The sequence below is a fragment of the Lepisma saccharinum genome, chromosome 8 (genome assembly GCF_977018435.1).
Source record: "Lepisma saccharinum chromosome 8, izLepSacc3.1, whole genome shotgun sequence".
Classification (NCBI taxonomy): domain Eukaryota; kingdom Metazoa; phylum Arthropoda; class Insecta; order Zygentoma; family Lepismatidae; genus Lepisma; species Lepisma saccharinum.
This window is the reverse complement of record NC_139236.1, coordinates 34,860,484-34,990,980: the sequence shown is the minus strand read 5'-3', so window position 1 is coordinate 34,990,980 and position 130,497 is coordinate 34,860,484. Positions and strand designations below refer to the sequence as shown.

At 37.8% G+C, this 130,497-nt stretch overlaps 4 protein-coding genes across 5 annotated transcripts in view; 1 reads left to right on the top strand and 3 right to left on the bottom strand.

The window, feature by feature from the left end:
- Positions 1 to 10,345: 10,345 nt before the first annotated feature.
- LOC145990931 (E3 ubiquitin-protein ligase rfwd3.S-like) lies at positions 10,346 to 37,945 on the bottom strand. Its single transcript, XM_083126471.1, has 5 exons — positions 37,804 to 37,945; positions 31,290 to 31,341; positions 27,744 to 27,829; positions 20,870 to 20,960; positions 10,346 to 12,454 (listed from the first exon to the last, which is right to left on the bottom strand). Exons 2-5 carry the CDS (start codon positions 31,339 to 31,341, stop codon positions 10,977 to 10,979), a joined length of 1,707 nt encoding a protein of 568 aa, XP_082982597.1. The 5' UTR covers positions 37,804 to 37,945; the 3' UTR covers positions 10,346 to 10,976.
- A 692-nt stretch (positions 37,946 to 38,637) lies between these two features.
- LOC145990930 (uncharacterized) lies at positions 38,638 to 83,414 on the top strand. Of its 2 annotated transcripts, none has more exons than XM_083126468.1 (10): positions 38,638 to 38,949; positions 43,811 to 43,958; positions 46,742 to 47,843; positions 48,523 to 48,847; positions 53,073 to 53,265; positions 65,182 to 65,334; positions 68,476 to 68,610; positions 76,710 to 76,908; positions 81,157 to 81,272; positions 82,897 to 83,414. In XM_083126468.1, the coding sequence occupies exons 2-10, from the start codon at positions 43,854 to 43,856 to the stop codon at positions 83,053 to 83,055; spliced, it is 2,487 nt and encodes an 828-aa protein (XP_082982594.1). In that variant the 5' UTR covers positions 38,638 to 38,949; positions 43,811 to 43,853; the 3' UTR covers positions 83,056 to 83,414. The 2 variants fall into 2 exon arrangements, with proteins under 2 accessions (XP_082982594.1, XP_082982596.1); XM_083126470.1 differs by having other exon boundaries at positions 38,638 to 38,954.
- A 22,359-nt stretch (positions 83,415 to 105,773) lies between these two features.
- On the bottom strand, positions 105,774 to 107,150 carry LOC145991727 (uncharacterized). The gene has a single exon (XM_083127782.1). The coding sequence runs from the start codon at positions 107,148 to 107,150 to the stop codon at positions 105,774 to 105,776; it is 1,377 nt and encodes a 458-aa protein (XP_082983908.1).
- Positions 107,151 to 107,801: 651 nt separating this feature from the next.
- Positions 107,802 to 130,497, bottom strand: part of LOC145991726 (uncharacterized) — a 64,816-nt gene continuing 42,120 nt past the window's right edge. Inside the window, exon 5 of the mRNA XM_083127781.1 lies at positions 107,802 to 109,773. Within this exon, the coding sequence (XP_082983907.1) occupies positions 107,802 to 109,773 (1,972 nt within the window). The remainder of the gene's footprint in view (positions 109,774 to 130,497) is intronic.

The window sequence follows — 130,497 nt, the reverse complement described above, 5'->3', positions numbered from 1 at the left end:
CTGTTCACCTTTCCATGCTCATTGTCAACAAACAATAACCCCCACTCACGATACACATTACTAAATCTGATAGAACACAACTGAAATAACTTTCAAGGGCATTCAGGTGTAGAAAAGGTGTTGTGTTTGAATAAAACTTAAACAACTGGGTCCAGGAAGCTTTCTAACAAATTTTGTACAAAATAGAAGTCATCTTATACGATACAGCTGTGATTCTTTACCATGGAAAGAGTGCAGGTCAACAAAAACATGTTATGCACAGAGCATCATGTTGTGATGATAGTAAACATATACTTCCCAAGAATGCCAACAGATAAGAGTCGGCAGTGCACCTTGTGCACCTCTTGGACATATGCCCCACAAGGCTGTTCAGGAGTTCCATTGGAATATTCCATTCTTTAAAGAAGTTGCAAGATCCAAAAGAAACAAGCTGTGATTTCCTGTGCAATATGTGTTCAGAGAGAGTCCAGCCATTCAATGGGATTTAGGTCTGGGGAGTATCAGACAATTCCATGCATTCTCTACAGTACTTTGCAATTCGAGCAATCGCAAATAGATGACCACTGCTGTCCACACCATGGAGATCCCCACAGAATCTCTGTACAATATTGTTCTCCAGTCACCAATCTTGAACACCTGCAACAGTGTTCTTACATTAATCATGATACCCACCCTCACCATAACACTATAATTGCAATTACAGATTTTTGTTTCTCGGTACGATGTTCTCAATTCTATCTACACCAGCTGATTTCAATCATTCTCATTCGTAAATAAAAAAAATCGATTACATAATTTTTATCCATTCTTAGTCATCTTATTCCATAATGCTCTCTACCCTTCTGCAATCTGGAAGCACTTGCAAACCCTACTGTATATACCCTGGGTCATCTAATCAGAGTTGACCTGATTGATTGTTAAAAAGTATTATTTTCCTTGCTTCATGATATCCTTTCAAACCAACCTTCAATTTATGCATTTACTTCCAGCATGTGATAGTTCCAAATGTTTGCCTGTGAATACACAAGAAGCTGTCTGCAGTCTGGGAGAATCTCCTGATGGGTGAGACAACCCCAGATCCTTTAAATCTCTTCTCAAGCTAGCTCATTCAGTAGCCAAGGTAACTAACCTCTGTAGACAGATTCCACCATAGTATGTCACCTACCTGACGCACCCTTAACCGTAAATCTTTTGATAATCTCGTCATTGGCAATCACTGACCTCTTACTGCTCTCTGCCATTTCCCTAATGTTCTGTGTGCTGGTGCTAAATATACATGTGTTGTTTCCAGTGGGGAATTTTGTGGAAAAAAGAAAATTCTGAATTCACAAATAACCGATAGGGAAATAGGGGATAATATTGGACAAACAACAAAATCTCCCTGTATTCGTGACCCAATATCATTCCTCTCCGGGACCTGGGATATCTTTCCGTCACCCTAAGAGAGATTTCACACTGAAGGGGCACGCGACATGCAACATGAGAGTTTCACACCGAAAAGAGAAGCTGCAAGCGACACTTGTTTCTTTGCTCAGTTCACATGATGGTACTGATATAATTGCATTAATCAGTTTATTAGTCATCCGAAAAAAACGTAACAAGAGATTGTGTAAATCACATAAAACTTGAGCAAGTTATTGAAACTTGGGAGAGGCATTTGAATTTTGGATGAACGTGCCTCGATGTTCTGGCTTTTAAAATGTGTAAAAACAGTCACTTCCTAAATGGCCAAAACAAAAATTAGAGGTTGAAAAATGTTGTAAGGCCTCCGGTTTGGCTCTCTTCTAGAGTTTAAATACAGTATAACTCGTTGGAGTGAAGCATTCACTGCACATATGCAAACAACAAACTCAGGTGATACACGGTACTGAGAAAATGGCCCAGTTCGAGCAACACATTCAGTTTGCTGTCTCTCTTTGGTTCGAAAGTTTGCACTGATTACCGAGGCTTTGCTTCCAAATGACATGTGTCGCTTGCAGCTTGTTGCTTGTCATGTCTTTTGTATATCTTTGGTGTGAAATCTCAATAACACCCTGCTGCACATAGATGTACAAAGTTGCCAAACCTCATCACATCTGCTACCCTACAGATTCATACCAAAACAGGTAACTACATTTCAAAGAGAATCTGCCACTTCTTTCATATGTTACATGGATCTTTTGAAAAGTTACATTTCAAAGTAACCAAGTTGCAGTTACTACTCTTTAAAGTGTGCAAAAATAGCTATTTTTACAGTTAATTTATTGTAGTATGTAGTGCATGCACGAACTGCAAGCAGGTTGTACTTTTTTTCCAATGGTGATAAACTAAAATGAATACTAATAATCTTTAATTTATATGATTGATTTGATGTTTTAAGTCCACTTTATGCACAGTAAGGCTAATCGGGACTGGACCTCCAGTTTAAAGTGGGATCTGAACTACTTGTGCCTCCACCGGGTAATCTTTAATTTATAATATGGAACAGGGATGTACCTATGAAATGCAAGAAGGTAATATGTAACACATAATATGTGCCAATAATTATGTATGGAGCAGAGACTTGGACAAAAGAAAGATACAGGCAGTGGAGATGAAATTTTAAAGGAGTATATTGGGGAAGACTACAAGAGATAGAATAAGGAATGAGGAGATCCGACAGACAGTGGGTGTGGTGAAGCATCAGGAAAGGATAGATCAGGCACAGATGAGATAGTTTGGACACACGAAGAGGATGGGTGTAGAAAGACTGCCAGTAAGAGCTTCAATGCACAAGGAGTGGGAGTATGGCCAAAGTGGACACCAAGATGTTAGTAGAAAGAGCAGATAGTGGAGAATGTTAGGAGAAGAGGACTAGATTGGAACACCGTGGAAAAAGAGGAGTGGTGGAAGACCAGGGAAAAATGGAGAGGTTTGACTTCTATGCCAACCCAGCCAGTGGCAGGAAACGGCAAAGGAGGAGGATGATGAATTTATAATAAAGCTCAAATGTTTAAATATGAAAATACAGAGAAAAAATCAAATAAACTCTTATGCTTGAAAAATTGTCGCATTAAATATTCACTCATAAGAAATGTATACAGTAAGGGGGGGGGGGGGGCAACGTGAAGAAACTTAAAATGCAGGGAAATAAATTTTATTCTGCATGTTGGAACTATGAAGATTGAATGCATAATGGAGGAAAATCTAAAATCGGGATTTCACTATGTAAAAAATATTTTTTTTAAGTTAATGATAATTTTGTCATTACAGACACGTAGAAAAGTAACTGTGTATTTTGTTCCTGGTTAGCTGAAAAAAGTAACCAATTTACAACTACTCATTTAAAAAATTAACTAGTTATGGTTACTATTAGCAAAAGTAACCTATGTGTAATTTCATTACAAGTAACTTATTTATAAAGATGCACCTTTTTATAGGAAGGTAAAGTTCCCTGTGCATATAGCACCCTGCCATGAAGGCATATTTAGGGGATGTTGGGGGCAGGGCCCCACACATTCTCGACCTTTGTTATTTTCGAGGTGATTTGATCAGCACCATGCCTTTACCCAACCCATTGATTTGAGGCTGGATGAGCCCCAGAGCTGCTTTATGTGGGGGCAAGGCTGGAAAAAATCTGACCTTAGATCATCCACACCGGGTATCTCGTGTGGCAGTCAGACAGTGGCATATGCTGTAATGTATTCTTCGACGTTTGATTCATCCACCCACTCCTGAAGTCTTCCTGCAAATTTACCTCAGCATCCATACAGGATTTATGAATCTGTGTGGAAAATTTTACCTTATTGTACTGACCACTATCAATTAATTGTTGTGATTGCAGTTAATCTACGTTTAGAATTTCAAATAATAAAACAAAGTATAATAAACCTAATAAAAAAAACAACCTGTAACATACAATATGAAAGGAATGTGCTAGTGAAATAAACCCTCAATATTAATCAAAGTGAAAAATTTAAGTTACCCCAGTATTCAGTAATCCCTGCATTCCTGATTTTTATTTCTATACACGGAAGTATAAGTTTAAAACCTGTGGCTGTGGTACAAGAGATGCTATAGAGTCATTCCATATAAAATCAACACAACACACAACCTGACCAACTCCGATTTTAATGAAATTTGGAGAGTTGAAACTACGCATAGAACTTAGTAACTATGAAAATTTTGAGTCTCGTGCATCTTGTAATTATTAAATTATTCTAGGTCAAAGTTTGCATAAATTGCCCTTTTTGAGGCTGCTTAGCTATACTAAATGTGCTGTAACTCCACCCTATTTCGCCTAGGAAGCTCAAATAAAGATTATTATACAGGGAATTGAAAAAGCTTTCCAGTGATATATAACAAGCCTACCTTTGGATAAAAATATAATTTTGTCACGTGACCTTGACTATCTCAAAATATGTCATGACCAAAAATTGTGAAAAAAATATATTTGGTCCCTCATGCCATACTCTAAAACATATCAAAAAATTATTCTGGGACTGCAATGGGATCAGAAGATACAAAATAATATGTGTAATTATGTGACTGATAAAAGCCCCATTACATGAACTATGACGAGTCAAATGTCCCTTAACACCCCCTACAAAATGTAAAGGAGTTATCCTGGTCATGAAAGAAATAGGTTAGGCACAGGGAGATCCCTAGCTATGTGTGTCAAGTGCAGGTCCAGCATATTGTTGACCGCCATATTGAATTCAATGCAAACATTTCAAGGGAAAGGGGATGATGTGATGTATCAAATCAGGCTAGAATTTCACGAGAAATGAAGTGGCGAAGGTTTTCCAATGTATCTTTACCCAGCAAAAAGTTATACGCATCTCTTTCACTTACGATATAGCCTATGCACATTATAATGTTGTCAATGTTCCTGTGAGCACACTCGTTGACATCTCTCACACTCACATAGAACATTTGGCAATGTAGCAGGTGCAACATCATCGCAAGTAGCAACTATGCTTTCTCTCAGATGGTCAATATCACGGACTTTTAGTGCATGCACCATTCTCTTCAAATGTTTCTAAAGGTAAAAGTCCTCCTAAGATGTTAGATCTCGGGAATGTGCAGGCCTTTTAATAGATGTCTGTCTGCCCATCAATCTATCTAGAAATGTACCATGAAGAAATTGCCACAATGTCCACATAGTGTGGTCACACACTGTCCTGTTTCAAAACTCTAAAGTGCCATATCCTGTAAGCAAGGATGAAAAACATGTTCACTTAACAAATCCAAGAAGCCCTCACCATTTAAAGTTCTGTTGTTGAATATGGACCAACCATTCCCATTCTCCATACACTATACCACATCATTAGCTTACCAGCAACAACCATTCGGATGGGATCTGTCTACTGTAGATTTTCAAATCACAGGTATTGCATATTCTTTTTATTAACTTCACCGTGAACATAAAAATTAGCCTCGTCACTGAAGAATTTTTCATTCCAAAGGAAGTGTCACGTAATTGTTTGGTTGAGATACTTTTCCCAATATTCTTCACTATTGAACTACACCGATGAGCCATTACATTATGACCACCCCCACTCGGAAACATTTAGTGCACCTGGACCGTGGAGAGTAACACATGACACACTTGCAGCATGATATATAATGGGCAGGTCTACAGGCTTGCTGTTAGTAGTGTCTCCGGCGTCAGAATGTAAAAAGCAGCAAATCTCTCCCAGTTTGATAGAGGTCAAATTATGATGGCACGGTGCTTTGGTAACAGCAGCTCTGAAACTGACGGTGCTTTGGTACCAGCAGCTCTGAAACGGCATGGCTCGTTGACTGCTCTCGTGCCACTGGTGTGAGCAGGTATCGAAAGTGGTGCAACGATGGGTAAACGACGACTCATCGTCCAGCTCTGTGTGGACAGCAGCTCATTGATGCCAGAGGCCATCCGAGGCTGTCACACATTGTTCTGAGCGACTGCAGGGCCACAGTGCGAGAAATAGCCCACAGGTACAATAGTGGTGACCTGGACAATGCTTCACAGCACACAGTTTATCAAACACCTCTGTCTATGGGACTGCAGAGTCGAAGACCCATTCGTACCCCAACGCTGACTGCACTCCACCGAAAGCAGCGCATGAGGTGGGCACAAAATCATTGACACTGGACTGTGGATGATTGGAAAATGGTTGCCTGGTCCGATGAATCCAGATTCATGGTTCATCATATCGATGGCTGAGCGTGTGTATGCCAATTTCCATCGGAGGCTATTGCATGATTGCAAGGTTGGGCAGAGAGAGGCCGGTGGAGGAAGTGTGATGGTCTGGCCAATGTTTTCATGGGAAACACTGGGGCCCATTATTCCGGTACACCAATCCCTGGCGGTTCTCCGGTATCTGGACATTATTGGGAACCAAGTCCATCCATTCATGTCAACAGTTGTCTGCTGGTGACGGCCATTTCCAACAGGACAATGCGCCATGCCACATTGCCGGGATTGTGTGGGACTAGTTCGAGGAATGTGACAGTGAATTTGCTTTAATGCAGTCACCCCCAAATAGCCTGGATATGAACCCCATTGAACATTTGTGGTTCGACTTGGAGAAGAAACATCACCACCGCCCCGCACTGTATGCCAACTAGAGGATCTGCTGTTGCACTTGTGGCATGAGATACCCCAGGACACCTTCCGCCACCTCTTTCAATCGATAACTCACAGAGTGGCTGCAGTTCTGCAGGCTAAAAGTGGTCATACACAGTATAAGATAGGTGGTTATAATGTAATGGCTCATCGGTGTATTTGGTGAATGTCGCTGATTAAAATCATATGCAATGGTGCATATACTTCTTTCTCTCCCGAGATGTCAGCATGATCTCCATGAGTTCCTAACGCGTTAGGAGCATTCTAATGCTTTGTTTTTTAACACCTCGAAAAGGAGAAAATGGTTACAAGCATGCAGTAATAACTTTTTGCTGATTAAATATACGAGGTGTGGCTAGAAAAAACCAGATTGATGTTGCTGTCAACAAACGACAAGCGCGTCAAGGTTAAGCAGTGCATAACGTGATATCCTGCCTATCGTTTATGTGATTTTCCAGGATGCACGGCGCTCAGTTCCGCTGTAGCTTGTGGACAAAGTGAACCGTACATCTTTGCTCCGTTGGAAAAATGTTAAGTGTGAAAGTGGAACAGCATATCAATTTGAAGTTTCTTATGAAACTCGGAAAATCCGCCACAGAAACTTATGGTTTGTTGAAGTAAGTATACGGAAATGAGTGTTTATCATGCACGTAAGTGTTTAAGTGGTTTCAAAGGTTTAAAGAGGGACGAGAAGTGATCGTGGATGACTCGCATCCTGAACGGCCTTGCACGTCAAAAACGGAATCAAACATTGCAAATGTCAGTGAATTGATTCGAAAAGATCATCCTTGAGTATTCGAGCTATTGCAAAATAACCAACAGTGGTGCTGACGACCCTCCGTGAGCGAGTAAAAAGACAACGACCTGATTTGTGGAAAATCAAGTCATGGATTCTTCATCAGGGCAATGCTTCTGTCCACACGGCATTGTCAGTCAAGGCTTTTTTGGCCAAGCATGGGATCCCAGTGTCGAACATCCACCCTATTCACCAGATATCACTCCGTGCGACTTCTTTTATTCCTAAAGGTCAAATCAGCACTGAAAGGAACCAGATTTACGACCGTAGAATCTGTGAAAACAAAAGCTACTGAGGTCATGAACATGGTTTCAGAAAATGATTTCCAGCATTGCTTTCAGAAATGGAAGATTCGTATGGAGCAGTGTATCAATAGTGCAGGCGAGTACTTTGAAGGGGATAATGTTCGTATTGTACAAAATAACCAATAAAAGATTTTGTAGCAACAGTCCGGTTTTTTTCTAGCCACACCTAGTATGTTGGTAAAACCTTCGCCACTTCATTTTTCATGAAATTCTAGCCTCATTTGATATATCACATCACCCCCTTTCCCTTGAAATGTTTGCATTGAATTCAATATGGCGGTCAACAATATGCCGGACCTGCACTTGACACACACAGCTAGGGATCTCACTGTGCCTAACCTATTTCTTTCATGACCAGGATAACTCCTTTACATTGTGTAGGGGGTGTTAAGGGACATTTGGCTCACCATAGTTCATGTAATGGGGCTTTTTTCAGTCACATAGTTACACATATTACTTTGTATCTTCTGATCCCATTGCAGTCCCAGAATGAGTTTTTGAGTATGACATGAGGGACCAAATATATTTTTTTCACGATTTTTGGTGAAGTTTTGATATATTCAAGGTCAAAGGTCAAGGTCACATGACAACATTATATTTTTATCCAAAGGTAGGCTTGTTATATATCACTGGAAAGCTTGTTCAATTCCCTGTACAATAACCTTTATTTGAGCTTCCTAGGTGAAATAGGGGCGGAGTTACAGCACATTTAGTATAGCTGAGCGGGCTCAAAAATGGCAATTTATGCAAACTTTGACCTAGAATAATTTAACAATTACAAGATTCAAGAGACTCAAAATTTTCATAGTTACTAAGTTCCATTCATAGTTTCAACTCCCAAAATTTCATGAAAATCGGAGATGGTCAGGTTGGAAATTGAACATATCTGTGTTGATTTGGCATGGAATGACTCTATACTGGCCTATCTGCATTAACGAATTGCAAATTCTCCTGAAAAGATCTAGTTCCAAATATTTTCACACGCAAATGCTCAATTATATTCATTGCCTTTAACTTCAGTAAACACAGCAATAGCACAAATGCTAAACCCACAACACAAAACCACCTTCCACACACATTCAATTCCTTGCACCAATCTTCTGTTGTGTTCCTGCTTGACTAGGAATGAAATTCCCTATTGATGCTGAAAATTTCCCTTTCCCAGCTTTAAATTCTCCAAGTTGTAATTATTGTGTTTGTTCTTTATATTTTTTATGTTCATACATATTTCATCTTTATGATCACTATTAATCTAAAGAGGGGAGAAAAGAAACGTGTAAATTAACTAATATATATATTTTTCTGACAGCTTTCCTTTTCAAAAATTTTTCATTTCCCTGAAAGAAGTACTCTCACTGGTTTTGAAGGTTACAAAGAGAAAGTAAACATGCCTTTTAAAATACAAAAATGAAAAAAAAAGTAAGCATATAAATAGTTGAATTACTTCATTGATCAAATTGTTATTTTATATTGCTTTTCTGCCAATTTTGGCTAATCACGACGAGTGATATGAAATTAGGGACATTTACAAAGAGCACCCATGCCCAGGCCGGTATTTGAACCTTGGGGCTCTGGCATCATATGGAGTTGTGCTAACCACTCCACCATGGAGGTCGGTGTAATTTCTTGAATATCTAGTTTACATTTTAATTTATTTAATTACCTTGATCTTCACTATTTAAGCTTTTCCCCTTTGATAAATTCTGTTCAAATAGCAGACATCAGGAAGACAGAAGCAAATGTAGAATGAGAATTAACATAGAATTTGTTCACAAATGTTATTCAGATTTCCCTGTTCTCATGCACTTCCAGATGTATTTTACCTACTTCTCTTTTCAGTATGTAATTTGTGAACCCATAATTCCTGTCCCTAAGAAATTTTCCTGTCGTAAACAAGACAGCTCCTAGGATACAAAGGCCATCGGGGAAAAAGGCTCTGGTGTGGAGAGTGCAACCACTGACTCTCTCCAGAAGGAGGTTACCTGGCCATGGAATCGCCGTGCCTGAGAAGCAGTGTTTCCTTCCCCTCTCCCTCCCCACCAAGGGATTTAAAGGGAGCCAGTGGAATCTCACCCTGCCGAGAAGAGTCCCCCAGCTGGAGAAAGCCTCTCGGACATTCCGCGGCAAATGGTTGAAAACATTTGCGTGCTGGAAGGAAATAAATGTACGAATCAAAAGTTGGTTTATTGCGAAGAAATGAAAAACAACTTTTTAAAAAATTATAGTCGGGTCATCTCTGATTACCTAGATGACCCAGAGTATACGCTGCTGCAGTCAGACGTCCTACAGACTACACCACCATGGCTCTCCTGTTCATAGGAGCCACCTGCAAACATTGGTGGGAGAGACTACACATATTTTCGTGAATACAAACATGCCACTTGGACTTCACATACCTGGTCAATAACACTAAACTCCATCCCACCACATTCCTTTTAAGCCACTACTTCGACCTGAGGCTAACCAACTGCCATTCTCTGTCAATGACTGCAGTGCAGTGATAGGCACCATCTTACAATATTGAACAATAATGTAGCCAGGACATAGAATCTTTTATTACTGCCACTCTTCTGGTCCCCCTCCCGCTTTTTTTTTTTTTGCCCCATCTTTAATCTATGGGCAAATGGCATGAATAAATCTAGGGACATTTTAGAATAAAACTCGTGATATTGGAATGGCAATATCTCTTGTTATTATTGGTATTAAAACAATAATATAATGGTCCAACACTAAAGCTACACTATACTGGTTGAATTGGTTTACTATTGAAAAATATTCAGTTCTTTAGTTAACAACAACTTCAGTTGTAATCCAATTTTCTTTTCTTTTCAATTATTTTATCCTATAACCATGACATGTACAAAATACCTGAATATACACATTTCTCAACACTCTTCTGTTAGTAACACATTCACAGTTGATGAAAATTTGTATCGAATACGGCTGTTGTAGTTTCTTGCTCCTATTGAACAATATTTTTAAATGTTTACATTAAACACCTTTTCATACCTTCTAAATAAATTTATATAAAATTTGAATTTTTATGTTTGTTTTAGGTGTAAGTCATACATTCTCTCAGCATATTATTACAAGAACACTATAAAAATACATTTTCCTTTTAAAATTCATCAATATTTTCTAGTATACAAAAATTACAAATATAACACAAATAAGTACATTATCACAGTGCAGATATATTACATAATTATGAAAGGTATACACTCTTACAATGGCAGGGGAAATCTCTTGTAACAAACTATTAGTCATGGATCAAATATTACTTCTTCATATTACATTTGAGAGATAATTATGTGGCTTTATATATCCGGAGAACTTTTTCTGACAATGTTGCCAGGTACTGGTTGTCATTTGCTTTCACAGGACACACATCTATAACAGGATCAGAAGCTGGTATGGTATGCAGCTGTTGGCCAGAAGACACACTCCACAGAGCTACAGTGCTTGAGCTCTCCTGGTGGGCAGCAACCACTATGTCACCATTCACTGGCAGAAAGGATGGACGTGAAAGGAACTTCTGACTTGTACCACCAAGGAAAGTGTGGATTACATTACAAATAGGCTTATAATTGTCCTTTGCGACTGCATTGCCTGCAGCTAGCTGATAAACTACATGCCTTGCATGTGGCATTCTAGCTGTTGGTCTAGTTGATATGAGAACATGGTTTGATACAGATTCGTAACACAGTGAAGTCAATGGTCCATCCACGGGAATTGGCTCTCTGGAAAACTGTCCATCTTTAAACTCGTAACTCCAACAAGAGTCCAAACTGCCTACCAAAATTCCTCCTCTTGGCATCGCACGCCCGTGACATGGACCTACAGCAACTAGAGATATAACTGGAGTGCTGTTGCCTTCACAGGACAAGCGAAGGATCGGTTCACGGGTATTTCGAACATCAAATTGGTGCACTACACCATTCTGTGCACCAACGTACAACAAATTAGTGTCAGTAGCATCCCAACAGCAACTCCACAATGGATAATCTGTATTGTATGTTTGTACTATGGAATTGCTCGCAACGTTCAACAACTTGGCACACTTATCTAAGGATACACTTAGCAGAAGGTCGTTTCTTTGAGGATGAAAACATAGATCTCTAATAGATTTCGGATGGATGAAAACAAACTGGGTGGCCCGAAATTCCAAACCATCAACTTTCTTGATGCCAAAACCCGGAAACAAAGGGTTACTGCTACGCTGTGACACTACTATAAGATTCATCCAACTGTTGTATGCAAGAACTCTACAGCCACCTTCTCGCGATATTTCCACAGTTTTTTCCTGCACAAAACGAGATGCCTGCACGTTCTGAGACTGTGTACCGGACACTTGCTGTGAATTTGCAACACCATACCGAAAGGAAGCCTTGAGCTGATTTAACTCAGCTTGCAGCTGACTAACTTGCTGTTTATGCAAATGCTTATTTAGTCTCTCTCTTGCTAGTTCCAGCTCTATGGAATTCTTCTCTTGCCGAACTTTATCGAGTTCCATAGCAAGTCTGTCACGTTCTGTGGTGTCTATAGCTTTCAACGTCCGAACAAAGAGAGGTCTGATATCTCTCAGCTTCACCTTGGCATTGCACTGAGGACATCGCCCATGATTCCCAGTTCCCATCCATCGTTCGATGCAATTCTGTCCAAACAAGTGTCCACAGCGAAGAGAACAGAGACGATGGCTTCCACTGTTGCTCCATGGCTCCATGCAGATTGAGCAGTTCTGTCCATCTTCATCATCAGAAAGGGAATGATGGGATTCTGTGGCACCTGGAACAAAACAAGAACAGTGGTATGAACTCACTTTATGCACAGACGGACTAACGGAGACTGGACCTACATATTGAAAAAACATTAGCAGGGTTCCCATATGAACTTTAATGTATTTTCCATGGGTTTTCCAGAGTACTCGTACACATTACATTTCTATTGAGATTTATTTTTCAACAGCCACATCCATTCTCCCTCATAGCCATATCTTATTTATTATTACTGTTGTTTGCCGATACCAATTGCCAAACAATTTTCAGAATAAAATAACATCTCTGTGCATGTAACCGAGGACAAAAAGTACAAGATAAACACCTTTTCACACTCAGGGTAGATACGATTTTTTGATTATGAAATTCCCTGACTTTTCCAGGTTTTCCAGACCAGAAATGAAATTTTTCCAGACATGTTTGTCGTCATGATTTTTGCTTTTGAACCTCATGTTTTTCAATAAAATATGCGGGCATGTTAATTATTATGGATATGAATATACAGTTATTAGCTGAAAATTTACCAAGTGATTAATACAATGCTATTCAATGAAAAAATAAAAAAAAACTATTGTACTTCCCCATTTTCACTAAGTCATTACAATTAAGGTGATGTAAAAAAATCAATAAAAAAATTTGGTGTATATCAAAGCTTTACAATGTAACCTGTATACAACCTCAATTATAACAATACAAATGAGAAACAACAGAAAATTAGGTCATGTACCTTTAGAAAATATGCAATAAGTTTAATGATTATATTTTTTAATTTATTGAAAATACGTAGTAGTACATATTTCGGAAATTCAGAACGTGAATGGGGCTGGTGACCAACCATACATCTAAAAAAAAATATATACGCGGGTCATACTTTGGAATCAAATATCTCCATTATTTGAGTTTTCCACATGCTGGAAACAGTTTTATATTACGGAAAACATCGAAATCTCTCTATTAAAAGGTAACAGTTCCGAATGTTTTAAGATTTTCCTAGCAGGAAGACTAATTATCACAGAATTTTGGCAATCATTGTGACACGAAATTTGAACCTTCATTAAAATAATGAGCACAGTTTGGATTCGAAAAAAGTTATTTATGTCGAAAAGAAAACTTCAAAGTGACCTTACGCAATTATACATGCTTCCCACGGACAAGGTATTCTCCGGTTGACAAGCGACAGTAAGTATCGTAAACTACTGGGAATGAATGTAGAAATAAATCGGAACCTTAGTAGAGTGCATTCAGGGTCTTTATTTTAATTCTAAGACAACCAAACCTGACCTTCCTAACCTAACCACAAAAGCATATATTGACAAAATCTTAAGTTATTGCTAAAACTCTGCAGTATGTGTTAACAGACATACTAAATCGAAACCGAACCATGTAAAAGTTGCATTTGTAGCATGATGAAATCGTAATAAAAGAAAAGGAACTTGGGCCCATTTTCACCACTTTTCAGCATAATTTCATTCTACACGCAAAAAATACGTAAAATTACTATCGGCATCAAACCAACATTCCTAACCTAACAACGATGTGTGACCAGTGTACATTTAATTCCTCTATTTCGCACCAGTTTTTAAAAAATAAATTCGTTCTACATGCACAAAACACGTGCATATTATAATAATGACGTCACTAATACGGCATAAAATCATTAATTTCTCAGGTGTAACACAACTACTACAACGAGCAAATGAACTAGTTGATCAGGTTGCTTCTGAACGGGTAGCAAACGAAGGACTCAAATTCACAGAACGGGTTCACGGGGGAACGAAGTAGTGAGTCCCTTTGTTTTTACTTGGCATCCGCACCCATCTAGTGTAACGTCAATCACAGCCAGTTACATGAAATTCTGCTCAAGGCAGAAAGTATTACATTGTCTTTGGTTCGAGGAGTATACAGTTATTGCAGATCCAAAACCAATAAACTGTCCGAACACCAACCTGCTCCGCTTCACATATCAAGAGAGAACTGGTTCTGAACGAAAGAAAGAAAATTTCCTCACCACACACAAAGCTAAAGCAACATCAAGAAATTCTGAGGAAGGCTGGTGCGTAGGTTTCGCCTTGAGTAGCTTGTTCTCTAAGGAAAAATCTCACGGCTCTCCAAATTCCAGTCTTGAACAACTTCACAAGAACGAGTCGTAAAATGAACGGATGGTCGTAACGAATCCAAGAACCTTGATCCGAGAGTGAATAAATATAGAATCGAAATGCAAAGGAACCATAATTTTGTACGTAACAGACTAGAAGTCATAATCACGAAAGGAACAAGTTTCTGAACAGAATCTTTTGGGGGGACTGGAATCACAAGAACCGAATTCGGAAGTGGAAATTAACCGTTCGTTCATTTTGTAACTGGTTCTCCTGCAACTCCAAAATGCACGTAAATTCCAGAAAATATACAAAATTTCCAGACTTTTCCCTGACCAACCAAATTCCCTGACTTTTTCCAGTTTTCCAGTCGCATAGCAACCCTGACACTGTATTACAGTGTACAAAAAAATGTTCACGCACATCAGATACAAATCACCTACTGTAGGATTAAAAATTATAGATACTTGAATTTGAACTCCAATTAAAAGTTAACCAATAGACCTACATAGCAAAGCAGAGAAGCCCCTAAGGCTTCAAGGTAGAATGTGGGGTCATTTTCCAATGAAAATACCACTAACTGACAAGTAGGTAGCACCATCTAGATGATGTAAGGTCTGCTACGATACAGGATACCGAGGAGAATCCTGCTTTCAATGTACAGGGTGGTGCACGATATGATCCACCATTTTTTAAAAATATTTTTGTCAGACCTGAGATGAGTAATGACGTCATGTGTGCCAACAGCAGTTGCAGTAGTCATTGGAAACATCGTGCGATGAAAACTGAAGCGTAGTGCATCCACCTGTCCCCAGGGGGCTAGAGTATACAACATGGCGGACAAAGGAAGACTTACGACGAAACAGCGATCATCAACTGTGCTATTTTTCGCCGAAACAAAGAGCATTGTGGGGACTCAGAGGCTCTTTCGTCCACATTTCCAAACACGGTGGGTCCCCTCGAGTAAAACGATACACAAACTGCATGAAAAGTTTCTATAGTGGAACCATGAGCAAAACAACCTGCGCAGACCCACGAGTCCTGTGCATCGTACCCCCGCTAGTAGGGGAGGGGGAGAGTTAACCATGCTTCTTTATGGCCCGAGGTGGAGGGAAGAAGGGAAAGTTGCACGGGGACTTCTCGTGCCAAGGTTTTTTCCCTTGTGGTCGATCTATAGTGGAACGAACAGTACTGGAATCAAAGCGTGATCATCGTAAACCTGTGCGTTCGCCTGAGATTATTGAAGCCGTCCGCTTCGCTGTGCAGAAAAGTCCTGGCAAATCGACCAGAAAAGGATTCTTAAAAGTGATCTCCACATGTATCCGTACAAGATTACCATGGTGCAAAAACTCACAAATGAACAGAAATAGAATTGATTGACATTTGCTAATTGGGCCGAGGGTAACAATGCAACACTGTACGTGTAGTTTTCTGACGAGGCGCACTTCCATTTGGATGGTGTGGTTAACAAACAAAATGTACGCTTATGGGCAGCTGAGAATCCACGAGTGCTTCATGAAAAAGTTAGCCATGCACCGAAGGTTACGGTCTGGGCCGCTATCTCCAGTCACGGTCTGATCGGACCCTTTTTCTTTGAGGAGACAGTCAACGTTACTTGACCATGCTCCGAAATAGTTTTATTCCACAGCTTCTTGCCACAGCTTTACCATTCAATACACAGTGGTTTATGCAAGACGGTGCAATGCTACACACAGCACATATTGTGCTGGATTTCTTGCAGGACATTTTCAATCTTCGTGTAATTTCAAACAGATTTCCTGATCGTTTCGCTGGTGGACAATCCTGGCCCGCAAATAGCCCAGATCTCAACCCCTGTGATTATTTTCTTTGGGTTTTTTTGAAGGGCAAGATTTTCGGGAAAAAAAACCTCAAGATTTAATGGAACTGCGAAGACTTCTTGTTCAGGCTTGCAGTGAAATTACGGAACCCATGTGACGTAGGGAAATTGGAAATATTAGTGTTCGCTTGACTGAAGTTAAAAGTCAAAACGGTGGCCATATTGAGCATATATTGCAGTAGTACGTTTTTCCAAAGTGTAACCTTTGTGTAATTTATGTTTCATTGAGAGATTCTTTATAATATAGTTTTTATTCAACAACAAAATGGTGGATCATTTCGTGCGCCACCCTGTAGCAAATGCAGGGTTGCCCTACATGTGGACAAGTGTTTCATTTTGTACCATACAGAAAAAGACTATTCTTGAACATAAGTGTCTTGTGAACAGTGTTTTATGGTTTAACAGATATAACTGCACAATTCTTGAAACCCTGTGGCTGTGGACATGTGACATTTTTCCAGAAATTCCATGATAGCATGTGCATGTGCAAAAAACAAAATAATTGTATTCCTAGGTCAAAATTTCAAATTAAAAATTGTATTCCGATGGGTAAAAGCAGGCAAGTTGTCAGCTTTTTTAACATAAATTTACATACAATTTTGGACATCCAAATGAGAAAAAAAAGATCAACAATAACTGCTGCAAAATAAATGTTGCAACAATATGAATTTTCAGTAGGCAAGAACATATTCTAGTCCCTAGGTGTACTTCATTTGGAATTGTTGATCAATTAAAAGACTTTCCCTGATTTTAATTCCCTGAGATTTTCAGATTTTCCAGGTGTATGGGAAACCTTGATTAATCTATTCTACCAAGGCATTCCCTCAGCAATTAGGCTTAAGCATTCAACTGAACAGTGGCGAAGCATCCTATGAGGCCAGGAGGCCGGGCCTACCCACACCATTACTCTTTTAAAGTTGTATTTACTTATTTTGTTAAAATATATGCAATGAAATGCAAAAGTTTGGAATTTTCATTTATGATAATTACAAAAAAATTCTAACCCTGTCTAGTATACGATCTTTCTACGGATGGAGGCACATTTGCTGGGGCCTCTTCTCTTCACATTCTGTCGTACGGTCGTATATGCGGGAAGCCTAATCTTACGAGTACTGTACGTATTCTTATAACGTACTCCCGAGGCCGGCCTCGCAGTGTTACCCACTAGGACGAACAGAATGTCAGCAACACTGCATTTTCGCCAGGGTTGGAAATTTGTGGTGTACCAGCATTTTTTATAAACATTAGCCTGTGTTCGTGCAGAGATATTTCTATTTCATTGTACATTCTGCATATTTTGTACGAAACTTAGGTTTTCCCTTCCTTTCATCGACAAGAGTAAGTGAAATTGAAAATTACAGAGTACTGTAGTTCTGACTTCGTTTTCTGGTCAGAGTGCTGATGGTCTTGTCGATTCACCCAACACCGTAGCGTAAACAGAATGTCCAAACAACTTATGTTTGTAAAATAAGTTTTCATACCAAATTACGTAAATTAAAATGATAGTTACGCCTTATATTTAAAAAGTAGTTTTACTTTCACTGGGAATAGAATAATTTATTTTTATCGTGAACGGGGATTCCCTCGCTTGTTTGTTCCCTCTCTGTGAAAACTTGCCTCCTGCTGAGGACGCTAGAAGGGAGTGTGACTCGGAGCGCGAGGTTCGTGGCGGTAGAGTTTTGTTTGTGATTCGTGACATGTTCAGCGATCAGATTTATGCAAAGAAGTGCTGGACTAAAATGCAAGAACAATTGAGTTCTTAATTGAGTGAAGATGTAATCATAAGAATAACTTATAAAATGTTTTCAACTCTATTTTCCTTTGCAAGTAGCAGTGGCAAGTGACAGCATTTTTTTTAAAAAATTGAAAGTTGTTGAAACGTTATTTAATGCGTTAACACTGTCGTCAAATAGATATTACAAGCAGACATTTTTTTATGCGGCCGATACAAGCGAAGAGGTAGGCAGTTTCGTTTACCCTGGAGGGATAACAAGAGAAGAGGGCGGTCAATGAGAGTACAATGCAAGGGAAGTCTTTTTTTGTGTTTAGGACAAAGAGTGTTGTGGGGTTATCGCGGGGTCTGTTTCAGGTCTGGCAGAACAGGCCAGTGTTGTCACTTTGCATTGGCAGAAAAGAGCTAAATTGCACCTAAAAATTGGGATTCTATTCTCTCAAGCAACTACATTTATTATAACCTGTTTATATGTTACATAGTAACCTTTCGTGTTGCCATCATAGAAGGGTCCCAAACAAGGATCCTATGTTCTATTAGTGGTCCTCCTAACACATTACGAAGCCAGGTGACCTAATTGTGGTCATGTCAATGTTTCCTGATCCTCTTGATTTCATTCTCCATATATTCTCATCGTCACGATTAACATAGAGCAGAACAACTGAGACGAAAATATCCAAAATTAAAATTATGTTTACTTGCTCATACAGGTGTCAGAAATCCATTTATCTAGAAAGCCAAGACTTGAATTAATTACAACCATTCCTTTAGTTAGACAACAGATAACAATGGTATTTTCCTTGGTGCGAGGAAGTATTGCTAAAAAAAACTAAGTTGTCAACAGTAGAACGTACCAAACTGACAGTCGCTGAAAGTGCGGAATTCTGTCATCTGCTCACGGCACAAACGTCATACTGACCCGAAAATTATGGGGTTCTTCTAGCCCTTTTCACCTCATTGCAAAATAAATAAATAAATTTAGAAAAAAGTTATGAAGAATTGACAACAGGACTCGAGCACTATTCGTTGGATTTCCGCCATGTCTCATGATTGGTAGTTCTTTCTGGAGGTGCGTGCATAAATCAGGGGTTGAAAAAAAAAAAGAAAAAAAGAAAGGAAAACGAAATTAACAAAAATCTAGATCGATGGCCTCTGGTGGGTGGGAGGAGAACGCCTAAGACATAATTATTGTACTGATGGACGGTAACAACACTTTTGAAAATATGGTCGGTAACAACACTTTTGAAAATGTCACGCCACTGGCAAGTAAAGAAGCACCTGGAGAGACATTGAACCACTCTCCATGACATAGCCCTCCCTCCCCTTTTTTTTACAGATTTAAGCAAGTAATGGATATTATCGCACTTTTGTGCCTACCCTGCTAGCAACTCTATGCTTCGCCACTGCAACTGAAAACAATTTAAACTTAAAAATGAACTAAACTCTAGCCCAGCAGACCTTTAAGGACAAAGACCTGCAAAGAGGGTTTTTATTGTATGATCCCTGGTCAGTTCATACCTGCTGTTATCAGTCCTCATGATGCTAGGTCAACAATTAAATTTTGTAGCTCCCACTAGATATCAATCCTAGGACCACTTTCACAAAAGGTGAGAGTAGTAGTCATTCAGTTTATTAAGAGCTCAATATGTACACAGTCATCCTGCATCACCCTCTGGAATATAAATACATGGACAAAACTTAAAAAGTCTGTAGTTAATCTAAAAACATAAGCTGTATATGTAACATGTGCATGGCTGCTGATACACACATGGTTTTAGGAGGAGTTAAACCCAGCAAATTCAGTCTGCAGGTATGATATTGTTTGCATTGCCTATTGTGGCTTTCAGTATAATATCTGAAATAAAAATAAATGCCAGTGACGATGGTGAATGTGTGTTGCATGGGTGCATGAATACAGGATAGAAAATGACCACCTCTTTGCAGTCTGAATAAAGCCTGAACAGTCTAAATGGTACTAAGTAATCTTGTATTGTGAAATTCAGTGTTGTGAAAGTCTGTTGGTGTAGTGTGGGCAATACCCTGTACATTGATGAGGGAAACTGAGCAAACGTTAGAACATCGCCTCTTCACACAGTACACTGACCCAATCGTGCAACAAATACCTAGCATACCGCTGGCCTAGCACTAACATTCCTCCGTCGCTACTGGGTTCGGCCGCCTGATAGAGGTAATCAACCCGGTGGTAGAGGAATGAAAACCTGCAGGGTCAACACATTATCAGAGGGAATAAAACGTCGCCTTTGGGATGAAAATAAGACAGTTATCGTAGACCACAGAAACTGTCGGGATGAGCACGGTAAGCACCGCGAGCAAGTTGAATCACAGAGGACACCCGAGGCGAGACTAGACTGCGACACCGGCAATGGCCTATGGGTAGCCAGCGGCGATTGGGCCAGGTAACTGTGGAGAGAGCTCTGTCTTCTTCATCTTCCCTCTTCTCGGCCAGGCGGGCCAACGAGTTAAACTTAACCTCTCGCTTTTCTTCGAGCTACATCCTTCTCTCTCCAGCGATCCCCATCACTAAATGGAGTCACACTTCAATATACACTTTTATACCTAATCTGAATGACTTAAAATACTAGTTTTCAGGTATTGGTGTCAGTGGGATTCTGCAGAATTACTGGCAATGGTATCGGTGCTAATGTACTTAATAACACACCAACAAATTGAAAAATCAATTCACACACAAGACTTTGCAGAGCATAGAATTTCAGTTACCTTTGTTATTGTTTTCTGCAGAAATTTGTACTTGAACTGCACTGCTAGTGCTTGCAACATGTGCTGGTTGCTGAGGAATTGATTCTGCATTCTGAAAGAAAATCAAAATGCAATTCAATATGCTAGACTCCAATCCATATTGGTAAGCTACCTAAACACAGATATATTTGATTACAGCATAGCTTGCCTTGTGCCATTATTACGAGGGTCATTCGGAAAGTAACCGTAGTTGTGGCGTGACGCAAGTAGTAGTGGGCAGAGTGCAACTGATGTTACGTCACGCAATCTGTGATTCAGTAAGCTTCCAGCTGTGCTAGTGAGAGCATCGTAGTGCTGCGCGTGTGCTGGTTATAACGTCACAAAGTGTGTGCTGCCATCGAAAATCACGCCAAATGCGAGATACGCGGAGTGATAAGATTGCTTTGGGTAAAAATTCATGGAACGTGGTACAACAATCACTTCTGAAATTTACTCTAACACTGCAGAAACTGAGATGAGCCATCCAGAAGAAACGTCATGGTCAGCTGACATGACATCTGGGGTTGTGTTCGTGCATGACAATGCTCGCTTTCACACTGCTTGGCGAATACAAGACCTTTTGCGCCAATTCAAATGGAATGTTTTTGATCATCCACCATACATCCCGGACTTGGCCCCTTCTGATTTTCATCTGTTCACTCACATGAAGAAGTGGCTTGGGGCACAGCACTTTGCTGATGATGAGGATCTTCAAAATGCTGTGACAAGTTGGCCAGGCAGCCGAGTATTATGCAGAAGGGATTGGTAAGTTAGTGAAATGCTATGACAAGTGCTTGAATTTACATGCCGACTAAGTTGAAAAATAGAGGGTCTTTTATTTATAACCAAATGGCAGTTACTTTCCGAATGAGCCTCGTATAATAAATAAATTGTATTTTTCACTTTTCGGACATCTTAAATGTTGTGTTTCAAACCAAATGTGAGTCAGAAAACATTAATAAAAACAAATGTAAAAAAATACTTATATCATTTGTTATAAAATGTATTCTTGTATTTTATTTTATGGCTTGTAGTTGGATAATTGCAAGTGTAGGATTAAAACATTTATGTTTAAATACATATTGTCATCAGGACAATGGTGGTCCAGACAGTATGGCATGTGGCTGCCATGCAGGAGACCAGAATTCAATTAACAGGATAGATGAAATGCAAGGTAGTAAATTACTCTGGATTCAGAAAATATGCTTAAAATAAATGTTGGAGACAACGCTTCAAATTGTTCTTTTAGCAGTAATCAAAAGTTTATAGTAATTTTCTCACCAAGCATCATGACAAAAAGAAAATTATTTTCTTATTGACTATTCCTGCCCACAGTAATTTAAATTAAGCACAAGTTATTTATACACTACTAACTGTACCAACATAAGCATGTTTTCTTACAAAATAATTTTAGATTCAATGTCATTATTAGAGTGAGATAAATTAATTCATGTTTTAAAAAGATTGATTTTCTCATCTCATATTTTGCAACAGAACAAATCTTTGTTGCAGGATTTTGCATACCTTGCAGAAAAATATAGGCTCCAGAAAATGTTGTCTGTCCATAAATTCTAAATGTTGTGTTTGAAAGATTATTTTGCACTTGATTTAGCATCATTTTGTGACAAAATAAGGTAGGAAAATATACCTCACACCTTAACTAAAAAAAAGAAAAAGTACATTACAATGTGTGAAGTCACATTTTGAGGATCTCTAGTTAAAGAATTTAAAATGAAGGAAAGTGTAATATCGTGGAAAGAATACTAACATTTTGTTGCATTAGGAATGGAAAAATTAAGTGTAAATGTGGAAAAATAAAATATTTAAGAAAGTATAAGTCCAATTCTACTATATACCACCTACCAACATAACGTAGACAACGCAGTTGAAATAAATTATATTAACACCAATATTAAGAACTACTATTACTGAACACATTTGTGTAAGCAATGGATGGACAATGCATCATGCCACATTATAGCATTCCATCAAGCTTTCTACAAAACTTGAAGCCCCCGTTCACTTCCTTTCAACTGAAATATTGGGTCCCTAACAATGATCTAACCTATGAGAATGTACACTAAGAACAAGAGCACATTCACCATAAAGATATGTAGCAATACTTCAAAATGCAACACAAGACTAAAAAATGGGCACAACAATATTTATAAGAAAGCATACAAAATTGGCCTTGTACATTTTTTAAAACCTTCCTTGACAACTTCACACATGTAATAAAATTTGTGATACTATAGTGTGTGACATGACAATCAAAGTGCCTTCCTGCACGATGGGTGGATCTTGAACAATGACAGTGACTTGTTGCTCGTTAACTTCGATGCGTTGGTCTACTCCTGAAGATGTATGCTACAAAATAACATTTTCTTTCTGCTTTTAGTGCTTATCTCGCCCCGCCGGGCAAACAGTCTCTCTCGATCGCCCGCTACGAACGGCACGCACCAGTTTTTGCGCATTACATCTATTGCTCGTCGGCAAGGGACCGTACTCAACCACGCTGCCTGTGGAGGAGAAGTCTGCCACGCGAACCACATGTACGAAAAGGGCTGGCCAATGAGCACAAGGATCCCGATGGAAGAGTGGCTTTGTGTCTTTACATCGGCTGAACATTAGTGGTGAGGTACGTAAGAAAACTCTTGACTGTGATATTGGAACTCATTAACTTCTCGTCGCCGTTCATTATAAAAATTATTTGCGACGTCATTGTTTTCACGTGACTTAAATAGTAACGACGAGAAACCAATAGCTTCTCCCAAACATTTTTTTTTGCCCCCTTTTTTCCTCGTGTCGAACAGTTTAATTGTGCCAAAAATAAATAGATACATATATTTTTGTGTGTGCGTCGTAAAGGGGCAAAGGAAGGAGAAACGTGCATAAAACATGAGCGAACTTAATTGAAATTACCTTTTTGCATAAAATTGTTCTCTTGAACCGTCTTTTGTGCGGCCAGTTACTTAACGAATAGGCGTACCACAATATGGCAGATGTATGAGCTGTGTGTTCGACCTTGCAGTGCAACTCGATGTTCTTGTTTATTCAAGATTGGGCTTAGTGGCATTAAATGGACATTATTTGAACCTAAGAAAACGGCATAGAAAACTAAAATCCCCCACCTTTTTCCTAGTTTGGTTGAATCGCAAATTGCTATTAATCCTATTCTTGTCACGGTAGCACTAACGATGCTAAAGGGATCAGAACAAAACAAATAACAGCGGGGTTAAGTCTAATATAAAATAAAGTAAAAAGGAGTCATTGATTAAGTAAAAGAAAAGGGATCTACGGAACGTTCAATGCACCCTTGAAAGAGAGAACGGTGCATACGTTAATTATTCCTTTGGTGTATTAGCGAGTACCGGATTAGTTTGTTGTTAAGCAAGCACGCCTGTTGGTAATTATGTTTAATTTGTTGGTGCAGAATTAAAGTTTAATGTAGAAAGGGCATAACACAAAGAAAGATAAAGTAGAGAAGTATTCTGTATGCAAATATGCTCCTATTTTCATCATCTGTCCACTACTGTACTTGTAATTACTGAGCACAACCAGTATAAAATTTACTGTTATCCAATAGCATTGCCCCCACTGTGCAGCAATAACACTACTTAAATTGTATTATTATTATTATTTCTACTATACTTGTAGCCACATGGATACTGTGCAAAGATTAACTCTTTAACAGCAAGCTGGGAACACCACCTGTCCTCGTGAGGTACTTACATTAATTCTCAACTAGGGCATGATTTTCCAAGTAGGTGAAAATTTTAAGTTGCAACACTGCAAATATACATGCTTGTATTGATAAATGGGACTTTAAAGTGTGATTTGATTGTTGCCACGGTTATATCAGTGAAAAGAAATTGGGGAAAGTTCCCTTGAAGTTAAAACAGCCTTGGTGTCCATGCTTGTGCCACAGAAAACAGCCTTTGATCAGAGTGAAACATATGCATTTAAGAATTTGTATCCTAACTACAGAGTACAGAATAAGATATGGTATGCGACAGTGACTCGTTTGTTGTTCTCTGAAGGAAGCAAAATTTTTGAACATTTTGTAAAAAAAATCATGTTTTGTACATATTTCGTATCCTGAAGTTGTTCACGGTTAACCCTCCATTGGTATACATGTGAGCATGGTGCTCACCCTGGCATATAATTGTAAGTTTTTCAGGCCCAGATGATGATATCACTTTCTGGTCTTGTGTAGCTGTCATTTGGAATGTCTATGACCAGATGATGCCAGTTATAGGTTGTGGCATTGTTCTCTGTCTGCGCAGACATGTCATTTTGATGACAGTCCGTGTTTTGCAACGTATACCAACCGCATAACCATTTTTTTCACGCATATATTATTTCTGTGTGTTGTATCACTGTTTTCAGTTTTTATTCTTCGGTAATTATTTTATTTGACTTCATTCACTTATTACTGTCATTATTTCTGGCTAAATGAACTTTGAAACCTGATTCTCATTACGAATGAACAACTGCAGTTCCGAGCATTGCTTGCTGAACCGAGTGATGACAAAAAGAGTAGACCTGGGCAGGGTGTTTGATTCTCAGAGCACAGATGATAATGTTGTTGAGGAGTTATTGAAAAGCAAAAATGATAGCACCATGGATCAAACTCCTTGTGAAGATGAGCCTATTTTTAAGTGTTCCTTTCCCTCGATATATTGAGCTGGATGAAACTACGAAGTAGAATGTACCTAGGTACATATCTTTCCTCATCACGCAATAAATTATTGCATATATTACTAATGTTGTGCAAATTAGTTAACATCAAAAGTAAATTCCAAAAATTGTTGTGTTTTCTGTGATAAATTGTCTCTAACATTAGGTAATCAGTAATATTGCAATACAAGAATATCATTTTCTTATTATATAAACTATACTGCTGGACAAAAAAAACCGGACACCTTAATATTTGACATCTGAATTGCAATGACAGCTCACAGGTATATTACAGAATGTTTGGCAGATCATGTAGTACCATATGCACCATTCATAGACTCGGACTTTGTTTATGCATTCGTACTTAATTCAGTTTCTGCAACATTTAGTTAGCCATCGAATCAGAGCTTTTATCAACCCATTGCGTTATCACAAAAAATGCAAGTGTCCGGTTTATTTTGTCCAGCAGTGTATTTTTAATGTGATAAATATAAAACGATATTCGAAAAATGCCAAAAAGAACTGGAATTTATATGTGAGTGCCATGCTCATAGGTATATCTTCAGTAAACAAAGTACCTGGAATTTGGTTGGTAAAAGTCCCATATTGGAGGTATCGAGAATTCATTTTGTTTGTAGGATGGCAGCACTTTACTGCATGACCACGCAGAAGGGTAGAGTAATCTATCCATCAGTTTGTGCACAGCAGCTGTTTACGTTAGTTGTGTTTACGAGTGTCCTGTGATTTGCAGAATGGAGACAAATATCAAGCAAAGAATTTGTTTGAAATTTTGTGATGCCAATTGTAGTGTGCTGAATCGTTGAAAATGCTACAAAAGGCCTTTGGTGATTCGTGTCTGTCGAAAACCCAAGCATATCCATGGTACAAGGCTTTCACAAAAGGCAGAGAAGTTGTTGCTGATTTGCCCCGTTCTGGCCGACCTTCCACGTCGAGCACTGGTGAAAACGTCGGAAATATCAGGACAATGGTGCTTGAAATCCAGCGTGTGAGTGTAAGAGAGGTGGCTCGTGAGCTTGGCATATCACACATGTCCGTTCACAACATTTTGACTGATGTGTTAGGCATGAAACGCATCGCAGCACGACTTGTTCCGAAGGAGCTGAATTTCATGCAAAAAGCACATCGCGGGTATGTTGCTGAAAACATGATTTTGCGAGCCTCTAGTGACTCAACCTTCATGAAACGCATCATAACTGGTGATGAGACATGGGCGTATGAGTATGACATGCAAACAGGTCAACAATCTTCGGAATAGCACTTCGAAAATGAACCAAAACCCAAAAAACCATTTAAAGTCGCTCACAAATTAAGGTCATGCTCATTGTTTTCTTTGATTATCGTGGTGTTGTGCACTCAGAATTCCTTCCAGCAGGACAAACTGTGAATAAAGAGTTTTATGTGACTGTTATGAGGCGTCTGCATGAGTATGTTCGCCGGAAAAGACGAGAGTTATTATGCAATTCTTTGATTTTGCACCACGATAATGCATCGTCGCACACGTCGACTCTTGCTCACGAGTTTTTGGCCAAAAACTCATCATGTCCTTTCCCAAGCCCCATATTCTTCAGATATGGGTCCGTGCGATTTTTTTCTTTCCGCGACTCAAGTTATCACTTCTGGAAAGGCGTTTTGAATCAATTGAATCCATTAAAGGAAATTTGCAGAAGGAACTCAGGGCGATACCGTCCTCTGCATTTGAAAAGTGTTTTTAAGACTGGGTTAAGCGTTGGCATGTGTGTCATACGTGATGAAGCACATATTTTGTGTTTTGTTCACAAATTCCTGGTACTTTTTGTACATAGTAGTACGAACTGCGATACTCTGAAACACGTATACCAACGGAGAGTGAGTGAGTGAGTGAGTGAGTGAGAGAGAGTGTGAGAGAGAGAGAGAGAGTGTGAGAGAGAGAGAGAGAGTGTGTGTGAGAGAGAGAGAGAGAGAGAGAGAGAGAGAGAGAGAGAGAGAGAGAGAGAGAGAGAGAGAGAGAGAGAGAGAGAGAGAGAGAGAGAGAGAGAGAGACACACACACGTAAAATCAAAGATTGGTTACAAGGGGAATTTATGAACAAAATACACATTTTGAACATTCTAGTGAATACTATTCACTGAATAGTATTCTTATATTGATAAGGAATAAGAATCTAACAACTACTTACATAATTATCATAAGATGCAGATTGGCCGCCATGTCCTTCTCTATTTTGATTATCGACAGGTTCGTCTATGTCTGTGGCATCAGAATCTGCAAAAATACCGAACAGTAGTTTACAGACATCTCTGAAATGGTTCATTTTCATCATATACAACCAGTTCTCAAACTTCTGAAGTGGTGACATAGCAATATGTAACACAAGAGTAGCTAGTAGAAAGGATTTGAAACTCTTATATTTTCATATTGAAACTTCACTACTGAAAAATTTGAACATAAGAACTAATTGATTTGGACACACTACTATCCTTCATGCAAAAAAGGGGGGAGAAAAACACACTTCTAGTTATGTACATGCTATTTTTTATAAGGTTTGGAACAGAAAGAAAGATACTTAGGATATATCTTCCTCCTAATGTTGATAATATTTAAAAATAATTATATATTTTTTTATTAATGCCTAATAATGCTATATAAATTTTTAAAGTACAGGGTGTACACAATGAACCTCTGGGTTTCGATACAATGTTAAAAATCAGAAAATAAAGTTTACAACAATCCAGTCTTTTGTATTTGGTGCCATATATGCTCAAGTTTGTGGGGGTTGTTTTGTTTAGTTTCCACCCAAGATACTTGGCAGTGCTCTTGTCGTTTTTGTGAAAATGGCATCTTCTCAAGAGAAAGCACATGATGTGGTATGGTTTGCGGAGTCAAAATCAATTGTTGCGGTGCAGCGTACGTTTCGGCGTGTCTTTAACAAAATGTCACCAACGGACAAGAGCATCAGATCATGGTACAGAAGTCGTCTAGAAACGGGGAGTGTGTTGAAGAAACCAGGGGGAGAAAGACACTTATCCAGATCGTTGGATCGGGAGAGGGGGCCCTATCCACTGGCCGCCACGTAGCCCGCATACTTCTTCCTCTGGGGGTATGTTAAGGATGCAGTTTACTCAACGAAGGTGCCAAACGTGAATGCTTTGCGTGACCGAATTGTTGCTGCCATTGATACCATGCCTGACAACGTGCTGCTTAGCGAAGTGGAATACCGGCTGGACATTCCTTGTGTCACTAAAGGTGCTCACATAGAAGTGTGGAAATTTTTTGTAAGAAACTTTTTGAGTTGCTCTTTGTAATAAAATTACAAAAAAATGTGCCGGTGTGTTCGTTTGAATTTCCCATCACTTCAAAACCGAGGTTCATCGTGTACATCTTCGAGCTATCCTGGTAGCAAAATTAAATTCTCTTGGGATATTCTTGGGATATTAACCATTTGAATTCAGAACACAATTCTGACCACTCCACCATGAAGATAGGTAGATATTTATTCTACTGTTCACGTTAGTTACAGCCAGTGCTGTTTATCTGATAAGCAAGGTTCAAGTACTCTTCAAATCAGAGGTGCATATACTAGGCTACTTGCAAAGCCCAGGCTCAAGAGAAGAAAAATCGATAGGAAAATGTGCAAAAAATTGTTCATTTCAATAACAAGATGATGGTGTTTCAGGAGTTTCCACGCTTATTTCTTATGAGTTGGCAATCTTGCCCACTTTCTTCAAATTTGCGAAACATAGCAAACCATGCAAAGGTTTTGAGCATGGTAGGATTCTAGCAAGGATGCTGTCAATATTTCGAACCGCTTGTTCCCAGCATGGAACCTTCCTAGGAACCAAACTATTACAGAAAAGAGGAACACTGTTGTTTTAACAGGGATATTCCTCTCTGGGTAAAGAACATCACTTCCAGACAAGCAGACAAGAGGGAGACCTCTTCAGTCAACCAGAGTAGACGAGAAGTTGGAGTTGGTTGACCAGGGATGGTTTATGCTTGTGACCACATTTAAAAATAACCTAACTGGCAAAGGCCAGCACCAGGTACTCTGTTCTGTAGTTCGAATGGAAACATGTTGGGTTCAAGACAATTCATTTTCTTAGTGAGCGGAACTTTATTTTTTCAAGAGAGGTCGCGTGTGTAGTGAACTAAAATGGATCATAATTAATGAGATATTTACTCAGATAAGCTTAAAATCATTGTTGAACAGATTGTACACATATAGAGAACTGCCTACAGCTTAAAGTGGGATCTAAATGACTATTTGCCTCTGCCGGGTATTGAACCAGGACCCATAAGTTTCAAGGCAACCACTACATCGAGGAGGTCTCGAGCTTCAAATCGTGAAGACAGGTTGACCTCAGCCACTCGAAAAGAAGTATACAAGGTAAGAAGGTATATATATATATATATATATATATATATATATATATATATATATATAAGGTAAAAGGAAACACTCACCGGACAGTAGAAAAATTCAAAATTTTCGCTAATTTCATAGCATCATCGGTGTGAGGAGAAATAGACGGAACCGGAAGTTCCGGTGAGTGTTTCCTTTTACCTTCTTTTACTTAGCCCTTTTGGCCCTCCTTGCTTTTATCCATTATATATATATATATATATATAAATCAAAGAAGGTAAAAGGAAACACTCACCGGAACTTCCGGTTCCGTCTATTTCTCCTCACACCGATGATGCTATGAAATTAGCAAAAATTTTGAATTTTTCTACTGTCCGGTGAGTGTTTCCTTTTACCTTCTTTGATTTTTACTTAGCCCTTTTGGCCCTCCTTGCTTTTATCCATTATTATCCACTTTATATATATATATATATATATTTTCTCGCATCTAGGCCTACATAAATATTTTACTCTATGGACCTCTATTATTCACAAATGAACATGAATAATACTGTCCTTCTTTTAATGATATAGTGTACATTAGGCATACTTTGTTTATGAGGTATGTATTTCAAATCACCATGTCATACCACTTCAAAATCTCAATGAACAAAAAAGAGCCCCCTTCCCACCAACAATTTTTTGTCGATTCAAACACTATATGATATGATGAGATAGCCCAGATTTTGAGCCCAGTATATGCCACTGCTTCAAATAGGTTTGTTATTGTGTGTCATCATAACTACTCAAAATATTGTGGTATGGTCATACATGATCGTGAAACCATACAGTCTCTCTCACTTAGCCCCCCCCCCCACAAAGGTGTACACACACACTCTTATATTTTGTTAAAATACAAGTGTATTAGTTTTAGTTTGACTTTCACCTATAAAAAGGTGACAGCACAGCATACCGTTGTATACAGCCAGCAAAAAAGCACTGGTTACAGCATGATCCAATTCATAAAAACGTGATTTTTTGCTTATTTACATGTTGGAACTTCTCCTGTTTTCTCTTCATCTCACAGAAATATAGCAGTTATTAAATAATGGTGGGCTTTCTTATGTTTCTGAGTTACGTCTCTAGAGCATCATTCTTACCGAAGTATGAAGAAAAATTATAACATATAGTTCCAAAATATGAATATTTAACTTCTGCTAAGTACTAACTCTGAAAAGTAAGATCAGAGCTTTTATATGAAAAGTTGAAAAATACACAAGGTCAAAACTTCAAAATGCTATATATATTGCACAAGGTAAAACAAGATTAACTGATTATGTGAATCTATCACAAAAACAAACGCCTCTTTTAAATCTAGCTTACCTTCATTTGCAACGTCACCGCTATCATCTTGCATTTCTTCATCATTATTCATCTGTAATGCGCAAACAAAATATACTAAATAAATATAATAGTGACACGAATTCATTTCTAAATATTTTTGATAACATGCTAAATAATCTGATTGATTGAATTATTATTTAAAGTCCACTTCATGCACAGAAGGACTAATCGGGACTGGACCTACAGTTCAAAGTGCGATCAAAACCACTATGTGACTTAGACTCCACGGGTTAACGGGAAGAGTGACAATTTTGCAACAGTTGTTAATTTATTTCAATATCGTCGGAATGGGCAGTGCTACTAAAAAAAAAGACTATACAAGAGATAATTTTTCTCCATGTTGCATGTGGATCCGGTTTTTAAGGTGATTATTAAGCTAGACATGATGCTTGAAAAATATGATCAGGAAGTATTTACAGAATCCCATGTATTCCTTACGGGAAATCAACTTCAAGTTACGGCTAATCAAATGGGAGATTCAACTTTCCCTACGACTAAGACATTCCTCAACATGTCCTTTTCCCGTCCATGTACTTTTCTACGTCATGGGATGTTTGATATTCCCAAGAGAACGAATAAAATAATGCTCCCATAAGCATAATGCATTTCTCCTTGCCTCCTATGGTCACCCTTAGTGTTGCCAAACATGACGCAGATAAAAGAGCTAATTTCACCTTAAATGGAGTTAAAATTGACTTTCAAGGAGCTAGATTATGGAAGGCTGGATAAAGTACCTCCTAGGGTAATTTTAGGTGTCAAGAGGGGTGGGGGTGCAGCTATTACTGTTAACTTTAAAGTGATGACAATTTTCACCGTCTAGATCTGGCCGTATCACCCATCTCAATAATCCAGTGATGTTCATATGAAATCGAAAATACATTGTGCATGACAATAACTAAATCTAACTAATCAATATAATTTTAGATTTCCAAATATTCAATTTTATCAAATCCATGTTCAGGTATATAACAATGTAAATTCACTATACTTTGAAAAATAGCAAAAAAATCTGCACCAAAACAATAATTCCTTCACTTTTCCTTGATCTACCTCTTGATTCCTTGACTGGTAGACACCCTGCTACAGCAGAATGAAGGATCAGTACAGAGACAATTGTTGAAGTCAGGGAAGTGTGTACTAAATTAACGGATTCTTTGGTCGATCTGCAGATTCACTGCCTCAGTTGCCTCCTCGCACTCAGGTGTTCATCACTGACATTTTGTCTTCCATCTTTAAAGCTTTCCACCCATTCACAATAAACAATTGTCTCCGTACTGAACCCTCATTCTTCTGTAGATTTCAGAAGGTTTCACTCCCTCTGACCACAAAAAAACCTTGCTCTTCTATGATGCAAGTCAACGGTGGAGTGGCTATGTTGTATGAGCTACTGTGCAGGTGAATACTGCCCGATCGTCATGACACCTTTATGGTGTGTTGCTAAGGAAATATTTTGGGCACCGAATTACAAATTTTCGTTGTGCATAAATCTCCATGAAGTTTAGAAAAAAACATTCATGTAATTTAATTTCCCCTCGTATATATTATAAAAATGGGAGTCAATATTAATCAAACAGGACTATTTTTGGTATGACTAAAGATGACCGGACCCCTCTCCGATTTTCTTCATAGTTGGCATACTTACTAATTCAGGCCTGCTAATGACGAATCTGAAGTTAAAATTTGTCGGAAACGTCTAGAAATTGCAAAATAATTGCGAACCATTGATGCTAGCCCCACAAACTACTGACGTGTGGTTAGGTTAGGCAAACATAATTAAAATTTGGTGTCGTGGTAGTATCAGGATCTAGAAATTGCAAAATAATTGCGAACCATTCCCGTTAGTCCCACGAACCATTGACGTGTGGTTAGGTTAGGCAAACAGAAATTTGCAGAACAAATCACAGATTTATGTCAATCGTCATTGAAGCCACAACACACAAATCTTTTAGCAGAGAAGAATGTCTAGTACTTCACAATATTAACACAACCCTCAATGGAGTGTGTCCAAACTATGTCTAGTAATTGGAAACAGCAACAGGCAAGAAAATATGTCGCGAGACTATCCAGCAAGTTTGGATAATTATGGATTCCATGGCAGAATAGCTAAAAAAAAAGGGCCACTCATGAGTAGAGGCCTGCATAATCTGCCTTTTACCTACCCACTGCCCGCTTGCCCGCGAGGACAGGTATACCTGCTCGCCTGCCCACGGCAACGAGTCGACTTGCTTCTTTACCCGGGTTCTTGGTCTTCAAGGCGCTCTGCACTTACAAGGTAACTAGGCATTCAACAAGACCCAGGCACCTGCAAAACCTGCTGGAAGGAAACAGCCCTCTGGCAGCGTGTCGCTCCAGGTGTTTCATCAACACGTGGACGGCTGCAGCCAGTGTTGCCTACTTACGTAGCTACTAAATCCTACGAAATCCTAGGAGGAGCTCTCTCCTCCAAGGAGAATTTATATACTTAGCGATTTCAGTTCAGCGTAAGCAGTTTTTATCTTATTGCCAGGAAATGCACGCAATATTACAGCTTCATTTATCTAAATGAATGATTGAGCAAACAAAAATCTCCTCAATGAAAACTAATTGTTTTTCATTGCATGGTGCCTTAACCAGGCACGCAGTGGCGCAACCAGAGGGGGCAGGGTGCATTGCTCACAACCTTGGATGGAAATTAAGTCTAGCGGAGGTGTCAGGGTGGGGGTCAAACATTAAAGTACAAGAAAAAACAGGCTAGCAGAATTTAAGAGTAGCAGGGCTAAAGGGTACTCAAGATGGAATTAATTTTCATATTTTTCTTGCATTTTCATTCCAGATGGCCAAGGGCACCCCTTGATTTCTAATTTTACGAAAGTACAAATATATTATAAAATATTATAGTCTCATCAAGTTCAATGCCGTAGCAAAGGGGTAGCGGGAGTCGGCCCTGAGCGCCGAACGATCTAAGTGAGAAAAGTTTTAAAACAGAGAATGCTATGGCGGCCCGTGATATTATTTGCTATTAATGTTGGTTTGTTACGAGTTGGATTAATTGATTATGTAATACGTCCCTCCATGTGAAAAGAAAATATTGTAGATGAGAACCGACTTCTACCCCCTTTTTGCGTGATTTATGAGGATAATAATGCCTTTCATGCTACTTTATTACTATTATTGTGATTGTTGTTGTTGGCACGGTTATCCAAGTACTTGAACCCCCCCCCCCCAAATGAGGGTAACGGCAATGCCCCTGGCTGGCTACGGCCCTGGTGTTCGCAGTAGAACAGTGTGTTGTTCGACTCGCGACCGACCTCAGCGTCGAATGTCACATGTTTCAGTCCTGCCCTATATCACTATATATACGTATATTGGTTGTTTACGACATATACTTATGGACCCTGTGACACGGAAAACCTATTTCAATGTGTGTGTGTGGGGGGGGGGGGGGTAGCAACATTCGTAAATCTCATTTCATTGGTGATGTGGCTTACGAAGCTTTGAGTTCACTTTTTTAAGTAGTGAAAATCTATTGCAGTTGGCAACACCGCAGAACGGTGTGGGCCCGGTGCACTTTCTACTCGAAGCAACTACGTCATGCAGAGGGAGGGGTCTGCAGTTGATGGAAAGAACAAACTGAGACCTACTAGGTATCGTAAGACTGTGGGTACCCGGTGGGTCTACAATGCCTGCCAGGAACGATCTGGGCAGGTGGGCATACAAGCTGCTCAAGCGAGGGTGTTGCACAGGTTGCATGGCATTTCAGGAGCGATGTCTCGCGAACGGGTCTGCTCCAGGTCTTGTGCAGGCCTCTGCTCATGAGTACAAAAAGAAAAGAAAAATATCGACAGAGTCAATTTGCTAAAGAGCATTTGCATGAGAATCAGGAGTGATCTGGTCTGATGAAACCAGTGGGAGGAAGACAAATACGCAGACAATGTTGCCAATACAATAGCCATAATAAATCATGGTGGAGATTCCATTATGACCTTGGGCTGTATGTTGATTAAAGTAGTTGAGGAAAATGCAAGTAATCAATGGAATCATGGACTAGGATGTCCATAATAATATCCTGAAAAAAACATGAAACAAAGTGTCAGCAAATAGGGTGGACACTTGTGTTCACATTCCAACAGGATAATGACTGCAAACAAACTGCTCTACAAGAAAGTTACTGATTGATTTGGAATGTACCAAAGCAGTTGAAAATACAAGTTCAAAATTCAGCGTGTCTATCAGCACGAGTGCATGTCAAAAGAAGATCTGAAGAGGGGCGTAGATTTAGAATCGGAGGGAAATAACCCAGAGATCTTGGTCGCTTCTATGCACAGGAGATACCAGGCAGTTATTATAAGGCCAAGGCAGTGGTGTGCCCACGGAGGGGTTGATGAGGGTTATACCCCCCCTTTCACCCAGTATTCCTAAAAAAAAGAACGTCAAAGGTAGGAAAATATAACAAAATGAGGGCTGACTACCAAGAAAAAGTATGCATAACCCCCTCTTTCGAAAATCCTGGGCACGCCACTGGGCCAAGGGTTATATATCGGGCTATTAAACTGTCTAATTTTGTAACAATTGTTATGTTCATTTTTCTGTTTCCATTGCAAGAAAATGAGGCATGAATTTACAATACCGGAAGTTTCTTCAATTGCTTTCACATTAGACATACTCACTAATTCTGGCCTCGTAATCACGAATCTGCAGTTAAAATTTGGCAGTCACATCTAGAAATTGCTAAATAACATGAAGATATTACCACTATGATTGTCCATACACTAATATGGTGACCATGTTTGATATGTTGCTCAAGTGTTATGCAATAAGACAGAAAACATGTTTGCCTTACGAACCATTCACGGTAAGCTTAGGTTAGTTTAGGTTAAACAAGCACAGTTAAAATTCAGGGTCATCATAAACATAGTTTTGGAATGCTAATCATTGCAAGAAATAGTTGTTTCCTTCATAAATCAATGGTGTTTACTACGTTCACGGACCCACTTCTTTCGCAATTTGAAATCAAGATTCGTGATTACAAGGCCAAAATTAGTGACTATGCGAATTTTGTTTTATTTTGGGTAACAGTTTGATATAGGGAAAACACATTTCTTCAAATTTATAGCAGAAACTACTTACGGAAATATGTTCCTGTGGCATTTTCAAAGTTTGTGGAGGTATTTTCTTTCATCGTTGAATCTATTGGACCAGGAATTCATGTATTTTCGAAGAGAAATATATCTCCGACGCACAATTGCCATTCTTCCTCTACATGGACCGGATGTTCCGTACATTTGATGACGTAACCCCTGTCAGTGTTTCCAACTACACAGTTGTTTTGCAAGAAGCTGTATCGCATTGTTTTACGAACCAAATTTGGTAACACTTTACTATACCGGAGACGGATTTCTTCAAATTTACAGGAGAAAGTACTTACGCAAATCATTTTCTGTAGCGTTGTTGATGTTCGGGAATGTAGTTTTGATCCATTTAATGCGAACGCGTGTGGTTTTCTATGAAAATCTTTCTCCGACACGCTATTGCTGTTGCCGCCATTTGCTTTCTGCACGAGAGCACAATAAGCTCTCATATTGTCAGTATATGCTAAACTGAACGAAAGGAGTGCTAATGGAACCTAACCTAGTAGGCATACCTCGTCCCCGTGATGGTTCATGGGGCTATCGTGAATTTTTGGGCTAACATCAATGGTTTTGGGGGCTGCCCATGGATGGTTTGTGGGAAATAAGGCACCACAGTAAGTACTCGTTAACGTAAGAAATAGACATTATTTTCGTTAGAAATTCATTATTTCACCTAAAGAAACGTTCCGCAATGCAGCATAGTACGTTAGCAATGTAAAAAATTGCGAAATAAATCATTGATAGGTGTCTCCGATATAGTAAAGTAGTACCCAAAATTTTAACTATGCTTGCCTAACCTAACCTTGCCGGAAATGGTTCGTGGGGCTACCCCTCAATGGCTTGCAGGGCTATTCAGGTATTTTTCGGTTACGAAGGTTGGAAACACTGCATACCCACTGTTGATCCACGACGCGTCAAGCTGTGCCCGCCATATTGTGCCTTAAGGAAGCCAAAAAAGGAAGAACAAAAAATACTCTTAATGTGACAAATTGAAATTATTTTCGTGAGAAAAGCAAAATCCCACCTTAAAGAATGTTTGGCAATGCATAATAGGGAACTACCAATGTCAAACAAGACGAAATGAACAAGTGAAAGGTGTTTTCCCCATACCAAACTGGTATCTTCTTTTTATCATCATTAAAAAGGTTTGTGGGGGAACAACCGGTTGTGAATAAATCACCACGCGTGTTACTACATGTAGCCAAATACATCTAAGGCTTATTGTAATTTCTTTGTTTCTTTTACTTCTCAGAATTCACCTGTACGAGTAACATCTATGTATACGTAATACTAGTTTCAAGTATTCTCAAAACATTCCTTAACCTTGTATGAAACTGCATAATTCTAGACATGGAAATAACAGTATAATCTATGTTTTTCCTCACCGTGATTATTACTACCTCATTGGTAATTATGAAATTAATTGATAAAATTTCATTCACAAAATACGTCACATATGATATTTATTCTTTCTACTTGTTCCACAGATAATTCGCAGTGTTGCCACTATTCAATTCAAGCTGTTCGTCGTTTTTCCTAAAAGGAGTGGAGGTCAGTAGGGGTGTGTGGAACAGAATTTTTTTGGTCGGGACGGAAAATTTTTTAATCCCTTTCCCGACAAAGTCAGGAAATGTTCGAAATTTCTCAAACCTCTGAAAATCTCGAATTCTATACGTCATTTTCAACTTAAGGGATTGTTTTTGCACTTCTGGAATAAAAACAAACAATTTCCGAGACTTGCAATGCAAAAAACGTCGAGAATTAACAACTTTTCAAAATGACTATTCGGTATTTCCCGACTACTCGGGATCCAGAAAAGTCGGGAAGCCATTTCCCGAGTGGGGATCGGGATGGGAATTTCTTTTTCCGAGAAGGTCCCGACTTTTCGGGATCCCGCACACCCCTACAGAAAATTGTCACCCACAGATTATTCGCACTTTCACAGTGTTGCCACTATTCAAGGGCATATTCGAAGTTTTAGAGACGTGCAATGTATTTTCGAGGCCAACATGACCGTTTGGAATTTTCCGACTGTTCCGGATCCCAAAAAGTCTGGAAATCATTTCCCGAAGCAGGATCTGGACGGGATTTTTTTTTTTTTTTTTTTTTTTTACTGATCCCTGTACTAGACTTTTCGGGACGTTGGTAAAAGACACACACTTGAGAAGTGCCAAACTTCGGCGGGAAAATTGGTTTACTGCAGCATTCTGTGGCTATGGTCTGTGGGTTTCTTGTGGGGGCAAAATTTGAAAGAAATTGAATATTTTTTTAGTGCATCAACAATTGTAAATACAAGATAAAATAGTATTTTTTGTCATGTGATTGGTATAAATCGACAGAAGTCCAGTGCATAAAAATGCAGTTTCTATTAGAAATAGGACTAGACGCCAATGTGGAATTCTAGACATTTGTTCGGACTGGATGTTTTCACTTTGAATGGGTTACTATTATGAAATATTTGAACTAAAGTAGTGCCGATAATTTGATTAAGTGTTGAATTTTGTTGATACCCTGTATAGTGGAAGATAGAGGTGAGGTATCAAATTATATTTCTTCTGAATATTAATCAGCTTATAATTAAATTTTAAGAGCCAACCTAGGCAGTTGATTATCACAACAAAATTGTTCATGCATTAGTTTATTTTCTCTTATTTTACATAGTTTGTACCCCCTTCAAGTTAACTGCACAGTTCTCGCATGGCAACGAACGTGAAAGATGAGTAGATCTAATTGATAAGATACCCAATATAAAAGATCAGCGTTTCTGGTATACTGAGATCGTCTCACGAATTTTTCCGTAAAGATTTAGTATTTTGGGCAGTATCAAAATTATTCGACCACAATAATTCGTATTTACATAGTTCCGCCCATTACAGGAGCGCCGACTTGTCAAAATTATTGGGGGGGGGGCTCTGATCACTGAAATAAATGAATGAATGACATACACCTTCCCTTTTTAAAAAATAAAAATTACGTCTTCGTATAGCAGTTTTTAAGCAGCTACGCGTATTACATTCCTCATGCAAATGAAGTGTAACATGAAAAATGTTTCAAAGTCTCTTTATGTCTTTTGTGTCAGTTCATTTGTTTTTTAGATAACAATTAACATTTTTATTGAAAAGTATGTATTTACATTAAGAGACCAACCTAACAGTTTTATGCCGGCCTCGGTAGCCGAGCATGTTGTGTGGTCGACTCAACTCGCTTTGATCCAGAGGTCTCTGGTTCGAGTCCCACCGAGGGCATGGGTGTGTTTTAATGTCCGCAACAGACATGTGATGGGTTGCAAATAACCTTAGTGTTGACATACCCATAAAATAACGAATATTTACAATATTTAACAGTTTTATTTAATTATTTACATAAATGCTAACACAAATCGCAGGAAAATTGTTTTACTTTTTTGTTCTTGCTACAATATTTTACTTTAAATTTAATTTTGCAATAATAAAAAAAATAGCATGTACACTAAGATATAAAGTGACATACACAACAAAAACGTATAAACATGATAAACATAATAAAGCAAAAGTTGCTCTACGCAGTGGGTTATTTTTTTATGAACTTATTAAAGAGCTGTCTCAGGTCCAAATTATCAAGCACAGTTTGATGTATGTGGAGTACCGCTAAGCTGCTTAGTCTCTTCTGTCCCATTGTAGATCTCAAATATGTCTTTAGTTGGCGAATAGCACTGAATGACCTTTCGGCTGTGGCTGTCGTCACTGGCGCAGTGTGGAGGACCATCATGAATTTGGCAACTTCAGGCAGAAGCTCCTGGAGGGTGCTGTCTTCCAAAAGAAACTTCCTTATGTCACGCATGGTAATTAGAACCCCTTTTTTCTGTTTGGCGATATCACCAAGCATGGACATGTGTAAGGAGAGCCTATCGGCATCCAAAACTTGAAGAGAGAATTCTCGCGTTTGCTGAAAGTTTGTTGTGCAACTGTTCACTGTTGAGATGCATTCTTTCTCTACCGGTTGATCAGAGCGTCGTCTCACTTCTTCTCCACTGCTCTCCTAACCTCCTCTCCCTTCTCAATTCCCATCCAAAGTCCGTCACCTCTCAGCTTCTCTCACCTCTATATCCCTAGGCCATCGAGTTCTTCCTCCATGCCGAATCGTGTTTTTAATTGCAACTATGCAAACCGCTGACTCCATAGGGAGAAGAAACTACCTGTTTCCTGAATAGCTCAGGAGGTTTGCATATCACAACACTGTGCATTGTTTACATGCCTCAGAGGCTGAGACAACTGAGAAAAACAAGTGAATTCCCTGGTCAACATGAAGCATTCAGAGAGGCTTTTATAAAATAAACATATAATCTTAGGGATTGATAAGATATAGTATTTGCTATAGTAACACAATACAGCTAATGTAAAGTAAGATAGTGGTAATTGATAGATAACATAATGCCATTTGTAAAGCAATAACACAACACTGTTCAATTTGTGAAATTTTTTTTGAAAATCTCATCAGGTAGATAGTCACCATTTCGTGTTGTACACTCACGGAATCGGTGAACAAAATTAACCATTACAGACACCAGCATTGTGGGCGGAATTGACTGGATATCTTCCCTAATTCTTCTCTTCAGGGTCTCTAGGTTAGGGATACGTGTTCACATACTTGGCTCTTGAGGTACCTCCAGAGATAGAAATCACAGGCAGTCAGTGTGTGCTGTGCAGGTACCATACATTGTACCACACATTACTTTTAAAATACGCCTCTATCACAAAAGCAGGGTGTTCATTGTCCAACCCTAAATTGCTACAGAAATGGCATCCCATGTGCTCTCACCTAGTATGCTCGGTTTCATCCCTACTGCGGGGCCGTCGGGAATACCAACCTTTGAAAGTGGTAGATATATATTTCCGTACCCTGTATTATGTATAGTTTTCTGTTTACATAAGTTTACGTGCATGCAGCAAATGATTTTCAACACAGCCTCTACATCATAAATACAAACTCACTGTTCTTTTTTAACATTATTTTGTTTATTTTCCTTATATTGTGGTTTTATTCTTCATTTTAGAAAGTAAACATAGAATATTTAAAAAGAATGTCTTCATTGACAAACTTGTCCATACATTAGAATGAAGGTGAAAAGTTCAAACAATTAAAAACAAACAAAAAAAAACATAATCATAACAATGTAAATAAGGAACGGAAGTAATTGAAATACATCTTAGAAGCAAAGAGTGCATGTCTCTAAACTATTTATTTCAAAATGTAACTATCCGCAGTCAGATAGCATAGCGCCTAATATGTGGAGCCGTAGAAATGCATTTTGTTCCTCATAACTCAGATCTTGCAAAGAAGCATCGTTTTGGTTCGCATATTTTATGTCTAATTTTCTCCTTAGTATGTACAGTCATGGACACTTCTGGGTTGTAAGAGTCCTATTGGCTTTCAATGGTATTGCTAGAACCCAGAAGTGTCCATGATTGTACAAGAACTACGTGTAGTATATTATCACTAAAGAATAGTTTGAAACATTCTTCAGCTTGTTTAGCGTTATGTGCAGCGGGTGTTGTTCCAGGTCTAATGCATACAAAACTCCTTGCAGTAGTCTTCCCCTGACTTGAGTCACACTTAGTTTTCCATGTAAAGTTATCTTTACCTCTTAGAATACAGCATCAGGAATGACCAGAGGATCCACCTGAGTTATGTCTTCACCAGGTGTGACGGAGATATTTTCCATTGTTTCGGCTTTACTGTCGATGTTCCACAGGAAGAATCTTCTGAAATCTTCCTCCTCTTCTGTTCCCTAACCTGTGTCTTTGATGTTTCTTCACAAACCTCTGCTTCTTGGATCTCTCCACACATTTCTTGCACTAAGTCAGTTTCATCAGGAACATACTCTGGGTCGTTGTCGTTACTGTAATCACTGCAGTCTTGTTCCTCAACTTCTAAAATATCTTCTTCACTGTCTTCCTCCAACTGATCTTCTTCACAACTCGCCAATAGTTCATAGAATCTATCAGATGTGTCCCTTGTACATTTTCGGTATGCGTGTTACTAGCTGCATGCAATTCTTACGTGAACACACATGACACTGTTACTAGAGGCATGTCAAAATTACGTGAAAGATTTTTCTTGCTTTAGTAAAGCTACGTAAAAATTGACGTACAGTGCACAACATAACACACAAAATCAAAACAATCAGTGCTTTCACCTTCCTTACCAAAGTGCTGCCTTACAACTGACAGACTGCTCGAGGCATTGCAGATGGGTGAGTAGGTGAGAGATGAGAGGTAGGGAAGGGAATTGAGCGCAAACCACACACCGTACACTAGTGTTTTAGGGTTAATGAAACTTTCTCAAAAGATGTTAAAAAAGTGTGGCATTAAGGATAATATTTCCAACATCACCTCTGACAAAGTATGTGATTACTTGTAAATGTGAAATATGTTAATTAAAATAAATTACCTGCTTGAGTTCAGGGGGTACGTATATCCAATTTCACTGTAATCGCCTGAGTGCTTCCAGCTGTTTAGCAGGCTACATTCAAGTGGCAACAATGACCAAAGAAGGCACTGTACTACTGTTACATGAACCTGTATCATCGTACTTTCTGCTACTTCCCTATATGCTGGTTTGACATTTTTTCTGAGTATTGAAATGTTTAACATGTCGATGCTGGACTGGTGTATCATGCTAGAAAGTACTTCAGTATGTCTATCAGTCAAGAAAGTCTTGCAATTCAAGAAAAAGTCAAGAAGTCAACAAGTAGGTCAAGAAGCAATTAGTAAAAGTCAAGCAGTTATACTTGTGATGAAGAATTTTTACTTTCACAATCACTGATTGATTGATTTATTTAACTTTAATTCACTTTTGGCTAACCATGAAGATGAGAATGAATGGTGGTAACATAAGATAGATGAAGGAATAATCACATGTAATAATATGTAGGACAACAACACTAGCCCCACATGCTGTAAGTCCAGATGCCAGAGCCTCATTAGTCTGCCAAATGCAGTCCAGGATGCATTAATACATAAAGAAAGTATAATTCTCTTGTTAAATACAGCTTCAGTTTTCATCTTAACTGGGTTTTTCACTCAATAAATATTTATTTTCTTAATTGCTAGTTTCCAACTTTATCTAAGTAGGGGTCAAATAAAAAAAGGTTAAAAAGTGAAAAATAAAGTTAAGAATTTTGGATTTTTTTTTATTTTGGTATACACACCCTGCAATAGACAATTCCCCGTCCATCTGTATATTCTTTTTCTGCATGTGTGCATATATGTCTCTCCCCCCTCACTCACTCACTCATTCCCTTCCTCTCTCTCATTATTGGGAAAAGAAAATCTTGTTCTAATTTTGAAATTCTTTCCTTATCTAGTAAACAGAAACCATGCTTTTTCTTTGAATAACACATGTAAATTTCAGTTTCAGCTAATTAAAAATCAATAAGGAGTCTCACCTACAAAAAATGATGGAAGCTACAAATCATATAAAATCTTTTATTGCCGCTGCTTTGGAATATTCTCGACATCGCTCTGAGAAAACATCAGCAACTCTTCAACGCAACCTGCAGGTAAGAATGACAAAATAAGTATGTAACCACAACCTATTTCTTTTTAATATTTGGCTTCATGCAATATTTGTAATTATATTGTATATGCCCTTGAAGAATTAATATTATGCATGGACACTTTCTGTGTTGTTTGTTTTACTTTCCATGTAATGTAAGCAGAACACCACTGTTACTCTTTATTAATATTTACATTTCATGTACATTTTGAAAATTTGTGTGTTTACTCACTAAATATATTCACAGTATAAAAAGTATAAAAAACTTACGTGAGTGAGTATAATGTCGTAAAACTCCTTGCAGACGATGTTTCGCGAAGCTACAGTTTGCTTCTTCAGGTATTTCTTTCCAGTATATAAAATACTTCATCATATATGTAAAAATAAATCCAGGATTAGGTAAAAGAGGGTATTGGGATATGGAATTTAAAATTACTGAAGTTAAAAATGCCATGTAGGCTAAGAGATAATTCTAAAAGAACGGTGTACCCATATTACCATACACAATGAATGACTACTGTAGCGTACGAATGCTACATGCCCTCCAATGAGAACTCCACAGATTCCGAAGCAGCGCGGGTCACTTCCGGCGTGACATGGAATTTAACAGACTCTTCACTATGTAGCATTCGTACGCTACAGTAGTCATTCATTCTGTATGGTAATATAGGTACACCGTTCTTTTAGAATTATCTCTTAGCCTACATGGCATTTTTAACTTCTTGTAATTTTAAATTCCATATCCCAATACCCTCTTTTACCTAATCTTGGATTTATTTTTACATATGTGACGAAGTATTCTGAAAAGAAATATCTGAAGAAGCGAAGCATAGCTTGCTTCGCGAAACATCGTCTGCAAGGAGTTTTACGACTATTATACTCACTCAAGTAAGTTTTTTATACTTTTTATACTGTGAATTTACATTTCATTTTCTGTCATCAAGTTTTCTCATACAATAGAAATTCACATCTTTTTAGGTTGTTTTCATTTCCAAGGATAGAATTTATTAACTTTATTGATTTTTTTTTTTGTTTTTAAGTCAACTTTATTAACATACACGCTATTCGGGACTGGATTTTCAGTATAAAGTGGGATCCAAACCATTATGGGCCTTCACCAGGTTTCAAACCCAAGACCCCTTGATTACATGATTACAAGGCATCAACGTTGACAATATGCCATCAGGGAGGCCTATTATTAACTTAATTTCTAAGAATGGCTGGCCCTGTGGTGGAGTGGTTAGCACATCCCGCTACGACGCCAGGGGTCCCGTGATCGAATCCTCCCCTGGGCATTGATATTTGTGAGTGTCCATTCATCAATGTCATCATATCATCACTCATCCCCATCTTCGTAAATTAGCCAAAAGTGGCACAAGAAGCGAAGACAATCAATCAAGAATGGTGATGTGCTCTATTTCAGGGTGGCTACTCACCAGGAATTGCTGGAATTCTGGGTGCATTTTGCTCCATAGATGTGAAAATTATATTGTTAACATATTTTTGTGTGCATGTGTGTTAAAGGTGAGATTTGTAATACGTTGATGTAGAAAAAACATCTGCTTGGAAAGTTCGCCTTGAAAACTTGAATTTTATCATGGTCCTACAGTAGCCACTCTGTAGTTTCACAGAGTGCTATGTTTTCTGTTTTCACAAGCTTACTATGTAGGGTGCAGGGCATATCTACAAGTAGATTTTGTGGAATGGTCACTAGTTTGCCAAGAGTTTGGTTTGTGACTCCTACAGTCAATAATCTCTTGAAAATATTTCCATTCAGTAGCGTAACTAACATGCTCCAAGTTCTTGAGTTACCAGCCAGGTTAATTTGGCATTAGCATTCTGGATACCTGGTTGGTAACATGAGGACATGGGTTTGAATCACTTCGCCAGAAAAGCTACTCAGGGTGTCTACCAGACAAGAATGTCGAGAAATCAACAGGTAGGTCAAGAAATTATGCTTGTGGTCAAGTATTTTTTGCTATTTTTTACAGTATAGTGAATTTACATTGTTATATACCTGTACTGGGATTTGATAAAATTGAATATTTGGAGATCTAAAATTATATTGAGTTGTGGTTAAGATTAGTTCATTTTGTTTCTTAGGAATTACATTCTTGTATGTGTGAAGCTTTGTAAAAATATTAAATAAAGTAATGTGGCCATTCCCCATCCAGAATGAACTCTGAGGTATTAATTTTTATGTGCATTAATAATTAAATCAAGTCTAAATTTCTTGTTAAAGTACAGCTTCAGTTTTCATCTTGACCAACCTAGTGGTAGGGGTTTTTCATTGAATCAAAATATTTTCAGATTATTGGGCAATTGGTAACTTCAGTATTTCTTGAGTTGCATTTTAGTAACCAAGTTTTCAACTTTGGTACCTAAATATTTTGCATTATGTAACAAATAGTGCCTAATATATTGAAATCTAGTTTAGAACCCTTGTTCGAGGGAGAACTTATATATATTTTTTTTCATTTATTTTCCTATTATGACACTGCATTTCAAGCTTTGGACGTATTCTCTCATCACATGATTTTTTTTTAATTGCTATGGCAAGGTTCAAACTTAAAATACATTATGATTTATGATCTAGTGGGCTAAGTGCTACTCTGATGGGAGCTAATCGCTACAGTGAGGGACCAAGTAGACTTCTTCAAATCCAAGACTTGAAAGAAAAACTTGTAGTATAATATTTTTAATGTACTTTAAAATCTGGGGGAAATGGAGCTTCATTTCTAGTTAATTTTTTGCTTTCTTTATCGTGTACTCTTTCATTTATTGCAGATCCTGAGTGTTGTATCGGATGTGAGTATTTTTGATCCTGGCCATTGCATATCTGTTGAGTTCTACGTCAGTCTCCATGAGCTACTTTCCAGCTTAGATGGAAGGTCAATGTTAACGTGGAGTGCAGTCGCAGCTTTGCAGCATGCATGTCGCAATGCAGCGGCTCGCCAGGCTCTCATTCACACATTCAAATTCACCCCAATCCTGACCAGACTGCTTGGGTCACATTTGAGCAAAGACAAAACAATCAAAGTTCTTCATCTCCTACAGGATCTTACGTATGGCATAAAGATTTCGTGGCAGGAAGGCCATTTGCCTTTCCTTATATCGACTCTCGTGGATTACATAAAGAACGGCAACCGGGACTATGTCAGCATGTCCTTGAGCATTTTGGTTAATTTATGTCACAAGAATTTGCCAGCTGTTTACACCCTGTTGCGATGCGTGGAGAACAAGGTCTTCTTGAAAACCCTGCTGAACTTGGAGTACGACAACGTACAAACTAAAATTCAGGTGTCAAAGTTGCTGATAATTTTGGAGCATGTCTGCGGGAATATTCCTGATAACCAACTGCTGAGTTTCGTTGACTTAACCTTCACGGCATTCGGATCTGCCTTCCAGGAAGGACAAGTATTCATCTTGCGTCACATGGTGGACTTCTTCACCGACGTCAAAGAAAATCCAAGCTCCCAAGATATAATCTTGAAGTACAGCAAGTTCGAAGAGTCCATCCAGAATCTGATCGCGCTAGTCAACAATAAATCGAATCCTGAGTGTGTGGGGCTGCTATTCGAATTCTTGCATGCGGTAGTGGTTCTGGAGGTTCCAGGCTTGAGTCCTCTTTATCCAGAAGTGGTTGTGTGCGCAATGAAGTGGATACGGACTGAGCTGGCTTGTGGACCTGCCTTGATGCTGATCAAGACCATTACGTGCGATTGTGCTCGGCGACAGAAGGAATCGCTGACTTTTACTGAGATTCTGAAACTCCTTGAAGAGGCTCTCCCTGTGCTGACTTTAATCCTTGACTCAAGTGGCGATGGTGCTTTCCCTACAACATCCGAGACGAGGTTGAAGTTGACAGCACTGCTTGAGTTGTTACAAGATATCCTTTTTTTAGAAATATATTTTAGTGCTTTTTAGTTATCCATCACTTACACTTTAAGAATTCGTCATTACATGCCCTTCTTGTTCTTCTCTACTTTCTTTTTTCACATTAATGTTAATGTTCATGCAAATGTAAATGTTCAATACAAATTAAGATGTCAGAAATAAAAGTAAGAATGGTTAAAAACTGAAAGAAAAATGGTTAAAAGGATGAAGTCACTTGATTAAAAATTGCCTTATAGTTAATTACCGATGTTTTATAATTTTCTCAAAGAGCAAATGGTTTATGATCGTCTACATTAATATGTAGGGTCAGCTATCTTGCATTAACAACACACTGCGTGCGGGTATGCAAACTTTTAAGAAATTACTTGAACGAATACATAAATATATTTTTTTAGTTTATTTATGTCCATTTATTTCAATGTTGAATAAACTTATTCTCTTGAATAGCAAGTGCCGTTTATTGCATAAAACTTGGTTATCATGATGTTAAATCACCACAGAGTGGTTTGGAAATGTATTTAAAAATTAGAGGGTATTTGTTTTGTCACAATGAGTTTCTGCTTGTTAATCTTATTTTGAAAAACTCATTTGTGTTTTGTTTATAGATTTATGTAGGGTAGTATTTGTTATGAAATTGCATTCATAAAAATATTCTCCTTAATTAAGTTCACTGCTTTGTAAACGTTCTGAACTTCGCCAGAAGATAGTAAGCCTAGTAAAAGCGCAAGTCTTCCATGCTCTTTTCCAACCGCTATTGTCCTCGGAACATTTTGAGGAATCTCTCTTCCAAGCTGAGGTCACAGCTCTGTACACAGAAGCAATAGATTTCATTGGTTGCTTGGCATGTCACGGCGGCAGTTGGTTGGAATTATATTCACAGCTATTGTGCAACAAGCAAGTCCAAATGGTGTTAGCTGTTTCACTGTATATAGGAAAACCCAGCATCAAGACGAAAGTTCTGAAGCTTGCCGGAACAGTGGGTTTCACGGATGATAGGTGAGTGGTCAAATTGTTACCTGTTTGGAATTGCTGATATCGAAAATAAAAAATCTTTCTAGGTCATTACAAAAATGTTAAATATGGTATAGAGATTAGAAACTTTAAATTGATTATGTTTTGAGACCAGATAGTCTTGTCTTTGTTGTAGCAAATTGTCTAAAAATAGACTTAGCTCTGTATATGATTGAAATTTCTTTCCATGGCTCTACATTCCCAAAACCTTTCCCAACCAGGGTAAAAAATTCCTCCCCTTTCAGAATATATGTTGCAACGTAGTTACTTTTATTAATCAAGAATTTTCAACATTGAAACTTCGGAAAATGTTGCTTGTACAGTCATTGACATTTCTGGATTGTAACAACCCCATTGACTTTGAAGTGGACTAGAAGTGTTCACGACTGTACCACTAGCATGTCAAATCTTGTGAAAGAAATTGAAACCTTAAAAATATAAGTTACACAAAATTGTGTTCTTTTTAATAAAAATTGTCTTTTACATTTACTAAATATGCAAATAGTACAGTATGTTGCTATTGTTATTGTAGTGGCAGACTTTAAATTAACTTGTCCCAGGTCATAACAACAAAACCAAGTCAAAATCTCAAAGAAATTTCCTCAACCACACCTCCACCAAGATTTGGTTAAGTTCGAATGCAAAAAAAAAAAAAAAATAATAATAATAATAATAATAATAGTTGGTTAGAAATGTATGGGCATTTGTGTTTGGTTTTGGTTAGTATCATAATAACCACTTTGTATATGCTGCCTGCTCACAATTAATAAGTATGAAGTACTTTATCTAATAACTTATGTTTGTAGGCTGTGCCAGTAAAAATGGTCAAATTTAATCACGGATTCTAGCTTGTACTTTCTGGGTTCAGATTCTGCAAAACTTCTGCAGAGACTAATAACACTGTTCTATTAAAAAAAAAAAAAAAACTTTTTTTCATTTTTCTGGAGGAAAAAGTTGTGATTCCTATTGCAAGTTTCGGGCTGATTTCAAATCTGTATTTAGATTTTCTCCGTCAGGGATAGTTTACGAGTAATCGTGATTTTAATTTTATCTAAAATTCTTGCAATTTTAAGGCGAATACTGAGTGAACTCATGGAATAATTTAATCATCCTTTCTCGAAACCTAGTATATTATGTTTAAATGTGATATGTGACACAATATTCACACACAGAATTGTTATATAATACTTATTTTCAAAAAAATTAATAATTTTTTTGCAATTTATATTGCATATAACATTATATCCATGCTCTTTTTCCTCTGCCTGTTAAACATAGGGTTACCAGACGTCCGGTTTTTCCCGGATATGTCCTACATTTTGAGCATCACATCATATTAATTAGGAAAATGCGTGTTTCAGTTAAAAAAAATAGAAATCATGCAAGTTACAAGTCTATGGGCTGCACTCCCAAACTCAATAGTGAAATTTATTTTGATTCTATATTGCCCAAAAATAAAATAAAAGTTTATCTTAGAACAAAAACAGAAGCACTTAATGAACAAAGTTTTGGGACCACATTCTGATGATGTAACTATTCAGTGCCTGAGCGGAATATCTTGCCATGGGGTTTATACTGATGGAACAAGGTGTTTCCCATTCTTATTCAATATTTTGATTATAAAGCAGGGGTGTATAGAGAACAAAGTAATTGAACTAAAACTACCCTAGTTGTAACTTCTAGAACCATTTCAAGTTATGGTAATTGCTGGATATTTGTCTGCCATTCTAGGCCATAATGAGAGAGTATTTTCATTACCATCAGCAAATGGAGTCATGAGAGAAATGAAGCATTCCAGCGAATAATGCTGTATGGCACATTTCAGTGAATGCGAGAACAACGGATAAAACCTGTTGTATGTTACTGGACTACAGTAGAAACAACATAAACCTTATGCAAACACAGTAGCAATCATTGGGCAACATCCGACCTTATGACCGGCCAGCTTGTAGCTTGAGAAGCAAGGCCGCAGCATGATTTCACTGGTAACTCAGCACATTCCCAAAAGTGCCATACAGAGTTATTCGGTGGAATGCTTCAAATATTATTTTTTTTTTCAGAAAGTCTATAAAAAGAGTTTGGCACTGGGGTTCAGTATAGCTAATTTCATAGAGTTTGACTGTTCAGTATCTCATAAATATATTTTGACTAAACCTGAAATTTTGTTAAAAATTGGCTCCTCAGAAGTGTGGGTTAAAACGTGTGTGGTGAGAAGTGTATCGTTTAGAATTGATTACAAGTTTGGAAATTTTGCATATAAGAATTCATTAAGAAATCACTTTTTTTAAAAAAAGTTGAAAAGTGTAAATTGTACATTGCTTTCTAACGTGTTCTAGAAATGTGTATTATTTATTGTGAATGTTTTGTGTCCTACATTTTGGGACATCATGTCCTACTTTTCCCTCATACTGGTCTGGTAACCCTAGTTAAACATGCTTCAAACTCTGGATTTGCTGAAGTTCTCTAATTTGAGGTCCCACAAAGTACCTTTCTTTCGCTTTGCTGGTGAAAGACGAGGCAATTTGTTTGAAATACACTTAAATCTTCTTCCAGTTGTGTCCATAGCCTTTACAAATTGTTTCATAAGGCCTAGCTTGTTGTGAAGAGGGGGAAGAGGAACATGACACGCTGTATAATTTTTCTCCCACTTGTCAATTTTTTGTGTAGTGGTTCTTCTGTCACGGGTATACCATTTGCAGAGGAAGCAGGTATACTTTGTGTAGCCATGTTGCATTCCCAATATCATTGCAACTATCTTGAAGTCGCTTATTATCTTCCACTTATACTCATTATATTCCATGGATATCTTCTAATATCCCTGGACCTAAAGGAAATTGGTAAGGATGGAAAATATTGGATACATCTTGCCTAGGATAGGGACAGATGGAAGGCTTGTGTTGCTGCAGATGTAGCTTAACACAAAAGCTGCAAACACAATGCTTAGTATTTTGACAATAACTTGCAGGTACAGTTGCAGCTTAGTAACAGGACTGCCAACATCTGAAACAGAAGCAGATGTTGCCAACTGCTCATCTGACAATTCCCTGCATTTATCACGAACGGTGAATCTGAGTAAAATGAGACTCTCTATTTCCTTATAACTAAAAAAACTGTCCCTGATAGCGAAATTCTAATTACGGATTTGAATTTTCAATACCAAATTCCTTCAGAAAAACGTATTTTCACATAAGAAATAAAACCCTTGTAGAACAGTGTAATTATCCTGTAAATTATGCAAAATATATGATTTATGTAATTTTATATGAATATTGTGTGACAGAATTGAATTTTATGTTTAGAGGATAGCTATTTTAATATTTCAATTCCTTTATGAAATATCTTGAATATTTTAAAGCCAAACTCTGTTAGATTGATGTGGTATAATTATATTTTTAATAGTATTTTATAAATATTCTGACACAAGTTTTAATTTTTGCAATGTTAAATCACTGTTATCAGTGGGAATAGGTGAGTGTATAAGTATTGGTATGGATATTGGTTCAAAAATGGTATCAGATCAACCCTTTTATATTCCCATTTTTGAAATATCTTTCTTCAATTGTAACATTTTCCAAATATATTATACAGGGTAAGTCATAAATATAGCTACACGTTTGAAGTAAATGTAGTGTGTTACTGTACAATGTAGACGGAAATTGTGAATGGCATATTAAACTTGAAACTTCATTTTATCATTTCAGATAAGTATCACGCGTCCAAGCTTACGTCATTAGCCAAGATGGCGCTAAACATGTAGCAGCAAGTTACAGTTGCAGCGTGGGCAATTCTATACCAGAATGATCGTGAGACTGTCGAGACGTGATTTTAACATAACATTGTTGCTTTCGACTGTGGGAAAGTGGAGAAAACGACTACTCACGTCAAATTGTTATTCAGTTTAAGTCCATTGCTGTGCGCACGGCTCTCACGATCATTCTGGTATGCAATTGCCCACTGCAACTGTAACTTGCTGCTGCTTGTTAAGCTCCATCTTGGCTAATGATGTAAGCTCGGGCATGTGACACTTATCTGAAATGATAAAATGAAGTTTCATGTTTAATATACCATGAACCATTTCCCTCTACATTGTACAGTAACACACTACATTTACTTCAAACTTGTAGCCATATTTATGTCTCACCCTGTACATTTTGTTATTTATAACCATAAAACGTTTTCCTCTGACCTTCATTTTGGTGTGTTTTTGCAGCATTAATGCTCTTTCAAAAACCCTCTCGGATCTTGAGCCGCTTCTAATGGTTCCTTTGAATACTTCAAAGTTAAATACGAAGGTTAACTCCTCAGAGGTTCAGCAAGACATCATGCCTATGTTTGGGAAGTCACAAGAAGAACGTTTGGACCAGATAATAGTGAAACTGGAAGATTGCATGTCAAGAATGGAGGTTAGTTGGCCTTCTTTACTTAACACATTTCATGTAGTTAGCATTAAGTTAATGTCAGTAATTATGAGTATTTACTAATAACAATGGTATATTGGTTGAAAAGAATGGGTTCAGTGTAAAGAACCACTAATAGATAGAAACCTTATTTATTTATTTATTTATTTGCAATTGCGGTACACACACACACACACAAACATTGATTGGTTCCATGCAGTGGTTTCAAGTGGATATCATCATTTTGTCACACCATTGTCAACACCATCTTACTTTGAGATAAAAATATTCAATTTTCTGGAGGAAGATAAACAGGTTTTACATTTCGATTCATTGGTAAAATATAACTGTTTATTAAGCTCATATAATTTAGTATAGGAATCTATCAGCAAAAATTAGAAAGTGCACATAGGTCAAAAGTCAAAATTTGCACATTCATGGTTTTGGCATGGGTGCAAGGATATCCTAAATACAATTTTATTCACTGTGTGTTGTGAAATATGCAAATTTAGCCCCTTTTTTTCCAGTTTTTAGTAGGGCTGAGCCGATACTGATGTATCAGTATTGGCCGATACCAGTGGTATCAGTATCGGTCAAAATTTTTTTCCCAATACCAGAAGATGCCATTGTTTTTGAGTTGCTAGAAGTGTGTCGAAAACCAACATTTGTTTCTTTTCAAAGGTTCGTTCAGCTTTTCCAACTTACATTTGGCTTTGAAGAAAAATGAAAAATACGTACAGTTGTGCATTTATTAATTGAACATGGACTCAAGTTCCGTGAACATCAAGTACGTGACAAAGATCCATATGCAGATAAGACTCGCGGTCAAGTATCTTGCAAATCAAGGGTAACTAGAAATTATCCCCATAGGAGTTCCTTCAAAGTCTTTGTTCCTACAGATGCGGTCTCGTGTCACAATAATCTCAACGAGGTCACGGTAGCCACGAAGAGACCTCCCACAGTCAAAACAGTCATCGCCCATGTGAGTGGTTCACTGTCTCAGACATAGTACATGGCATATTCCTGGAAATTCAAGTACCTGAACTAATCCCCTTTTTCTTTTACAACCTTAGACTTTTATTGTCCCGACCTACATAACTGGGTTTCAACGAACATGTTTCGGCACAGGGTACTCGGCAAGGAAATAATTTTATTTGAACGACAGTTGATTGCACTTACTTCCTGGAAAGTGTAGTGGTGGGTTTGGATTTCCTTCCACGCCAAGGGGTAGTACTAAGCATTTAATACTTTTTTAGAAGTTTGCCGAAAGTATATGTCAAAAGCAAAGTCAAGTCTGAAATCAATCACCTGATATATAAGCAAAAGACTGGCAACTTACAATTCTCTCCTTACATTTTGTTTATTATTTAATATTATCTTTGTTAAAGGACAAAAAAGAGACGAGATAGGGTTTACGTTACACTTTTACTGTTAGTTTTTAGACGTTGTGTCCGGGGCTGGTAACTCGCCAGTTATTCTTGCATGATCCCTTAGTTTAAAGGAGGTTGAAGAGGCATGATCTCATTTTTCAACGTTGGAAAGGGGGGGGGGGGGGTATGATCGCCTTGCTCAAGTTGTGATGCATAGTTGCAAGAGAGCATTGTTTGGTGGATTCATTTATGTATTCATCTCCCTTTTTCAAAAATACAAAATACAAATATCTACAAAATGTAACAATACTAAACACACACACACATACGTAATAACTATACGGCGTACGCTTTTAGAAGGAACATGAGTTCAGCCAATACCCAGCCAGTGCTACTGCGCTGTTGCCAAACTAACTGCTAGCGCAAGAGAAGGACAGAAGATTCGCGATGTGTCCATTATTTTGATAATGCATGCACAGTATATATGAGTACAGTGAAATGATATAGTGAATACTTCTACGCAGGATTACAATATCTTAACACTGTAGCATATACGAGAAACCTATACCTGAAAGAAGCTTGAAGGTGTTTATTCATCACCTCTCTCGTCGTCTTCCTCGGTCTCCGTGTCACTGATTTCACTCATTTCCGAGTCACTCTTCTGGAGGTTAATGATTAGATTTTGCACCCTTGGTGCCTGTACTACTGGTGCTAGGTTTTGAGAGTGACATTATTTAAAATTAAAATAACACACGGAACACACACTATTGCACGAAAGGGCTGTATTTAATCTTTTCACAAACTGTTCTTCGTAATCGTGGCGCACAAGTTAACGATAAGCGAATAATTTTATACCAGCCTTGCTACGAAAACGCTGAACTCAAATTGACCCAGCCTTTCAATGTTCGAGAACGCCCAGAACAATGAAGGGTCATTGTTTATATCGAGACGAATTTAACACCCACAGTTTTCCCTAGACACAACAACTCAGCTGCGTCAACACGGTGGCAACGAAAAAAACAGGCGGAAGGAAATGAAAGGAGATGTTTCCCTTGTTTCTTCAAGGAACGATAACTCCGGCTGTAGGCGACGGAAATTCATGGGACTTGGACAGTCAGGTTCAAAATGTCTTGCCCCATCTTATGACGAACCTTAAAGTGGAGAGTTTTATGAAAACTTTTTGCCCGCAAGAAAAATACAGAACACGGCTTTTAACTTCCGTGCCGCAGTCTCCTAACTGTACAACGTTGCACTCCTGCCATTCGCTGATCGCCACGCACACCCTCTGCGTGGCCCCGCCCGATATCGCTTCTAAAAGCGTGCGTCGTATAGCTTTTATTATTTTAGATTGGAATTATACAAATATCAGTATTGGTTGGAATCAGTGAGAGTATCGGCATCGGTATCAGCTCAGCCCTAGTTTTTAGCATTTTTTGTAAATTTTATTTATGAATCATATTTAAAAATTTTCCTTCACCCAACTGCAACAAAGGATGTATTTGACATACATCTCCCACTGTCCCACTGCGTGTTAACAAAAGTAATATAAATCAGTTTTTAAGTAGAACAGGTGTGTTTTTCAGGATCTGTTTGCTTTTACTAGGCTATTTGAAGGCAATTAAATGTTGATTAATTTTGGACTTTTGTTACTAGATTTCTACATTGAGTATAAAAGACTAAGAACAAAAGAAATCTTTCTCTTTGAAAATTCTAATTTTGACAAAATTAACATAATAAAACACAGGTCCATACTAATAGACAGGAATATTTTGGAGGCCTGAATGTTTGTGGATATGCAGTGTGCTCGAAATTGATTAATTTTATGACAAAAATCATATTTCACAAATAAATTTCTATTCAATAGTGCAGTGAAACCCCGATTCGACATTCCCAGATTTTACATTTTCCCGCATTATACAATCAATTTTGATGGTCCCAACATAGCAAAACATTATGAAATTGTCGTTGATTTTACATTTTCCCACATTTTATGTTTTTTCAGCTTGGTTCCCAGAAAAACGTAAAATCAAGGTTCCACTGAATAGCTTTATATTGTAATTTTTTTTTGCATAATTTATGATTGAGATATTTAAATGCAGAAATAGAAAAAAGTTGCATGATAAAGTTACAATAGAAAAATATATTGTGCTTAAACATGTGTAAGTATTACGGTAACAGGGATAAGAAAGTATTTCCAAGTGCTGTTTTTTACTTCCTCCAGTAAGAATGTTGTTGCATAATGGAAAAAATAATATATTTTATTTATAATTAAGAATAATATTTGGTTAAAATGTTGACTGCTCCAGGTTTGGGTCCTAACTTTGAAAATATCTTATCACAGTATTGGATATTCCCATCCAGTGCAATACCCATCCATATTAACATGTTTTTTATTTTTATTAATTTCTTTTCATGCTATTAGCATCCTGTTGGATAAGTTTAAAGTAAGTAGAAGTCACATTTTACTTCCTTTACACATTGCATAAAATAATTAGTGCACAAATTTGTAAGGACAAATGTTATTTATTTTTCGAATAAGTATAAATTTTGCTTACATGGCACATCATCAATTTGTAAACAAAAGAGGAAGCAAGTTTCTTTCAAGCGAGAAACCCTCAACAGACAAAATAAACATAAGTCTGACTGGTAATTGTTTCTCACCTCTCAGTTGTTTACACATTATACCTTCCAGCCCCCTTGGGAAAGATATGTGAAATTGTGTTATGTAATGAAAAGGTTTAGTAAAAATAAAATAAATAAGGAAAAAGTATAATAAGGGTTCCCACACACCTGGAAAACTTGGAAATCTCAGGGAATTTGAAAAAAATACAAAACTCAGGGAAATCTCAGGGAAAATCTTGTAATTGATTAATGGTTCCCAATGAAGCAAAACTGAAGGATTATAATATTCTCCTGTCTGTGGATAATCCAGGCTGTTGTAGATTTCTCTCTCAGCAAGGAACTCATATCTATTTGTTTGTCTGTTTCTTGTTTTTAAATGTGATTCCAGGGTTGGTGACCAAGCATATACCCTTATAAATTTTGCGCTTTTTAAAATGTAATTAGCAGATTTCGATCTTTTACATGACGTAAAATATATTTCAAGGTGTGGAAAACACATAATAATGATAACCTGATGTCCAAAGTTAACCACTGTTCATCTGATTTCCCTTATTAGGGAGTAGTTTTAAGTTTTTTCTTCTTTCTTTTTTTACAAAATAGTAAAAAAATGGAGTGTCCTGTTTAGGGAAATATTTATTTTCTGCCATATTTTGTGTACAATATTGTTGATTGTGTATTTACTGCATTTAGTACTGAATTTTAAATATTTACTTATTAGTGCCATATATGAATTATGTACTGTTCATAAATACTTGTTCATGTTTTAAGTTTTTGATCATGTTCAACTATTGTTATAGTCATGACATGACATGTGAATTTTTACATGCCTCAAAAGCTCACATATGTGTAAAATGGAATTACTTGTAGGACCAGCAGATCTACATTAATATCATGTAGTGAAATAGTTTTCTCAACAGATATGCCAGAAATTGAATATCATGAGGTGAAGGCCAGTTGAATGGTGTATGCTTAACCCCCCATCATATTTGCACTTGCAACTGTCACAAACTTACCATTACGTACTAGCATTCCTCACTTCTTCATCTTAGATTAGGCTCGTTTTGGAGCACTGTTAAGTTGGTTTTGATTTTATCACATGGCAATGCATATGTGAAAGTGGGTTTTCTGTAAATAAGCAGGTTTTAATAGAAAACTTGAAAGAAGAGTCTGTTGTGGCTATTCGGCAAGTTTATGATGCAGTGAAAGTGGTAGGAGGAGTGTCAAATGGAGAAGTAAGCAAAGATATGATCCAGAGTGTTAAAGGTGCACGTATTAGATACGAAGAAGCATTACAGAAGATGAGAAAGAAATGTGATCACAAAGATGACAAAAGGAAATAAATGAAACGTAAAACAAGTGAGATCCGTGCTTTCCAAGGCAAACAACAAAAGATGCAAGAAGAAGCAAAGGCTATTTCAGAACAATTAAAAAGACTTGAAGCTACTGAGAAGTAAAGTTTCTTAATTTGCTGTATCAGACATTAAGTACATTTCTTGTTTTATATTTCAGTCTCAGTAACTTATTATTCCTTTTTAAATCGGTACTAATAATTGTCACTTCATTTTTTCATTTTTATGTTTTAAAAATTTCAGTAACTTGTTTGTCTTAGCTATTATTGTACGCATTACAGATTAATTGATATTCTATCCATTTATAAACATGTATGAAAAGTGTGAAAATATTTCAATGTTCTATATCAGATATGTTAGAAATTGTTTCAGAGTTGTTTAAAGTTCTAGAAAACTGGTAATCTTTGTTCTTAATTACATGCAAAGAAGTGTAATTTTATTTTATTATTGAACTAGTTTTTTATTTGCATCAGAAAACAACAGTAATAAAGAAGGTGAGGATGGTATGGCTATGAGGGGGAAATGGATGAGGCCATTGTAAAATTATAGTAGTCATTTACTGTGCATTCAATACTCTGGAAAAAATATGAGGATTCTGGAAAACTCAGGGAAATCTCAGGGAAAATGGATTTGGAGTTTGTGTGGGAACCCTGTATAATTTTAATTAGTGCTCCTGTGAATTTGTCTAGGAGAGGCACGGTGGTCTAGTTATGACATGCTATTTTATTTTTTTCTTTTCCTCCACATTTTTAAATTTTGCAGGTGATCGACCCTGACATGAGGTCGATTAACCTATAGGGGGGGGGGGTAGGGTGAATTAAAGCCTAGTATCGACATTAAACATCGTTAACAGTAATGACGCACTTACAGCTCAGGGAACAACAATAAAACGAGAATGCCGTTCGAGCATTTCGCGAGAGGAAATTTGTGGGGGGGGGGGGGGAAGAAAGAAAAACCGAGCAACTCGGCCACGTCTAAACACACCATTGTTTAGATTTAGGGGATTGTAGATAGGCTATGTGAAAGCCTGATATTCGAAGTTTATTGGCTGGGAGAGGTGCATTGTAAGAGAAAGGGTGTACAGCTCTGAAGACCAACGTCAACACTCATACAGCAAGGGGGCTAGCCCCGTGAAATAAGAACACACAATTTTTCAATATAATACTTCACTTGACTGAACAGTTGGGGGAGGTAAGATATAGGAATGTTTGTTTACCTGTAGTGCCGTTAGAAATTCTCGTCTCCTTGCAGATCCTTGCTTCGACGTGGTCCTACCCTGTAATAAAGCGGAACTAGGGAGTGCAACTTGGTTTCTCCCGAAACTGTCCTAACGTAAGCCCAATTTCTAAACGTAATTCTCTCCTTTTTTGTCTTCGATTCTTTATGAGCTCAGTTACTACGACTTAACTTCGATGTACAACAGAAAGCAACGAAATGCGACTCTGGAGCTCTCTAGCAATTACTGTATTCGATCTGGATCTAAAAGCAACTAGAAGCAGATTTTCTCACATGGACTATTTATTCGGAATTTGAACATTCGATCTGTAAATCTGTTGACTTGTGCGTGTCCTTTGGCAAAGACGATTCTGAGGAAAAATGCTGATTACTGATTTTCATATTGTGCCGGCCTAAAGCAATATCAGTGGGGTTTTTCTAACTCCGCTGAAGGTTGCTGGCGTGATTAGCTTTTAAGAAGCTCTTTTCCAATGCTTCAGCGGGACCCCTTTTTATAACCTGATTATCTTATTTATTTATGATCCCCGGGTCCTAGGATCGACTCACGCCGAGGCGTGATACGGTGGGGTGTCTGACTGCTATGTGGGAGACCTGGGTTTGATTCTTGGGTGGGTGATCTAAGGTTGGAATTATTCCGGCCTTGTTCCCGCATAAAGTGGCTCTTGGGCTCACCCATCCTCAAATCAGTGGGTACCTAAGGGCAACCCTTGGGGTTTAATGCAGCCAGAGCATGATGCTGATCACATCACCTCCAAAATGGCCAAGATCGAGAATGTGTGGGGCCCTACACCCACATGCCCTAAATGTGCCTTCATAGCATGGTGCTATATGCATGGGGAACTTTACCTTTACCTTACCGTGAATGTGATTAGTCAGGCAATCAGCAAGCATTTACATAAAGTCACCTAAATTCAAGTTAGGTATGAGTCATTACCCGCCATTTCAACGAGGTCATGCCACCCACCAGCTCCACTTTCGATGAAATTTGGTATACACCCTTTCCTTTATGGTTGAAGGAAACCCCTAAATTTTTTCCACTCTATCTCAAACGGTTTTCATTTTACAGCACTATCATCATTTGTCCAACTATCATCGTTGTCTGTCACTCTTGAGACCCTCAACACAAGATAGAATTGCTTACATTTTATTTCTTTTCTCCTTAACCAATGATCAGATCTCTTTGAAATTTTACACAAACTTCAATGAAATAATGAGGATTTCAGAAAAAATACACCAGCACTAAAAATTTTTTTACAAATGCCTATAAACAGACTAGGAAAACTAGGTTACTAACTAACTCTCTAGCCTTCTTAAACCCGAAGGTTCATGGCTGCAGCAACACAGGCCTTCCATCTTTCCCTATCTTGAGCAAGATCTATATACTCTTTTCCATCCCTACCGATTTCCCTTAGGTCCATCTCAATGTTGTCCCTCCATCTTCGTCTTGGCCTTCCTACAGGTCTCTTACCATCAGGTTTGCCAACAAGAATTCTGTAAACTCCTCTTTCCTCTCCCATTCGTGCCACATGGCCTGCCCACATAAGTCTTCTTGATTTAATTATTCTAATAATATCTGGACATGAATACAAATTATGTAACCTTCTCCACTCACCTGTCTCCTCATCCCTTTTAGGTCCAAATATTTTCCTAAGGATCTTATTTTCAAATACTCTCAATTTATGTTCCTCTTTCAATGTAAGGGACCAAGTTTCATATCCATATAATACTACAGGCAAAATTACTGTTTTGTATATTTTAGCTTTTAGTTTCTTAGATATTAAACGAGAAGACAAAAGTTTATGAAGAGAGAAGTAACATGCATTTCCTGAATTAAGCCTACTTTTTATTTCCTCTTTAATATAATTTTCATTTGTTAATATTACTCCTAACTATTTGAATTTGGAAACTGGTTCAAACGAGTTGTTATCAATAATTAGATTTTGATTATTACCTAACACTTGGTTTCGGGCTGTAAACATATATTTAGTTTTCTCTTTGTTAACTTCCAAACCTATCTCTTTAGCAGTTTTGAAAAATATTTTAGCATTATTCTTAATTGTATTCACATCATCCCCCAGTAAGTCTACATCATCTGCATATGCTAACAAATGAGTAACACCATTTAATTTTAGTCCTCCTTTAGTTTCTTTTACCTTCCTCACAGCATATTCTAAGGCAAAATTAAAGAGCAATGGAGATAATGCATCTCCTTGTTTTAACCCATCATGAATTGTAAATTTGTCAGACATATTAATACCCACACGAATTTTACTTTGTTTCACTGGTGCATATTTTTATCATACTAACAAGCTTCTTAGGTATTCCAAACTCTACTAATACACTATATAATTTATCTCTTTTGACCGAATCATATGCTTTTTTGAAATCAATGAATAGCTGATGGACATTTTGATTATATTCCCACTTTTTTTCAAGTGTCTGTCTGATGTGAAAAATTTGATCTGTAGTTGATCTGTTACGTTTAAATCCACATTGATAATCACCTATAATTTCATTAGCATATGGTTAAAATAATGTTAAAATAATGTTAGATAATATTTTGTATGTTGTTGAGAGAAGAGAAATTCCACGGTAATTATTGCAGTTCATTTTATCACCTTTTTTAAACACAGGAACAATTATGGATTCTTTCCACTGTTGAGGGATTTCTTCTTTATTCCATATTAAACAAATTAATTTATGAATTTGACATATTAACGAATTTCCACCATATTTAATTAACTCAGCTGGTATTAAATCAGTGCCAGGTGCTTTGTTATTCTTTAGCCTTTTAATAGCATCTTTAACTTCAGTCAAGTTAGGTTCTGGAACTAAAGATTCTGCTGTGTGTACTTCATTTACTTCTGATTTATCTCCTACATGGACATTTAAAAGGTCATTAAAGTAGTTCTTCCATCTATTTAGAATATCGCTTGGGTCAGCTAGAAAATCACCGTCTTTATCTTTTATCAAGTTTACTTTAGGTTGCTACCCCTTTCTAAACTCATTTACACCTTTATATAAATCTCTGATTATATAACTATAATATTATTAACTAGGTTACAAAAATCTAAATTTTCATCATGTAGGTATAATGGAACCAAAAGTTTTTGATGTTGAAAATCATTGCAAAGACATGCTCTTTCTCTACAAAAAAAAAAATTTTTTGTATTTTTATTCCTTCCGACAAAAATTTTACGTTTTTTATACATTGCATAAAATTTCAGGGTCAATCCGTACCAAATGGTCCAGCACTGGTTACTCGCCCATTTTTAATTTTTTTTCATTTGTTTCTCGTTGTAACCCCTGTACAAGGTTAGTTCAAAACAGGCATTATTTTCTAAAACTAGACTTAGTTTGAAAATGACAGCCATTTTTGTTTCATGACTTGCAACATTTTTGGGCTATGCAAACAGTTGTGATAATTATTATAACTCAGCTATGAAAAAATTATAGAAATCTGTCGTAAAAGACATTGTTTTCAGTACATTTCAGGCTACATATCCCATATCTTTTTTCACCACATCTAGTGCAAATTGTTGAAATTTAGTTTCAAAATTGGCTGATATTCAATTTTGAAGGGAAATCGAGATGTAGGATATATTTTTTTAAGTAGGTAAGCAATAAAATATCAGAGCCATAATTTTTTTCAAAATGCTGTAAAATGAAAACCGTTTGAGACAGAGTGAAAAAATTTAGGGGGTTTCCTTCAACCATAAAGGAAGGGTGTGTACCAAATTTCATGGAAATCGGAGATATTGGGTGACAAAATCTTAGTTTTTTGCTTTGATTTGATGTGGAATGACACGTATGCATGTGCACAACAAGCAAGTAATTGCAAGTGCCTGTTCTTTAAGCAGATGTCATTGTAATTGGAAGTGAAATTGATAATGAGTGTAAAACTCCAGCCTGACTGAGGTCTTCCTGATAGCATAGTGCACAGGTTCCCAAACTTTTTCGTGTCACGGCACCCTTAGTGTTTCAAGATTTTTCCGTGGCACTCAAGTTATAATGTAGGCCTATCTAACACTTGCAACATTCAGTTAGTGTAGCTAGGTTGCTTGTCTTAAGTTAAAAAATAATCACTTATTTCAAATTCAGAATCATTTTACATGTAAAATGTACTAAGTAAGCAAATATTTGGAATAAGTGTCATTTTAGTGAAAATATTGAAATATTTTGTGGCACCTCTGAAAGCCATCCAAGGTGCTCTGGCACACACTTTGGCTACCACTGGCATAGTGGCTTATTCCATTGCCCTAGGTTTGATTCTAGATGGTGATGCATTTCATAGTATAGATTCCACTTCAAACTGCAGAACCCGATTAGTCAATCTGCCATAAAGTGAACTTAAAACAAACTTTGACTTGAACTATCTTGGGTGAAGTTTTTCCATGGTTGGATTTGGCTTTCATGGAGGCCACAGAAATTTCCTTCCTTTGGTCTCGTCAACCCCCTCTCTCCTATTGTTAACCTAAAACAGATGAACACTTCCATTGGAAGAGGGGTTCACAACACCCCTTCATATATCAAGTATGTCTGTATGTTCTGGACTATGTCGGTATGTATGACATTTTACCTTATTTTTTATACCGTGTTGACAAAAATATCCAATACCAGCTCACCACCCACCTTCTAGACAACCCCTGGCATATGGTTGACCTAACAGTACAAGGAAGAGGCATTATGTAACTTGCTGGTTTCAATGTGAGAATTGTTTGATTTGCAAATCAAGAGTTATACCATTTTTAGGGATGGGACAGATTAATCCGTACTCTATTGGAATCTGCCGAAATAGGCATATCGGTTTATTGGTAAAATAACCGATTATTTTACCAATCCGATATATGTATAAATATCTTACAATTTAGTGCAAAATTCTGCCATTTTGTTATAATTTTTATGGATAATCTCCATGCCATACTTTTTAAAAAAGCAAATGTCTAAATATGTAACTTCTTTTGCACTGCAGTCACCTCGAAACATGCATTTATCAAGGAGGTCAATGAACCACTCAGGTTCTTCAAGAACCATTTGTAATTTTATATCGGGTCGGTAGAATATTGGGTATCAGTGTCGGTAAATTTTATATCAGTATAGGCCAACATTTCTTATTGGCCCATCTATAATAATTTTACATTTAAAAGTGAATCTATATTTTTTCGAGGAGCTTTTTCATCAGGTTTTTTTTTAATCTATCTCATTTCCCCCTGGCTTGGATACCTGGTGGGGCATATAGTGGTTCAGATCCCACTTAAAGCTAGTTCCAGTCTCGATTAGCCTTACTGTGCATAAAGTGGACTTAAAACACCAACTCAATCAATCTTTCTTTTCTCCCTTCATAGATTAAGGACCTTCCAACATCAGCCGTAATGGAACTGTACGAGTATAAGCTGGCTGCAATGGGTCATTCTGAGAGAGCCCTTCAATCAAGCCTTGAAGCTGCAAGCAACCATGCAACACATTTGCAGCACAAATTGGCACAATCTAGTGCAGAGGTAAGCAAGAATTTTAAATGTTGCATTTTGTAAGTATTTTTATTTCTGTGATTTTACTGCTTTTCTCTCTCTCTCCCTATTGTAATGAATGTGGAAGATGCATTACCCAAGACTAAAATCACTAAAACAGCTTACTATCCACATCAAAAATATTGAGTCCTCGGTTTGTGTGCTTGTAAAATTGTACCCAGTAGGAGGAAAAAAAAAATACTGTAGGTATACCTCACTGGAAAGCTTCAAGTATCTATTTTTATTGAACATACATTGTCTTAAAATTATTCTTTATTGCATTTTCTTCTAATAATGAAAAATTCACTAAAACTTGTAGTTTTTCTATCATTTTGCAAGAATGGGGAATTTAACACCATTCAGTTCATAATCATCCGTAGATATAAACTTGAGATTTTTTAGTACTTCAAGATGGATTATTTTGCACTTCTGTGGACAAAGTCAAATTCAGATCTTCAGTAGATATTTTAAAAATAAAAAAAATTAGAGAAACTTGAAATGTGGTAGTCTGTGGTAAAGAAAGCACAATTAGGACTGTGCGATATTGATTTTTCGATATGGAGTCAATATATCAAATTTCGAAAATACCGATATTGACAATCGCGACAATATCGACACATCTATATATTTCAATTTGAAGTTTCATCCCTGCCCTCTTCTGGAGCTGTCTCTGCTCGTAGTGTCGAAACTATGCATCAAACAGAAAAATGTTTTATGCTGTGTATATGCTGTATATCGAGGTGAGACCAAGAACGAAACAATCATTTACAACTTAAGACCGAGTCTTCGCCAGTATTGTCTCGTATCGTGTCAATACCATCCCTATACTTGGACACACAAGATTAACCAGCAAGTTCTATAAAGTAGGGACCTAGTTATTTTTATTGGTGGTTGCACGTATTTGCTTTCCTCCATGTTAGATGCAATCTCTCATCAGTCACCTCCCAAGTTCTGTCCCCGCGTGGTTATCTTAACATCCTTTGCTTGACTTAACTTGTATGTAAGGAATACAACACCACCATATGTCGATAATATCAATATCGAAGTCAATATTTTTATGATATCGACTCTTTGTTGTTTTAAAAATGTCAACTTGATATTGAAACATCGCACAGCCCTAATTGTGCAGCAATGTGCTAACGTGGCAGCAACATTGCCACATCGGTCGCATATAGCCCGATCAGCCTTCTGTACATGGCTGCGATAATTCCATATAAACAAGCTCTAATCATAAGAAATTTGATATTTTTACCACCCGTGAATTCAACTTATATAAATAATACACAAAAAACTACTTTTACAAACATTTTTTGTCTGAATAGAGAACATACAGAGTTAAAATCCATTTGCCTTTATCAATTACCACTAAAGATCCCACTGGCTCAGGGACAGAGGATGTTAAGGCTCAGCTGGACATTTGGTCGATACCAGGGCAGCTGTTTTCGAATTTACCTCTTCTTTTGAAAACTGCTATTATATTCCAAAATGTAAAAAATCACTCGTGCTTAGGATTATTCTTGAGCATTCGTGTGAATGTTCATGTGGTTTGCTATCAGTGTTGGCTAGATACAGTAGCGGCAATTAGAGGGGGCATGGGGGTGCTGCACCCCCATCACTTTTTGCTACTTTCTCCCCTGCGCTATGCTAAACCTTATCTACCAAGGGAAAGTAAACTGTCCTTGCCCCCTCCCCCAATTTTGGAACCCAATTGCCTCCACTGGCTAAATAGTATCAATAGTTTTATAGCATTATTTATGGCTTATGTACCTATACAACTATTGCAAATATCTAATGTGAAATTCACATTTTCACTTTTTAAAGAAATGAACTTTTTAAGTGAATTACTGATTACAAAATTCCCAATAACACTACTATGTGTGGTATCAAATATACGTCTCCAAGACAGGGCCTCTTCGATGGCACAGTGGTTGCGTCGTTGCCTTGTAATCAAGGGGTTCCAGGTTCGATACCAGGTGGAGGCTCTTAGTGGTTTGGATCCCACTTTAAACTGTAGGTCAAGTACCGATTAGCCTTACTGTGCATAAAGTGGACTTAAAACAATCAATCAGTACTTCTCCAAGAATCCAGAATTTTCCAAAATTTGATTATGAAACTCTGAACAGTTAATCTTTCAAATTATACTGAACCAATGCCAAAGGTTTTACTGAATCTATTAGAAAATTATTTCCCACAACAGTCAATTGTGATAATATCAATGAAACGACTGGATCAACATTGTCAGGCTGTAGATGAATGAATTTCCTCTGACTGTAACTGATTTCTTGTGATTTTCTGTTTTTTCAACTAAAAGAACATATTTTCTTAGAACAAATTATGTGACGCTCAAATAGAACATCTGGGATATAGAGGGTATCTGAATATCTAATCACAACCTCTATGTATTATTTCAGTTACCTGCTATGTGAGACAAGTTTTCACAGTTCAGTTAAAAGCTTTAGTCGATCAGAAGGAATATTTGTAGATCTTTCTCTCACTTTTGTGCAGAAATATAATTTCACAATGGAGTCACTGGTGGTAAAGCATATCTTTTGTGTCGCAGATGTTAAGTACAGTTTGGCTCGGGGCCGAGATAACACATGACTGCAGAATGGTGAGGCATAGTACAGATGCCCATAACATCCTGCTTATTTTTATGCACATATCTTTAGCATACAGACAATCTATATTTATATTGCATAACGAGTACGATTGACATGCAAAAGTTTCTTTTTCGTAATTCTTGTAAGTTCTGTTCTTATATTGTCTTTCAGTTCACCTATAGTGTTGGGATGGATTCTATTGACTCTGTGTTTTACGGTTCCCTACAAATAATAAATTGCCTACAGAGCAGAGAGAAATTGCACTGCACGCTAAGATGAAGAGATCTGTACTGATAAGCAAGCAACAACAATTATGCTTGCAATGTAAGCTTCAGACAGTGTGTCACTTTATAAGCTCTCCCGTTGCCTAAACAGTCAACTTTTGCATATCGATATGATGGCGTTTTCTTTCACAGAATGATCAAGAATAACAACACTAATGAACTCACTGTACAAGTTATTTCAATTTGTTGACACAGTTCTAAGAAGTACTTTGCTATGTATGTATCACCCATTTTGTTGTGTCATTTAGGTGAGCCGGCTCCATCAGTTGCTGTATTACACACAACAATGTCTGGAAGGATCCCAAAGTGAGAAGCAGAGCTTGCTGCAACGAATCGAAGCTGCCCAAAAACAGTCTCAGGAGGACCAGAATAAGTTAAGCCAGGTGGGTGGAAATTTGTTTGCATTAATTTCCTTGTGTTCATAATGCACGAGGAACTTCAAATGATAACTCTAGTTGCGGGGTTCTTATCTGAAATAAAGTTGCTCATTCTTGTGTTTGCCAGGATTAAAGGTTCCATTTTTCTCCAACAAGCATCTTGATTGTATATATTTTTTGTTATGTTTATGTTAGGGCCTCCCCGATGGCACAGTAGTAGCGACGTCACCTTGTAATCAAGGGGTCCTCGGTTCGATACCCGGTGGAGGCACTATAGTGGTTCGGATCCCACTTTAAACTGTAGGATCAGTCCCAATTAGCCTTACTGTGCATAAAGTGGACTTAAAACACCAACTCAATCCATCAATATTTTTGTTATTTTTTCTGCATTTATTTTCAACAATTTTGAATCAGTTTCATTCATTTGATTAGCATGTTAAATTGAAGACTTATTGTGTACCAAGGACAAAAAAACTGTCTGGTTCTGCTGTCAACCCTAATTGAGCAGAGAGGGTGTGGGTTGCAATATGCTTGCCATGTGTAGCATTCTTCAACACATCATTGTCACCTTCAGTGTCAAATGTTTGCATTGCAGAAAATTGTACACAGCAAAAACAAAGTTGTAATATTTAACGTTGATTTTTTTTATAATGAAGCCAGGGAGAGAAGTTATAAATAGAGCAATCTACTTTCATTGGGTGATATGTGGTCAGTACATCCCATCCAATTCTCACTGCTTTCTGCTACTTTGCTTCCCAGTTGTCATGATGGCAGGTTTGACACCAAAATTTTGTAGCTCCCATCATTGTATTGAACCAATAACTGAGAGAAAAAAGTTTTGGCAATTTCTTTAGAGGCGAAAATTTGGTAAAGCCTGACAGCATTTTAAGTGGTCAACTTTTTATCTCACCACCAAAATTCCCGGTTTGAGTCCTGGTCTGGACATTTTTGAGTGTCCATTCGTCAATTTCATCTGATTATCAGTCTTCCTCATAGTCGCGAAAAACCAAAAGTAGCACAAAAATAATGTAAAATTTCAAAAAATACAAATATTTATTCTTATGTACACTTCTCCAAATTTTATCTGACCGGCCTGAAATACTTCTAAGTCAAGAAATTGTTAATTTGGCAACAGAGCTCTTGATCACCAGCAGAGAGTAGTTAACTGTACTACAGGCTTATCTACTAGGTGACAAACACTGTGGTGAAAGATTTACATTCTTTACATTTACTTTTAAGCAATTTGAAAATCAATGTTGCATAAAAACTTAGATAAATAATAAATATTGCAATTAATAACTTATAAAAGCTGTAAGATTGAGTGATCTATCACTGGTAGACTTGCTACTCCTCAGTGCATGGCACTGGAATGGGTGAGATACTGAATCGCCTCTGGTACAAAAGTTAGAAAAATTATTTATGGCTAAGTAAATATTTTTTCAGTCCACTGAGTAACTCAGGATTTCCTTGTTTAAGAGTAATTGGAAAAGAAAGTACACTGTGCAATAAATACTTCAAACAAAAGAGCTTCAGGGCACTGTCAAACACACAATATGACACAGCAAGTATTTCTGACTCTTGTATATAGTAATGTAATAAAAGAGTTATAAATATGAATTACAGGTTGGCCACGAAGGTCAGTACTCCATTGGTATTGGCCAATATAGGCATATTGTTGTGTTGATTTGTCAGTAAAATTGCTGGTATAATTTAACCAATGCAATATTTTTATATATAGCTTGTAACAGTCCAAAATTCTCATTTTGTTTTTGTTTTTATAAATACAATTCATACCAGGGTTGGCATTTTTGTCAGATAAAACCCGGGCAAAACTGGGTTTTATTGGTTTTTTTCAGGTTATGCTTATAAATATATATATTTTAAAAATGAAATACATTTTTCCCTGATAGTAATATATTGGAACATTCAATTTGTATTGTTTTAGTTCACTGAATCAAAAACTATTTAATATTTTCTGTTAACATAGTTGAGAATTGACAATGAAGGTCTCACACCTTGAAATTATTAAACTAAAACCATACATAACCTGTGCCGCAACAGACCATTGAGTGGCCAGGTCTACCTACCGACTGCCGGCCACACTCCCACCTGATCCTACTCTGAGGCAGGAGATCATGCAACCGGTTACGGGGTGATGTGTGGTCAGCACGACTAACCCCCAGTCGTCGTCGTCGTAGGTTTTCATGACCGGGTTACGCTACTCATTCGTAGCTCCCCAATTTAATCATGATGGTGAGTGTTTACCAGTCTCATACACAGGCCGAAATCTCAGGAGAAAAGCTGTTACATTTTCCCAAGGAGACTTAAACCTGCACACGTCCCATAGCCAGAGCACAAAGCATGACCTCACAGCCACAGTGCGGGACAAATGATTAAATTGTCTAAAATACTATGTTCTGAAAAATTTGACCAATAGTTTGATTCTACTCTGGCTGGATGGCGTAACAGTTAACATATCTATGATCAGTTCCCAGGGTTGCGCTTTGCAATACTATACTAATACTTGATAGCTGTGGTGGTTTAGTCAACCTCCATGGCGGAGTGGTTAGCACAGCATGCTGCAATGCCAGGTATCCTGGGTTCGAATCCTGGTTCAGATGTGGATGTTTGTCCCAATGATAATACAGAGAAAAAGGGGGATACTATTGCTTAGGGTTATTACTTTTATTACGAATGTTAAAAATAGTAGACAGGCTGGCTGACTGCCATGCAGAAGACCCGGGTTCGAATCTTGGGGTGTGTGATCTAAGGTCGGATTTTTCCCGGTCTTGTCCCTGCAAAAAGCAGCTCTGAAACTTGCCCACCTCAAATCAATGGGTCCTGGGGGGTAAAGGCAGCCGGAGTTTGGTTGTGATCACATCACTTCCAAAATGACCGAGATCAAGAATATTTCAGGCCCTACACCCATATCCCCTGAATGTGCCTTCATGGTGTTGTGCTATATGCACAGGGAACTTTACCTTTACCTACTAAACAACATACAATTGCTGCACACACACTTTTAAATCCGCTTCAGTACAGTTTGTTCACAGTTTTGTTTTCCCATTATTTTTGTGGATGTTTCAAGTTTAAATATCTCTTCTGTGTATTAACCATGCCAAAATTATAAGGCTGACATATTTAATTGACTGATTTCATCCAAATGGAATACTGTATCCATCCTTCAAAACATCTGGTTGTTATGAAACTAACAGTTCCCATGGACAAAACATTAGTGGCCCCTATTTGGATCCCAATATACCAGGTGGTTATAATTAAAGTGACGGTGTTCAGAGTGGTACAGCATGGGCTGTAATGAGAGTAGCAGTCTGAAACTTCGTAGATATGCTAATGAAGCAATGCGCTCGCGAATTATGGGGGAAAAAAAAAATATATAGTTCCAATTCTCGCCACCAGGGTAAGAAATGGCGCTGTAAGCAGTCAAAACTTGGTATAGTTACAGGAAAAACACTATAAATCGCAGAAAACAATACTCTTTGTAATAAAATATCGCTACAATTTCACTATTCGAATTACATGAACATTACTAAAGGAAAAAGCAACAAGCATCACCAACAACAACCAGGGAGCTCACACAATGGTTAGGCAATGTCACCGACTTTGACGTCAGAGTTACGGAAAATTCCACGTTTTGACTGCTTACAGCGCCATTTTTTACCCTGGTGGCGAGAATTGGAACTTTTTTTTTTTTTTTTTTTTTTTTTTGCATAATTCGCGAGCGAATTGCTTCATTAGCATATCTACGAAGTTTCAGACTGCTACTCTCATTACAGCCCGTGCTGTACCACTCTGAACACCGTCACTTTAATTAGAACCACCTGGTACATATGCACTATATTGTTAAAAAAAAGAAATTGTCAAGCCATAACTTAAGAAATGACCTAAAATATTTGTATCTTTTCCTAATGTCCAAAAATGTAGTTTACGCAGATATTTGAAAGTGACATCAGAATTTGGAGCTACCTGAGAATATGAAAAATAAATTTTTCATCCACCATCTTGAAATGCTTTCAACAAATGCAAATGCAAAATAAAATCATTTCCTTGGTGTGACATGAATTTCAGCTTAAAAACTAAAAATTTGCTACAGATATCGTAGTCTCAAAATTGGTGACTTTGCCCCACCCTTCCTAACCCACACACTATATTACAGAGTTTTTATTAAAAGCTTCAAACTCAAGCAATGTCCTAACGTAGCTGAGACTTGGTTTTCTCAATCTACGAAAATCTAACCTCAAATATTTGCATAACTTAAAGCTCTCGCAAATCATGTTAAATTGTCCACCGTCTTTAAACATGGTGACATTTTTTTCTCAAATATAATATGACACCAATCTTTTAAGTTATTTCGTAACTCTAAAAATTGCAATTCAAAAGCTTTACATTTATGGTAAAATGTATGTTTGCGATTTTACCACCACTCCTCTCCTAAACTATGAAATATAATTTTAAAAGTTTGACTGCAAAATTGCGGACCGACGGATTATCTACAATAACTGAGTTTAGTTCCATATACTCCGAAAATGCATTGTAAACAGTTTTGGGGAAAAAGAGAGCATAGGTATAGAGCATGCACATGTGCAACATTAGTAAAATCAGTTTTTCATTCACCATCTTGAAACACATTGTTCAATTTCGCTCAAATGTAATGCCATTGCAATCTGTCAAGTTTTCTAGCTGCAGAAACATTACATGTTATCATGGTCACTAAATAGGTGACTTGTCTTTATTTGCCCATCCACCCCACCCATGCGTCTCCAAAATCGTGCATTATGTTTCGATAATTTTATTGTGAATTTACAGTGCAAGTAATGTCACAATGCTCCTGAAAGTATTATGCACAAAGCTCGAAATGTCAAAATATGAAAGTATAGGTATGCATTCTATTTACTTGAGTATGACACCTCTTATTTTTAAGAAGAAAAATAAATTGTGGTAGATTTGAGCATGCTCGACTTCTTGGGTATCTATGCTCCTAATCACAAATAACATTTATGTTACATGGGCAAGCAACCCATTGTGTTCAATCAATGCATTGAACTGGAGGGAAGGAGGGAGGGGTCACTGTCTCAGTGCAAGGCACTGGGAAGAAAACAGATCGTTTCCACGCATACTAAATTTTGAGAAATGAAATTATTCATTTGAAAAGTGTTTGATTTAACCTTTTAAATCCCAAGCGTCTCGAACGAGATACCCAACTGTAACCCTCACGGTCCCAAGCGTCTCGCTCGAGATGCTGTGTCAAGGTCGTAGTTTTTACGTTATAACTTTTCTATTTTTGGCTAGAATTTCGATTTTTTTTATATTGTTCCTAACACATGTATTTAACAGAAATGTTTCTTGCACCTTTTTTTTTCTTCATGAAAATGGAGGTGAAAAGGCGGGAAAAGGGACTTCTCTTTTCAAGGGAAAATATAAATTTCAAACATTTCAACAATTTTTAAAAATAATTTTTGAGGGTTTTCTCCCTTCCCCCTCCATATATACGCCAAATTTGCATAAATTTTGCATTTTGTGCATTTTGAATTTTTTGGGGGGGTGCGGGGGAAAATGCCATTTTTTTAAGAAAAGTATTTAGGGGATTTCCCCCCTTTCCCCCACCATATGTACGCCGAATGTGCATAAATTATATATCGTCTGAATCTGTGATTCATTCTGCGTACAACGGTATGTCTTTCATATCTCTAGGGCATTTAGTTTCTGAGCTATAGTCATTTCAAGGTACCGCTGCATTTTGAAGCTTGAATCAGTGGCGTGCCCACCATTCCTTTTGGGGGTACAACTCGCGTTACATTGGTCATACGACAATGATGCAAGTATTTTTATGTTCCTTACATGCCAGCGATAATTTCTATGTGCATTTTGAACTTTTCATATCCTTTTTTTCGGGGTGCGGGGGGCGAAACCCCATTTTTTTAAAAAAAAAAGTATTTTCAGGGGATTTCTCCCCTTTCACCCTCCATATATACGCTGAAGGTGCATAAATTATATATCGTCTGAATCTGTGATTCATTCTGCGTACAACGGTATATAGTTCATATCTCCAGGGCAAATAGTCTCTGAGCTAAAGTAATTTCAAGGTACCGCTGCATTTTGAAGCTTGAATCAGTGGCGTGCCGACCATTCCTTTTTGGGATGTACAACTCAAGTTACATTGGTCATATGATAATAATGCAAATATTTTTGTGTTCCTTACATGCCAGCGATAATTTCTATGTGCATTTTGAACTTTTCATATCCTTTTTTTCGGGGGGTGGGGGGGGGGCGAAACCCCATTTTTTAAGAAAGGTATTTTAAGGGGATTTCCCCCCTTTACCTCTCCATATATACGCCGAACTTGCATAAATTTCATATAGTCTGAATCTCTGGTTCATTCCGCGTACAACGGTATATCACTCATCTCTGTAGGGCAATTAGTCTCCGATCTACACTCATTTAATTGAAACTCTGCATTTTGCTCAAAATCAGCTCGGGACTGAGAGGCTTGCTTGTGAAAATGGCCTTGGGACTCAAAAGGTTAATTATACCATAGTTAACTTTATTCTACTTTCACGACATTTCAATAAAATGTATTCAATTCTCCTTTGTAATGTTTTATACATGGAAAAAATTATTGTAAAAGTTGATCGTCACAGGTGAAACTATGTGGCTTGCCCTGATATCTAAAGTGCTACCACATTTCAAAATTATAAGCTTTGTTCCTTCAATGTTTTATCTAAATATTTCAGACCCTTTTGATTTTTGTTTCTTGGTTATATGTTCATATTATTTCTGTTAAAAGTCTATTTCTATCATGATTTGAGAAAAATATCCTGAAAAAAACCACTGTGACTTGTACCACATTAATTATTTTGAGTATTATAAGCTTGGCTAAGCCTTTATTTTACAAGTGTCTTCAAACTGTTGACAATTCTAGAGCCACACAATTATTTAAAGCAATATTTACAACATTTTCTGAAAAAACCCGCATGGGGAAAACTAGGCTGGGTCAACCCTGATTCATACCCTAGTAGTTTTAGAATGTTTATGGCTAGATTTGAAGTTTATTTTGTAAGACAATCTGTTGTAGCTACCTGGTTACATACATCACTTAAAAAAGGTGAATGAACCATTCAGGTTCTTCATAGAACATTAACAGTTTTACATTGATAAATATCAATTATTGGTGTCATTACTTTATGGGTATGAACATCCATCCCTAATATGAATAAATGCAATGTTCTAACTAATATAATTTTGTTTATGGAACATTAATGTTCTAGTTATCGGAATGTCACCAAGTTATGTTTGCTTGGTCATTTACAAATTACGACTGGGCCAGTGTCAATATGTATCCATATCTGCTGATATAGAGGTAACATTTTAACCCTTAATTGTCAGCCAGCTGGGGCACCCGTGTTCTCACAGGTATGGTCGCTAATGCCGTGGATGGCAAGGAGAATCAGTATATCACAGAGCAACATAAATGTGGAACTGTGTGCATTGGATGCGGATCCAGAAGAGGGTGACCTCATGACCGTGGGGAGTAATGACAGTGGAGACAAAGTGGGCCTACAAGATGGGTCTTCAATGGACGACGGAAGTGACACCAACAATAATGACCCTGACTGGCAGAAACCAACTGGATATCACCAACAGTTCACTGCTGTACCTTATACGGTAAACCATGGTGTGACTGCCCCCATGGATGATAATCTCTCTACCTTGATTTTTTCCGTCTCCGAGTTGCACACAAATGGGGTTGTATGCTGGTACTGTTTTGAAATATCATGCCCCAGCGTTGCCCGACAAAGTTCAATTTGCAGGAAAAAAATTACCTTCTTTTTCTTCTAATTGATAAAGGAAAAAATCTTTACTGAATGAAACAAGGTATCATTTGTAACTCTAGCATTCATAGTTTCCAAGATAAAAAAATATCATTCAGTCTTTCTGCTTAAAAAAGCTCCCAGCTTTAAGACCTACACCAGGGAATCAGCCCGAGCGTTTAAGAGTTAAGGAAGGAATAGTCCAAATTTATTTGCTGCTATCATTCCATACTTGGAACATTCTGGGCAAAATAACTGAACCTTTATTTTCTCTTGCAGGAAATGAGGAAGAAGTTGCACGAGATTAAGGAACTTCAATCAAGGATTTCAGATTTTTCCAAAGAATATGATAACTCTCAGAAGGAAGTAAGAAGTTTGCAGGAACAAATCAACACGTTGACGCATGAAATTCAAGAGCATGAGCAGAATAAGAAGTTGCTGAGTAACAGAATGAAGGAAATGGAGACGGCAAACCAAGGTTAGTGCAAAGAACAGATGCAACCTTTCTGTTCACAGCATTGTCCTGGAGATGTTTCTGTAAAGATTGTAATTTCCTTTACATGTGCATTTGTAACTGCACAAACGGTTGCTATTTTATGATGTGATGTTATGAAACAGCATTATAAGACTAATATATACAGTACTTTTTTCTTGTAGGAGAAGCATTAAATAAATACATAAATACATTTATATTTATCCACATTAAACAATTCAAAATTAAATTCACATTCAATATCTTCTTTTGTGGGGTGGAAGTCAGGAAATGTCTTATAAATATTGGCATTAACAATGTTTAGAGGCACATATTTTTGGTATGTAAATAAAAAAGCAAAATTTCGATACAAAAAGTCAATTTCAGGTTCAAAAGCAGTAAATAAAATAAACTTGTGGTGTTATAGCAGCGAAAAATTGGATCAAAGCTGCATATAAAATATCATTTTGGTTTTAAAATTGTGAATAATCCTAAATTTGATTTAAAAACCACTTATTACACAAAATAAACATATTTCTTCTAATAGCATATTTTATGTATTTACCAGAGTATTTAGTTTATTCCTGTATAAAGGGGTACATTTTTTCTTAAATATTTACAGCAGAATTAGTAAATTTTCCATGACTTGCATTTCATCACAGAATAATTCAAACTTCAGAAAGTGTCGCATTGGTAAATAAACTCTAAATGTCATGTTTAATATTCTATTTCACATTTTGCAGTTTATTTCATGACAAAACAGGGTAGGAAAATGCACCTCACACCTACCTTTCAGAAACATGAAAAATTAATAATACAATGTGTTATTTCGCATTTAGTGTTTTCGTCAAAAATGAAATATGCATGCCTCTAACAAAGTTTAACCATTTATCTTTCATGTCATCATCATTTATATTTGTTCACTGTTCCTAAAATTAGTAATAAATCGAGCTTAGATTATTTTTGTTTTCCGTCACCTCTTCCTTTATAAGAGACAGCAAACAGGTGACATTTTACAAGAATTCAATTCCTGTCCTTAGATCCAGTGGTGTGGAAACAAACCAGTTTGGATCTTACAAATGGGATGTTTGTGAAATGTCACTAGGGTGTTACTGCACTGTTTATGTTCTAATTATAAATATATTATTAAGCATTTTTGTTAAATAGACAGAATGCATAGAACAATATCCATGTCACGGTATTTGAGTATACTGATAATTTACATATGCATATCAGTTGAAAAATAATGGATAGAAACATTGTAACTCATAAACTCTTTCTTGGAAGGGCACAATTTGTGTGTGTGTAGGGCAGATAACTTCATTGTGAGATTAGTTGTGAATCTTATTACATTACTTTCACTTCAGAGAATAATGAATAGCATAATACAGTCATTTCTGGATGTAGTGAACTTTGTAGGAGTGAACATTCAGCTATAGTGAACCTCAGGGGCGCCGACTTGTCAAAATTATTGGGGGGGGCTCTGATCACTGAAATAAATGAATGATGACTCACTCCCTCTCTTTTGTAAAAAATAAAAAATACGTCTTCGTATAGCAGTTTTTAAGCAGCTATTATATTCCTCATGCAAATGAAATGTAACATGAAAAACATTTAGAAAATGTTTCAAAGTCTCTTTATGTCTATTGTGTCTGCTCATTTGTTTTTTAGATAACAATTAACATTTTTATTGAAAAGTATGTATTTACATTAAGAGACCAACCTAAAAGTTTTATGCCGACCTCGGTGGCCGAGCGTGTTGGGTGGTAGACTCAACCCGCTTTGATCCAGAGGTCTCGGGTTCGAGTCCCGGCGAGGGCATGGGCGTGTTTTAATGTCCGCAACAGACATGTGATGGGTTGCAAATAACCCATAAAATAAACAATATTTAACAGTTTTATTTAATTATTTACATAAATGCTAACACAAATCGCAGGAAAATGGTTTTACTTTCTTGTTCTTGCTACAATATTTTACTTTTTAAATTTAATTTTGCAATAATAAAAACAAATAGCATGTACACTAAGATATAAATTGACACACACAACAAAAACATATGAACATGATCTAAAAATAAAGCAAAAGTTGCTCTACGCACTGGGTTATTTTTTATGAACTCATTAACGAGCGGTCTCAGGTCCAAATTATCAAGCACAGTTTGATGTATGTGAAGTACCGCTAAGCTGCTTAGTCTCTTCTGCCCCATTGTAGATCTCAAATATGTCTTTAGTCGGCTAATAGCACTGAATGACCTTTCGGCTGTGGCTGTCGTCACTGGTACAGTGTGGAGGAGCATCATGAATTTGGCTCCTGGAGGGTGCTGTCTTCCAAAAGAAACTTCCTTATGTCACGCATGGTAGTTAGAACCACTTTCTTCTGTTTGGGGATATCACCAAGCATGGACATGTGTAAGGAGAGCCTATCAGCATCCAAATCTTTGCGAAAGAATTCTCGCGTTTGCTGAAACTTTGTTGTGCAACTGTTCACAGCTCAGATGCATTCTTTCTCTACGGCTGTTACTTTTTGTAGTCCTGTAGATTCATGTCCTTGTTTAACACATGATTTTGCTGTGTCACACACGTCAGTGTATATTGATTTATAATACTATTTTGGAGTGTAGAACTTGTGATGTTTGGCAGCATCAGGATTTTCAAGTCTCTTAGGGACCTGACGTTGCCGGGGCAATTCTGGCTCAACGAGGCTCGGTTTGCCCTCTGTGCATTTTAGCCAGAACGGCTCAAAACACATTCGCTTTTCTTGAAAGATGTCAGTCAAGTATTTTAGTTTTGATTCTACTTCTGTAGCACCAATGCGTGGAGACTGAATCTTACAGTTTACCTCTTCTATTGGACCCATCACATGGCAGTAGAGGGAGAGAAAGAAACATGTCTTAAAGTGAAGCATTGTCTCCAGGTATCCAGCACATTTTAATGCTGCGTCAGTAGAATAGAATCTTCTTCAGAAAATTTCTCAAGAAATTTGAGAAAGTTTTCATAGTTCCTTAAGATCTGTTGCATACTGGAGGCTCTCAACGTCCACCGACGAGGGCAAAGTGGACGCAGTCCAGTATGGCCAGCCTTCTCATTCACATCAATAATATTCCTAAATATTTGCATTCTTTTAGGGGATTCCCAAACAGTCTTTAACAAGTCGTTGGCTAAATTCATTATGTCTCTGATTAATACATGTATAATAGTAAATAATAATTATATACATACTTAGTATATAGTTATAAGTTATGTGTTTTGCTGTTTCCGGTCCTAGCCCCCCCAAAGTTGATGGTTTATCGGTCTCAGCCCCCAAAGTTGATGGTATAGAACATTTCAAATGTGTATTTAAAGTTAAGTTCATGTGGCAAAATTCAGAGTAAACTTTACAAGTGAAGAAAAATAATACATTAGATCCTCTTAAGCAAAATTATTGGGGGGCTCTGCCCCCACATCATTAACATTGGGGGGGCTCGAGCCCCCCTAAGTCCCATGGAGTCGGCGCCTATGGTGAACCTAAATCACTAGTCCCAACCCAAATACAGTACAAATTTTGTTTGTAGCGAACATAGAAAAATGAAATGTCCGTAAGAATTTATCATTGTTAGCATCGTAAGTACAGCACAGTACTTCAAAAGAAACCTTTGTATATTAACCTGAAGACATGAAGAAACGGGGTTTCTCTGTTTGGTTTTGTTTCGGTACCACACAGTGACTGAACATGGGAGGCCGAGAGTGTGGGGTTGTGACTATGGTGATGATGAAACATGTGTTCGAGGTGAGGTACAGCATGTGGCTGTGTGTGCTCTGCTCATTAGTTAAGTTGCCCACCCACGTGGTGGAGTGGTTAGCACATCGCACTACAACACCAGGGGTCCCAGGTTTGAATCCCAGCCTGAGCTTGGATGTTTGTAAGTGTCCATTCATCTATTTCATCATATCATCACTCATCCCCATCTTCGCAAATTAGCCAAAAGTGGCACAAAAAGTTTTGAAAAGTGGACATTAGGATGTCCAAGCATAACATGTTACTACTAGCCTCAATTCAAGTTAAGGAAAGGCATTTTGGTTTTTGTGAATTTTGGATATAATGAACAAATTGTCTGGATCCGTGGTGATCTAAAACCTTTACAATATTTTTACATGGACAATATTTTTTAATAATGTTTATTATTATTATTATTATTATTATCTAAGAAAAATGGCATAAGTATGAATCTTTTCTAGATATAGAGAGCACAATATTTTTCTCCCTCTATTTTTGCAGAGTTGTTCTTACGAGGTCAAAGATTGGAAGAGAAAGTGAGGAAAAAGGAAAAAGAGAAAGAGGATCAAGAAAAGGAAATTGAAAAGCTGTGCAAAGCTATTGACAGTTTTAAAAGTGTAAGTAAATTAAAATGCTTAACATAATATATTAGTTCAAGTAGAAAGATACTTGCTAATGTTGAACCATGCAAGTATGCGTAAGCTATGGAATAAGCTCAGAGAGCATTCTACAGTATAGAGTATGTAACAGATTCAGAAATGGTGTGTTCTTTTCTGTGGATATCTTCAATTAAAGATAGTATAAAAATGGATATTTCCATATTTAAATTATTTAAAATTTGTAATGAAACTAATAACAATGCCAGCAGGGAGAGTATAGGAATTTTCAGCATTAATATCTGTCATTTACTGAATATTTAGAAAAATGGTGAATAAAAACAATTTTTAGAGATTTTTTAAATATTTTTGGATTGGCATCAATGCCTTGAAGAAAATTACTTACAGTTTTTGTAAGTTATAATGTAAACTGAAGTATTTTGTATTCGTACACGAAATTAAAGTTCTGCAAGGTACAGAGTAACAGAGTAATACATTTTTAGAAAAGGGTAATATTTCAATTTCCGAACATACATGTCGAGAGTGTTGAATTGTCATCCTCAAAGATGGTATAGTAGTAATGTTGTCACCCTGTAAGCAAGGAGTGCCAGGTTTGATTCCCAGTGGAGGCACGTTGCACAGCAATTGTACATCAAATCCTGAGCAGCGTGTCTACCAGTCAAGAATGTCAAGGAAAAGTCAAGATGATATGCTCGAGGTCAAGATTTTTTTTTTTTTTTTTTTTAGATATTTTTTTATTACAGTATCATGAATTTTCATTGTTATATACCTGTACTGGAGTTTGATAAAATCGAATATTTGGAAATCTAAAATTGTATTCAGTTGTGGTTAAGATTTGTTCATTTGTTTTCTTAAGAATTACATTCTTGTATTCGTGAAGTTTTGTAAAAATATTAAATAAAGTAATGTGGCCATTTCCCATCCAGGATGAAATCTGAAGCATAAATTTTTACGTACATTAATAATTAAAGCAAATCTAAATCTCTTGTTAAAGTACAGCTTCAGTTTCCATCTTAACCGACCTTATGGTAGGGATTTTTCATTGAATAAAGATGTCTATCTTCTTCATTTCAAACTATACCTAAGTAGGGGGCAATTAAATTAATGTTACGAAAAAGAAAAAAGAAAAGTCATGAAAATGTCAAGAATTTTGTATTTGTTATTTTGGTAGACACCCTGTAATTAAATTGAACTGGTAATCTCCAATACCACTTAGATTCCACATTTTCAAAATTAGACAGTAGTAACAAATGCACCTAAACTACAACATGATACAGTTGAACCTCGATTTTACATTTTTCAGGGGACCAAGCTGAAAAAACTTAAAATGCGGGAAAATGTTAATTCGAGGAAAATATTATAGCATTTTACTAATTTGGGACCATCAAGCTTGAATGTATAACGTGGGAAAATTTAAAAATCTGGGAACGTAAAGTCGGGGTTCCACTATAACTACTATCATCAGACCAAAATACAAGGATTGTGCCAATGGTATAAGCTGGATAGGATAAAAATAAAACAGTCCTGATTAGCATATCTGTGCAAGAAGTAGACTTAAAACTCAAAACTAAAGACAGAAATGAATGAGTTGTACCAAACATATGTTATGTTATTTTTTTCCCAGGATGTGGCTTCCTTGGAACTGTTGTGTAAAAGTCAAGAGCAGACAATCGCTGAGAAAGAACTTCAAGTGAAGGAGACACAAGATGAACTTCGATCACTCCAGAGAATAAGAGAGGCCATTTATGAAATTTCTGCAGGCAAGAAGAAGCTTGAAAAGTGAAATGCAGAAATCATTTCTATGTTTAAAATATTTGTTTCAACTTAGTTGAGCAGAAAAACTAGAACAGTTACAAGTAATAAGTGTCTACAAGCATGCAAATTGATGTATGTAATTGGTGTATCTATTATAACCAAATTGAATGCAAGGAAATTGTAAATATAGTTTTAAGGTGTGATGTGTTGCTCGTCCAATTTTAGTGCTCTTTGAAAATAAAAATTGTCCTTGTTTTATAGAATCACTTAAAAATATATGTATATTTATTTCTCACCAGTTATTTTACTACAACTCACACTTTTTATGGGAATTCAGAGTAGATTTAAAATGTATATTTTTATAGGGAATAAATATGATTTATTCAACTATGTCTTTTAGCTCCATTTTGTTTTGGCAACAAATATTATGGACAGATAAGCTGCTAAAGACTACTTACACAATATATTCAGCACTCTCTGTTCTATTTATAAATGCCGGCCTCCGTGGTGGAGTGGTTAGCATAGCCCACTATAATGCCAGGGGTTCTGGGTTTGAATCCTGGCCTGGGCGTGGGTGTTTGTGAGAGTCCCTTCATCAATTTCGTTGTATCATCACTCATCCTTATCTTTGCGATTAGCCAAAAGTGCCAGAAAAGCAAAGTATAATAAACCAAATCAATCGATCCATCCAATTTATAAATTAGCTGCTTGGGAGTAAAACTTGATAACCCACATTCCTTTTAAAATTGAGTTAACACGATAGTGAATGATGTTCCCTTAGTAGCCGGTAATGGTCAGGAACATCTGAGTACCTCATAAGCCACAATGCACTGGACGAACTTTCACCTTCATTGTTCTCGGTTTCATACTTTTGTGGGTTATCAAGTTTTACTCCCGAGCCACTCAAATCATACTTGGTGATATGTACAGAGATATGATATATGACTGGAGATTGCATAAAGTATCAGAAAATGGCATGGAATTGAAGAAATTTGGATATGCAATCATCATAACTGATCAATCAGTGCCAGAAGTAATGTTTCCTTTTTTTCTCTCTCAGCCTACCTTAAATATATTAATAATGATGATAGGAGAGAAAGACACAATTGTTTATTTTTATGTAATAAGATTTCTCAATACAGTGGTTTAGACTCCACTTTAAACTATTGTTCCAGTCTCGACTAGCCTATCAGAGCATAAAGTGGACTTTTCTATAAGATTATATGCATCAGTGGCATATGCTGAATCCAAGACCAGAGCTATCTCACCATGCAGTAGTGTATGAATTTAAAAAGGAAAGCTGTCTGCCAGGAGAGGCTTTTCCTCATTCAGAGTTTGGAATTTTTGATTACATGAAAATCTTATCATGAAAGCAACAATAGTAAACAATGGACATAAATTAATTCAGGCTTATAAATAGTTGCAACCTATGATATGCAATATTTAGATAGATCTACATGCAAGTATAAAGTAATGATTCACTTGATCCCTTAAATCAATTACTTGAAGTCTATTCTTCTATCCTTTTGTTTGGATTTCTGGTTCACATTTTCACAAAATGTTTCTTCAGATGAGTGTCTTTTTATTTATTGATTAATTATTATTCAGAATGTTTTTCTCAATGGACATAGTCAAAATGGTTAACTGGGCTTGTTCGTGTGTGGTTCTGAGAAATGCCTTATTCCTCCTTATAGCAGAAAAATTCTTTCAACAGTTGCAGTTGAAAATGTGAATATCAATTTTGCTAGTTTGTACACTTCACTAAACACTACATCCAAATTGAATTCAAGCCTATCCTCGTAAGGAAGGTGAGAGAATAGTGCCTTATACACAAGTTCATGGATTATATCCATTTGTTCTTACTTTACTACACTTTCATATAGCCTCGGTCACTGCAAAAATTCCTCCCGATCACGTGGTCAACACTACAAATTAGACTACAAATCCTCTTTTTTAACCTTGCAGACCAAGACCTCATTGGAAACATGGCTAGGTTCGTACGATGACAAGAATGTTTACATTGCCAAATGTATTTCATTTAGTAAATGAATACGTATTAATCTGAAAATGTGAGTAATTTGCACAACCATAAGTTATGAATTCATACATCGATACGGGAAGAATGGTGCGAGAATTTCAAAAGACAAGAATTAGGATAAATGCAACCATAAATAAGGTCTGGTTTCTCAAGGAATGCAGGAGGTTGGGGGGTAGTGCCAAATTTCCTTAAATGGGGATACCAACCATTGGGCATTAAAGGGCATAAACAAAAAAAGAAGTTTCAGATGGGAATGCTGGGGAAGTGTCTATAGACTTAATAAAGTGTGTTTGCAGCTACATTTGGAGCTTAGCGCTATGTTGGATGGGATAACATGGAATAGAATCGAGGAAAGACACCATAAATTCGTGGAAACTGCTAAAAGCAATCATAACTAAGAAAGATCTTCCCACAGATTTAAAAGAAATCATGGGGAAAGGTCAAAAGTTTGCTATATGAGGGAGGGGGATAAAATCGAAAAAGAAGAATTTATTATAGCAGCGGAAGGAATACGGCCAATATTGGATGACAAGAAGGAGGTTAAACAAAGGATTCATGACATTATTGAGCAACAGATTAGAAAGGAAAATGGGAAAAAGGGAGGGATAAGAAGCATGAGTGCTATAAAAAGAAGTTGAACAATGTTAGGAAATGGGTTAAAGACAATAATGTCTTTAATTCGTTCAGATAAAGAGAATAAAATGGTCGTTATGGAGAAAAAAAGACAATAGAAAAATGGACTAGTGTTTTTGCAGCAATGATTTTAAGAAGGTAGGGCAGAATCGGATTACTAAAATAAGGAAGGGGATAGAAATGAGCATTATGTTGGCAAGGGTAGAGAAAAAGAGGTTAATTGAAGAATGTAAGAAAGGGGATATCCCAATAGCATTCAGGATACCAAAAACCCACAAAGAGGGGACCCCATTATGACCAATCATTCCTATGTACATACACCCAGGATATAAATTAGCTAAGACTTTCGTCTCGAAAATCAAAGGGGTTGGGGAAAATACCAAGTTCAGTGTCAAGAATTTCTAGAATGTAAAGAATGAAATAGAAAAACTTGAGATTACAAGCACAGATAAGATCATGAGCTTTGATGTCGTCAACCTATATCCAAGTGTTCCCAGAGACAAAGCTGTAGACTGCCTGCAAAGGTGGTTGATGGGAAAAGGGATTAGTGTTGTAGCATGGGAATACGTAAGGTGGTTCCACCTATGCACTGGGTATAATTATTTTTGTTGTAATGGAAAGAATTACATTCAAAAAGAGGGATTAGCAATGGGGAATCCAGTTTTCGGAATAATATCTAGTATTTTTCTACATTATATAGAGAGCCCAGCAATGAACCAAATGAAATGTGAGGTAAAATTGTATGGAAGGTATGTTGACGACATTTTGATTATTGGGGAGGAGAAGGGCTTAGAGAGAATGTTTAGTATAATGGGGGAGCAGGAAGAGCGGATTAAATTCACAAGGGAGGAAATGAAGGAAGACAAGATAAGCTTTTTGGATCTTTTGATTCATAGAGAAGGCAAGAGTATAAGGACCGGGGTTTTTCATAAAGCCTTATCCGGGGAATTGTACATTAACAGTGAATCCGTCCATGCAAAAAGTAAACTAAAAGTGACGTTTTTCTAAATTTCTTTATTCAAGCAATAAGGTTATGTAACCATAGGGGAGATTTGAAAAAAGAGGTAGATTGGATAATGAGGGTGGGGAATAGGAACGGATACAAAGGAGCCAATTTGAGGATGAACTCAGAGCATGGAAAATTTGCGAAAAAGAGTTTGATTGCACCGGGAAGGATGGAGGCCTGAAAGGGGGTGGGGGAAGGAGAAGGAAGAAGAGGGGAAGTTCAGATATATATAGGAATCCCATATTTCAAATGGGTATCGGAGAGGGTGGAAAAACTAGTAAGGGGATATGGAATTGTGTGGAATGAAAGCTCCGAGAACCTTGGAAAAACACTTCACCGAGTACAAGAAAGATGAAAAAGGTAAAGAAAAAGAGGGAGGGAGAACGGGATTTACAGTATTAAATGTGAGTGTAACAAGGAATATATTGGTCAAACGGGTAGGAGATGGAAGGAGCATGACAAGGATATAAGGGAGGAAGTCCCTAGAATAGGGCTGTCTGAGCATATAATTGAGGAGGGACATGAAATTAAAAAACGAGAGGTGGTTCGGGAGGAAAATAAACCAATTAGGAGGAATGTGTATGAGGCTTCCTACATTTGCATGGGAAGGGATAATAAATTGAACAGAGATGATGGAAATGTGGATGAGATTTTGATAGGGATGTTTAAAAAATGGAAAAAGCACGAATACAAGAAAATAGGTTTCCATGTTACCCCAGACGTAATTCGCGTGGCTCAAGAAATACGCGACTTTGAATTTGATGTGACTTAAGCAGGAATGGGAGATGTAGGGGAAGTGTGTGAGGGGGAAACAGCAGGTGGACAACTTCCTGCATTCAGCGAGGAGTCATCCTGAAGTCAATACAGGGAAGTGAAATGGCGTGCACCTTTTTATCTTTTTAATTTGAAATGGTTCTTTTAGACAGAAAGTTTTTTATTGTTGTGGGAGTTTTAACAGTTTTAGCAAAGTCATACCGTATCCTTTTCATGGAGTATTTCAGATAGCCTAAAAAAAGAACCTGAGGAAGGGAACACTAGTTTCCCGAAACGTCGTTCGGATAAAATAGATACTCACCTAAACGTAAATACAAGAAGTTTGTATTTTTAAATATTTTTGAGAATACATATTAATAATAAAATCTTCTGGTTGTGACAGGACATGCTCACAGTGTAGAACCACCTGACATAAAGTGAGGGATCCCTGCCAATTACCAAAGATTGTCCCATGCAGACTCCCACTGTGTCCCCCCAACTAGGAATGATCACTGGTGACCAGTGACTTTTCTGGCTACTTTGGATGTACATTAGCAACCTATCTGGCAAATTGAAGTAATATCACACAGATGTATATCTTTTACATGGGTACAGCAAGTGCTACAGCTTGAAGTAAGTAGAAGAAGAAGTAAGTAAGTTAGTAATTGAATGTAATACACATGTGATGCTCATTTGGGCCTGATTAATATTTATTTATTCAATTACTGCCCTCAACAGATAAAACTTCCAATAACAGAAGGCAGATAAACAATTCACATGGCAGTGGATCATGGTCCTTGAGCATTCCCTGTTTGACAGAGTTTTGCCGCTATCTAGAATGCTGTGCTTTGTTGGGGGGGGGGGGGCTTTCTTTAGAGCTCTTGCTCGAGCAAGTTGCACATGATTCACATTAGGCCCGCCACTTCCTTTTGAGCAGAAAATAATGCTTTCTCTTGTATACTAAAGGCCATTGAGGATTGCTTTTCACTGTAACTATTCTCCTAGGAACCAATGTCACACTGCAGGTGAACTTCCTCTCTTCCCACACAATACCAAACATGTATAATGTTGCCAACTTTCTGTATACTTTATTTCTGGCTGTGCTGTACATCTGAAGAGCTAGAATGTGCTCTACCTTTTGTTAATAATGATTACAACTTCAGTAACTTGCTTTACACAAGCTACTTTGAGTCCCGGGTTTGATATCCGGTGGAGGCACATAGTGGTTCGGACCCACTTTAAACTGTGGGTCCAATCCCGATCAGCCTTACTGGGCATAAAGTGGACTTAAAACACCAACCCAACAACAACAAGCTACTTTGAAGATATGAACTTGAGATATATGTTTATTTTACATTACAGATTAATTGATATTGTGTTCATTTGTTAACTTCTGTTTGCCAAAAGTGAAAATATTTGTTCTATATATGGTTCATTTGAAAATTTTATTTTATGCATTACAATACAGTGACTCAGTTGTTATATGCAGATGATGTAGACTTACTAGGTGATGATGTAAATACAATTAAGAATATTGCTAAAATATTTTTAAAAGCAGCTAAAGTGATAGGTTTGGAACTTAGCAAAGAGAAAACTAAATACATGCTTACAAACCGAAACCAAGTGTTAGGAAATAATCAAAATCTAATCTTCTATCTATCTATATATATAAAAATGGATGTATATGTGTGTATGTGTTCTGGCATAACTCTTGAACGCCTGGAGCGATTTCAACCAAACTTGGTACACATATCACTTGCAATCTCAAAAGAAATACTGTGGGGGTAAGACACCCCTTGCACCCCTAGGGGTGCAGGTGGGAAGGTGGTGGCATGTAAAAATAATCGAAAACTACCAATATTAGTGTGGAATCCATAGTTTTCGAGGTCGCTGAGATGAATGTGACACTCCGAATGCCGTTCAACTCCAAGTTCATCACTATAGGGATGGAGGGTGAGAGAAGGTGAGAAATAAATGTCAAAAATGACCTAGATTAGTGTCGAATTCATAGTTTTCGAAGTCTCTTAGGTAATTGGTGACATTCACGGTGACAAAACTTGGTACACATATGACTTACAATCTGGAAAGAAATATTGTGGAGGTGGGAAGGAGGTGTCATGTAAAAATAATCGAAAACGACCGATATTAGTGTGGAATCCATAGTTTTCTAGGTTGCTAAGATGAATAGTGACTCTCCCAATGCCATTCAACTCCAAGACACCCCTGGCACCCCTAAGGTGGGAGTGGGAAGGGGGTGATGTAAAACGACCAATATTAGTGTGGAATACATAGTTTTCGGGGCTGCGGAGATGAATAGCGACACTCCCAATGCCGTTCAACTCCAAGTTCATTTTACACTATAGTTAGAATTCATAATATTCCTGTCTAATAGAAGATTGGGATAAATAAATTCCCGGGCAATCAGCTAGTTATTGATAAAAAAAACGAGAAAAATCAAGAAATATTGCAAACTAAAGTGCCAAGAGATGAACCCAAAGAAGTAGATACAGAATGAATAAGATGTAAAACAGAATTAGTAGAGGCAGTCAAAAAGGTATGTGGAAGGACAAGCAAGAAAAGAAAGAAACACCATGGTGAAATGAAAGAACCAGAGAGGCAGTGAAAAACGAAAATGATGCATTTAAAGAAATGGTTTAAAATTAAATGCACAAAAAGAGTACGTGGAATAGAAGAAAGAGACAAGAACAGTAGTAAAGGAGGAAAGAAGCAAGTGGATGGAAGAATGTGCCAAACTGCTAGAAGATTATGAAAATAGGAACAAGAAAGTATTGTATGGATTAGTGAGAGAAAGAGGAGACAGCTGTAAGTTAAGGGATGAAAGGGGAAATGTAGAAGAGGATGAAGAAATAAGGAGAATGTGGAGAAATTGCTGAACGTGAAAAGAGGAAATGAACGTGAAGGAAAAAGAAAACAGGAAGGAAAATGAATCTCACATGGAAAGAAGTGGAGAAAGCACTGAAGAGAATGAAGAGAGGTAGAACACCTGGAGATGAAGTGTCAGTGGAAATGATAGGAGCAGGAGTGATTGGTGTACAGTGGCTGTACAGAGTAGTGAAACAGTGTGGCAAGAGAGGGAAGTGCCAAGAGATTGGACGAAGAGACTAATGGTTCCCATATTCAAAAAGGGGGGACAAAAAGGAATGTAAAAACTACAGAGGAGTAACACTAATGTGCCATTCAACAAAGGCATATGAGAAAATATTAGAGAAAAGAGTAAGGGTAGTAACAGAGCTGAACATGAGAAAGGAACAATATGGCTTTAGAAGAGGCAGATCAACAGTAACAATGATATTCACCATAAGTCAATTACAGGAAAGGCATTACGAGTATGGAAATGATTGATTTTGGCATTCCTAGATATACGTAGAAAAGGCATGCAATAGCATGGACAGAAGAAAGATTTGGAAGGCTCTAAGAGAGAAAGGAATTGAGAAAGAGATAGTGTGTAGAGTGCAGAGCACATACAAGGCCAACCAGAGCTGTGTGAAGATGCCAGTGGAAAGAACGGTGTGGTTCAGTATAAGTAATGGATTAAAACAGGGAAGTGCTCTTTCCCCACTGCTCTTCATAATTACAATGGATGCAATTAATGAAGAGGTGGGGAAAAGGAAGAGATGAAGGTCCTGTTGTTTGCTGATGACTTAGTAATATGGGGGAACAGGGAAGAAGAAATACAGAGACAGCTTGATACTTGGAATGAGGAAATTAGAAGAGCAGGAATTAAATTCAGAGCAGAAAAGAGTGATGTGCTAATAACAAGAAACAGAGTCGGAAATGAACCAAGAACAAAGATGGACATGGAACAGTTGAGGGTAGTGGAGAGCTTCAAATATCCAGGAAGCATATTTGAGATATGTGAAAGAATAGATGAGGAGGTAAACAGAAGAGGGCAAATGGGTTATGGACTATATTAAGGTGTTTGAAGATTAATATGAAACAGGGATGTACCTATGAAATGCAAGAAGGTGATATATAACACGTACTATGTGCCAATAATTATGTATGGAGCAGAGACATGGACAATGACAGAGAGAGAGAAAGGGAAGATGCAGGCAGTGGAGATGACATTTTTAAGGAGTATATTGGGGAAAACTCGAAGGGATAGAATGAGGAATGACAGGACAGGATAGATCAGGCACAAATGAGATGGTTCGGACACATGAATAGGATGGATGCGGAAAGACTACCAGTAAGATCTTACAATGTACAAGGAGTGGGAATAAGCCCAAGGGGGGGGGGGACCAAGATGTCGGTGGAAAGAGCAGATAGCGGAGAGTGTTAGGAGAGGAGGACAAGATTGGAAGACCAGGAAAAAATGGAGAGGATTGACTTCTATGCCAACCCAGGAAAGGGCGAAGGATGAGGATAATAATTATTTATAACAACTCGTTTGAACCAGTTTCTAAATTCAAGTACTTAGGAGTAGGAGTAATACTAAAAAATGAAAATGATATTAAAAAGGAAATAAAAAGCAGGCTTTATTCAAGAAATGTGCGTTACTTTTCTCTTCATAAACTTTTATCTTCTCGTATAATATCTAAGAAACTAAAAGTTAAAATATAGAAAACAATAATTTTGCCTGTAATATTATATGGATGTGAGAGTTGGTTCCTTACATTGAAAGAGGAATATAAATTAAGAGTGTTGAAAATATAATCCTTCGAAAAATATTTGGACCTAAAAGGGATGAGGAGATAGGTGAGTGGAGAAGGTAACATCAATTAGAACTGTATAGTTTGTTTTCATATCCAGATATTATTATAAAAATTAAATCAAGAAGACTTAGAAGAGCAGGCCACGTGGCATGAATGGGAGAGGAAAGAAGAGTTTAAAGGATTCTTTTTGGGTAACCAGTAGGAAGGCAAATATCATGGCGAAGATGGAGACATAATGTTGAGATAGACCTAAAGGAAATCGGTAGGGACAAATGGAAGGCTTGTATTGCTGCAGCCATAAACCTTAGGGTTTAAGAAGGCTAAAGAGTGAGTTAAATGTAATACAGTTATGAAAAGAAAATGTGTTTGACTACCACAAGAACCTGTATCCATAGTCCTTTATTATATGCACAGAGATGCCATTTTATCTTTGAATTAGTTGTGTTATTGGTGTCAGAAGTGAACTGATCTGAATTATTTGCCGGTACTGATAAATTACTGATACCAATAACCAATATTCTACTGACACAGTATAAAATTACAAATATTCCTTGAGTGCCTACTTAATTAACACATATAATTAAGTGATTCAATGATATTTCTTTGAAAAACCAACTGTATGCTTAAACATTAACTGTACTTAACTATGACATGAATTACAGTGGAACTTCCTCGATTTTATGTTTTTCAGGGAAGCAAGCTAAAAAAATTAAAAAGTGAGAAAATGTTAAATCGAGGAAGATTTTGTAAATATACAATTTAAGACTAAAATTGGTAAATGCTGTAAGTGCTACAATCATTCAAACACCGTTTTCCATGTTAAACTGTGAAATGTGCCATGCTTTATAATGTGGTAAACGTGAAATGTGGCTGGTAGCCCTCTAAGTAGTTCAAAGGGCATGTAAAGAGGTCACTAGTGTGAACGTTCTTACAGGCTGATGTGTGGAACGATGTGATTTCCCAACACTTTCGCTTTTGGCACTTACAATGTTTACCACTTTTAGCCCTCAATTTGTAAAAATTTTGTATCCATAATTTTTAATCCAACCGACAGTAGTATCCTTGCCTGCACTCTTGTTATTGATAGTTTTACTATTGTCAAGTACTCCAAGAGTATCAGTATTTTAATGAATTTCAGCCATTATGTTGAAATGTGTTCATTTCATTTACAGTGCACAATGTCCATTTCGCACAGAAATCATCAATAAAATAAAAGGAACAGAAAGTAGAACAAATATAAATAAATAGGCAAAATAAATCCAGTAAGGCATTATTTAATATATTAATATCCTATTCTTATAGATGAATGAAGGCAAATTCTGAAGAAAGGAAGGATATTCTCATAGTGAGTGGAAAGCTATCATAGAGTTCTCCCATAGTTGAATGTTAGCACTCTCACCTGTGTTTTTTACCCAATGTTTTCTTTTTTTTAATATGGAAGCAAATCTTTCAGCATATGTTATTCTAAATATTAAAATTTGCAAAGTATTGTAGAAGTCCCGCACCGTGGCCGTGTTGTCTAAGGTGCAAGCTTCGGGCTCCGGCTACGGGATGCATGCAGATTCAAGTCTGCTGTTACAACTTTTCTTTTGAGATTTTGGCCTGTGTAGGGACCCACCTTCGTGAGGAAATTGAGGAGCTATGAATAAGTAGCATAACACGGTCATGGAAACCTACGACGACGACTTGGGGTTTGCTCTGCTGATCACCTATTACCCCGTAAGTAGTTAGATGATCACCCACCTTGATGGGAGTGAAGCCAGGAGTAGGTAGGTAGGCACTTGCACGCAAGGGCTGTTAAGCTATGGATTATTGTAATATTATTAACATCGTGATGTCCTGAAGTTCCACTCAAATGCAATTGAGATCCATTATTAAAGTATGTAGTAGCAGTTCCAGGGGTGCCCAAAGTGTAATGGGTCCACTCCCGGTCCTCGAAAATGACGTATATTTCATACCCCGCATGGGGCCAGACGTCATTATGGGTATGGAAAACCGGTCGTGATTTTTACTTACAGTCCAGGTTTTTAGTTCTGTACTGAGACGGTCGTACTAGTGCGAGGTGGAGATAATTACCTTTAAATGTTACACTTTGTGGTTAACCTTAGATATGTAGACTCGAACAATAATAATACACTAATAGCATTATACCAGATACCTGAAAAACATCAAATGATAACACTGACGAACGGTAAAAATATGAATACATTGTATCAACAAAAACAATATTGGAATCAACAAACTGTTTACATCGCCCCCTCACTCATTCTTTCTCTCTCTCTCTCTCTCTCTCTCTCTCTCTCTCTCTCTCTCTCTCATGCTCACTTCTGGGGGATTTTTACATGGGAATATACATACAAACCATGGATCTAATCGACATAGCATTTCCCTTTTGTTTGAACCTTTACGTGAATTTAGGTCATTAGTCTGCCCGCTCCCGTGCTCTTTTAAATCAAATATGCGCCAGCCCTCGGAAAGCAATTATCTGAAACCATTGGGTCGGCGTAGTTAAACCTTTCGTTCGAATGAACGTAGGCATCAAGTCGTAAGCACAAAATTTACCAAGTTTCTCGGACGGGGGTAATACACACAAGCCCCTCTCGTCCATTGAGAACAATTACACCATACATAGTGATGCGAAACTTAATCGGCTCCAGCTGCCGGAATACACGAATCAATCGTCGGCGCGAGCAAAAATTACAACAAACCACTATGCAATAAAGAATACTACACTCGCACGACCTTGCAATATAAAATACGCTTTCCACAATTAAAAAGACTAATCGGTCAACTATTGACAAGCTAATTGACGCGACGGGGCGGTCGGTTACACAAAAATGGAGCACACACTGACAAGTTACACGAAAAATTAACGTAATGGAATGGAGCTTCTAACTCTGAATGCAGACAATCAAATTATTACATATGAACATGAAATGACCTTTTATATAACATTACTCAAAAATATCAGCACGGAACTTAGGTTCGGGGTTCCTGAGTCACTTTGCAAATCGGTGAGACTTCTGCTTTTACGGTACGGCGTTGATACAAACAATACATGCTTACATGGACATAGGCCATCTGAAGAATACTCTACCGGACTCTGCTACATCGTGTGATCGTTCATCTTTCCTGGATGCGGGGATTTGCACAAGGTTCCTTTGCGGCGAAAAATGTTCTTCGAGGTCGAACGCGGCGAAGGATGGTTGCGGCGATATTGGGCACTTTCACTTTCATAGAACGTCGCGTGTCTCTCTTCCCACAAGCGTCGGCTGTACGTTCTCACGCGTCATTCCGGAATCTCTCTTGTGTGCCGGTGTAAAGTGGAATTTGGACTCCGTAGAAAAGTGACTGTACAGTCAATTTTCTACGGAGAAAAATGACTGCCCTTTTCAGTTCCCGTCAATTAAGCAGGGGGTAAAATATCCCCGTAGAAAAATGACTGCTTCTCAATTCCCACTTAAAAGAGGGGGTACAAATTCCCCGTAGAAAAGTGACTGCCCCCTTAAATCCTGCTTATATTAGGAGGGGGTATAATTTCCCCGTAGAAAAGAGACTGCCCCTTTAAATCCTGCTTATATTAGGAGGGGGTATAATTTCCCCGTAGAAAAGTGACTGCCCTATTAAATCCTGCTAATATGAGAAGGGGGTACAATTTCCCCGTAGAAAAGTGACTGCCCTATTAAATCCTGCTAATATGAGAAGGGGGTACAATTTCCCCGTAGAAAAGTGACTGCCCCCTTATATCCTGCTTATATTAGGAGGGGGTACAAATTCCCCGTAGAAAAGTGACTGCCCCCTTAAATCCTGCTTATATTAGGAGGGGGTATAATTTCCCCGTAGAAAAGTGACTGCCCTATTAAATCCTGCTAATATGAGAAGGGGGTACAATTTCCCCGTAGAAAAGTGACTGCCCTATTAAATCCTGCTAATATGAGAAGGGGGTACAATTTCCCCGTAGAAAAGTGACTGCCCTATTAAATCCTGCTAATATGAGAAGGGGGTACAATTTCCCCGTAGAAAAGTGACTGCCCCCTTAAATCCTGCTTATATTAGGAGGGGGTACAAATTCCCCGTAGAAAAGTGACTGCCCCCTTAAATCCTGCTTATATTAGGAGGGGGTATAAATTCCCCGTAGAAAAGTGACTGCCCTATTAAATCCTGCTTATATTAGGAGGGGGTATAATTTCCCCGTAGAAAAGTGACTGCCCTATTAAAACCTGCTAATATGAGAAGGGGGTACAATTTCCCCGTAGAAAAGTGACTGCCCTATTAAATCCTGCTAATATGAGAAGGGGGTACAATTTCCCCGTAGAAAAGTGACTGCCCCCTTATATCCTGCTTATATTAGGAGGGGGTACAAATTCCCCGTAGAAAAGTGACTGCCCCCTTAAATCCTGCTTATATAAGGAGGGGGTATAATTTCCCCGTAGAAAAGTTACTGCCCCTTTAAATCCTGCTTATATTAGGAAAGGGTATAATTTCCCCGTAGAAAAGTGACTGCTCTATTAAATCCTGCTAATATGAGAAGGGGGTACAATTTCCCCGTAGAAAAGTGACTGCCGCCTTATATCCTGCTTATATTAAGAGGGGGTACAATTTCCCCGTAGAAAAGTGACTGCCCCTTTAAATCCTGCTTATATTAGGAGGGTGTATAATTTCCCCGTAGAAAAGTGACTGCCCTATTAAATCCTGCTAATATGAGAAGGGGGTACAATTTCCCCGTAGAAAAGTGACTGCCCCCTTATATCCATCTTATATTAGGAGGGGGTACAAATTCCCCGTAGAAAAGTGACTGCCCCCTTAAATCCTGCTTATATTAGGAGGGGGTATAATTTCCCCGTAGAAAAGTGACTGCCCCTTTAAGACTGTATATCATGGAAAGGCCTTTTCCGAATTCGCCTTCCTTTTGCCGATAGAGCGTGCACAGCGTTTACACCACCAGATGTTTTGTCCAGGCCCGCTTCGCGAGGCTCCTCAAGAACACGCCTCCTGAGCAGGGAGTCGTAACGTAACGAAATGGAACGGTATTTTCAATTACGGTTTCCGTTACGTTACAACCAGAAACAGAATAACTTTTTTCGTGAACAGGAACGTTACCTCAGGTATATGAACATTACGTTACAGGTGTGCATAACGGTACCGAACCATAACTGATCTTTAAAGAAGTAGGTCTTCACGTGACACTTTAACGTTACATCCATTGCCGGCAACCAGTAACGTTACAGGGTAAGAAAGAGGTTCGTCACGTATTGACTAGTAACTTTAGTGTGTGTGGAAAGTGATAGTAACGTTACAATTAACCAGTAACTTAATTGAGGTCACTACTGAAAAAACGTTACACTCCTTTTTTCAAAGCAACAACGTTATTTATAGCTGGTATCATACAGACGTTCCGATGTGCAATACCGTGTCCGATGCCGTGTTCCGGAGAGAATAACATAGGTCTCTCGTATAATTGTGCTCGTTACTTTTGTAACGTTACAGTTCTTTTCCTCCACAAAAGTCTGTTTCGAAAAAGTGATACACATATCCGTTACGAATAGCAAATACCGTTATCGAAGGCGTTTTCGAAGAAGTCTCATAATTGTTTGATTTTGATATGCTTTATTTGACTTCGCTTTTTTTTTGCCACTTTTGGCTAATTCTCGAAGATGGAGATTGGTGATAACAATATGAAATTGATGAATGCACACTCACAAACATCCACGCCCAGGCCGGGATTCGGACCCGGGACCCGTAGCGTTCTCATAATTGTGATCGGCAGCATAGTAACATTACAATATTTTGACACCTTGAAAGTCATTAAGTTATAATACGTATTTTCGTTTTGGATGTCAGTGAAAACATTAAATTGTAAAACAAAACGTTTCATTCGGCGTGACAGAATTCTGGTTATCGGAATTTACTGACTAACTATGTATTTATCACAAATATATTTATTTTCTGCATACTTAATCACTTTACGTGAATTTGTTCTAATTTGAATATCTATGCAAGATGAATTTTAACATGTGCGTTCACTTTATACAATAGGAAAACAAACGTTTGTTGAAGGAAAACGTTTCTATCTATCTATCTATCTCTCGCTCTCGGTTTACATGTGTTACATCAATTAAAAAAAAATACATTATGTTTTTCGATGAGAATGATTCGTTCTTAGATTAAAATGCTGAAGGACGAAACATAAAGGACCAACCATGGTCGAGCCAAAAAGTCATCCGTGCCACGCGTTCGTCCACATAAGCGAGAGGCAAGCTTTTTCCTATAGGAAGACGAAAAATAATTGCTTGCTGCGCGACCTTGAGAAGGCGAACCGAACTGATAGCAGCAGCACCACGCAAATCGGAAAATCTGAAACTTTGTACACGTGACCTTCGATCACGAAGCATCCGAGTAGACAACGCCCTGAGGCGATATGAAAGGCACTTTTAGCCAGTGGCGGCCGGCGGGTACTGTCAACGTGATCAAGAAATCGAAGAAAAAAAACCTCCGCAATGCCTTGGCCCCCCTCCTTGAGGTTGCCCCACTGGCCAAGATGTATATCCTTGTTTGGTAACGTGGAAAACAGTGTGTTTAAGTAATAACACACTAATACGATTCATCTTCACTCACTAACCTATCTTTAAACACTACAGGACACTTCACTAAAAACACAATTACAAGAGGAAGGGAAAGCAAATCTTCTCACCTTCTCCTCCCCCATGCACACGTATTCCAACTGGACGTTGAAAATATTCTACATTTGATGTAAAAAGAAATTGTCGAAATGCCAAAGGAATTTTTACTTTTATATTTTTAAAAAGTCTGGATGGCCCTCTAGGCGCATCTATCTATTATCAAAATGTTCATTTAACTTCGGAAAAATACTAGGTTCGTTTCTCCAAATGTTGGCAGAAAAGTAGATAGTAAAGGGTGATCCATAAAGAACGCCGGATTTGATAAGGACGCCATATTTTTTTTGTTTGGTTGGCAGCATTGTTTGTGCGATTGTTGTTATCAGTTATCATTGAGGTTTTGTGCTGAGAAGCATTTCAGTTGTTCTACCGTTTGTGTGTGTTGTTAACGCCATGGAAAGGTACAGTAAGGAGCAGCGAGTTTTGATTGTCAGAACGCACTACAAGAATGGTGAAAGTTTCGCGGTGACTGTTCGGAAACTCCGTACGATACTTGGTCATCTTCATGCACCGAACGAATCAACTGTTCGTAGGTTGATCAAGAAATTTGAAGAAACTGGATTAACACAAGACATCAAAAGCCCTGGACACCCTCGAAGTCGCCAGAGTCAAGCAAACGTTGCTGCTGTGCGTGATTCTGTTGCTGTGAGTCCTTCAACATCGTATCGCCGTCGTGCTCAAGAACTGCATATGGCGCCAACAACAATGCAAAGAATCTTGACGGAATATCTGTACTTGCACGCATACAAAGTGCAGTTAACGCAGGAACTGAAACCTTGTTGACTGTATACTTGAAAGGGAACGAGACGAGGGTTTCGCAAAGCGCATCATTTTCAGCGATGAAGCTCATTTTCATTTAAACGGGTTCATAAACAAGCAGAATTGCCGAATATGGGGATCTGAGAACCCAAGAGTGATTCAGCAAAAGGAAATGCATCATCAGAGAGTTACGGTTTGGTGTTGGATTTGGAGTGAGGGTTTGATCGGGCCTTACTTTTTTGAGGACGAAGAAGGAAATGCTCTGACAGTGAATGCAATTCGTTACCGTGCAGGGCCTTGTAATCAAGGGGTCCCGGGTTCGATACCCGGTGGAGGCACAAGTGGTTCGGATCCCACTTTAAACTGTAGGTCCAGTCCCGATTAGCCTTACTGTGCATAAAGTGGACTTAAAACAGCAAATCAAACCAAATCAAACCAAATCGTTACCGTGCAATGGTAACTGATTTTCTTTGGCCTCGTTTGGATCAAATGAACATCGAAAATGTATGGTTCCAACAAGACGGTGCAACTTGAACATCGAAAATGTATGGTTCCAACTTACCACACTTCAGGAGAAAGAATCAATCTGCTGCGTGAGAAGTTCCCGGACAGAATAATCTCTTTGCGAGGAGACCAAACCTTCCCACCTCGATCTTGTGACTTTTTCTTGTGGGGGTACACCAAGTCACAAGTTTACCAGAACAAACCCCGAAATTTGTTGGAACTTAAGCAAGAAATTCGACGTGTCCTCAACACACTTGATGGGAAAATGTGTGATCGGGTCATGGTGAATTTCATGGACCGAGTGATTGCGTGTAGGGCTAGTAGGGGGAGGGTCATATGGCGGATATTGTTTTCCATGTTTAAACCTTAATATCTCCTGTAGAGAATGGTATGTGTTTTGTGCTTTTCTAAAAATAAAACATTCATTTATAGCAACTTCAAATCCGGCGTTCTTTATGGATCACCCTTTACCTTTTTCACGAATTACTTCCCCAACGGGTCGTACAAATCCGTCGTATTTAGCGACTTATCTCTGAAGATGGCAACGGTGTCAACACTGAGAAAGTTCCCTCGCTGTGCTAAACGGGCACGGCTGGTGTCTTATGGGCTAACCCCATTGGCTAACACCACCCCCTGCCACCTTCTTCCCGGCTTATGGTGCAAAGGTTACTCGCTGAGACTTCACCAACCCTCTGCACGCGTTTCAACTTGGTTAGGCCAGCTCTTGGGTGGCGCCGACCGCTGCCTCGCCGAGGATACGAAACAGCTGGCGATGCAGTGAGGAGGTTGGGGCGGTTCATATCTAGTCTGTGGTTGGGGCGGTCGTCACGTCAGCTTGACCGATTGAAAGATTCGAATCTCATTGTCTGTAATTTATCAATGTATTAATTTAACAATACTTGGGCTAGGGGCTAGGTATGCATTTCTTCTGAGGGTAGTGCCATGGCACGGCGGCTCTCCCCCTTGAGCCGCCGCTGCTTTTAGCAAGTAGAAAATACGTATAAAGGATGGAATTTGTGTACGAAACAAATGAAACCGCGTTTGCGCAACTGGTCTGTAGCTAGACAGGGCCTTTGGACTCTGAAGTAGGCAACAATTGTATGGAGAGTGATTCTCAAAACTAAGCGAATAAAAGGACAGTACACGTATTTTACAAGGGCCCTCATCTGCTTACAATTTTGAAAATTACTTTCAGTAATTCGTGCCTTTTTGGACAGGAGATGAATTAAACTTTTTGGTGTAGAAACAGACAGAGCGCCTACCACGTTTGAAAGAAGAGCATAGGCAGACATTAAAGTAATTTTCAAGAATGTAAGAACGACAGTCGACATGGACATTGAGCAACGTGTGACTGAGAAATACAATCGGAACAAAGGACAAGATTCTTCAAGAAACAGTAATTTTATAAAACTTCCTATCATTAACTAAGTTCATCCTTTTATCCTCTTTTGTTTCTTCTACTTTTGTATTGTTCTTGTATCGCTTTTCTGCCACTTGTAGATAATCGCGACTATGAACATTAATGATGATCATATTAAATCTATGAAGGGATGGTTACCAAAGAAAACGCTCATGCCCAGGTGTCTACTCGAACTTGAAATGTTTGGTAGAGAGTTTATGAGTGGATCACTCAACGACTTCGGCTTCGAGGATACTGTTTCAGTTGCAACATGCAGTATAATTACGTTTCTACTACTCTCAATTGACCCAAGCATGTGGTATGTGTCCTTCATTTTACTTAAAAAGCCCCCTTGATACATGAGATACTGCAAATAATTTCAGGCATGCCGTCGAATTCACATTGCCTGGCACTTTTTTTTAAACTAAGTAATGAAGTGACGTGTATATTCATATTACGACTAGCTCGAACTAAAAACTCTTGTGGAATACTGTGTATATGTTGTCCTTGTTGAAGTGAGGAACTTCATATTTTGCTAAGAAAATATGTATGAAAAAATATGTTTGTAGCTACTAGAAGAATTCAAATTATTATGATGGAATTTCAACTTGCGTATACTCTTCATATAACGTGGTATATAGTTATCGCAGACGAGGTCTTGTTTCGCAGTCAATTTATTTTTAGTTGAGGAACTCGAGAGTAAGTTGCAAATATTTAATGACCCACGTTGTGGTGTGCTGTTCGATTAAGCAGAATTGGAGTGAGAGAAATCATTCAACACGTCAATTTGTAACTGTGAATGCAAGTTTTCTTTGATTTAGCGGGAAATCAGTCTGCTATTGTTGTAAGTAATAAATGGAAACATATACATTTTCTGCTCGAGTAGGAATCCACAGGCGTTATCCAATCAATCAGTTTCTGTGTTTGAAACTTCTGTCTAGGAAAGCTACATAAAATTTGCTTTTAATAACAGCAGCTTCAAAATAACCTATCCATTCTTGTCATGCCAAGTAATGTTTGATTTTGATTTGTTATATTTAACTTTGGTTTTCTGCCACTTTTGGCTAATCGCGAAGACGAGGATGGGTGATGAAATTACAAAATTGACGAAAGGACATCACAAAGAAAAATGAAAATGATGCATAGGCTGGGATACGAACTCGGGACCTGTGGCGTCGTATTGCGATGTGCTAACCGCTCCGCCACGGAGGTCTGCAAAGTTGTATTTGACCATTGTACATTGTTAATGAAATAAAAACATTACATATACAGTGGCTCACATTAGTAACCGAAACGTAGCATTTTGTTTCATTTCTTCACAATATTTCACAATTAACAACATGTACATAAATATAATCCATTGTGAAATATTTATACGCATTTATTAAAGCTATATTCCCTGTTACGTTTTTCTTTTTTTTTTTTTTAATTTTGGGTGTTTCAGCACTTAGGCTATTTTGCACCCGCCACGTTATACTGGGTCCAGCCCCTTACCACAACAAATAACATAACTGTAAGGTCGCATAACTGAAATATGAAAATATTCTGACTTAGGTTAAAAGCTGAGGCTGTAAAGGGGCACTCAGCACACATGACAAAAAGCAGGAGAACATACAGAATTATACTGGCCAGTCGCCAGAGACTTGTTAGTCAGCAAAAGGCAGCCCAGGGTGTACTACGTGGAACTGATTTTGACGATCGGGTGTATGTACTGCGTGGAAGGTCACCCCTTACACCCCTGTTACGTTTTCAAATCTGAAATTAGTTATTTATATTTGGGTGTGAAAAAAAAGATCACTTTAATATTCAGACAAATCTTGAAAGCCTTCTGTTACTGTTACATAGTTTTTTACCGGTCAACTACAATGCGGGGAAAGAACAATTCATGCTACTTCCTGACTACATCTGTTATGAGTAACTGCATTGATCCCTGACTGAAGTACGAGAAAAATGGGTAACAAAACAAAAAAACAACATTTGACGAACGACAGCTATTTATATTTGCCGTATCTAACCAAAGAGTGTCGGTACGTGCAAGGAAATTGAAAATGTTAAGTACATGTAAGCGTACCGTGGGTAACGCAATAAAACGTAATGAAAAGCAAAATGAGGTAAATTCCGTATCTCAGAAAATTCAACCAAGATAAATGGGAGAAAGAAATGAAGGAGCTTCGGTATGAAAAATCAAGACCCTTTCCTCACCCCCACCCCCTTCTCAAACCAAGGGCTCTGAAAGCAGCTGTGCAACTTGGAGCAGACATTGGGACTGCTTTACAGACGGGATAAAATGAAATGTACTTCCGTTTTCCTACCAACTCAGAAGCGAGTTGGAAACTCTTCATTGCTCCTGTATAGATAAGAAAGTGGGGGAGGGCAGTAGCAGACAAGGCCACCACGGAAACTTGTTTCCAGCAAGCTTTATGTTGGAGTCTTGGCAGTTTGTGGAAGGATTTTGTGTTCTGCCTTCCCCCCCTCCTCTCTCTCTTTGGATTGAAAAACAGGGTGCGACGATTATGCGATGAAATACGGTAATATATAACGATAAAGCTTTATTTGATTGAAGATGATGATAATAATAATAATAATAATAATAACCCGTGACGCAACGGTCCGTGAGGGCCACGTCCTACCTACCGACTGCCGGCTTCACTTCCACCTGCCGAGGTTGGAATTATGGGGTGACGCGTGGTTAACAAGACAAGTCTTCAGCTAATCTGTGGTCTTCAGTCTTTGCAGGTTTCCATGGCCGCGTCACGCTACTAATTTGTAGCTCCTCAATTTCCTCACGACGGTGGATGGCCACCAACCCCATACACAGGCCGAAATCTCAGAACCAGGGGTTCCGGGTTCGAATCCTGGCCTGGCCATGAATGTTTGATCTTTGCAAATTAGCCAAAAGTGGCACAAAAAGCGAAGTATAATAAAAGAAAATCAATCAATAAATTGTTTATTGTTGGTTGACGTGAATTGTTAATATGCCTAAACTATTAAAATACTCTAATATCAGGTTTTCTGTTGCAAATTATTATTTGAATTTTGAGGGCATCCATGACGAAGTGCTTTGCATACTGCTCTATGAAACCGGAGACCCTATGATCGATTGATTGATTGATTTGCTTTATTTTAATTCGCTTCTTGTGCCACTTTTGGCTAAACGCGACGATGAGGATGGTCGATGAAATGATGAAATTAATGAAGGGACACTCACAATGAACACCGAATGAACACAATGCCAAAGCCGGTGTTTAAGCAAGCTGTGCTAACCACTCTACCACGGAGGCCGGAATCCTTCTTAATGTATAGGAGAAATCGTTCTTTGACATCGAACTAAGAACAGTTAATATGCGTCACCTCGGAGTTATTATATTTTAAATTTCGAACAATCAATTGAGATTTATTCTTCACCATTATTTTGTCCACATCAAAACTTCCACACAATAAGATCAATTACACTAAGGACAACAGCATTAGAGTCTATGCTTTAAGGAATGATTAAGCACACAACGATGACGGAAAATAATTCACATGATTAAAGTGATGCATTACATCAGTGAAACATAAATTTTCGGTCATGAAGAAAGATTGAAAAACGCAGGGACACAATAATCGATGTGTTTATTTATTTTATTTCGCTTTTCTTCCACTTTTGGGTAATCACAAAGATAAGTATGAAAGGTGTGTTAAGATGAAATTTGTGAAAGGACAACTACAAACGTAAATGGATAGGACACAGTCCAAACCCCACAGACCATTATACTGACCTTATGTCATGACGCCAGATCCTCGTTAGTGTGCAAAATGCACTCCATGGTCACTGATTGAGTCCGGTCACTGGACCAAAATGAATGTTTTGTGTGTGGCCACTGATGAAGCAAAATGTGCTTGCTTGCTGGGCCGAGATGGGTCTGTCTAATTTGTACGATGAAAAATGATAGTACTTACTGCGTGTCGCTATCACAAACCCATACCTCTGGAGTGGAGGACCATATTGAATTCCATAAGGTGATTCGACTCGGATGATTGCAAATGACACTCACTGATAATAACGAGGATATATTGAATAAAACAAAAGATTACATGTATGAACAAACTTGGTGCAATGCAACGCGATGGACGGAATGAAACTACCACGCACACTCGGTCATATTGTCTCGCGAACCGACTGAGCGTCACTCTCTCTCTTTGTTCGAGATTAAACATAAAACAAAATTGCATTCCCCTGACATCTATTGTTAAAAATATCAATTATGACTTGAGACATATTCCCCCCTCTTGGTCAAACAACGTTTGACCAACTAAATTCACTCATCTCCGTCCTTATTGCACTGAGGGAGTGGAACTAGTCTGTGAATCGATCTCTTGAAGATCCCTGAAGCTGTATGCACTGTGGCCACTCGCACTAAGCCGTCTCTTCCTGGCTGGACGCTGGTAACTCTTCCCAATTTCCATGATAGGGGAGGCAAGTGGTCGTCTTTGATAAGAACTATCAAACCTGGTTTGAAGTTTTCTTGTACGCTAGTCCACTTGGAACGTTGCTGAAGACTGTTTAAATACTCCTTGGACCATCGCTGCCAAATGTTTTGATGAAAGCTTTGGAGTCTCTGCCATCTGGACAGTCTATTTCCTGGGAGGTCAGTGAGGTCTGGCTCGGGAAAGGAAGTAAGGGCTGAACCAATGAGAAAATGTCCAGGAGTGAGAGCACTTAAATCTTCAGGATCGTCGGATAAAACAGTCAGAGGCCTTGAATTTAGGCATGCTTCTATTTGTGTGAGCAAAGTTGCAAATTCCTCAAAATTCAATGTTGACTTTCCTACTACTCTGACTAAATGATACTTCATGCAGCGTATTCCACTCTCCCATATTCCTCCGAAATGTGGTGAGTTAGGTGGAATGAAATGCCACTGGAAGGATTCAGAACTCGCGTACTCATGAATATTTTGTGTGAATTCCTGCGACGAAAATAAGCTATGTAGCTCTTCAAGTTCGTTTCTTGCCCCGACGAAATTCTTGCCATTGTCACTGTACAGATTGGCACATTTACCTCTACGAGATGTAAATCTTCGCAAGGCTGCGATAAATGCGTCTGTGGTGAGATCGGAGACGAGCTCTAAATGTATAGCCTTGGTGGCTAGACAAATGAATAAAGCCACGTATGATTTACGATGAACTTTGCTGCGTGGCGAATGCGATTTAAATAGAAAAGGTCCGCAATAGTCTACACCAGAGTTGAGAAATGGTCTTGACGGTGTGACTCTAGGTGACGGAAGTTCACCCATGAGTTGCTTGGCCGTGGTTGCCTTCAACTTGTAACATGCGAGGCAATTGTGAATTACTTGCTTGATTGTACGCCTTGCTCGTACAATCCAGTATTGTTGCCTGAGGGACGACAACAATAACTGTGATCCTGCATGAAGCTGTCTCAAATGTTCCGCTTCTATTATAAGCTGTGTCAGGTGACCTTTCGAAGGTAGAATAATTTGATGTTTTGTTTCATAAGTCAAATTGCTATTCTTGAGTCTTCCTCCAACGCGAAGAAGGTTGTTGCTGTCCAAAAATGGGTGCAGGCTCTTCAATGTGCTGTTGGCTGAAACTTGTTGGTGCCGTTGAAGATCTTGAATTTCAGACTTGTAGCTTGATAGCTGAACAGTTTTGATGCATGTCTGCAATGCTGATTGCATTTCCTTTGTTGAAAGACTTGCTTTTACATTGTTGTTGGACTTTCTGCAGTTATGTATGAATCGCTGACAGAAAGCTATCACTCGAGTTAATTTCGATAATTTGGAGAATCGTTCGATTGTTTGCTCAAGTGAATTCTGGCAAATTGATACTGCCGTTATGCTTATTCCCTCCGGAATTTCTACTTTCCTTGGCTGCTGCGTAAGTGGCCAATGCTCTTCTGTACCTGTTAACCAATGTGGCCCATGCCACCATAAATGGCTATATTGTATTGAAGTGGGTTCAATACCTCTTGAGATTATGTCTGCCGGGTTATCTGCTGAAGGAACATGTTTCCAATCGCTAATTTGCGTAATGTCTTGAATCTCTGCTACCCGGTTGGCTACAAAGGTTTTCCATCTGTTGGATGGTGCTGCTAACCATGCCAATACAATTTGTGAGTCCGACCAGAGATGTATCTCGTCTACCTTCAGACGTAAAACTGGTAATACCTTGTGGACTAATCTTGCTAGGAGTAATGCTGCACATAATTCAAGACGAGGTAATGTCACCTTCTTGATTGGCGCTACTCGTGATTTAGCACAAAGTAGATTTACTGCTGTTTCACCTTTGTGGTTTGTTGAATGCACATACAAACATGCACCGTAAGCATATTAAGATGCATCCGCAAATCCATGTATCTGGATATTTCTAACTCTTCCATTAATTAGAACAAAACGATTGACTTCGATGAGTTTAATTGCAGGGAGTTGTCTGCGCAACTGTTGCCATTTCTGATTCAAGTCTTGTGGAAGTTCTTCATCCCACTGAACATTGCATGTCCACAATTGTTGAAGAAATGATTTGTATGTAATAACAATTGGAGTGATGAGACCTAAAGGGTCAAATATTGACGCAACGACTGATGCTACCTGTCGTTTAGTGCTTGATATTTCGACGTTATTCGCTACTTCAGAAGCTTTGCTGTTGATCAGTAATTTATCTGCAATAGGGTCCCAAGATAAGCCTAAAGTCTTCACTTCTGAATCGTGAAATTCGACTGGAAGCTTCATTTCACGCATGGCTGGTGGAACTGCTTCTAGCACTGTCGTGCTGTTCGAACACCATTTACGCAAAGTAAATCCTCCACGCTGCATAATGTTAATTAATTCTGCCTGAATCTGCAATGCTTCAGCTACGTCTTGTGCTCCGCTTACTACGTCATCAACTAACATGTCTTCCTTGATGATACTACTAATGCGAGGATGCCTGCTGATTTCGCTGTCTGCCAGTTGCTGTAAGCATCTAGTAGCTAGGAATGATGCCGAAGCTGTGCCATATGTAAGCGTTTGTAGCTCAAAAACTTCAATTGGATGCTTGTTGGAGCTTCTCCACAATATTCGCTGTAATGGATTGTCATCTTTTTGCACCTTAATCATTCTATACATTTTCTCTACATCTCCTGTGAATGCTATAGGATGTGTGCGAAATCTTGTCATGATGGAGAATAAATCTTGTTGTATGGTGGGCCCGACCATCAATATGTCATTGAGGCTCTTGCCACTTGTCGTTTTAGCCGATCCGTCGAAAACAACACGAACCTTGGTTGTGGAACTCTGTGGTTTGATTACTGCGTGATGTGGCAAATAGTAGGCTACCCTGTGGTCATGAGACATCGGTAATTGTCCTACAGGTACCATGTGACCTAGCTGTTCATATTCATTCATGAATTCTGTGTAAGGAATCCTTAGTTCCGGTTGATGCTCAAGTTTTTTCTCTAATTGGAGAAATCTCTTGGTGGCATGTTGAAGTGAATCGCCCAATGCTTCTCGGCTTTCTTTGAGTGGAAGTCGAACGATGAATTTGCCTGTTTCGTCCCTCACCGTGCTTTCACAATAGTGACGCTCACAGCTGATTTCTTCCTTTGTTCTATGCCTGGTATATATCTCCTCAAGGTCCCAAAATCGCTGAAGCTGTAGGTGGAGACTTTCTTCCGTTCGAAGGAAGCATGATATCGATGAATTGTTGCCACTGCATTGTTGTGGAATGCGTCCTGCGACTATCCATCCGAATTCAGTGTTTTGTAGAATCGGCAAATCAGCTGAACGTGTTATGCGATCAGGCTTGAGAATTTCGAAGAAGATCTGGGTGCCTATTAAAAGATCTATCTTCGCTGGCACATCAAATGTCGGATCTGCCAATGTTACATGTCTTGGTATTTTGATTGATGCTCGGTCGACTCGATGTGAAGGTAAGTTGCTTGTGAGCCGCGGCAATATTGAGCATTCAATGTTCGAACGCCATGTGTTTATTCTAGATTGCAACTGAATATCCACCTTGAAGTTTGCTTGCGACTCAGCATTGTTTATGCCTTGAATCGGTAAATGCTGAGGATGTTTCTTCAGTTTGAGACGCTGAACCAAATCTTCAGACGCAAAGTGGCTCTGGGATCCACTGTCTAGCAAGGCTCTACAGTATATCCATTGACCTGCATGATTCTTGACCTTTACCACTGCCGTGAAAAGTAACACGCGTGATGTATGTTGCCCTTTGAGTGCACAATAAGAAGCTTGTGGAGTTTGATCTTGATTCTCGTTTTGCGTTGCTTGAGAATTTTCATTCTTGCCTTCTTCCGTAGATTCTGTGCTGGAAAATGACGTTCTTGATATACTATCATTATGCAACAATGTGTTATGCTTCCGTGAACATTTTTTACACGAACCTGCCTTGCAAAGACGCAGTATGTGATTTGGAGATAAGCAGTTCGTGCAGAGTTTATTCCTTCTAACACAATCATACTTCTGTTTGTTAGTCGCGGCAATAAATGATGCACACCTAAAGAGAGCATGCGGCTCTTTACAAAAGAAACAAGAATTCGCACTAGTGGTACTAATGAAAGATTTCGAAAAACCCTTGTTTGATCTTACATTGTAATGTTGAGGTTTGATTGATTGCTTATTTACTTCACTTGGTGCGGGCTGAATGCTTTCCAGCGCTTGACATCGTCTTTCCAAAAACGAAAAGAAATCATCTATGCTGACAAAATCTGTTTCACTATTTTGCAGTTCCCACGCTTTCCTAGTTCCTGAATCTAGCTTAGACACAAAATGCTGAGTGAGTAACATGTCCGCCAAAGGTACATCTGTGTAAAGTGCATTTACTGCATTCAAGTTGCTTGTCGCACATCCCACAAAGGAACGCAATTCCTGAGCACTTTCCTTGCTGACTGCCTTGATGTGCAATATTTCATGAATGTACGATGATGCGATTAGCTTCTTGTTTGAATATCTACTCACTAACAACTTCCAGGCCACTGCGTAGTTTGCCTCCGTGATGGGTAAGTTTTGAATGAGCTTGTACGCTTCGCCCTTGAGCGACGAACGTAGATACTGAAACTTCTGAATGGAAGCGATGTCTTTGTTATTATGTATTAAAGACGTGAAAGTATCTTCATAGGACAACCAGTGCCGATAATCACCCTCAAACGTTGGCAATTCTATTGTGGGAAGTTTGAGCCGGGTTGCTGTGACATGCGATCATAGGCGCCGACTCCATGGGGCTTGGGGGGGCTCGAGCCCCCCCAATGTTAATGATGTGGGGGCAGAGCCCCTCAAATAATTTTGCTTAAGAGGATCTAATGTATTATTTTTCTTCTCTTGTAAAGTTTACTCTGAATTGTGCAACATGAACTTAACTTTAAATACACATTTGAAATGTTCTAGACCCTCAAATTTGGGGGGCTGAGACCGCTAAACCATCAACTTTAGGAGGGGGCTATGAACGGAGACAGCAAAACACATGACTTATTACTATATACTAGGTATATAATTATGAGTATTGTTAACATTTTTACTAAAAAGAGTTTCAAAATAACGAGGTGATATGACAATTATACCAGTATGTTGTTTAGTGAATTCTGAACAATTTGAGGTCGTAAACACGACTCTCTGGCAATATTGATATGTACGATATTTAGTTTTCCTCGAAATCTCTTCCTCTAGTCCAAAGAATAAGGGGAAAATAATTCTAGTCTGAGTTTATTTAACACTGGCTTGCAGTAAAGTACGCAAGGAAAGCTTATGAAAAGTCTGTATTGCGAAAGCGGGAACGGCTATGATCAAAGGCATTATTGCTAAAGCACTTCGTGCTATGTGTTTATTTATTATTGCAAAATTAAATTTAAAAGGTAAAATATTGTAGCAAGAACAAAAAAGTAAAACTATTTGCCTGCGATTTGTGTTAGCATTTATGTAAATAATTAAATAAAACTGTTAAATATTGTAAATATTCGCTATTTTTATGGGTACTTCAACACTAAGGTTCTTTGCACACTAAGGTTCTTTGCACCTACTTTTAAATAAAAATGTTAATTGTTATCTAAAAAACAAATGAGCAGACACACGTTTTTCATGTTACGTTTCATTTGCATGAGGAATATAATAGCTGCTTAAAAACTGCTATACGAAGACGTAATTTTTTTTTAAAAAGAAGGGAGGGAGTGAGTCATTCATTAATTTATTTCAGTGATCAGAGCCCCCCAATAATTTTGACAAGTCGGCGCCCCTGCATGCGATGTGTTGACAGCATCATGCTCCGCTTGAACCTTATCATGCTGCGATAATAAAGCTTGCATCCGGGCACTCAACTTGTAGTACGTCGTTTCCAATTCGTCTCTGACGTCATCCTGCGATGAACCAGTTTCAGCTTCTAACTGATCTTGCACTTGCTCAATGTCCACCCAAATGCGAGACAATGCATTGAAACGAGTACGCACTTCTTGAATGTTTCCTTCACTTTCACTGAATTGATTGACGAAAGTTTCCATTCGAGTGATTTTTCCTTTTAATGTCCCTCGTTGTCTAACGAGACGCTGCTGCACTTCGCTCTCACTCATTTTTATGAAGAACACGAAAGGTTAAAGGAAATGAATGCAAGGAAATGAGCCAGACAAAGTAAAATATACTTACCGACCTCCTGCGCCGTTGTCGTGAAGAAAATGATGCATGAAACGTATCGTCCAGCTGTTTACAATCCTTTGCTGCGAACGACAATGGAGCTGCATTGTTGGCAATATGGCTGCTGTAAGAAACTGTTGTTTCCGCACTGCACTAGCACTTGACCTTGAACTTGAATAGAATGTCACGTAGCTGAAACATCCGTGCCGGTAAGGACCAAATGATTGATTCCGGTCACTGGACCAAAATGAATGTTTTGTGTGTGGCCACTGATGAAGCAAAATGTGCTTGCTTGCTGGGCCGAGATGGGTCTGTCTAATTTGTACGATGAAAAATGATAGTACTTACTGCGTGTCGCTATCACAAACCCATACCTCTGGAGTGGAGGACCATATTGAATTCCATAAGGTGATTCGACTCGGATGATTGCAAATGACACTCACTGATAATAACGAGGATATATTGAATAAAACAAAAGATTACATGTATGAACAAACTTGGTGCAATGCAACGCGATGGACGGAATGAAACTACCACGCACACTCGGTCATATTGTCTCGCGAACCGACTGAGCGTCACTCTCTCTCTTTGTTCGAGATTAAACATAAAACAAAATTGCATTCCCCTGACATCTATTGTTAAAAATATCAATTATGACTTGAGACAGTCACAATGACGTAAGCATTCGTAGAATTGATTTGTATATCATTCTTTCTTTTTTTCAGAAAAACGCGAGCTAAACTATTGCGCGTTCTGTGATATGTTCATTACTTCTCAGGAACACTCGCGGCCTTCAACCAGTTTTATCCTTAAACAAAATTGCGGGTTAGGATGTTAACAGATACTTCAAAGACAATATCCAAAAAATTACTTGTCACATACGCAGAATGTAAAACATTTTTATTTTCTCGTTTCTTCTACATCCTTGGGGAGTAAAGACGGCTGGAGCGTGGTGCTGGTCATATGACCTCCAAAATGTCCGAACTCGAGAATATGCGACACCCTACTGCCACAAACCCTTAAATGTGCCTTCATGGCACGGTTCTATACGCACGACGAACTTTACCTTACCTTTACTACTACTAAGTACTCATGCCCGGAATTTTTGTATTTTTGATCCCTCATTATGTCTCCATTGCTAACCTGTTTCATTTCCAGTCATGACAGCAATTAGTCGATGCAATAAAAATACGTCAAACTTAAAATGAAACAGGTGTCGGCGCGCGCACACACACACACACACACACACAAACACAAACTCAAGGAGAGAGAGAAAGGCGGGGTTGGGGTGGGGGAGGAACACAAAATCCTTCCACAAACTGCCAAGACTCCAACAAGACGCTTTGCCGGAAACAAGTTTGCGTGCTGGCCTTGTCTGCTATTGCCCTCCCCCACTTTCTTATCTATACAGGAGCAATGAAGAGTTTCCAACTCGCTTCTGAGTTGGTAGGAAAACGGAAGTACATTTCATTTGATCCCGTCTGTACATCCGAAATGGTAATCTAGCGGTTAAGAAAGCAACGATGAGTATGAGCGACGAAATGGTGAAACTGATGAAGGGACAATCACAAAGAACACTCCTGCACAGGTCGGGATTCGAAACCGGAACCCCTGGCGTCGTAGCGTGCTGTGCCACTCTACCACGTAATATTTTTTATGTACTCATTTTTAGCTACTTCCTTTGTTCCTTATTTTATTAAGTGTATCCGAATATTAATGTTGCTGCTATGTAAAGTCCAACGTTCATAATTTAATATCTGACTAAATTGTATTTTTTCAAAATTGTTCCACTTTGTATCACACATCTACGATACCGAAGATATTTTTTTAAAAAAAATTCTAACGTTCCTTCATTTAAAATGTGTCTGACATGCCTTAAAATGAAAACGTCTTATCTGGCCAAATATTCGAGAGTCTACCTATTTAGCGAAGCGTTTTTCTGTTGTTTGCGACGTGAACAACGTAACGTCTCGAAGGTAGTGAAGTATAAAGACATTTGTAGACATGTGAGCACTTTTGTTATCATATTCACTGATTGTAAATGTCAAATGATGGGGAATTGCAGAATTACGCCTGTTTATTTGATGGAATTCTAAGTGAAAAAGAAGAGAGGAAATGGAGATATTAATACTAACATTTATTGAACGTTTTATCCTGGATGCGAACCCGGCTTCTTAAAGGTAAGTGATCTCACTTTGTATTTGTTGAATATGTATTTAGTGTACACATTTGTGCCTAATAAAGAAGTCCAAGAAAAATGTATTTTTTAGCTAATACGTTTTAGAATTATTATTTTTTTAAGTATTTGTAGGTGTGTTTTACAACAAAAGAGCATTTCGGTATCAAAGCAGAGGGACACAAGAAAGAAAATGCAAGGGCATTAAATGAAAACTCCTTAACTTCATTAGGGGTAACATCTGAAATAAATAAATCAATAAATAAATCTAAGCGTACATATGGTGAGACATGAATCCATAGGGACAAAAGTATATTTTTGGTGAAATGGATTAGAATCACTGCGTGCACCCTAGAAAGTTTGATAAAACACCTCAAGTGTTTTTCTTAAGAGAAGTGTAATACTACCAAATAGGACCTCTGGCAAGAAATCGCTAATAGGCGGTGTGTGCCAAACAAAGAAGACGACGACAACCTATCTCCAGTTCTCAAGGGCATTTAGTGGAATGAGTGATTATAAAGTTTTATTTTGGATTTGTTCAGTAATATGGTGCAGGCGATAATCGTTCAGGTGTGTATATGTATATGATTAATTGAATTAGGTTATTTTACTTACCTTTTTGTCATTTTAGTATATATATATACTAAAGCAAGATATATATATATATATATATATATATCTTGCTTTAACCCACGGAAATAACTATTTCTGCTTCTGCATTTTTCAGCAGTGTACAAATACGCCACAAGCTGCTTCTACATGGAGCCAATCAGATTCGCAGTGTTCGATTTAAGGGAGGGGTAGGAGGTTAGAACTACATTTTACAGCGGAGGTAGATGAAGAAATTGGGATCCTTAAAACTAGCGTGAATGGGAATCTCGGTCTTTTACGATTGGTTACAATGGAAGGAGAAGGTTCTTCGCTATCCAAGGGAAGAAAGAGAAAAAATCCCGTTCGCATGTTTTTCTCCTTTGATGACATACGACGAGAATCTCACTGTCTTATTCCGGGCTGCGGAAAGAAAGTTGCGGTAAGTGCAATCTTCGGGCAGGTTGAAATGTTTCAGTTCTCGCCGTAAATTCCGTTATTTAGGATTTCAGGATGGGACTTATCTTAACTTGTCGAATCTCATAGCCGTCCTAGACCGAAGCCACCTTGATCGTGTTATTACTATTTAAACATCATAAGTGTTTTCTATCTTATAAGTTACATTCTTCCTCTCAATTGTTCTGCCAGTGAGGGTCAACGTAGAGAACGTGGTCTCGAAAAAGGAAACTGAAAACAGCTCGTCTAAATGTCGGAGAGCCTTAGTTTAGAGTGCAATGGGGTTATACGTCGTATAGAGCGACCACAACGCCGAAAAGTGTACGCACAGATTTTCCTTCTTCCATTCAGCTCTGGCCATAAGAAAGCATGCTTTACTGTGCCCCTCTCCTCCACGCGAGAGTACGGTGCACGCGAGCCGCGAGTCTGCTCAGGTTTATATCCTTGTGGTCCCACAGTAGTTTCTGTTCATTTCTGCAGGAATTCAATCTTATCATAAAAAACTAACTAAACTTTTTGCTCTGATTGTCGTGGATTAAAAAAATGTTAGGATGCAGGCGAAAGGAAATGGAAAATAATTAACGTTTGTAAATTACACGTAGGATTGTGCACGAGTGCACTCTTGCTCACACATCACATTCTGCTATGAGCCAGCGTATTTAAAGGTGCTTGAAGACTATGGGCAGATCTTTTCATGTCTGCAGGTTTGCCTTGGGAAAATTCAAATGCCTAGTTTCAATACATTAATTAATTTAACTTTATTTGGGATTCTATGAAATTATTTGCATGGAGGTGCATATAGAAACGTTCATTTCATCATGTTAACGTTTGAAAGCAACTGATATAGTCTGACCGTGGGCAATAGTTGCTTCGGCATTTCAAAACTCGGCTGCATATGCATGTGTGGGGGGTAGAGGAGTATTTTATTTCCTATTTCGGCAATTTTACGTAGCTTTCCTACCTCTTCAGTTATTTACTATGTTGAGGTTGAATAGATATTGGGACAAACTCAATGGTACGTCCATACCTTAGCCAGGGTTTCAAATAGCAGCTTAGCTGATCAGTCACGGAGCAGGCAACGACTTTAGTCTTTACGGTGTTCTTCAAGCAGCAATTTTAGTATGGTGTCTTGATACTAATTTTTTCATGGCCATTATTTTGTTGGCCGTGACGATATAAGTTGTTATTGAACATGGTATCTAAAACTCAAAGTTTGCTGATTTACGTGAATGCTGAACTCTTACTCCAAATTGAAATGAATGCAATACTCCTTGACTACTAAAAAGTGATAGCGATACTTGAAGTGAAGGTCGGCTTCCCCGATGTCGCAGTGGTAGCGTCGTCGCCTTGTATTCCAGGGGTCCCGGGTTCGATACCCGGTGGAGGCACACAGTGGTTCGGATCCAATTTTATAAACTGTAGGTTCAGTTCCGATTAGCCTTACTGTGCATAAAGTCTGACTCTTAAACGTGACTCAGTCTTACAGATAAGAATTAGAAGTGGAAAAATGTCGATTTACTTCAAATACCCTTCAGAGGATTTTTTTTTTAACAAAACTGAAAACCGCATTTTTGTAGTTACGTTCGTCTGATTCCCGTAGGACGATAGGTGAAATACGTTTCCCGAGAAATATTTGAAAGGAGTTGTGTTAAGATGTCAAGCATGTAGCCCACAGCCATGCTGTATGATGAAAGCATAGAGGATAAGCCCCACACTTAATCTAGGTTCACAACAAAGATAGCGACTGAGAGGCCTAGCGTAATGAAAGGCAAGGAAAACTGTTAATCATTGGAAGAGACAATGAGTTTCATGTTTAGATCATTCTATCATATGTATAATTAATGAAATTGCTTATAAAAATAAAAAATGGTACAAAATGCTTCAAAGTAATTGAAAATATAGTCTCCAGGAAAAACCGAGAAAAGGAATACGCCCATTCAAACTGCAAACCTCGATTTGCATACTATATAGAAGGAATTTCCACCACATACTTGAAATTAGTTTGAGAAAATCTAAAATACGAGGAATCCCTATTCTCGTGTTGCTATTTCCTGTCAAATAAGAGGCTGTTGCGGTCTACTTCCGCGCTATACATTGAAGAAACAACGCTTTATACTCCGAAGTAGATACCAATGGTTCATGGACGCCCGCATTTTTTTTCAGGGAAGGGCAAGCAAGGTAGTTTTTTCCAGGGGGGGAAACAAGGTGCATGTCCTACACCATAAGTGTTGTCTTTTAAAAAAAAACATTACTTTAATTTGAAGTTATGTTCATGCAATAATTAACATATATTATTGTAGCTGAAATGACATTATATGTGTGATATATATATATATAATTTTTGGTTGACTTTCATTTTCCAGGGGGGTCGTCCACCCCTTGCCCCTCTTTCGGACGTCCTTGCAAAGGTTCTATTTTTATTTCGCGTCTACCACTGTTAATCGCGATGATAAAGGATGCGATAGATGATGGAAGTGGTATAAAGACAATATCTTCTAGTCCAGGTTCTAATCAGACTTTAGACTTCGCATTGTATTACGCTAATTAATTTGCCACGGGATCGGCTACTTTGTGTTTGTCTGCTCATCAAATGATTAATTAGTTATTCAAACTCTATAGGTAGCAAAGCGATATAAAATAACGAAACGGAAAAAATCCACTTGACGTCTTGTAGTACTATCATCAACCTACAATTTCATGCTCACAAATCCACACAGGAAACTTCTTGTGGCATTAGTTTTGCGGAATGGCCTTGGGAAATAAAGATCGCCCATTTCCTTGTTCAGCTCTAGACAATTCAGGTGCCTTATCGAAGCTGCTCTTGAGCACGCAGGGTTTCTAACCTACTTCGCCGTAATTCAGTTGTTGTATCTTGATCAATATGCTGCATTGAACATTCCACTCAGAAATCCCATCCTATTCAACAGGGCGAGCTCACTACCATTCACGATTTTCGTCTGTATAAAGTTTGAAAAAGAAGAAATTTTCAGAAAACTCGTGTCTAATGTATTTCATTCTTTGATGTTTGTGTACAATTTGTAATACTATTAGTAATTGTAATACAGCGCGTCATTTTACTAGATATTCAACTAGTCTCTGTAGAAATAAGACAAAAAAGGAAGGAGGCTACTTAATGAAAAGGTGCAAACTGCTAATTTATAAATCTAAAGTCACGAAAAGAGTTCAGTCAAGGTCACGCCGCTCACCTAGTCTTGCCAGTAAGTAGACACATCCATATTTCGTTTTTGACGAAAACACGAAATGTGAAATGACATGCTGTAATGTTAATTTTTAATGTTTCTGAAAGGTGAGGTGCATTTTCCTACCCTGTTTCGTAACGAAATGATCTGCAAAATAAGAAATACTCCTAAACACAAAATTAGTTTATTTACCGATGCGATACTTTCTGAAGTTTGAAATATCCTGAGTTAGGTAATTCACGGAGAAATGATTAATTCTGCTGTAAATATTTGAGAAGCATAAATTGACCCCTTTATACAGAATAGACTTAATACTCTCGTAACTACATAAATGCGTAGCGTTCCAACAGAACTGATATGCTACGAATGTACTATAAGGGATATACTTATTTTGTGTAATAAGTGCAGTTTTTTAATCAAATTTAGGATTATATTCAATTTGTCATTTTATACACCACTTTTGATCAGATTTTTCACCGCTATAACAACGAATTTTTATTTTATTTAGCGCATTTGAACCCGAAAATTGTACCGAAATTTTGTATTATTTACCAAAAATATATGCCTCTTCTACCAATAAGCAACAATTTCAGCTGACGCAATCAACCGCATACGTACAGTGCGATGCACTAATATTGCTCGGCAAATTGTCCGACTATTTTCGTTATTTTTCTCGTACATCCTATGTGTTTTAAGCGATGGATTTTTATGTATACTGGTGCAGAAGTTGTCAACAGCTTGTTTTGAGTTTTCTTTTAATTCTTGAAGCTCTTATTGGGTCAAATAAAATGCACTAACATGGTGATGGACAATTTGCACGGTAATACTCATGGATCCCACTGTACAACGCGCGAAGTGTCGACTGAGCAGCTAAGATGTGTGGCAACCCTGTAGGACCAGGGGTGTGGAGGAGACAAGGGGAAGCTCAGACTTTGACTGGACTGTTTTCGTGGAGAGAGCAATCGTGGGAAATTCCTACTATCCATTAGCTAGTATATCCATATAAAATTGCGGAGGATGGTTACATTCTAACATTCCAAGTAGGACCTTTATTCCATCACTTGAATTGTTTAGTAAAATTTATTATTTTAATTCGTATATGCAAAATTGGACTAAATTGATCAATTTGATGGAGTGGTAAGTTAAATTTTACGTTTGGTACATACATTATATTTCGTCAGAAACCAAATGCTTTATTGATGGCGTTGCGGGCCAAAACTGAACGTATGAAAATATTTCAGATCAAATTGTGACTTTACTGGAAAGACAAAATATCAGGTTCAGGAAAGATTTCCGTGGGTTGTAGTTTATAAAACACACACCTCTGAATGGGTGTCCAATATGTCCAGGATTGAATTGCAGTAATTGGTTAATATCAAGGAAATAGCGTTTATAACAGGGCGAAGCAATTAATGACCTAAAAATAAAATTTTAAAAATATATCATTTGTTATTAATTCCTTAACAGTTGATGAGTTAATTTTTGATAAATTTAATGGATAAGTGTAAAATGTTTAAATTTACTACAACTTGTTCGGAAAATGGAGTAATACACACTGTTAGCAGCAGTGAGATTAATGCAGAATTGGCAAATACGTGAGATTTAAAATCATTTTTTTTAAAAAATAATTTTATGTTGTATTGTTACAGAAGACAAAAGTTGCAATGGCTTTTCAGAATAAAGCTGAAGTAATATGATCAATAAACACTTGACGGAGATTCTAAAATAAAAATGATTGTCTGCTAGTAAAGACGTGTACAGTACGATACACAAGTATCGTGTGGGAAATTGACAAAGATTACTTTTGTTAATTTTTTTTCTTGCATCGTGCGTGTGTTTGAGAAATAAATGCTTGTGTAGAGATTCAGTTGCTTGTCTGGCGCTTTGTTCAAATTCGCAACTCTCATTGGGTAAAACAGAACAAACGCGATGGTGGATAATTTGCTTAGTAATTAATACTTATGCATCGAAATCAGCATGGAAAAGCTCCTCTATACTCTCAATGAAAGAACTGAAAGATACTGAAAGCAGTGTGTCCTAGGTTTACTTCAGTCAGCAAGAGGACATTATCACATGACAAAATTTGAAAAATAAGGGTAAAAGATATTCAATTAATAAAATGTCAAACTCTACAAAAAATCTTCAGAAAACTACTATAAATGTTCAAAATTACCTAGAATTGACAAAAGTTACTTATCATTACTTAAGCATTAAAAATTCAAAGCAAATTTGCCTGAACAAATTGGCTTTACTGAACAAAGTTTTTACGCACATTGTTCTTGCATTGGAGCAATCTTTGCATCCTTTTTTTAAAATTCAAAATCAAATTACTTGTTCTATTATTATAGTAAAAAGAGCAAAAGTGTGCCCATTCATCATATCACTCATCCCCAACTTCGCAATTAGACAAAATTGGCAGAAAAGCGAAGTAAAATATACTAAATCAACTCAAATGCATATCCCAATCATTGACTTTCAATTTTTCCCAAAATCTCAAAATCCATAAGCACAACTTTCTCCCTATAACCTGCAGAGTTTATCTAGAAGTTAGGCGAGCTTATACCGCAAATTAGTCTTGTTCTGTCACTTATCACCACGCCCCCCTCTATAGTTGCCTCCAGCTCGTTGTCCTGTAAATTCTCCACACGCATTGTAGTCTAGCTTTTCCCATGTTCAAGAATTTCGACGTATTTTATATTGGGGAAGGTCCACTATGTGTAGGGTATTCTATAGTATTTTAATCAGGCGTAAAAAGTGCTGGGATTCCAATTTGTGACTAATCTCCATACATTAAGCATATTGTTATATAATGACAGTTAGTGGTCTCCATATATTTACGTATATGGGTATATTGTACGAATACACAAACTCGCACATAGATTTTACTTTGATATTAATTCTTTCAGTATGAATAAAACTATTTTCTTTATAGGGAGATCATAGTGGTAACCTAGAGAAACATATCAAGCGGAGGCATCAAGATAAGCTGTCATTTCTGCAGAAGAAGAAAATGAGAAATGCTATCTCTAGTAATCCGAAAGCCAATATTCTCCTAAATGTAAAGATGACCGCAGACATCCTCAGGCAGTCTTGCATCCGACTCATCTCGGAGCACGGACGTCCTTTTTCACTGATGAATGACCAAGCATTTCAAGATATAGTGAATCCTCTTTTGGAAGCGATGCCAGCTTCTGACAGGTGCGTATTTTCATCAATGTCGTCAGATTGTCCTTTACATGTATTCCTTAGTATGTTCACATTGTATACGAATGAAATTATTTTCATTGTTAGTAACGGACAGTCTTAATCAGTGTTCGGAAAGTTACTCGAGTCAGTTGCTTGGTTCAAAAAGTAGGTTCGGTGCAGCTACTCAATTTAAAGAATAACTTACTTTTGCAGTTACTTTCTGTTGGATATTTTATTGCGAAAAATTGAACACACCCAATGATCATTAATTACAAGAAAATAAATATTTAAGAAATTTTATTTTGGATTTTATGTCTGTGGTATGTCATCGCATTGTAATATTATGACAACAATCAAGATTAAACCAAACACTGAAGTTTTAATGAGCAACTAGAAATGACGAATTGCAACAAAGCGTGGATGTCCTAAATTCAAAATGGAACGAAGCCCAGCTTTCTTGCCTTAGTAGGAGATTCCGAAAAAAAAAAAAGGAAACAAAAGCGTCCAGAAAAGAAATAGTTGGAAGCTAAACTACCCCTCTAAGAGAAAGGCCCTTAAATCAATTTGACGTATACAAACAAGACTAATTATTCAAATGCCAACAACTCTAAGCTGATTTTTCAAAGGATGACGCTTGGTCCGCGCATAGTCCATCGCAGCTATTTCTGGCTTTCAAGACAGAACCCACTCCTTAACTAGCTCAACTACTGTCCTCGCGTAGCTGGGCAGGACTGAAATTTTGGAGGGCTCCCACCAGGAATTTAACCCTGGACCGCTAGCGCCAAATGTTAAATCACTAATAATTTGGCTACGCGGGAGCCCATAGTTGAAACAGTGTTGCCAAATTTAACTTTTTCCCCCAACGCTACAAATTTTAAAGTTAAAAATTTGTCTTAAAGAATAGTAAAAGTAACGTCATAAAGTTACATCTATTGCAAAAATGAAACTCTGCTACGGTTACAGCTACCTTCTTTAGTTAGAATTCCTTAGAAATTCATTTCAGGTTACTTCAAATACATTGATTTTATTGATCCAGCCTCATGTAATGAAGATAGAGAGTTCTGTATATCCTTACAATGTTTAGAAGGAATGCAATTACGTTAAGTTAGTTTTTCAAATAACTGTAAAACTAGTTACTCACTGACATAATCATGAGTAATTTCAACTGCAACAGTTACTCTTTGAATAAGTAAACTAAGTATAACTGTCTGGAAAAGTAATTTTCTGAAGACTGATATGTATGAGACACATTTTTTCATCAAATGATATTTAACACACTTTTGTACACTCAAACAAAACTAATTAATATAAAGTTTTCAAATATTATGTCAAATTTTCCTCAATTTTACAAAGTTGTTACATATACAGTGCGTTCGTTTTAAACTCTTATAACACAGGTTAGGTCGGAATATGTAATATAAATACTGTATAATTGTCTGCATGCTAGACGTTACGGGACGAAAATGCCGGCATCTGTCCCATATCACGTGCTAACTCTGCGCAGAGACAAAACAAACTCACTGTACTCCATATGCCTAGACAGGTTATGCTAACATTCTGTAGCTTTCCAGTGCTGGATGGAACTGAGCATGCAGTACAACTTATTTAGATATCCCCTATATACTATTGTTAATATATTTTAGAAAATAAAAAAAATATAGGTGTCACATATATCCTTTTCACAGCCTTAGGTATATCTGAATGAAGCAAAAAGACCTATTGCCAAAGCCCAGTGCTGTGACCAGGGAGGGTGGTGTTATAACTTCCTCATTAGTTCAAACTTTACTAAAGAGCGTTGATTGCATCAAATAACACTGTTTATTGCATGCAAGCTGCGTTAGTTTCTAGACACACTGATAGAGGTTAACCTATTATGGTTTTAAATAACAATCTTTTTCACTTTCACCAAAAAAGTGTTCTGCTTTCTCATATTTGTAGCATTTGCCTAGTTGATGAAAGCTTGATAATATAATTAATTCATACTATTTGAAAAATATTTTTAAGAATTTTAATTCTATTTTGGGTTTGAAACAAATGTCTTGAAAATTTCAAAAATCAAGAAACAACTTATCAATTAAGGATTAAAGCAAATTTTATTCTCTGCAGGTTTATCGTGAACAAGGAAGGTGTACGGAACATGCTATTCAGTCAGGCCCAGCAGATCAGAGAAACAATACGCGGCGAAATGGAGGGAAAATTGATACATCTAAAAGTTGATTCTACTTCGAAAAATGGACGATCATTCTTTGGTGTCAACGTCCAGTTTGTTGTAAATGGGGCTCTCCAATTGCGTACTTTGTCAGTTCAAGTGTTATTTGTGTCTCAAACAGGTAGCAATTTGCGTTACGAATTGTTGAACATTCTGGATAAGTATAATGTGCCCGTGGAGAATATATATAGTTTAACTACAGACACTGGAGCAAACATGATTAAAGCCGGGAAACTTATTGGGGAAGATCAAGAAACAAAGATGTCTAATATTTCTCAAGACACTTACGAAGATGAAGATATTGAAATGGAATTGACGAGTAAAGATTATCGTCTCCAATCCGTTCGTTGCGCGTCGCATACTCTTCATTTAGTCGTGAATGATGCTCTCAATTCCATTCCTGAAGTTAAGGATATTATTGTGACATGTCAAGCAGCATGCCGTGTCTTACGATCGCCTACAGCACGGCGTCAATTGAATGCAGAATCACTGCCGGTACCATCCCTTGATGTCCCGACAAGATGGAACAGCACAAATGATATGCTCCAGTCACTTTTTACACTTAAAAAGTTCATAGGGGATTACTATCAAGAGCAAGTTAAAATAAAGCAAGAAGACTGGATATACATTGAGGCTATTTTGACGTCACTGGAACCAGCCAAAGTAGCCACAAAGAGGCTGCAAGAAGAACAGCTTCTACTTGGCGACTTCTACGGGATATGGCTGGAGTGTCGCCTTAAAACATCAACAATCAACACAGACCTTGCACGCCACATAGTAGAGGGCATGGACAAACGAGAAAAACAAGCATTATATGTCAATAACGAAGAGAGACTTCCATCATTATTTGAGTATCCAGGATTTCTTGCTTCTATTTACATGGATCCCAGGTACTTTTCTGTTTTAAGTGAAGAAAACATCCATGTGGCGAAGGTGTATCTCCAGAAGTTGTGGTTAAGACTTGAACACATGAAATCCTTATCAGTGTGTGGAGAGGTAAAGAAACAAGAAGATTCCAGCACTGAAGATGATGACGGTGACCATGTCACAAACTACTTAAAGAAACAAGATTTATTGCGGCGGAATACCATATCTGCACCAAAGTTTAATATTGCGTCATTATTGGACACTTACTTTGTTTCAACTCGAAGACTGAAAAGGACTGAAAATGTTCTAAATTTCTGGGAAATTAGAAAATCAAGTTGTCCCGAATTGTACATTTTGGCTTGTATTGTTCTCTCTACTCCTGCAACACAAGTTAGTGTCGAGAGACTCTTTTCATCTCTGAAATTCATACTAAACCCACTCAGGTGTAATATGGCAACCGAAATTATTGATGACATACTTGTTATTAGAAATAATTATATTTTCATGAAAAAAAATCTAACTAAATCTTCATTAAAAAGCAATCTCAGAAATAGCAGCACAGAATTGACTACAAACATTGTAGCAAACTTTGTGGAATCCAATGATACACCACAGAAAGATCTTGTACAACATGTTGAAAATGTGGGGAATATTACTGTCTAGATTAATAATGTATATAATTACTTGATTTTTTTTGTGATCTTATAGTTCATTATACATAAGTAGCTGTAACCAAAGAAAATCTTTTCAGAGGTTCCATAAGAAGTAATTTAATTAAAAGAACAATTTTGCTCGTACTTGTTTAATGTTTCCTAGTAATTAATACATTTAGTTTTGAGTAGCTGTCTTACCTGTTCACAAAATTGCACAGATATACTGATGTTATACAAGAGTATGAAATATATTTTTATTCATGTCAAATTTGTGGAATTCTGTTTAGTTTTAAATTGACACCTGAAGGAAATGACAGTGTATTTGCTTTGTTTTGAAAGATACAAAATTTCTCTAGTTTTTTAAGTAATAAGGTCTTTTTTTTCCTTGTTTTAGAATTTACCTTGGAATGATTAAGAGAATAATAAAGATATTCAACAAAATTTTAAAAACTGTTTCAATATATACTTTTCAGAACCTCCGTTCTATTCTTATGCTTATACAGTACGAATGCATACTTTAAATATATGTATATTTACATTTTTTTAAAAAAAATTGAGCTTCGATGTTGTAGGGAGTTGAATATATGGCAAATATTGTTATTCCTTGGTTGGTGAACAAATCCTAATTTTTTTTTATTGTATTAATTCCCATGATATCTATTTCTTTGTGAGAGATTAGTGTAAATTTTTAGATTTTTTATGATAAATTTGACAGCCATTTTAGAATGTACCTCAAAATGTAACATTTAGAGCAAATTACTCAGGAACACCACTCAATAACAGACGTTACTGTTAGCCTCCTAATATGTAACCTAAAATCAATTCTTGTTTTTCAAACACGCTACTTCCTAAGGTTAAGTTTAGTTCTCTTGTTATAAAATTCTCTTAATAAAATATCAAAAAATGGCAACATCATTGTCATTATCTTGTCTAAGTAATTATTGCATGGCATCTGATAAATTATCAAAAGACGCACGCAAATGCAAATTAATGTACATTAATTACCTTGATGGACGCACGTGTCTGCCTGTGTGTGTATCCAAATCAGCATGTTACTTTCTAATGTTCTGGACAATGAGTTTTTGAAGAATGGAAACCGAATAGTCAATCACTCTACTACCAAATCATCCCGTGTAACAGCATGGAATGTAAATGGAGATGACAAATAGCATCCACATATCTTTTGAACTTGACTCATTTTGTTAGAATCAGTCGTTCCACATGTCTTATCGATACCTCAAAAATACTGAACCCACAATTGTAATATTAAAATGGGCTCCAATAACTATCAAAGTTTAATTTTTGCATGGCTGAGTTGGGGTCATGTAAATTCTTGTCCTCGCTAAAGTACAGTATGCGTACGTTGCACAAGACTATATAAAAACAAAGTAAATTTGTTACACACACATAAGTGCGCGCCCGCAATTGCATAGCTGAAAGTCTACTGAACACACACACACACATCAACTTTCGAGCACTAACGATGACCATTGCCATAAGCACAATCTCTGGCGTGTGTCCAAACATGCACTTCTATGTTCACTATCTAGTAGTAGCAATTTATGGTAGAAATCAATGGTCACTAAAAGTGCATGTTACAACGTCTGCCCACACCTGGGAGTTAGGAATGGAAGACATCGCCATTATGTTATTAAGTGTCCTGTTCAAAATGTCCTTACTTTTATTTTTAAGAAATTTGCCAGAGAACGAAGCGCGATAGTTTTCAATTACATAGAAAATGATGCACCCCCTCAGAGGAGTAACCACAAATTCTTGTCTGCGGGGGGAGTACTTGGATAAACTATTAATAATAGTAGTAATAATGGCACTATTATTATACGTACACAATTTATATAGCCTATATTAATACATTACATAATGAATTCATTCGCCCCCACAACAAACAACAAAAAATATGCCTCTGAAATGTGTGCGCTTCTTCTCCCCCAAACAATTGTTCATACATTTAAGACTCAACTGTTTGTAATAGTCTGACGTACTTACTTCTTGTTACTTCTCCCTCTGGTAATTTACAATGCATTACAGAAAATAAATTGCTAGCGAAGCGATCAAGAAAACTTTTAGATCCAAATTTTTGCAAACTGAAAACAATATTGATTTAATATGGCGCAAAAAAATCATGGAGGCCCATGACATTCTCTTTTACATTTTTTTTTCTATTTACATCGTTCGGCGTCCAGGGCTGACTGCCGCCGTCCCCTATACATCGACCACAAGGAAAAAAACCTTGGGACGAAAAGTCCCCGCGCAGCTTTCCCTTCTTCCCTCCACCTCGGGCCATAAGGAAGCATGGTCCACTCTCCCCCTCCCCTACAAGCGGGAGTATGGTGTACAGGAGTCGTGGGTCTGCGCAGGTTGTTTTGCTCATGGTTCCACTATAGCTAAGGGTTTGAAATTGACAAGACTGTAAGAAAAGCAGATATTGCGAGCGAAACGAGCTAGACAATTTTATATAACTTTATTTACATTTGTATAAAGATATAAATCGAAAGGGGGCAATTGCCCTTCTGTGCCTCCTTGCAGATGCTCTTGACCGTCTGGAAGAAATAATGCACGAAAGACGTGAAAACTAAATCCGTCTTTAGTATCGTTTTGTCCTGCAACTCTTAGATTCTGCAACCTTTCTTTCCATAGTTCAATGTTTGCAACCTTACCCCTTAGAATTGATTTCCGTCCAAGGTTGAGGCCCAATCTCCCCCCCCCCCCTGTGGTTGCGCCACTGCACCTTCTTTAGCCGTAGTTGTTTTGTGAACTTTCATTGGCTTAAAAATACTTCATTTTCTTCAAGAGCATAATATAGTTTAATAACCGGCGATAAAATTCCTCTCCCCTAAATTTCTGGATTAAAGTATAATAATATAGGGGCATGGAAATCTGAAAGGGGGGTGCGGATGGCCACCTCTCTCCTTTAGAAAACGAATGTCAGCTAAAAGTATATATTTCACACGTATAATTTGATTCCAGTCATAGTAATTTACATTAATTATTATAATGGGTATGCAGGAATGCGATAATTTCGAATTCAAGTGGTGTTTCTTGAGGGGGCAACACTATTATCGGGGTAATATGCCCCATGGAAAAATACCTCGCTTCTCCCTCCGTCGAAAATATCTGCAGACGTCCATGATTAGGGCGGGGCATTAACCCCCCCTTTGGACTTCGTGCGCACGCCTATGGCTACTCATTTCTACACTACATGGAAGGTTTATTCAATTTCGAGCCAAAAATGTAATTTTCAAATCAGGGTTTTTAAACGTCCACGAACCCATCAACTAATGGGTTCTATTGGGTTCCGCAACAATACCGGAACCTGTTCTATCACAGTGTAAATTCGGTCCAAGTTGCGTATTGTTTCATTTCAAATATGGAACTTAGACCGTCTTTAAATTGATCCGGAACGAAGGACCCTGTGCCGTATTTCAATTGATCCAGAAAAAAGGTTCCTGGAACTTATTTAAATACCTTAAACATAAAAAGGCTCTTTACGGTCCAGATCCATTTATGCTTGCTAATATTCCCTGCTGAACCTGAATTGAATTGATTTAAAATTCCTGATCCTTTAACAACCCTGGTGGAAATTCATTAATTTACAAACAACCATATTTTTAACGAAACATTAATCCCACACAATATACTGAGTTATTTTTCGCAATGTTCCAATGAATGGCAAGAGATTTGGGATATTCCTTTTTCTTCCTTGATGTTTAATAGATTATATTTGTCACGCACCTATAACGTTACTAGCAAACATTTGTGAATTGTTCTTTCCTTGTAACGTTAACATCTACCATACTGAATTTATTTACGTTCCTTATGCAGATGGTATGTACCCAACTGCATTTTGTTCCGTTCCGCTACAGTGGTTTACATTTTGTTACATTCCTATGTAACGTTAATTAACCATATTGCCTTTCACTTCGTTCCGTTACGGAGGATTGCATTCATTACGTTCCTATGTACCGTTATTTACTACCATGTTGCATTTCGTTACGTTTTTTTGTAACGCTAGTATATACCACAATGCATTTCGTTACTACGTTCCTTGTATCCTTGTAACGGTAGTATATACCATATTGCATATTACGTTATGTTCCAATGTGCTCATTTCGTTCCGTTCCTTTATAACGTTAATATCTACCATAATACATTTTGTTACGTTCTCTGTAACGTCAGTCTGTAACATATTGCATTTCGTTACGTTCCATGGGTACCAGCAGCTGAACCATACTCTTCCTCCTACAAAATGGAACGTACCGTGTAACGCAAATTGGGTACGTTACGACTCCCTGCTCCTGAGGTACAAGGGCAGTTAGTGATTGACAGGTCGTAAAACCCTTGTCATTTCTTTCCTCAGACATGTCCTAGGTTTTGCTGTTCGGGTCTTCACTGCCAAAAGCTGATCTTACCATTTCGTGTCAAAATTCCAGACGATAATATAGAGTCCTGCAGCAACAATGTGTGGCTTGTAACGTACATAATTGTGAAAGCTTCTTCTCTTCAACGAATAAGGAGTCCCAGTAGTCTATTATTGACCTCCGGGGCGAGGTAGTTAGCGCAGCGCGCTTCGACAGCAGGAGTCCCGGGTTCGAATCCCGAGTAAGACATGGATGTTTATGTTCTGAATGTGAATGTGAAAAAATGTGGAACTGAGTAAAAACTGATATATGAGAAAAGCAGAGAAAGTATGACATCGGACTGCCACGTAGTAAACCCAGGTTCGATTCTCAGTGTGAATGATTTCAAGCGGAAAATTTTCCAACATTATCCTTGCATAAAACCAACACTGTGAATGTATTTGATCTATTTTTATAAAACTTTCACTGATACGCAATATATGCACTAATTTAATCAAACTTGCATATTTTAATTAATATTAGGTCTAAAGCAAAATATGGTTATTTAATACCATGTTTTCCAAAAAGATAATAATTAACAAAATGGTCAACTTTTTCTATTTATATATATTTTTGTTGTTGTAACCCAAATGCAACGGTAGTATTTTCCTAAACTTGATTTCGTTTAAAAACTGCAGCCATGTTTGACTTATGATTTGCGGCAT

Coding starts and splice junctions, on each gene's coding strand:
- LOC145990931 (XM_083126471.1), bottom strand. CDS start 31,341: ATGAATAATGATGAAGAAATGCAAGATGATAGCGGTGACGTTGCAAAT. Junction 27,830..31,289: donor CGGTGACGTTGCAAATGAAG/GTAAGCTAGATT, acceptor GTATTTTTGCAG/ATTCTGATGCCACAGACATA. Junction 20,961..27,743: donor CTGCATCTTATGATAATTAT/GTAAGTAGTTGT, acceptor ATTTTCTTTCAG/AATGCAGAATCAATTCCTCA.
- LOC145990930 (XM_083126468.1), top strand. CDS start 43,854: ATGATGGAAGCTACAAATCATATAAAATCTTTTATTGCCGCTGCTTTG. Junction 47,844..48,522: donor ACTGCTTGAGTTGTTACAAG/ATATCCTTTTTT, acceptor AATTAAGTTCAC/TGCTTTGTAAACGTTCTGAA. Junction 68,611..76,709: donor ACCAGAATAAGTTAAGCCAG/GTGGGTGGAAAT, acceptor TTTCTCTTGCAG/GAAATGAGGAAGAAGTTGCA.
- LOC145991727 (XM_083127782.1), bottom strand. CDS start 107,150: ATGCAATCAGCATTGCAGACATGCATCAAAACTGTTCAGCTATCAAGC.